General features: G+C 37.7%; 2 protein-coding genes across 5 annotated transcripts; both read left to right on the forward strand.

Annotated features, from left to right (window-relative positions):
- The first annotated feature begins 6530 nt into the window (after nucleotides 1–6530).
- METAP1D (methionyl aminopeptidase type 1D, mitochondrial) lies at nucleotides 6531–108728 on the forward strand. Of its 4 annotated transcripts, none has more exons than XM_056793993.1 (11): nucleotides 6563–6677; nucleotides 47700–47806; nucleotides 88129–88298; nucleotides 90535–90684; nucleotides 92798–92946; nucleotides 93584–93626; nucleotides 97389–97552; nucleotides 105011–105108; nucleotides 107004–107051; nucleotides 107981–108059; nucleotides 108190–108728. In XM_056793993.1, the coding sequence occupies exons 3-11, from the start codon at nucleotides 88134–88136 to the stop codon at nucleotides 108266–108268; spliced, it is 975 nt and encodes a 324-aa protein (XP_056649971.1). In that variant the 5' UTR covers nucleotides 6563–6677; nucleotides 47700–47806; nucleotides 88129–88133; the 3' UTR covers nucleotides 108269–108728. The 4 variants fall into 4 exon arrangements, with proteins under 4 accessions (XP_007494431.1, XP_007494432.1, XP_056649971.1 ...); XM_056793994.1 differs by lacking the exon at nucleotides 47700–47806 and adding an exon at nucleotides 14731–14802 and having other exon boundaries at nucleotides 6585–6677; XM_007494369.2 differs by lacking the exon at nucleotides 47700–47806 and having other exon boundaries at nucleotides 6531–6677.
- A 5497-nt stretch (nucleotides 108729–114225) lies between these two features.
- On the forward strand, nucleotides 114226–119290 carry DLX1 (distal-less homeobox 1). The gene is made up of 3 exons (XM_001367974.4): nucleotides 114226–115023; nucleotides 115696–115895; nucleotides 117385–119290. Exons 1-3 carry the CDS (start codon nucleotides 114711–114713, stop codon nucleotides 117637–117639), a joined length of 768 nt encoding a protein of 255 aa, XP_001368011.1. The 5' UTR covers nucleotides 114226–114710; the 3' UTR covers nucleotides 117640–119290.
- Nucleotides 119291–122860: the final 3570 nt, after the last annotated feature.

A 122860-nucleotide genomic window follows, 5' to 3' on the forward strand; every position in this document is an offset into this window, starting at 1 on the left:
TTAAGGGGAAGAAGGTGTAAGAAGACCAGCAAGGTAGGAAGAGGCCAGTTTATGAATGACTTTAAAAGTCCAATAACTTAAAGACTTGTACAAGAATATTCATAGCTGCGCTCTTTGTGGTGGCCAAAAATTGGAAAATGAGGGGATGCCCTTCAATTGGGGAATGGCTGAACAAACTGTGGTATATGTTGGTGATGGAATACTATTGTGCTAAAAGGAATAATAAAGTGGAGGAATTCCATGGAGACTGGAACGACCTCCAGGAAGTGATGCAGAGTGAAAGGAGCAGAACCAGGAGAACATTGTACACAGAGACTGACACACTGTGGTACAATCAAAAGTAATGGACTTCTCCATTAGTGTCAATGCAATGTCCCTGAACAATCTGCGGGGATCTAAAAAACACTATCCACAAGCAGAGGATAAACTGTGGTAGTAAAAACACAGATGAAAAGCAACTGCTTGACTGCAGGGGTGGAGGGGATATGACTGAGGAGAGACTCTAAATGAACACTCTAATGTAGATACCAACAACATGGAAATGGGTTCGAATCAAGGCTATGGGAGAGGTGGGGGGGGGGAGGGAAGAAAAGGAAATGATCTTTGTTTCCAATGAATAATGTTTGGAAATGACCAAATAAAACAATGTTAAAAAAAAATAAAACACAAAGAAGAAAAAAATAAAAGTCCAATAACTTCATAGTCGAACCTGGAGGCAATCTTGAGTCAAAACATTTGGGTGAGGGGAGAGGGCACTGAAGAAGACAGAATAACTTCAAGGTTCAAGTGTGGCAGGGGATGGGGCTGTTAGATTTCTGGTACCTTGTCTCTCAGATGGTGAGGTTCATATGTGATTGAGCTCTTAAAGAAAAGGCTAGAAAATGACTGCAAGATGAAGCATAGAGAACTGGTTGCTCTAGAGAGAGAATGCATCTTGTGCCTCATGAAGTATGGTCTTCTTCCAGTTTGGTATCCTAGGGTAAAACCCTGTTAGCTTTGTTCTAGTTATGGTTCTAGACTTATCCTACAGGGAAGGAACCAGGAAACCTGAAACAATCAAATTCTGTTCTATTAATCATTGTTACTTCCCTGATTGAAGAGTTCCATTGGCTCCCTATTACCTTCAAGAAAAAATAAAAACTACTCTGGCATTTAAAACCCTTTATAATTTCCAGAACTGTAACATACTCTCAGTCTACTGAGTCACTTAACTGCCCCACATTGATTCTTGAAAAACAATGAATTCCTTGCACTTTTTTTTTTAAACCCATACCTTCCATATTGGAATCAATACCGTGTATTGGTTTCAAGGCAGAAGAGTGGTAAGGGCTAGGCAATGGGGTCAAGTGTCTGAAGTAAAATTTGAACCTAGGACCTCCAGTCTCTAGGCCTGGCTCTCAATCCACAGAGCCACCTAGCTGCCCCCGTTGCACAAATTTTTTTTCTTCCTTAGTATTATAAAGATCAAATGAGGTAATAGTCATAAAGCATTTAACATAGTGCCTGGCACATAGTAGGTGCTAAACAAATTCTTATTTCTTTCCTTCCTTTATTTCTACAAATCTATTAGCTTGACTAACTTACCTAACATATTAGAAAGTGATGACAGAAAATTATGAAAAGCACTGATGATCTTTGAGTGCAGATTGAAGCAGATTTTTTTCTTTCTTTTTTTTTGCAACATGACTTGACTAATATGGACATGTTTTACATGACTTTGCATGTATAATAGTTATCATATTGCTTGCCTTCTCAATGGATGGGGAGGAAATTGAGGAAGGGAGAGAATCTGGAACTCAGAATTTTAAAATGAACATTACCAAAAAAAAAAAAAGAAAACATGAAAAACTCTAACCGGTCCCTTTCATTTTAACAAATGATTTGTTGGCTTTCTATTTTGCTAAGGTTGAAGCTGTTAGGAAATCCCTCAACTCTTCCCTTGTACTTCTCAAACCTGGAAAGAGCCTTTTTTCTAAATGTTGCCCAGTACAGTTAAGGTAATTAAAAAAAATCTTTAATAAATTTTATTTTGTTACTATATTTTGCATAAGGAAAGAAAGAAGAGCAGAGTTCAGTGGAAGATGATGAATACAGATCATGTATCTGGCAGTGAACCTACAGCTTCCTTTATTAAAAGGAACCAAGTTATTTGTAATTTGAGTCTCCACAAACATTGATGTGCATGTTTTCCCTTTATCTTCAAGCAACAACTGTCACTAGATGTCATATAATTAGGAAAGGTAAGCATCATTTTAAATGTTCAGTCTACTGCCAATTTCATGCCACTGATTGTCCACCACTATTATTGGCAGTAAAATGGGGGTGGTGATAAATTGAAATACTTATTTCTGGCTGTCAAATGATGAATAGCATTTATGTTCACAAATTTGACTGTGGGAGTTAGGAGGGGAAGGCACTAAATTAGGTTGGACTGGGTTCAGGCAAAATCATTTTACTTCACTTATAAAGTGAGCAAAGAGAAAGAAAAAAATATATCCTCTCTCCCCCACCCACCCTTTTAATTTCCACATAACTAAACACTCCTACTGACTTAAATAAGACATCAAAATCCCTGTCCAGTGCTGAACTAGGAGAAAGTTTGGGGGGGAGTGAGGGGGGAGGAAGGCTTTTGGATTGTTGTTATATGGGCAGAAATGCAAAAATCATCCTCCCCAAAGAAAGTCCAGATCCATGGATGACAGTATGTCTGTCACAGGCAGTTCATAAGTTCCAGAAATTTCTTCTCCAATGTAAAGTAATCCAAAATTAGAGCAACTAACTAAATTGCTGCAGGTAGTTCAATAAATGAAGAACATTTAATATTCCTCTCAACTAAAAAGAATTCTCACACAGTGATGTTCAAATCAGGAGTTACCTAAGGGAACACAGTCAGTCACTAAACATTTATTAAGCACCTACTATGTGCCACGTACTATGCTAAGCACTAGGAATAAAGAGAGGCAAAAGAGTTCCTGCTCTCAAAGAGCTCCCAATCTAATGGGGGAGGCAACATGCAAAACTATATACAAACAAGTTTTATACATATATTTATACACATATACAATAAATGAGGATTAATCACAGAGGGAGGGCACTAGAATTAAGGGAGATTGATAAAGACTTCCTGTAGGTGGGATTTGAATTTGGATTTTAGCTGGCATGATTAAATCAATATATAGAGGGCTGGATATGTTCTTTCAGGGCACAGAGTATAATGTGCCAAGATTTATTATGTCTTATTAAGTTAAAATACTGATTTTTCAGGATCAAATAGCAAAACTGAGGGCTGGGGCCCAGAACTAAAACTGAAGCTACCTTAGCCTTGGAAAAGTCTTTAAAAGCTGCTCAGATTGCCAGGCCACCAGGATTTTCCCAGATTCCCTCAGGGGCCATCTGATCCTGCTTTCTTTCCAGCAGGAAATACAACATTATTTCTAATTAAACTGTAATGCATATCTATGTAACATTTTTCATCTAAGGATTTCAAAGCACCTTTGTTTAAGCAAAAAAAAAAAAGTACAGATGTGTTCTGCTATAAAAAATCTAACTTACAACTCCCACCCCAATTTATAATACATTAATTAGGGAGTGCACATTAGCATTACAAAAGCATTATTTACTCTACAAAAAGATTTGTCTCATAATTCTCTGAGAGGTACTAAGCCTTCTTGCATTTTGGATGTGAACAAATATGTAAAAGTACAATTTTTATACTTTTCAGGAACACATATATTTTGTAAAGTGAGGTGCAGTTAAACAATTCTGAGGTGGCTAGAATATCAAATGGTGTGGTGGGAGGTGAGAAGAAAGGGCCAATTTTATTTAGTGAAGGGAGAATTGTAGAATAATTTCATACATGCAATTTTATTGCTATCAAGTACAATGCACTTTACAAACTGGGATATGAATTGTAGCTATTAGGTTAATGAAAAACCAAGTTAAGTTAATTTTAAAATAATGATTCACAATTAAACTAAAGAACAACACATTGAATCAAGGATGAACATCTTTTAACATATAAGAATGAACTTTTGGAAGCAGCAGCTGGAGTCATATTGGAGACATCCTTTATTCCTTGAGCCCCTGGTTTGAGAAATTTACTTATTTTAGACTGGATTTCCTTTGCAGGACCCTGAAAATTTGCAGAGGAAGAAATAGTTTCAAACTTTTTGCTCAATAACAATCATATTGTCTGAATTATTTATTCTTCCAAATTAATGCTGCTTTACAGTATGATTAATTTTCAAGTCACAGAAGTAGAGAAGTAAAAGTATTATTGACTACTCAAGAAGTAAATAACAAAACTAAGAACAGACCCTAAATCTATCAGTTTTTACTCAAATGTTCTTTATTCTCAGACTCATGGAAGGAAAGGATCTGAGATCCTTTAGTAGTCTAGCTGGTCCCTTTATCTTACACACATAATTTCATAAAATTAATGAATTTTGAAGATTAAATCTGTTGACTTTCAAGTCTTTTTAAGGTCAGAAGAATATAGCAGGATGAAAATTAGATCCAAGGTCACTGAATGAGACATCATTTGTTTATAACTGGTTTATTAGCAGTTGAATCTGGATCATTAAAATTTCTTCCCATTACATGACATAAAGAATACGGTTGACCCTGGGCAAATCTTTTCACAATCCTGTGAATCTGTTTCCTTATCTAGAAGAAAAGAGAGTTAGACTAGATAGTCTCTGAAGTCTCTACCATCTCTACCATTCCATGATTCTTTTATTCCAATTTAAATAATTCTTATACCCCAAGTTTGAAGGATGGATTATGTAAGAAAGTCTTTAAGTGACTCAAATGCTCTTTCCACTAGGGCAAGGGAGTCTTCAAACTTGATTGGGGGGAAAAATTAGATCTTTACTTCCACTAAGTTCTAATTGAAATTTAGCATTTACTTTAATCATTCAAAAACATTATTCTGAGAAGGCCTCCATAAGCTTTATCAGGATTCAAAGAAGATCTATGATACACAAAAATATTAAGAACCCTTGCCCTATAGGTTGTTTGGATTTGGAAAAACAGAGCCCCTTTTAACTTAATAAATGATTTTATCTAATTTTGAGGAAAACCTGTACTCCCATTTTCCTTTACTCAGAAAGAAAAAAGAATCATTCCCCACCTTTATCCTTTAAAGGTTATCCTCAAAAATATGTACTTTGCTGTTCAAGTATAAATTCCCCCTAATGAGCTTGTCGTTCAGTTCTTTCAATTACGAATCTTCACAACCCCATTTGGAGTTTTCTTGGCAAAGATGCTGGAGTGATTTGCCATTTCCTTCTCCAGTTCATTTTACTGATGAGGAATTGAACTAGCATACTTAAAGAGCTAGCATACTAATTTTCCTTAAATCATCTTAAATAAGACATCACACAAATTGGACAATATTTCTTATTGTCTTGCCACTACTTTTAACAAGGCAAGTTTATTTTAAAGGCTTTAGTTGGATGGTCTTATGCAGAGTTGTGTGATGGTGGACATCTACACTGGCCCAAAGGAACACTCGCCTAGATCAAACTGGATAATGATATTCAAAGAAAGGGCTATTCTTGAGGCAGGATAGAGCTTTCTCACCTCAACTAGATGGAGGTCAGTTGGTCTCAGTTTCGTATCTATTTGCAGTGAACTTGCCTGGAATCTACCTCTATTTCCTAGAATCCTAGGATTTAGAGTTGGAAGTAATTTTGGAGATACCCCACATTTATATAGTGCTTTAGGGTTATTAGTTGGTTTTGCTTTATTTGTTTGCAACCTGATTTTTCTCACTACAACCTGGAAGGTGAGTAGAGCAAGTATTCTTATACACATTCTATAGATGAAGAAAACGAGTAGCCTGAAAAGTTAAGTAACTCCTCCAAAGTAACAAACGGGCTTCAAATCCAATGATCTTTCCAAGTCTCATCTCTGACTCTTCTATTTCTTAATTGAGGGTTCCAAAATTGTCGTGGAAAAATTTATCATCAAAAAAAAAAAAAGGAAAAATCTTGCCTATTCCCGCATGCCTCAGGGCGTGGAGTTGATTTCATTAGCTACAAGATCCTCTCCTTCTTGTTGAGGAACAAGGTGGTCCCCGGAATGCTCTGGGAAGCAGAGCAAAAGGAAAGCGGCTGACGACTTTGAAAATGACTTGCCCACGCAGCTCCAACAAGGAAAAGAATTTGCGAAAGAAAGGAATAAAAAGTGACAGACGCGGTTAATTCTGAGACCGGCTGATGGTTGCATTTTTTTCCTCCTCTCAATATCTTGCCGGCTTCATATTTCCATGCACCAAAGCTATGCTAAAATTATTGCTGCAACCCTTACCTGACAGTCTTCCTGCATCTCACCTGCTAATGAGCACGGGGGCGGGGGTGGAGGGGCGCCATGGGAGGAGCGGCTGGAAAAGCCCGGGAAGGTAGCCACGGCTGCTACGGCTGGCCAAGGTCGGTTTCTCCTCCGGCCCCGGGGTTCTCCAGGTCCCAGGCTCCCGCAGTCAGTCACTCCGCGCACGCGCTCTGTTTCTCCGCCCTACTCCTCTACAGTTCCTCTCCCCTCCCTTCTCTAGTCTTTAGGAACGCCGTGAGGAGTCAGGCGGGGTCAGTGGAGGGGGGGTTACTGAAATGGGTTACTGAGCACGTGACCCCTCAAGATGGCGGCGCCCAGAGTTATCCACCTGGCCCTCAATAGAGGTAAGAACCTAGGAAAGACAGAAGCGCTTGTATTCACACACACACCACACTCACACACTCAGGATATATCGGTGTTCTGGAGAGCGCGCGCACGCGCACACACACGAGTTACAAGTTGACAGATGCACGAGGATATAGACATATTTGCATACGTGTCTGTATTTTGGTGAGGTCACGAGTGTTACACAAACACACTAAGACTGCCTCACTCCTTACCGCCCTTCTCTCTCTCCCCCTCATCTCCTCTCTCTTTTTTCTTTCTCTCCTTCTCTCTCTCCTCACCTTACTCCTCTCCATCTCCTCTTTCTCACCTCTTTCCCTCCCTCTTTTTTCTTCCTCCTCATCTTTCGAACTCCTCTCTACCTTTCTCCCTTCTCTTTCTTTTTTTCTCTTTCCTTCCTCTCTCTTCTCCTCGATCCCTTCCTCTCTCATCTCTTCTATTTCCTTTTTCTCCTCTCTGTTCTTCCCTCCTCTCTTGCTCTTCCCCTTTCTTCCCTATCCTCTCATCTCTCCCAGTTCCACACACCTCCAAATCTCATCAACTTGCCATTGCTTGAGATTCAGATTACATTTTCTTTATTTTTTTTCCACCTCAATTATTTGCCAAGACTTGGTGAAACGTTGTTTCAAAGATTGCTCTTGGTGTCCTAGTGTAGGTTAAATTGTTGCAGCTTGGTATATTAGGATTCATAACCACTTTCATAACAAAGATAGGAGGAATACAGTGAAAGAGGTGCTGGATTTACCACTGGGTCAAGCCAATAAGTCTGTGTGCCAGGAACTTTACTAAGTGTTTTGGAGGACAAAGAAGGCAGAAAACAGTCCTTTTCTCAAGTATCCCATAGTCTAATGGGGAGACAACATATAAACAACTATGTATAAACATAATCTATATAAGTTGGAAGTAATCAGCAGAGGGAAGGTACTAGAATTAAGGGGAAGGAGAGCATTCCAGGCATGGAGATCACTTGGGCAAATGCAGGATTGAGAGTGCCATGTGAGAGAGAGGAGGAATAGTAAGGAAGCAGGTGTCACTGGATTTCAGATTACATGTTAGGGAGTAAGGTGTCAGTAGACTAGAAAGTGGGAGGAGCAGGTTTTGGAGGGTTTTGAAATGCTAAACAAAGAAGGTAATAAGGAACCATTGGAGTGTATTTACTGGGGGGATTGGGAGTGGGGGTGGTAGAGGGCCCATATGACATATTTTGATCCTTGTTTTAGGAAAATTAAATTGATAGCTGAGTGGATGATGTACTGAAGTGGAGAGAGACTCAAAATGGGGACACCAACTGAAAAACTACTGAAATAGTCCAAGAATGATATGATAAAGATCTATACCAGAATGGTATCAGTGCCAGAGGAAAGAAGGGAATGTATAGGAGAGATGTTGTGAAAGTAGACGTGGCAACTGATTGGACATAGTGAAGTGGTGAGAATGAATAGTGAAGGATATCTAAGTTGTAAGCCTGGGTGACTTGAGAGTATGGTGGTACCCTAAAAAATGATCAGAAAATTAGGGAGAAGAAAGAGTTTGTGGAGGGAAGGGAGGGGTAATAATAAGTGGAGCTCAATGGAGTCAGGAAGACATTTCTTAGCTGTCAGACCCTGGGCAAGTCACATAATCCCAGTAGGACTACCTTTTAGCTTTCTTTTATCTTGGAATCCATACTTAAGTGTCAATTCTAAAACAGAAAGTAAGGGTTTAAGGGGAGGAGGGGGGAGAATGAATGAATGAAAAGGCATCAAACCCTTAGTTTGCGCCAAGCAAGCGGAGTGCTGGGTATAGATTGGGACTGGAGGGGTGATTTTATTGGTGCAGAAATCGCTTGGATGAGGAGACTCCTATCAGTGTACTTTCTTTACAGCTGATAGTCTTGGGAAGTTGCTTAGAGCACTTAGTGGTTAAATGATTTCTCTGGGTCACAGCCCTGGGTTAGTCAGAAGCAAGACCTCCTGGCTTTGGACCTGCCTCACACTATGTTGCCTCTCAAGAGTTGGAGGTGTGTGAGATAGGGGGCAGCTAGATATCTCAGTGGGTTGAGAACCAGGCCTAGAATTCAAATCTGGCCTCAGATACTTCCTAGCTCTGTGATCCTTGGCAAGTTATTACTTAAGTCCCATTGCCTAGCCTTTACCACTTTTCTGCCTTATTGGTTCCAAGACAGAAGAGTTGAGAATAAAAATTTAAAAAGAGACAGTTCTTATTCTCAAAGAGCTCACATTCTAGTTGGGGGACAATATACACATATAAAGCAATCCTCAGGGGTCTGGAGAATGTAGCAGCAGAATAATTAGGGGGGAAAAGAGTGAGATGTTGATAATGGAAAGAATTTAGAGTTAGGAGAGCTAAATCTGGGCTCTGTGTTTTGTATTTTCCACTGGCATAGTCAGAACCCTAGTTCAAGCCTTCATCACTGATGTTAACTTGGAAATAACACAGAACTAATAAAGTAGTTTAGCAAAAACCAAGTCTTTGATCAGGAAAGATACAGGACCAAATTGGCTGTTATCCCAGAACCAAGCACCAAGATACTACACAGAGTCAGAACCCTGTGACTCTGGGGATATTATCTCTGGGAGGATCACTGTGATAGATGATTCTCCAAAGAATAATAGAACTTGGAAATCTTTTATACCTTTTGGGGAACTTGGTATAGCAAATATACATTGACAGGTTGCAAGCAGGCTTGGGAAAGAGGCTTCAACCAGCAGCTGGAGTATCAGGTAGTGCTCTACTACAATGAATACAAAAGGAAAGGGTCAAGCCAAGGGCTGGGCTACCTGGGAGACAACTTTATTTTTATTTATTTATTTTTCAATTCCATTTAATTAATTAATTTAGACTATTTTCCCATGGTTACATGATTCATGTTCTTTCCCTCCCCCTTGGAGAGAACTTAAATACAATGAGAGAATAATAAGACACAATAAGACAAAAAAGGGTACTTTAACTATGTCCACTAGTTCCACCCCAAACTGGGGTCACCAAGTACTTCAGGGTCTGTTGTTCAGTCTGAAACAGGTCAGTCTGAGACTTCCCTTGAGGTGAGTTCTCAGGGGGCAGGGGCAAACTTGAAACTTGCAAAAAACCCAGTTGACACTGATAACCGGTGTTCTTGCAGTGGCTTCCAATTGATTTCTCTGCTTCAGATCTGTCTACAAACCACTCTTCTATAAAGCTGCCAAAATGATTTTTTCCTAAAGTAGAGGTCAGACATGTCATCCTTTATTCCCTAAACTTCAGTGACTCCTTATTACCTCCAGAATCAAATGTAAACTTCTCTTTTTGACTTTTAAAGCTCTTCCTTACCTGGTTTCTTATCTTTCCAGCCATATTATACTACTACCCTTCATATACTCTACCATCCAGACAAATTGACTTTTTTTCTTCTCCTCATATATAATACTCCTATTGTCTGACCTATATATCTGAAATGCATTGCCTTCTGACCTTAGAATCTTGCTTTTCCTTCATAACTCAGCTTAAATGCCACTTAAAAATTTTTTTGAGTTCCAAATTTTCTCCCTATAATCTCTCTCCCTGATAGGGTAAGCAGTTTGATATAGATTTTACATGTGCAATCATATAAAACATTTTTTTTTCCATATTAGTCACTTTGTGAAAGAGATCTTGAACAAAAAAAGAGGAAAGAAAGTGAAGTATAGAATGTATTGGTCTGTATTCAGACTCTAATAATTTTTTTTCTGGAGGCAGATGGCATTTTTCTTTCTTTCTTAAAAAACCCTTACCTTCTGTCTTAGAATCATGTTTTGGTTCCAAGGCAGAAGAGTGGTAAGGGCTAGGCAATGGGGGTCAAGTGACTTGCCCAGGGTCACACAGCTGGGAAGTATCTGAGGCCAAACTTGAACCTGGGACCTCCCACCTCTAGGCCTAGCTCTCAATCTACTGAACTATGCAGCTGCCTTCTGGCAGATGGCATTTTTCAAGAGTCTTTGGGATTGCCTTGTGGATTACTATATTGCTGAGAATAGTTAATCATTCACACTTTATCATTAAACAATGTTGCTGGCACTGTGTACAGTGTTTTCCTGGTTCTTCTCTCTTCATTTTTTGTTAGTTCATGTAAGTCCTTCAAGATATTTCTGAAATGATCCTGTTTGTCATTTCTTTTTTTTTTAAACCCTTACCTTCCGTCTTGGAGTCAATCAATACTGTGTATTGGCTCCAAGGCAGAAGAGTGGTAAGGGCTAGGCAATGGGGGTCAAGTGACTTGCCCAGGGTCACACAGCTGGGAAGTGTCTGAGGCCAGATTTGAACCTAGGACTTCCCATCTCTAGGCCTGGCTCTCAATCCACTGAGCTACCCAGCTGCCCCCTCTGTTTGTCATTTCTTATAGCACAATTGTATTCCATTACAATCATTTACCACAATTTGTGCAGCCATTCTACAATTTATGGATATCCCCTCAATTTCCAGTTCTTTGCTACCACAAAAAGGGCTACTTTAAATATTCAAATGCCACTTTCTTCATGAACTTTCTCATTCCCCAAAGTGCCTAGGTCCATGTTGGCAAAGGCATGACATATGCCTCATGTCCCAGGGTGCTGCTCCATTCCCCTCTCCACGGTGCCAGAGGACATTTTTCACATGTTCTGCTCCTCTGCCCAGTAGCCTAATGTGAAGACTTCCTCCCTCCACTGTCTGGGGTAATTTGGGGGGCCCACAGGCAGCTTGAAGTTGATGTTTCAGCACATGATTTTGAAAAGGTTTGCCAATGCTTACCTAGGTACTGGTTCCTTCTTTATTTCCCCTACTTAACTTGTATCTGGTTCATCTGTTTCATATAGAACTACATATATTATGCATATTGTCATCCCTAGCTAGATTATAAACTTAAAACTTATTTATTAATATAGAAATAGGTGATAATACATGTAACCCAGTGGAATTGCTTGTTGGCTGTAGGAGGGGGAGGGGAAAAGGGAAGGAAAGAACATGAATCATGTACCATGGAAAAAAGACTTTAAAATATTTACTTATTTATTACAAATTACATGTAAGAACAAATTTCCACATAAGTTTTCCAAAATTATATGATCTAAATTGTCTCCTTCCCTTCTTCTCTTCCCCTTCCCAGAGTTGGGAAGCAATTCAATTTGTGAGATATATATGTATATTATCATGTAAAACGTATTTCCATATTATTCATTTTTTAAGTAAATATAGATTATAAACTTAAGTGCAGATACTGCCACATTTGCCTTTTTATCCCCAGGGCTTAGTACATAGTAGGTGTTTAATAAATTCTTGTTTATTAATTGATTGATGTTTATTGCCATGATCAAGTCACTTAACATCCCAAAAACTTAGGTTCTAATTTCATAAAATGAGCTTAATACAACTTGTACTAACTTTCTCTCAGCATTGTTATAAGGGAAGTGTTTTTTTTTTTAAACTTTAAAGTGTTATATAAATGTGACTTGTTATTTAGACATTTCAAATTGGTTGGAAGGGAAATGGTCAAGAGCAGTTAAGGTTGATTTAAAGGTGACTGTAAGTGACAGTGTCTGCATCAGACTGTTCTAGATCAGGATGGAAGAGGCCTAGATTCTTTTTTTTCCCAATCTACCATATGTCTATGATAAAATAATTTCTCTGTTTCCTCATCTGTCAAATAACTAATTATCCCTGATACAGCTACTTTGTGGGGTTGCTATAAGGATCTTAAATTTTAAAATATTTTCAGTACTTCAAAGAATTATATATTTTATAAATATAAAGAATATATAAACTATATACAAAGTATACTTTGCAAATATAAGATGTTATATTATAGCTCAAGCAAGGATGATCAAGACCTGGAACAGAAAATTAGTGCTAGACTGCAGCAGGGAACAATGGAAAAAATATTGAGTTGGAGTCAGAGGATCTAGGTTCAAATTCTAGCTCTGCTACTCTCTAGTTATGTGACTTTGAACAAAATCACTCCACTTCCCTGTAAAAGGAGGGATTTGGACTAGATGGACTTAAAGGTCTTTATAGCTTTTAGCTTATAAAAATAAAAATAGAAAGAAAGTAGCATATAAGATTAAATTGCTGACTGAATGGAATCAAAACTATATAAGGATAAGCAAGATATAGGTACCTCTTATAAGGCTAGGAGAATAATAATATAACTGGTGTTTTAAAAAATACAGTTTGGTATGTATCGTTTGTTGGTGAACCTTTTAGAGACTGTGTGCACAAACCGCAGCTTAAAGTCACCTGTGAGCCCTACCACATTACCCCAGACAACAGAGGGAGGAAGTGCTTGAATTGGGTGGCTGGCCAGAGAGGCAGGGCATGCAAACATTGTCCTTAGACCAGCTCGCCCCCAACCCCCAACCCCCCACCCCCCACCCCTGGCCTTGTACCAACACTGATAAGGGATAGGCTTTTGTAAGGAAGGGATGGAGTTCAGGCACTAAATTAAATTGGGGATGAATAAGGTTCAGGGAGATAGTTTTAGGCATAGCTCTGAGTTCTTCTTCAGTCATTTCAGTCTTTGTGATGCCATTTGAGATTTTCTTTGCAAAGACAGATACTGGAGTGGTTTGCCATTTATTTCTCCAGCTCATTTTACAGATAAGGAAACTGAGGCCTGTTAACAGGATTAAGGGACTTGCCTAGGATCACACAGCTAGTTTCTATAGTTGGTTTTGAACTCAAGTCATTCTGACTCCAGGCCCCATGTTCTATCCGCTGTGAAACCTAGCTGCCCATATAGTACAAAACCATTAAAGGAGTAAGAGAGATTGTGCCTTCTCTTTGCAGGGAAGAGATATTTTAAACTGTAAATTGTAAAAGCTCTGATTATGGCACATTAAGGGTTGTCTAGATAGGCTCAGGAAAATAAGTCACTGCTCAGGAGGCAATGTATGGTTTACTGGTAGAATGTAAACTCCTTGAGGGCAAAAACTGTCTCATTTTTGTGTTTCTATTTCCCAGTGTCCAGTACATTATAGATATTGACTAAATTCTTATTGAAATGTATTGTGATGATAACTTTGTTGGAAATTAACTGGAGGATAAAAAAATACTGAATTCTATCTCATTTGGTGAATAGAAGATATATTAGTAGGAAAAGGTCAGAGTGGGACAGTGGAGTGTTAGAAAGCCCTTACTGTGGAGTCAGGGTTGATGGGTTCAGATCCCACCCATAATACTATACTCCCCATGTGACTTTGGGTAAATAGTTAATCTTCTTGTACCCTAGTTTCTTCATCTATCAAATGAGGGGGTTTGACTAGATGGCCTTTGGCCTATGATTTTATGAACTCCTAGTAATCTACTTATAGATTAACTCTGGTAAAATCCTAGCCTATTTTTGCCTTGCCCAGCAGCATACTTCTTTGCCACTTCTTTCCACTGCTTATCAAAGTGTGTTTTCAGAGAATTCAAACTAACTTTAGTATTAGTCTAACCCAGGCATAATCAGTAAAATAAATATGTTGCAAAATTGTATAATTATATAGTACAGTGTCATAGAAAATAATAATAAAAATTGACATTTATATAACACTTTAAAATTTACAGAATGCTTTCCTCACAGGAAGCCTGAAAGGTAGTTAATGCATTTGTTAATGGAAAACAGGCTTATAAATGGCTTTTTCAGGATTACATAGCTAGTAAGTGCCTGAACCAAAATTCAGAATCAGATCTCCTGACTTTAGGTATAGCAGTCTTTCTCATTCATCATGCTGCTTCTAGAAATACCTGTTCTTTTCAATAATCTGTGCTGGTTTTTTTGTTCCACTAACAGAGATATAAGAGTTGATTCCAATTGCTTAGTAGTTAGAATGAGACTAATATTAATAAGGTGTCATATATGTGTTAGGTGCACTTCTATTGAAAGCCAGATAATAAGAATGTGCCATTTATTGAGTAGAACTCTGATCTGACATGGCCTGGGGTAGATAGATTCATGTGTGCTTTGAGTCAAATTGTGACCCTGAAAACAACTCATGTACTTCTGTGCCTTCTGTAATGGGGGTTAGCCAGCTAATAAATTAAACAACAAGGATTTCTTAAGTTGGCTGTTTTATGTGCCAGGTGCTGTGCCAAGAGCTGCTGCTGAGAAAAGCTAAAACTGTCTCTGTCCTTAAGGAACTTAAGAATGTAAAGGTAAAGACAGAATGTAGTGCAAATAAATATATTGGTATATACAAAACCTATAAAAATCAAATTCACTTGGAAGTCACTAGGATCTAGGGGGAGCAGGAAATGGTACTTGAGCTGAGTCTTGAGGAAACTAGGGATTCTAGGAACTGGAGGTGAGGAAGAAAAGCATTCTTAGGCATGGGGAACAGACCAATACAAAGGGCCCAGGGTATAAGGAACTATAAATGCAAAACAGAGGAGTTTATATTTTATCCTAAAGATAATGTGGAGACACTAGTTTTTGAGGGGTGGTGGTGTACTACTATCCTTTAGGAAAATCACTTGGCAGCTGTATGGATGATGGATGGATCTGGGAAAGTCTTGAGGTAGGGAGACCAATTAGGAGGCTACTGTAGTAGTCCTAATGGTAGGTGATAATGGGCTTAATTAGGGGGTAACTTTGTAATGAGAGAAGTGAGTGTTTCTAAGAGATGTTTTGGGAATAGAAGCAGGATTTGGTAACTGAATGGATATTTGGGGTTAGTGAGAGTGAAGAGTCAAGGGTGACACCAAGGCTGTGAATCTGAGTTACTAGGAGGCCTAAACAATAAAAGGGAAGTTCAGAACAGGAGTGGGTTAATAAATTCCACTTTAGACATGTTAGGTTTGAGATGTTTCTAATCAGTCAATCAATAAACATTCATTATGCCAGTCACTGTGCTAACTCCTGGGAATATAAAGAAAGGCAAAAAATTGCGTTCAAAGAGCTCACAGTCTAATGGAGGAGACAAGATGCAAACAGTTATGTGCAAACAAACTATATATAGGATAAATTTATAATAATAAATAAAGGGAGGGCATTAGAATTAAAGGGGTATTGAGAAAGGCTTCCTGTAGGAAGTAGGATTTTAATTTGGGCTTGAAGGGAAACCAATAGGCAGAGATAAGAGGAAAAAACATTCCTGGCATAGGGGCGCAGCCAGAGAAAACACAAGGAGTCAGAAGAAAAGAGTGTCTCCTTTGAGGAACAGTTAAGAGTCCAGTGTCCCCGGATTTCATAGTATTTAGGGGCAGGGTGATATGTAAGGAGTAAGAAGACTGGAGAGGCAGGAAAGTTATGAAGGACTTTGAAAGAGAAATAGGGTTTTTTATTTGATCCTGAAGGTGATCAAGAACCACTGGAATTTATTGACTAGGAAGGTGACATGGTCAGGTCTATACTTCAGGAAGAAGATTTTGATAGCTGAATGGCACATAGACTGGAGCATTCTGGGATGCTAATTTTTCTGATGATTCTGATGAAAACATTTAACAATATATTCAAGGATAGAGAAGTTGATAAGGATTGAAAAGAATTGAAAAAGGAGTAAGGCCAAAGCAGACCTTCCTTTTGAGCATTTGGCCTACAATTAAGGCTGTTTTTTCTCTGTTCCTTATCTTTTATTTGCTAAAAGAATATGGAAAAATTGGAGAGAAGGTGTATAGGGTGAGTGATCGGGGAGAAATAGTTATGGATGGAAGTGGCATTTCCTGAGATGAATTTAGGAAATTCTTATTGGTACTTTATCTTGGAGTGGAAGATTGTAGGGTGAGAAAGAAATGAATGTCCTTCAGAGCTTTTAGCAATTTAGGGCTAACATTAATAGTGTCAGCAATATAGAAAGACACTCAATTCATGATGCAGTGGGATTTCCAGACTTTGGAATATAATTTGTATCTATCTATTTGGGTAGTATTTGTCACCCAAAATAAAATTATAATCTTTAGGGAGTATGTTTTTTTTGTTGTTGTTTTTTAAACCCTTACCTTCTGTCTTAGAATCAATACTGTGTATTGGTTCCAAGGAGGAAGAATGGTAAGGGCTAGGCAATGGGGTCAAGTGACTTGCCCAGGGTCACACAACTGAAAAGTGTCTGCAGCCAGATTTGAACCTTGGACCTCCTGTCTGTAGGCCTAGCTCTCAATCCACTGAGCTACCCAGCTGCCCCCTTTAGAGAGTATGTTTGATGATTATCAGAAATATGCTTGATGATTACCAGAAAATACACAGTGCCTAATTTTCAATGAGAATACTAAAGAGTTAATCTAATCATGAAAAACATGTGACTTCCAAGCCTTGACCCTTGATTCCACAGCCTTGGACTTAGATTGTCTTAATGAAAAGGAAAAAGAGAGAAAATTATTTACTTTAGAAATAAAGCACAAAGAGAGAAAGAGAAAAAAAGGGTGGGGTGGAGAAAAAAGATGAAAAGTTTAAAATTTAGCCTGTTACATGCAAAAAACTTTGCATTGCACTTTTTATGAATAAACTTTAGTTTAAAAAACAACAAATAAAAAAGTAAGTAAGATGTTGAGGGACAGCTAAGTGGCTCATTGGATAGATAGCTAGCCCTGGAGACTGGAGGTCCTGGGTTCAAATGTGGCCTCAGATACTTCTTAGTTTTGTGACTCTGGGCAAGCTTTATTTCATTTGCTTAGCCTTTACCACTCTTCTGCCTTGGAACCAATACTTAGTATTGATTCTAAGACAGAATGTTAGGGTTAAAAAAAATAAGCATGACATTGAGAAAACTTCTGTTTTTGCTGTACTATAAGCACTGTGTAACCAAATAGCATTAAAACCTTCATAGTCTTTTCAATTAGGAAATGTGAAAAAAATGTTTATCTACCTTGTCTAGTATCACTTGCAAACAGATGCCAATCTGGGAACATAAAAACGTACAGCAGAGAATCATAGAATGAATGTTGTCATGTGGACCATACCCCTTGTTGTTCTCAGCAGAATAAAGGGAGGGGGAGTTACTTTGACAAAAAAACAAATGACACTGAGGACCACTTCGTTGACCTGTGATCTTTCATGTAATTGAATATGTGATATCTATGAGACAGGACAAAAAAAGAGTACCTCAGTAGTTACATAGGCAGCTCTCAATTATTTACATTAATGAAAAGAAGAATTAGTTCTTTGTAATAGAAAACCCTAGAATAGTTCTCAGTTAGTTGGGGACTTCAGTAGACTTTACTGATCCAGAGATTAGGACTATAACTTAAATCAATTAAAAAAGAAAACCCTTACCATTTGTCTTAGGATCAATTCTAAGTATTGGTTCCAAGGCAGAAGACTAGTAAGAGCTAAGCAATTGGGTTTAAGTGACTTGCCCAGGGTCACACAGCTAGGAACTATCTGAGGCCAGATTTGAACCTATGATCTCCTGACTCCAGGCCTGGCTCTCTATCCATTGAGCCATCTAACTGCCCCAACTTTAGTCATTCTTAATGCTGTAACTAGGAGCAAAGGATGTATCCTGATCTTGGGCCATGAACTGACCCAACCTTTTCTGAAAGGAATTACCTTCCAGTTATCATATAAGCAGAGGAAATAATGGCATATAAAGTTGGGTAGAGCATAACTTCCAAAAGCCTGTCTTAATGCTGTGTGTGTATATGTATGTTTTCTTTTCTGGGAGGAAGGAGAGTAATAACACAGGCTAGAGAAAATTTTGAGTATCCCATGATGATATGCTCAGATTGCCTATCCTAAAAGTATAGAAAAAGGCAGCCGTACAGTATTTCTATTTGATAATGGACAGAAACTCTTAGTAGTATGCTAGATGAGTTATTGATTGATTGATTGATTGATTGGAGAAGAGACTGGAATCAGTGACACCAAGGCTATTGAAATAGTTTAGGGGTGAAATGATAAAGGCTTGTGCCAGTGGGAAAATGGAAAGGATGGTAAAGATGTGTGAAACATTTTGAAGTAAGAAGATGGAATTTATTAACTGGTTATGATTAAGAAAAAGTATCAAGATGGACTCTAAGGCTTTGAGCCCAGGTGCTGGGGAAATGATGAGGACACTGTTAGTAGAAGAAGACAAGAAGATGGCTGGGGGAGAATGTGATCATGAATTCCGTTTTTAATATATAAATAGGAAAAAAAACTTGAATATGACCGGGTTTTTTAATTAGTTAAGGAACTGGTGGTATCTGAACCCAAGTTTACTTCCTCCTTTCCTTATTTAGTCTTATAGGCTTTCAGTATACTGTACTGCCTCTCATAAGTAGAAGTTATGTACAAATATTTTTTAGACACTTGGAGATAGAGGATGAATGAGCAAGTCTTGGGAGAAAAATAATTGCTGCAGACATGGAGTTTTCTGTTTTGGAATTATTTTTAAGAACGTGATAGGTTGGGGTGTCTTTTTCCCTTTCCCCCCAACAAGTTTTATTGCTGCCTTTTGTTTTAAAATTGTAGTGATTTCCAGATGAGTTCCCTTCTCCCACCATGAGAGATTTCTTTGTAACAAAGAAAAATAGTTAAGCAAAACCACATTATAATATCTGATAACAATGTTTGCAACATCCCATATCTGTAACCCTCCCTGAAAGGAAACAGATAGGTTTCCTCATTTCTTCTCTGAGACCAGGATTGCTAATTACAATTACATAGGTCTGATAGTCCAAGTAGGAATTGTATTAGAGCTCATATATAAAAAAAAACAATGCACTAAAGAGTGAACACTTATATTTAGAGGAAAGGAAGAGGAACCAGAAAAAGGAATAGGAAAAGTAGAACTGGGTTAAGGAAGCATCATAGCATCCAGGGGAGAAAAATCTCAAGTAAAGAAATGGCCAGCATCATGTTAGATACTTCAGAGGTAAAAAGAGAATACAGATTGAGAAAAGACCAGTGGATTTACCCATTAGAAAATGATTGGCTACTGAAAGTGGCATCTAAATTATGGTGGAAGACATTGTGAAGAAATAAAAGTATAGAGACCAGTGGTGCTCACCTTTTTTGGTCTTAGGACCCCTTTGCACTTTTAAAATTATTGAGGATCCCCCAAAGAGCTCTTGCTATCTATTGTTGTTTACCACATCAAAACTGTAAAAATCCTGGTATTATTATGAAAACAGTTTTAATACTAGTGGACCTTCTGAAAGGATTTTGGAGACCCCAGTGATCTTGGACTATTCTGTAAAAACCACTGGTAAAGTAAAAACCAGTAGACCACTTGATCAAGAATTTTGGCTGTGAAAAGAAGAAGAGAAATAGGATAATAGTTAATGTGTATACTAGAGTCAGATGAAACTTTTTTTGATGGGGAGATCAAAGGAGAAGGAACCAGGGGTAAGAAATTGAGATAACTGGAGAAAAAGGGAATAATAAAGGGAGGTATCTGGGAGGTGGTGGAAAGCTATTGACTACAAAGCTTAAGTATAGAGATCAGTCTTGGAGAAGAGGGTCCCTTTTTTGGCTGAGTCAGAAGAGAAGAGTTTTTCTAGAATTTTTCTCCCCCAAGGCTTTAGTTATTTTCCATGTTGGGAAAATTTTAATAACATGATGATTTTTAAAATGTTAAACCCCCATCAAGTTGAATGGCTAGCAGAATAATAGAAAGTCGATTAGTTGGTTACAAATAGTATTTAAGGACAGCTATAATCTAGGTCCTTGCATTTCTTTCTCTCTACATGTGTATTTCACATCCTAGCTGTCTTTCCTATTCAGTGTTATGATTGTTTCAAGTTTGGGATGTCACAAACTATTCCTATAAGATCAGATAAAAGCAGTTCAGGAATGGAAGGAACACCCACGTAGCTCCCTCAGCTGACTGCTTGAAATTGATTAATATCAATTCCAAAGATTGTTGTCCCTGTTCCTTCTTTTATTTCACCCCTACTTTACTGCTGTATGAGGAGCAGCTCAGTGCATTGCTGAGTGCTAGAATTCTGCAATCAGAAAGGTAAGTGAGTGGCACAGCAGGGAGAACGAGTATGGTGGGATTTTGATGTGAGGGAAGTAGGTGATGTTCTCCATTGGGAGGTAATGAGATTTTTATATGATGGGTAAATGGGGGATGGGACAAACAGACAGCTATCGATATGATTGCCAGTTGTGAGCTCGTTGAAAATTATCAATTACCTTAATCAAAAAACCTCGATGTGGAATGTCTTCATGTCAGTGACTTTCCTGTGACACCATTCATATCAGTAGGATGGAGTGAGAGAATAGAATTAATGAATTTGTATGGAAAGTCACAGCTGCCAAGGAGATTTTCTGGAGACCTATAACCACTCTGTAGCAGATAACTTATCTTTTTAATAGTAATTAAATTTATTTGGAAATTCTGCATACTTTAAAAATAGCTACTTACTCTGTGTTAGAATTGTTTTCTAGCACTGTTTTATTCCTTGATCATTAGAATATTATTAATTTCTATAGGCAGTGGGGAGTCATGGAAGATTTAATAAGAATGACATTGCTTATGCTTAAATGCTGATAACTTACTGCATGCAAATTAAGCTTGTTTGATCTTGTGCCAGGATTTTTCTCCAGAAAAATTATTATGAAAGGGAGTCTACTTAGTCACTAAATACTTAAATTTCTAGATTGCCTCTAAATCTTCATAAAGAAGAAAATTAATGTTCATTTGTAATTTGAATATTTTTTATCTGTTTTTTCCTCAAATTTTATGAATGTCTTCCTCAAAATGATTGTCATCTCCAAAGCACAAATACCAAAACAATATGTAGGTTTAGACTAATTTGAAAAAAATTTTAGGCTATATAAAAATCTTGAATACCTTTTAAATTGTTTTATTAGGTCAGTACTATCCTACTAGGAAATGAACATTATTTCCAGGCCTCTTTTTCTGCAAACTTCCCCATCTTCTCTTATACAAGGTTAATCTTGCTCCTTGGTGGGTATTACTCCGAACACAAATGCCCCTCCCCACCACTGTACTTGTATCTCTGACCCCTAATAAGGTGGTAGCATCACATTGTTACCTTCTTCACACAGTTTCCCAAATGAGAAACAGCTCAGCACCCGGGACTATTGTCTAGTTGAAAGGTTGAGGGACTGAGAATATGTAGGGTAGGGAAAGGGTATGCAGGTGAGGGATTTGAGTTGGGGAACAGGTTCAAGAGAAGGTAAGGATATAAGAGGAATTTGAGTGAGGAATTATGTAAGTGAATGTATGAAAGGGAGGATAAAGGAATGTTTGGCTGTTTATAAGAGAAGCTGTGTGGAAGAAGAAAATGTGATTGAGACTATCATACTTTAAAAGGTAGAACCTGCTGCCAGTGGCTCCTTATGACTGACCTGCTCCACCAAAGAAATTGCTCAATGTTGCACTTCCTTAACGTTTTCTTAGCAGTACTTTTATCTCTTGAACAAAAATAAAACACAAGATTAATTTTAGTATATTCATAGAACACTTTCTTTGGTCTTTTAAAAAGCAGATCAATCTGTAATCATAGATTTAGAACTGGAAAGGAATTTAGAGGTAATCTAATCTATGGTCCTTGTTTTATAGATGAGGAAACTGACACTTAGAGAGGTTCTGAATGTAATAAGGTTGGCAGAGCTCCAGTATAGATTCAGCTCCTCTGCAAGCCCAGCTTCTTTCTATCTCACTGTGCCTTCTTCATTTTACAGTTGAGGAAACTGAGACCTCCAAATATGATGTAACTTGCCATAGTCACATTGGTAGCAAGAGCTGATATTTGAACCAAATGCTAAGGTCATTCAGAGTTGTTTTTCCTCACATCATTGTGATTATCGTATAAATCATTGTGCTGTTTCATCCATTTCACCCCATGTCAGTTCATACAAATCTCCCACACTTCTCTGAATCTGTCATATTCATAATTTCTTACAACATAGCATTCTATTATATCCATATGCCATACTTTGTTCAGCCACTCCCCACTTGATGGGACTTTATTTTATTTATAAGAAACAGTTGCTACAACAAAAAGTGTGCTTTTAAATATTCTTATGCATATGGATCATTTCACTCTAATATTGACCTCTTTGGGGGTATTGCATAGACATGATATCATCACATATTCAAAGATTATGCACAATTTAGTGGGTTTGTGTTTTGTTTTTGAGGGGAAGAGAAGATATAGTTAGTTCCAAGTTGTTTTCCAGAATAATTGAACTAATTCACAGTTCTACCAGCAGTTTATTATTAGCATGCCTTTCTCCCCACAAACCCTCCAAAAATTTCTATTTTCCTTTTTTTTTTTGCCACCTTGATAAAGTAGAAAAGTATAAAATAGAAACCCAGAATTGGAGGAAAATAACCAATTGTTTTTGTTAATGATTATTAATTTTACAATAAAAATGGTTTTTAAAGGATTGAGATCCGGAAGAAAGTAGAGAACATTAAGATCAGATTTTCAATGCTAAGGAATCAACAAAAGATGGAAGGGGGAAAAAAATAATTTTCCCAAAGCAATAATAGTTGAGGTTAGAGAAGCACACATTTGTACTGAGTCAAGTTAGCATAGTACTGTGTTTGTTTGTTTTTTTCAAATATTATATAGTATAGGAGCAAGAACAGAGGAAACAAAAAGAGTCTTTAGTTTGTTGGGAAGACATCTGTGGAATTGAGGCTGAGAAACAATGAAAAGAAGATACTAGATTAGTGTGTGTCACTGAGGACAATAGCAAGGAAATTGGGTTAAAAAAAAAAAAGAAAAGAAAAATATGAACCAGGAGCTGAAGTTATTGAAGAAGATATAAGTAGTCCTGGAAAGGTGGCATAATCAGATACCATAAACTCCAAGAAGAAGAGCCTCAATTTCTGTAGTGCTTTAGTGTTTACAAAGCAATTTCCCGACAATAATCCTGAAAAATTGGTAGCCAAGTATCATTGTTCCCATTTTATGAATGAGGGAACTGAGTCTCAATGAGATGAAATGATATGCTTAAGATTACAAGAATAACAAATGTCAGAATCAAGAGTCAAACCAAGGTCTCCTGATTCTAGTTACAGAGCCATTTCCTTCCCAGAGGAGGAGAATCCATGTCATCATGGTGGTATATTGGTAAAATGATAGTAAGAAGCAAGGCTGCCCTTCTGCCAGTGAATCAAGAGGAATGAGGAAAAGAGAGGCCTCCCTACCAAAGGACAGTGAGTGATCTAAGGAATCCCAGTATCAAGTCAGGAGTTGGAGGGAGATAGTTGAATATGAATCAGAATTGTCCCAAATAGAGGGCCTGATGGAAGGAGGCAGAACAGAGAGTGAAAAGGGGTGAGAGGAACAGAGCTCAGCTATAATGAATAGAGGAAATAGGAGGAAGAGAAAGTTTTCACCAGAGGTTTCAGGTGAGGATAAGTGACACAAAGGAAGTGGGGGTCAATAAATCTTATGGAAGTGTGTTAGTGCTCATTGGCTTACCTGTGTTTAAAATACATTAAAAACATTTTGAAGTAACAACTTAAACTTGGTTTTAAAAAGTTGTATTAGTAGCTTTAAAAAGTTTTCAGATATTTGTGATGTAACTGAACTTGGAATATCACGTTCCATTTTGGTTGAACTTTAAGAAAAATACTAGACTTAGAAAAAGTTCAGTGTGAACAGATGGATTAATTGAGGAGAACTAGATTGTTGAGATTTCATACAATTTCTTTATCTACATCTATTCTCTATTTGTTCCCTTGGACTCAACAACTCCCTTGAGTTAAATTATTTTCTTTATGCAGATGATTCCCAAACCTAATCTTAACCTTTCTCCTGAACTCTAGTCCAACCAATTGTCTACTGGACATTTCTACCTGATCATCTCAAAGGTATCTCAAATTCAATATGTCCAAAACTGAAACTCAACATATTTCCTCCAAAAAATGTATCCCTGTTTCTGTTAATGGCAGATCTCTAAACTTTCAGTCATGCAAATTTATATTCTTAGAGTCATCCTTGACTCTTCTTTCTCAACTCCCATATCAAATCCGTTTCTAAGTGCTATCAGTTTTTACCTTTACAATAGCCCTTGTATATGTCCCCTTACACTCACAGCCTCTCTCTTAGATCAGGCTCTTATTACCTCTTGCCAAGACTACCATAGTAACTTCCCAAGTGGTCTATCTGCTTCCATTCTCTCCCATCCTGCTGACAAATCAATTTTCCTAAAACAAAGATCTGTCATCCCCTTCTCTCAGAAATCTTTAGTGGTTCCCTGTGGCTTCTGGGAAAAAGTTCAACCTCTTCAACCTAGTATTTAAAGCCTTCCTCAATCCAGTTTCCTACTACTCCTTGTTATAAATTCTTCATAATTAATAACTGATATTTACATAGCACTTGAGGTTTTCAAAGCACTTTGCAAACACTATCTTACTTGGTAGAATACTTTCTTCCCATGGAGAGTTTACTAAGCACCTAATATGTTTCCAGCACTGTGCCAGTGGTACAAAGACAAAAATGAAAATATATCCCCCATGGAACTTATTTTCTTGTAGGGGATGCATGTACTTAAATAGGTTGATGCAAAATAGATATGAAATAACTTTTTTTGGGAAGGCACTGGCAATGGGGGCATTGGAGAAGGCTTAGGGTAGAAGATGTTATTTGAGCAGTTTTGAAATAAATAAATAAATGATGGATTCTAAAAGGTAGAGGTTAAGTGGGAATACATTCCAATCATGGGATAAAACCAATGCAAAGACATAGAGATGGGAGATGGAGAACTGTGTGTGGAAGAGGAAGAGAAACAAGACTGCTTCATTGCCAAAATTGTTGAATATGGGAAGGGGATAATGTATAACAAAGTTGGAAAGATAGGTTGGGACCAGCTCCTAAAGGGCCTTAAATGCTTAATAGAAGGGATACTTTTATTAATTCTAGAGGTAATAGTAAGGCTTCATTGTTTTTTGAACAGGGGAGGGACATGGACAGAATTGCACATTAGAAAAATCAAATTGGCAGCTTTGTGGAGGATGTAGTATTGAAGGGAGAGACTTGAGGCCAGGTGCATTTAGGGGGCTATTGCAGTAATCATTCAGAGATAAGGTAATGTCTTGTGGCCATCTGAATAGAGAGAAGGGGAAGTATACAATAGATACTGAGGAGTTAGAAATAATCAGATTTGGCCGCTGGTTAGATATGTGGGGTGATTGAGTGTGGAATGAAATCAAGGATAAGACCAAGATTACATACATAAATGACTGAAGGATGGCAATACCCTTGGAAGAAAAAGAGAGTTTAGGTAGAAAAGCAAGTTTGGAAATAAGTATGAGTTCTGTTTTATAAATGATGAGTTTGAGATAGTTTGAAATATCTAATAGGCATGTATAACTGAAATTCAGGGAAGAGACCAGAACTGGATAAATCAATTTTGCAGTCATCTGCATAAAGATTATAATTAAACCCAAGGAAGCTGATGAGGTCACCAAGTGAAAGAGTGTAGAGAGAATAGAAAGTCCTAGGACACAGTCTTGAGGTATGACCACAGTTAGGGAGCATGATACAAAAAATGAACCAGTGAAGGAAGCTGAGGAGTGGTTAGATAACTGTGAGAACCAAGAGAGAGCAGTGTCATGAAATCCCAGAGAAAAGAAAATATCAAAAGTGGCAGATGCTGCAGAGAGGTCAAAAAGGATCAGGATTGAGACTAGATTATCAGACTTAGTAATTGAGAGATCATTAGTAAGGATCTTCATAACCATGTGAGGTAAGTACTACAGATGGTATTATTTTTATTTGACAAGTGGAGAAATCAAGTCTTAGAGAGGTTAAATGACTTGCTCATGATGTCACAGCTATATAGTATACTATAACGAGTCAGGGGGCAGCTGGGTATCTCAGTGGATTGAGAGCCAGGCCTAGAGATGGGAGGTCCTGGGTTCAAATCTGGTCTCAGACACTTCCCAGCTGTGTGATCCTGGGCAAGTCACTTAACCAGCATTGCCGAGCCCTTACCACTCTTCTGCCTTGGAACCAATACACATAATTGATTCCAAGACATAAGGTAATGGTTAAAAAAAAAAAAAGGAGTCAGTGGGGGCAGCTGAGTGGCTCAGTGGATTGAGAGCCAGATGGAAATTCCTGGGTTCAAATCTGGTCTCAGACACTTCCTAGCTGTGTGACCCTGGGCAAGTCACTTGACCTTCATTGCCTAGCCCTTACCAATCTTCTGCCTTAGAATCAATATACAGTAGTGAGCTAAGATGGAAGCTAAGATGGAAGAGTTATTAAAAAATAAAAAATAAATAAAAAATCAGTGGGAAAATTCAAACTTAGAAATGTCTTGATTCCAGTTCCAGCATTTTTTTTCCATTCTGACCCATTAGACTTGCGGTGGATAGCCTTAGCCTTCCCAGATGAAGCAGGGACATAGACTTACTCCCTAAGGCAGTGCAATGCTACTGGTAGCAAGATTATGAATGGGACTCAACAGGGTGTTTGGGCACCATGACTTTGAGATGCATAACTGCCTCATTTGGTCTGTGGCTTCATTCAGAGTGACTAAGGAGCATTAGAGAACAGGTTCACTGGGAAATTTCTCAGAGCAAATATTCTGGCTAATAAGTCTTCACCTCTACCCCTTAACCAGGTTGGGACTGCATTCATCTTGGCAGATTTCCTTGCCTTGGGGAAAAGTGCTATGCCCCGTATCAGCTGGGCAAAGGTTCCCATATTCTGTGTTTCTATGCATGGGAATCTCATAGTCTTGATACCTGCACAGATAATTAGTAGTCAAGGCTCACAACAATTTACTTGCTTGGTTCAAAATATTCTGATAATCCAGAGCTCAAAGTCACAATGGGCAGCTGTTCCCAGATAAGCCAAAATGTCAAAAGGATTCTTAGCAGTAATAATAAAGCAAACACTATAAACAAGGAAATATGAAGTGAGCAATCAACTCAGCTACAACAAGGTCCAGGCTAGTAGGCAGGAAAACAGAGTTTAGGTCACTGAGTTTATTCTCTAGACAAGGCATGTATGCCTTGCATACCTGGTTCAATGTTAGCCTTTGTCAACATATCCTATTACCTGTAGGTTTTAAAAATCTGCCCTGCCACCTAATACATCTAAAATACTGTCTCCCCTTCAGTGCTATGAGTACACCCTGGGCCTTGGGCAAGGGTTTTGTTTGTTGTGGAGGAAGCATTACAAATAATGCTTGAACCAGGTCAGCTTTGTAGAGGTTCCAGACAGGAAGTTTCATGTTATACCAAACTTCATTCTTTAGACCATCATCCTTATTAATCAGTTTCATACCTCTAATGAGAATTTAAAGAGCTTGGACCATGAACTTTACTTAGTTGTCTTCTACCAGCAGGGGAAATCAGAGAATTTTTTAAAATATAACGCCAGTTTTCCATAGAACTTTTAACCTAAGGCCCTTTGTACATGAGGTGTCTGTTCTCTTCATTCATGCTTGGAGATCCACTGGAATGAAGACTCTTACATCATTGGAAAAGATCTAAAAACTCTATAGATTGATGATAAGGGCTGCATGAATGAGGGTACTTTGTGGATAGCCCAACATGATTTTTCATCCTTCATGGTTTCATTTTTGTGAGCAGCTGTAAATTTGTAGGAGGTTGTGGTCACATCAAGGGTAGTGTTTAATGTGACCTGAGAGGTCTGTAGCTCCTCCAAGTGCAAATGTAGATATAGTGGTGTGGTAGGTGAGTGTGGGGAAGTGATGATGGTGGAACCTATAATTTAAAAAAAGAAAGGATTAATGAGGAAGTTGTTTAGTTCAACATATTTGTTTAAAAGATTTTCTTTTTTTCCAGTGGAGGGGGAGAGGCATAATGGAGAGAAAATGGATTTTTGTTCATAAAAAGATTTAAGTATTAAAAAGAAAGCTTGTTCTATATGAGTAAAACCACAGTATAAAATAGTTAACATAAGATAAGATGGGGGTGCAGCTCAGTGGATTGAGAGTCAGGCCTAGAGACAGGAGGTTCTAGGTTCAAATCTGGCCTCAGATAGTTCCTAGCTGTGTGACCCTGGGCAAGTCACTTAACCCCCATTGCCTAGCCCTTACCACTCTTCTGCCTTAGAACTAATACATAGAATTGATTCTAAGGCTGAAGGGTTTAAAAAAAAAAACAGAAACAAACAAACAAAAAAAATCTAGGCAATAGGCAGAAAGGATAGCCAGTTTTCTTACTGATGAGAGAAAATTACTGAGAAATACTGTTCTACTCTTTGCAGTCTGTAACCTTTTTGATTATCTATCACTATCTCAATAAAAAAATTGCCAAGCATGTTATACTCAACATTTGTTCATAAATTATATGCATGTGCATATATACATTATAAAACAGACATTTTAATAAGTGATGTAAAGATGAAATGAACAATATTTTAAAGTAATTTTAATGATCCATAAAGCCTTTCTACTCTCAGTAGAAATATCAGTAATTTTTAATAAAAATGATATTTTTAGCAAGAGCAGTATGGTAGAATATGCTCCAGTGTTTAAAACTTTGATTTAACATTTAGAGATAAAGTAATATGTCCCAATATACAAAAAGTGAATGAAGAAGAGAAGGCACCAGTGCTACCCCCATGTTGTGGAATACCCAGGCTTCCATCACGATACTTTGCATCCTTTCTGAATGTCCACCATTCAGAGCACATGAGGACATAGTGTCAAATATTAGTAGAGTTTAATTTCTTTTTTTTTATTCCTCTAAACTAAGTTTTTACTAGGATTTATAATTTATTTTTCTCAAACGTGTACAGTTACCAGTCATATCTTGCCCTTGGCACATCCTGTTAATCAGCAGCACCTGATTTGCTGTAAACAAACACTGTAGGCTGGGTAGAATCTGGATGTTACTATTGGCAGGTAGGGAGCTCAGGGTGTGTGGGACAGCATTCCATTTGCTTAAGAATCAGGTTATTAGAATTCTAGGCTGGAAAGAATAATTGATTAGAATGAGACTCATCACTTTATTATGTCAGCTGTACATGAAACCTAGAAGTAGGTGTGCTACAGTAACCATGCTAGAAAACTGATTTGGGTGTGATTATAAATAGCTCCCCTTGTTCTGTGTCTGCCCTTTTAATCCACTCATAAGTAACAAGGCAAGCACAATTCTTTAGGCACCTTTTCTTTTTATTAGGAAATTGTGTTGTCTACACAATTTTCGGGTTTTTCCTCTGTAATATTTTAGAACGTACTTGGTTGCTTAGATTCCAAACTCTTTTCTTCAGTCGCCAAGAGTTGTGTGGAACATTTTTCTCTTGATCATCTTCCCACCTTCCTCTCTTTCTTGGGTTTGGGCTCCTATCTCAGATGTCTGAGCAGTTAGTGTTATCTTTCTTTCTTACTGGAGTATCTAAATTTAGCAGTAGATCTAATGCTTTATCCAGACTGTCTATACTTGGCATTTCAGAGCTGGGAGGGAGAGGGAAAGGAATTATCTACCAGCTTCCTGAAAGCATTGGCTGAGTGTACCTTTTCTGTTGGGCATCAGATGGCTTGCAGAGCCAGAGATTTACCAGTCTGACCATAAGGGTTGTCTCTTATCTGCGTCTCACCCACCCCCGGCCCCTGTTCAATATTCTTTGATTTTTATCTTTGGGAGTTCTAAAGTGACTAAGGCTGAACTACTAGTAACTCAGCAGGTACATTTAATCCAGTGATAGAGACAGATCTTGAAAGTCTCAGATCAATGATTCCCAGCCCTGAGGGCTGAGGTAAATTTAGGAGACTAAGCTTCTGTATCCTACTCTTCCACAAAATGAAAATATAAGGAGTCATTTGCAGAGCTGGAATCCGCCCCATTTTGTGTTTTATTGCCCCTTCCTAATTATCCCAGTTAGAAACAGCCTTTCTTCAGAAATAGTTTACACATTCATTGTTTTCTTTTCATAGTTTTCTGCATTGTTGTTCTCTGTCATTTAACCCTTTTACAAGCTGACCCTGACCTACCTTTTTGGCCTTATAATACTATCTCTTATATTGTCAGACTTCCTAATATATATTACTTCCTTTCATGTAATTTTCAGTCTAGCCAAATTGACTTTGTACTCGTTTTCATACCCAACACTCATCTCCCATCTCTGGGCCTTTGCATTTACTGTCCTCCTTACCTTTGTCTCTTTAGAATACTTAGTTTCTCCCAAGATCCTTTCCATATCTGCTCCCCCAATTGCTAGTTCTTTGCTAAATGATCTTGTATCCATTTTGTATATATCTATATGCACATATTGGCTCCTTGAGAGAATATAAGATCTTGGTTCACAAAGATTCTCATTTTTGCTTTTGTATGGCCCACAATTTGTACACTGTCTTGTGGCATATAATAGGTGATTAATAAATTCTTGCTGATTGATTGTTGTGTTATATCAGTCCACTGTACCTGTTGTTTGGACCTGGCCTTGCTGTTTCCAGGGACTGATTGGTAGGTCCTATGTGCTTTATTTTCTTTTTCTTACTGTTGCCTCTGCCTCTGTCACTTCTTCCTCCCTCAGCCTGTTATCTCTTGATGTTGCCACTGATGCCCAGCTTTTAGAAGGTACTTACCAAAGGAGAGAGAAACCGGGAGCCCCAGTACTGCAGAAACCAACTATACATGTAACTGGAATCTCCACCAAAAACTGACACTTTAGGAAGTGGGAAAAGTCTTGGGGCCATATTTTCTTCTTACATCCCTATTAATTGTCTAACATACCACTTAGGGGACACAACCTGCATTTAGGAGATCACTGCAATATTTGATTGGTCTATTCTATATGCCCAGAAGATAGCAAAGAGCTGCATTTTGATATTTCAGGTAATGAAAATGATTGTCCAAAAATGGAAGACAAGGTGAGGTTCAAGATCTGGAATGATTTGGTCTCGCAAAATATTTTCCATAAGAAAAACAAGACAAGTTCCATTATCAGTTGTGAGAGTTGGGAGTAGAATGATTAAGAGAGGCCATCTTTGTGAAACTATCTACCAATACAAATTGTTGTCCTTCTGCGCATGGGGCAATTGCTGTGTAATGTGGTTGTGGTTTGGTAAGTGATGGAAGTACTCTTAAAATATTCTTTTGGGTCCTTGACTCTGGCTTGAATTTCATGAATCTGGGTAAATTGCTTAATGTTGGGCTTTACTTGGAGCCAATAGAATTCTTGAATTACCAATTTCTTGGTATACCAGTGCTAGCCTATTATTATAAAGGTAGACAGACTCTTTTGATCCTCCCTGGAGGGTGTGTGTGTGTGTGTGTGTGTGTGTGTGTGTGTGTGTGTGTGTGTGCACGTGTGTGTGTGTGTATCCCTATATATCTATAGATATGTATATCAGAAATAAAATATTTTATGCCTTATAAAGAAGAATCTTGATTTAGGTATGCCTTTAGATACAGATACATATATATATATATATGTATATATATATATATATATGGAGAGAGAGAGAGAGAGAGAGAGAGAGAGAGAGAGAGAGAGAGAGATCTCTATGGATATTGATACATATAGATATGTATATCTTAAATATTGATACCTCTTTGTATGAAGGATGACAATATAGGGCTAGGGAAAGGGATTCTTCCATTGTTATTACTGCAGGCTACTGCCAGGTGAGATGGAATGCAAGAAAATTTGGATGAAGAACAACATAGCCACACGGAAGTCAAAGTTAACTAAATTTTATTTCTCGTCACAAGGGAAGAACAGATGCCAAAAGGGGATAGTCTTAATTGCATAGCCCCTAGCATCACACCTCAGGGTGTCTGGCTTTTGGGTGTGAAACTGTAACTAGTGGGTTTCACACTTTAGACAAAAACCCAGAACCCCTCAAATCTCACAGTTATATAGTTTTAGACAAAGAGTCTACATAGCTCCAATAGGAGATCACCCTTTCATCTATCCTCGGTGAGTATGACGAAAACCAGTGAAATGAGGACATTTTCTAAAATGCTTAATCAGGAGTGAAGAATGAAAGGCAGGGATATCAGGAACTTAACTTTAACTGTGCCATATATAGCAAGAGGTTGGGGTAGTGGGAGAAAGGGATGCCAAGTCCAAGTTTTATTGGCCTTAGCATACATATATTCTGGGAGGGGGGTTTTCACCAGTTTTCATGAGAGAAAGTGGCTGTGAAGTTTTTTAATCTCAAAATGGTTTGAAAAGATAGAATTATCTCAGAGGCCTCAACTCAGATTTCTAAGAGAATATGTCTGCTGCCCCTTCTGTTGCCTTGTGGCATACTAGATCTAGAAACAACAATGAAAAAGAGAACCCACTGGACCTATGACTGACTTAGCTCTCAGGCTGCCTCTCAGTGCTTTAAGTTCTGGTGGTCACACTTCATATTAAAAAATTCTCTTATTGTTATATTCCCTCAAGGTGGTGGCATACACTTAAAATGCCACTTTGATGAGGAAACCCTTCTCCCAAATCATGAAGTCATGCTCTAAATCTAAACATTTTCAGTGGTGAAACATGTCACAGTATGATTTTTATCTGGGCTTAGACTGTCCCAACAATCACAATGAATGCTCTCATTTCTATCATGTAGGCACTGTCTGGATCAAGTAGAACAAACAGGACTTTATAAGAAAAAGCCTATTTGATTTTCTAAAAGACATCTTCTATAGTGGGTGACCTTTGAAAATACCTCAGGGGCTATGAGAGGTCCATCTTCAAAACAGCAAAAAAAATCTGAGAAATACAATTGGAAAAGAGATTAGAAAGGGAATGTAAGAGCACAAATCAAGTAGTGTATCATTGTTACAATTTATACTTTTTTTCTTTTGGTAAATCCTAGTAGCTTAGAGTCTTTATATATATAGATTTTATTCTTAATTTTGTTTATTTGGTTTTATTGAAATAATTTTAATAAAATTTATTTATTTGTTTTTAAATTAAATCTTTGGAAAGTCACTGACCCATTTTAGTCTAAGAAAAGTATGACTATATAGTCCTCTTATTTGAACCAAGTCAGAAATGTTATTTTTGACTCATCTCTTTTGCACAAATCATCTAGTATACATATTTCTCCAATCAGTTCAGCAAATTTCATAACCTGTCATAATTTTTATAGTTAGTTTTGAGGTCATTGGCAAGGGGCAGTCCCAGAGGGTGACTATTCAGTGAAAAGCATAGTATATTAGAGATTATTGGTCTCAGAATCAGAAAGACGTTAGCATCTACCTTAGATTCCTGATAGGTTTGTGATCCAGGGAGTTACTTATCTGTAAAATGAGAATTGGAGGTGATGATTTCTAAAGTCCCTTCCAACTCTAATTGTCTCTTATTTCCCTTGTCACCTCCATTTAGGGAATGACCATATAATAAACCTTTTTGTATTTCCTTCAGCAACTTGCAAAAATGCTCAGTTTTTTTTCATAGAAATTTTTTCCCATTTTTTTCTCTGGCTCCCTTCTCACTTCTCTTCCTTATTTTCTTAGAGGTACCTGATAATCTGCAGTCTTTTAATAAGATAACAAGATAAAACTAATATCCTATGGCAGGAAGGAGTAATTACAGTTGAAAATGATGGTTGGAATGAGCAGGTAGAAAATAGCAAATTAAGTGAAATTGAGTTCATTCATTCAACTAATATTTATTTGTCCAGCTGTGTATTTGCACATATGAAGGAGATACAGATGAATTACTCAACCAGTTGAAATCAGATAGTAGAAGATAGAAATAAAATGACTAGATATTACCAGATAGGACTGCTATGGCTTTGGGTAGGTACTGTAGAAATAAGGGTAACTACCGAAAAGCTATTGAGTTTAGGTTTTGTTTTTATTTTCAGTGGAGGGGTGGGGAGGTGATCAGGTGAATTTATGCTGATTAAAACAGTTTTTAGTTGAAATGTTTTGTTTTTTATGTTTATTTTATGTTTATGTTTATGGTTTTTAATGTTACAAATTAAATATTTATTTAATTTAAAATTATTTTAATTGTCTGGATGCTTGTTAGCTATGTGGCTTTAGACAAGTTACTTCACCTTTTTTTGGATCTCAATTTTGTCATTTATAAAAATGAGAAAATTTTAATTGACCTCAAGGATCCTGAACTTTAGAGCTAGAAGGAACTTTTGAAAGATTATCTAGTTTAACCATTTTTTTTAAAGATAATGTAATTGAGGCCTAGTGAGTTTAAAGTGATTTGGCCAGGGTTTCATTTGGAAAGGATAATATCCATGTTCTGAATGTATATCTCCTGATCCTATATCTGTATTCTTTCCACTCTATGTTACAGATAAAAGAGTGGTTGCCATAAACTGTGACCGCCAAAATATGGGTTCAAGACTTTGAATTTTCAAAAGCATAAAGATAATTTTTAGTGTCAATTTTATATTAAAAACAAGTGGTCGCCATGGGAAAAATTCCCAAATATGAAATACCCAAGTCAGCTGGGTTTTATGGAGATTTTAATTAATACAAATGAAGGAATTAAAGAAAGGGAGAAAGACAGAGTAAGAGGAAATAATAGGAAGGCTAGGGCCTAGGCCAATGGCCTAGGCCTTTCTTTTAAGAAAGAAAACTAAGTCAGTCTTTAATCACTCACCACAAGATTGTCCCAAGCAAAACTCTAGTGTTCAGAGAGACCCTCCAGTTCAGCTCCTGAGCTCAACTGATCCGAACTCTCTCCTTCAACTGGTTCAGACAGCTCCTTTTAAAGAGAATTTTTCTCCTATGTCACCTCCCCTAAGTTTTCACATCTACCAATCACAGTAGATGTTTTCCAAAGGACTGACCATTCCTAATTCACATCTTATCACCTTCTTAATTAACATCTTGTTATCACCTTCTTAATTCACATCTTGTTATCACCTTCTCTGGGTAGACTAAAACTTCTGAGTATTTCACATCTTTGCTAAGCTTGCCCTTTTAGTGATTAATTTGAATTTAGCACCCTTTTGTATTAGATCTAAAAATAGATCTAGTTTAAGGGCTTTTGCCTCACTATAAGCATGGGTTAAGTACTTTTTCATTGTTCAGTAAGGAGTTTTACAACTTTATCTTCCCCTTAAGGTATGCCTAAATATGGGTGGAGTAAGATTAAGTTCTCAATACATTCCTGACCAAGTACCTCCATTGTTTAAATGGGGGATAATAACCTTAACATAATGTTCCAAGGTAGAGTTGAGAATTTTTAAGATTCACATCTATCATGTTGGGTGGGGCTGTTGGAAAATGCTTTTTGTGAGTGATGGGTAAACTCACCTCCTACCTCTTAGAGATGTGGTGGTCTACAGTTATGGAGTAAGCATATGTTTGCAGACAGGCTCAATGTATTAATTGGTTTTGCTTGGTTATAAGTATTTGTTATAAGAGAGAGTTCTATTATGGGGGATAGGTGATGACAATAATGTAAAAAAGAAAAGAATATCAATAAAGCTTAAATTATAAATCTCAAAAGAAAAGATTTTGAATTCAGTAGGAAAGTTTGTTTTGTTTTTATACAATTTTTATACAAAAATTTAATACACATTTATACAAATAAATTATTACATTTAAAAATATATTTTCCTAATTACAAATAACAATTTTTCACATGTTTTCTGAAGTTATAAGATCCAAACTGTCTCCTTCCCTCTCTTCTCTCCCTGGTCCCAGAGCTTGTAAGCAATTTGACTTGAGTTATACATGTATTATCATACAAAATATTCCATATTGTTCATAGTTGTAAGATAATGCTCATATAAAATCAGAACCCCAAAATAAAAACACAAATAAGCTGAAGTGAAAAATAATATGCTTTGATCTGCATTCTGACTCCAAAAATTCTTTCTCTGGAGGTGGATAGTATTCCCTATCATAAGTCTTTTAGAATTGTCCTGGATCATTGTAGTGCTAAGAGTAGCTAAGTTTCACAGTTGATCTTCCTATAAGATTGCCGTTACTGTGCACAATATTCTCCTGGTTCTGCTTATTTTATCTGTATCAGTTGATGTAAGTCTTTCTAGCTTTTCCTGAAATCATCCTGTTCATCATTTTTTAATAGCATAATAGTATTCCATCACCATCATATATCACAGTTTGTTCAGCCATCTCTCAATTGATGGATAACATCTCAATTTACAACTCTTTGCCACCACAGAGCTATTGTAAATATTTTTGTTTATGTCCTTTTCTCCTTTTTTTAAACCTTTCAGATACAAATCTAATACTTATATTATTGGATCAAAGAGTATGCACAGTTTTATAGTCCTTTGAGCATAGTTCCAAATTGCCCTCCAGAATGGTTGGATTAGTTCACAATTCTACCAGCAATGCATTAGTTTTCCAATTTTGCCACATTTCTTCCACCATTTATCACTTTCCTTTATTATCAGATTGGCTAGTATGATAGGTGTGAGGTAGTACCTCAGTGTTGTTTTAATTTGCATATCTCTAATCAAGAGGGATTTAGAACATTTTTTTCATATGGTTATTGATAGTTTTGATTTCTTCTGAAAACTGCTTGTTCATATCCTTTGACCATTTGTCAACTGGAGAATGGCTTATATTCTTATAAATTTGACTTAGTTCTTTTTATATTGAAAAATAAGACCTTTATCAGAGAAATTTGTTATACAGTTTTCCCCCAGTTTTGTTGTTTCCCTTCTAATCTTGGTCATATTGATTCTGTTTATACAAACACTTTTAAATTTAATATATTCAAAATTACTAATTTTACATCTTGTAATGTTCTCGCTCTCGTTTGGTCATAAATTCTTCCCTTCTTCATCTGACAGGTAAACTATTCTATGTTCCCATGATTTACTTATGATATTGCCCTTTATGTCTAAATCATATACCCATTTTGATCTTATCTTAGTACAGGGTATAAGATATTGGTCTATACCTAGTTTCTGTCATATTGTTTTCCTGTTTTCCTAGCAGTTTTGTCAAATAGTGAGTTCTTATCTCCAAAGCTGGCATTTGGGGGTTTATCCAACACTAGATTACTAAGGTCATTTACCCCTCTATATTGTACAAGTATCTAATCTATTCCAAGCCAATATCAGATTGTTTTGATGATTACTGCTTTACAGTTTTCAAGATCTGATCACGTTAGCCCACCTTCCTTTATATTTCTTTCATTAATTCTTTGATATTATTGATCTTTTATTTTTCTAGATTAATTTTGTAAACATTTTTCCTACTTCTATAAAATAATTTTTGGTAGTTTGATGGTATGGCACTGAATAAATAAATTAGGTTAGGTAGAATTGATTGCTCATAGGTAGGCCAAACTAATATTAGCTTGGCTAAACATTGAGCAATCAATGTTTTTCTAATTGTTTAGATCTGACTTTATTTGTGTGAGAAGTGTTTTGTAGTTTTGTAATTTATGTTTATATAATTCCTGTGTTTGTCTTGGCAAGTAGATTCCCAAGTATTTTATTTTGTCTGGAGTCAATTTAAATATAATTTCTCTTTTTCTTTCTTGCTTCTGGACTTTGTTAGTAATATATAGAAATGCTGATGATTTATGTGGATTTATTTTGTATCCTGCAATTTTGCTAAAGTTATTAATTATTTCAACTAATTTTTTAGTTCATTCTTTATGTTTCTCTAAGTATACCATCTGCAAAGAGTGAGTTTAGTTTCCTAATTTCCTGCTTTTGAATCTTTTTAGTGTCTTTGTCTTCTCTTATTGCTAAAGCTAGCATTTCTAGTACAATATTAAATAATAGTGGTGATAATGGTCATCCTTGTTCCACCTCAATCTTACTGGGAAGGCTTCTAACTTATCCCTATTGCAGATGATACTTGCTAATGGTTTCAGATAGATGTTACTTATCATTTTAAGGAAAGGGCCATTTATTCCTCTTATTTCTAGTGTTTTAAATAGAAATGGGTGTTGCATTTAATTAAAGGCTTTTCCTGCATCTATTAATATAATCATGTGATTTCTGTTAATTTTCTTATTGATGTGGTCAATTATGCTGATAGTTTTTCTAACATTAAACTAGCCTTGCATTCCTGGTATAAATCCCACATGGTCATAGCAAATGATCCTTTGTCATATATTGCTATAGTCTCATTGCTAGCATTTTATTTAATCTTAATGACAATAGTCATTAAGGAAATTGGTCTGTAATTTTCTTTCTCTGTTTTTGCTCTTCCTACCTTAGGTATTAGGACCATATTTGTGTCTTAAAAAGAATTTGGTAGAACTCCTTCGCTGCCTATTTTCCAAAACATTTTATATAGTGTTGGAATTGCTTTTTAATGTTTGATAGAATTCACTTGTGAATGCATCTGGCCCTGGGGACTTTTTCTTAGGGAATTCTTTGATGGCTTGTTCTGATACAGAATTATTTAAGTATTCTATTTCCTCTTTTGTTAATCTGGGCAATTTATATTTTTGTAAATATTCACTTCCCCTAGATTACCCGATTTATTGTCATATAATTGGGCAAAATAGCTCCTAATGATTTCTTTAATTTCCTCATCATTGATGGTGAATTCACCCTTTTCATTTTTGATACTGGTAATTTGATTTTATTCTTTCCTTTTTTAAATCAAATTAACCAATGCTCTTTTAAATTTTTATTCTTCTCATAAAACCATCCCCTAATCTTATTTATTAGTTCAATAGTTCTCTTATTTTCAATTTCATTAATTTCTCCTTTGATTTTTAAGATTTCTAATTTAGTTTTTAGTTGGGGATTTAAAAGTTATTATTTTTCTATTTTGTTTGTTTTTTTGAGTTACATGCCTGATTCACTGATCTGCTATTTTTCTATTTTATTGATCTAATTGTTCAGAGATAGAACTGTTCCGTTTAAGTACTGTTTTGGCTCTAGCCTGTTAATTTTGATATGTTGTCTCCTCATTTTAAATTTCTTACAAATGAAATTATTGATTGTTTCTATGATTTGTCCTTGACCCACTCATTTTTAGAATTAGGTTATTTAGTTTTCAATTAATTTTTAATTTGTCTTTACATGGATCCTTATCAATTGTAATTTTATTTCTTTATGATCTGAAATGGATATATTTATTATTGCTTTTTTGCATTTGGTTGTGAAGTTTTCATGCTCAGGTACATGGTTAGTTTTTGTGTAGATGCCATGTACTGCTGAAAAGAAGGTATATTCCTTTTTTATCTCCATTCAGTTTTCTTCAGAGAACTATTAAATGTAACATCTCTAAAATTTCAGTGACTTCCTTTACTTCTTTCTTGTTTATTTTTTGTTAGATTTATCTAATTCTGTAAGAGTAAGTTTGAGGTCCCCCCACTAGTATAGTTTCACTGTCTGTTTTCTTCTGAAGCTCATTTAATTTCTCCTTTAAAAATTAGAAGGCTATATACCATTTGGAGCATATATGTTTAGTATTGCTATTATTTCATCGTCTATAGTACCTTTTATCAAGATGTAATTTCCTTCATTATCTCTTTTAATTAGATTTTTTTTGCTTTAGCTTTGTCTGAGATCCTGATTGCTACTTCTGCTTTTTTTACTTCAGCTGAAGCATAATAGATTCTGCTCCAACCTTTTACCTTTACTCTCTATGTAAATGTGTTTCTTGTAAACAGAGATCATAGAATTCTGGTTTTTGATCTTCTCTGCTATTTGATTCTGTTTTATAGGTGAGTTCATCCTGTTCAAATTCACAGTGATGATTGCTAACTGTATCTTCCCCCCATCTCATTTTCCCCTTCTGATACTGTTCTTTCTCTCTACTTTCTCTTTGTCCCTCCTCACAAGTATTTTGCTTTTAATCACCTCCCCTTCTTTTATTAATTACTTCCCTTCTGGCTATTCTTCTTCCCCCACCCCCATCTTATTCCCCTCCTTCTTCTCTATAGGTAAGATAGGATTCTATACCCAAATGAGTATAGTTGTTATTCCTTCTCTGAGCTAATTCCAAGGAGAGTAAGGTTTAAGCATTGTACATCACCATCCTTATCCTTTCCTCCACTGTAATAGTTTTTTCATGCCTCTTTTAAGTGAGATAATCTACCACATTCTATCTCTTTCTTCCTTTTTATCTCAGTGCAATTCTCACCCCCTTGATTTTTTTGCATATCATGCCATCCTAATCAGCTTATTCCCACATCCTCTGCCTGTGTAAATTCCTTCTAACTGCTCTTATAATGAGAAAATTTTAAAGAGTTACAAATATCTTTCTATGTAGAAATAGAAACAATTTGACCTTATTGAATCTTTTAAGTTTTGTCTTTCATGTTTACCTTTTTATGTTTTTCTTAAGTCTTATATTTGAACATCATATTTTCTATTTAGGTCTGTTCTTTTCATCAGTAATGTTTGAAAATCTTCTATTTTATTAAATTACTAAAATTATTAAATAACCATTTCTCCCCTAAAAGAATATACTCAGTTTTGCTGGATAAGTGATTCTTGGTTGCAAACCTAGTTCCTTTGCCTTCTGAACCTTTAATGTAGAAGCTACTAAGTCCTATGTAATCCTGACTTTTGATATTTGAATTGTTTCTTTCTGGCCACTTGCAGTGTTTACTCCTTGACCTAGTAGCTCTGGAATTTGACTATAATTTTCCTGTGAGTTGTCATTTGGTTTATTTCAGGAGGTGACTGGTGAATTCTCTCAATTTCTATTCAAGAATATCAGGACAGTTTTCTTTCATAATTACTTGTAATATTTTGTTTATGCTTCTTTTTTATCATGACTTTCAGGTAGTTCAATAATTCTTAGATTGTCTCTCCTAGATTTTTTTCTGTCAATTTTTAATGAGATATTTCATATTTTCTTCTATTTTTTCATTCTTTTGATTCTGTTTTATTATTTCTTCATGTCTTATATTATATTATTATGTTATATCATTAGCTTCTATTTGGCCAATTCTAATTCTTTTGTGAGCTTTTGATTGGTACAAATAGGTAGTCAAACTCCTTTGTAAAGAAGCTTTTATAAAATCACTCTTACTTTTTAAAAGAAAGAATCAAGAAGAAATCAAAGCTATCAATTGTTATATGAAAAAATGTTCTAAGTCACTGTTGATTAAAGAGATGCAAATTAGAACAACTCTGAGGAACCACCTCACACCCTTCAAATTAACTAATGTGAAAGAAAAAGAAGATAAATGCTAGAGTATATGGAAAAATAGATGTACTAATGAACTCTTGGTGGAGTTGTGATCTGATCCAACCATTTGTATTAGGTGGCTATTTAGTTAGGTGGTTTATGGTAATAGGGGGCTGCTAAGCAAGCACACTGAGCAATACAGTAGTGAAGAGTCAGACCCCGTCTCCCTCCTTCCCTCCCACCAACTTCCATTGGAGTGAAGTTGGGATTCAGACTGAGTAAGTTGACTAAAAAATCTGATGGATAACTCACTCTCTAAATTTGTTAGAAATGGAGTTTATTTTAAGGAAGGAAGAGAAAAGGAGGTTGGATAGGAGAGAGGGGTTAGGATTTCCTTAATCTAGAATAAATCTTAAATTAAATAATTAAATTTTTATAGTCTTATAAGAGGGATGTCTTTAACAGTTTTGAAAGGGCCTTCAGAGTCAAACTCCAATATCTCAGAGAAGAAATTAGTGACCAAAAGGCAGAGGAAAATCTTCAGCTCTCTCTCCCAATAGTCTAAGGAAAAAGAGTCAGCCAGAAGCAGTTTGTGTGTTCCTGTTTTTAACTGCCTTCTCCAGGTCACATTCTCCCCTGGAATTTTTCCTTGATGGTTGGGTCTCCAAGCTTCCATTCATTGCATCTTTTCCCCAGGTTGTCTGCAGTCTTATTCTCTTACAATATATTAGTCTCTTACACATTCTGGAAAACAAGTTGGAACTATACCCAAAGGGCTATAAAATTGCATACCTTTTGACCCAACAGTATGTCCTATTAAAATCAAAATAAAAGGGAAAGGACCTATATGTACAAAATTATTTATAACAGCTCTTTTTGTAATGGCAAAGAACTGAAAATTGAGGAGACATCTATCATTTGGGGAATGGATGAACAAATTGTGTCATATAAGTGTAATGGAATACTATTGTGGCATAAGAAACAACAAGGGAGTGGTTTGAGAAAAACCTGAAGTGACTTACATGAGCTGATACAAAGTGAAGTGAGTTGAACTAGGAGAGCATTTTACATAGTAATAGCAATATTGTATAATGATCAATCATGAAAGATTCAGTTTCTGATCAATACAGTGATCCAAGTTAGTTCCAGAGGACTCATATTGAAAAATACTATCCACCTCCTGAGAGAAAGAATGTTGAACTTGGAATATAGATTGAAGCATACTATTTTTTACTTTCTTTATGTTTCTTGCCTTTTTAAAAAAAACATAGCTAATATAGAAATATGTTTTTCATGAAAAAAGGAAAGAATATAAGACTAAGAGAATCATGTTGCCCAGATTCTAGTCCTAATTGTGTGATATTGGGCAAGTCACCTCTCCTCTGGGTTCTCTGTAAAATGAAGAGGTTAAATTATATGACCTCTGAGATTTCTTCCAACTCTTAAATGTCTACAAGACTTAAAAGTTAAAAGCTTTTAAAAGTCTACAAGACTATCCCTAGCAACTAGCTTGTACATCTACAGAAAAGTTTGTTATTTTAATACTTAAGAAAGTTTCTTTTTTTATGGAATTTTGCCTTCACACAAGTAGCTTATGATGATACAAAGTCTGAGTAATGCTAGCTAAGAAATATGTTCTTAAGCTGTTCAGCTCTCACTTTGGGGGTAGTGGTGAAAAAGATAAAATGTCTTGGTCTTTGAGGAAATATCATATCAGTAGGGTCAAAAATGATTTATTCTGGCCCTTAAATTAAAAAAAATTATGTTTAAAGTTTTATTGCTTTTGTATTGTCTAAGTAGGGGCTAGATTAAAATATGTAAAGCAGCAACAACAAAAAAAAAACCAAAACCACGATTTATGAAATCTCTGTTGTATCTTTCATAGAATTAAAGATTTATTTAACTTTTGCACATATCTCCAACTCTGATTTAATCCATTGATTTTTTTATTTTTTCTTCCCAGAAAAAAGAATCAGTTCAAAACTTCTCTCTCCTTTATTTCCCTTTCTTTTCATTAAAAAAATGTGTGGATTAAAGCTTTTAGGTGGAAAGTTTGTTCTCTTCTCCAAAACCTGTATGAAGCTTCTTCCCAAGAAGCCTGAGACTTTAGCTTTCCTTTCAAACTTTAGAATTTATTACACTGGTTTGAGAGGGAGAGCTTGCTTCTGTGAGTATCACATATCTTTCTAATGTGTCTACATGTAAATTAAACAGTAGACCTAAAGTCCAGTATTAATATTCTTAAAATTCAAAATTAGTGTTAGTAAAAGAGCAAGCTGAAAATGATGATGATTATTTTGCTCAGCAGTGGAAAATGTTTTTGCAAAGCCTTACCTTGGAGGAATGATTTTTCCTAGTACTTCTTAAAAACTAGAACTGTGTGGTAATTTTGATGACTGTCAGTTCCTGTGGGGTGTTTATACAAAGGTACTTTTAAATGAAGAGCCATTTTTAGAACAATTAAAAACAAGGATAGTCAGAGTAGTTGGCTCAGGGGACTGACAGGTCAGGGCTCAGGTTTATTGACAGAGCAAGGTCAGGCATTCTGTGCTCCAACCACTGCCCTGCAGTACCTGCCCTCGGGGTACATGAAGGCTTCAGCCTTTTGAGCTGTCAATCCTGCTCCTTTTGGTAGTGCTAAAGCTACACAAATGCAGTATATGGTAAAGACAGAAGAAGGGAAACTTTGGAAGGGAGGGTAGATATGTCATGTCTCCTGAAACACTGTAATGTGCTATGGAAATGCTGTTTTAGAAACAAGCTGATAATGTTTGTATGCATACATCTTTTCTGGCTTGAATGTTTCTGCTTGTATGGGGGAGAAGGAACTGAAAACATACCAGGGATTGTCTTCTGTTCTTCAGACGCCATAGTTTGTAGTTATTGAATCCTGAGGAAAGAAATTGCCTGGCTGAAGTAGTATTTTAATTTCATTTTTTAGTTTTGAGTTACATGCTTCTGGCAAGCTCCTGGACCGCTTCTGTTACCTGGTGGCGCCTATATTTCATCAGACTTAGACAGGCAGACTACCTGGATCCAGGCCCAGATGAACTGTTGTGACTGATAAACATGATCCCACCCTGCCTCCTGCATGGAACTCCCTCCTTTTCCTTTAAAGGAATCTAAATCTCTGAGTCCTTCAAAGATCCCGAAGAGAGTTAAGAAAAATGTATTCAGGTCTCATTTTATTATTTTCTTTCACTGCATCTTTTCTGTACCCAGGGGCCAGTGAACATTACCAGTTGTGCTGCCACTTTGCTGGAATATTGGTAAAAGATTCCTCTACAATAAGAAATGAGTACAGGGATATCTAACGGTACCCAGTATAGTAGGACTTACTTGACATTTGGTGATTGCTGCTTACTCAAAGTGTCAGCATATCTCTTTGGTGGTTTTCAGATGTCTTTGAGACATTTTTTTGGAAATTATTGTTGTTCTTATTCAGATGCATAGAAATTAGTAAAATAAAAAGAATTATTTTTATTTTGAAAATCTAGGTCATGTTGGATTTAGAGTAATGATATAACATTCAAACATTAAACAAATGTTCTATTTTTAGCTTGATAATATTCTCCTGGTGGCTTTTCCTTTCATTAGAAAATATTTTAAACATTTGTTTTTATGATTGCAAAGGGAGTATTAGCATTCAATGTAATTAAACTTAATTGCATTTCCTATGTGATTTATTTTTAGTCTGTTTTTGTATGCGTTATGATTTTTACCCTTCTCTGTACTAGCTGTGTGCTATGGGCTTGCCTTTATAGGGTTGTGGGAAAAATGTCTTTTTGCTATGGAACAGTCAAAAGTCACAGATTTGTAGTGTACATCTTTTGGAAGTTTTCAAGTTGAATTTTAGAATGTAGTCAAGTAAAAAGATCATCAAATGTAAAGTTTACATCCTGTTACATTTTTTTTTTCATTTTGCAAGATGACCTAGAAGACATCACCTCATCTTATTGGCCTTAATCACCCCAATTGTGAAATGACACAAATAATGACTGCTCCCACCTTCTCAAACTCTTTCAAGGTGAAGGAAATACCTCTAAAACACATCAAGAAGTTGCTATTTAGCACCCTTCCAGGTGGAGGTGTTTCTGTTCTTTGGAATTTGTATACAATCAGTTTTTCAGTGTTTTCTCTGTTGTGATCTAAAAGTTAAAACACTTAAATTAATATCAAATAAATTAAAATATTGAATGGATCTATTTAAGTAAGTAGAAAAATAGAGCCATCTTGTGCATTCTCTACTTCCAAAAACTTACCACAGGGCAGTGGAATGTGGATAAGGTGTCATTCTGGGACAAAACAGTACTGAGGAGTAAGAACCCAACCAATGAATACCTGAACATTGGTTGCCAGAACCCAGAACTATGGAAAATGGTATTGCTTGTTGACATGCAGTCTTCAGCATTGGCAAGTAGGTTATACTACCAATGCTACCACTTTGTAGTACTGCCTTATAAGTTAAATTGGGCTTCTAGTTTGTAGCCAAATTGCAGGAATTTGCCCATGAACAGCCCTACTTTTATCAGTAATGCCGAGCTATCTCTTAAATCCTTACAGAGACTGCTTTTCAAAGATCTTTTATGAGGAATCCTTATGATATTCAATTTTTCAGCCTCACATGGTATGGTATAATTTCAACAAAACATAGTATGACTTTTTAAGTGGGATAAACAGATCGAGTGACTAAAGGTTCTAAATGCTTACCACATTTGACATCCTTTGATTTCCTTACTTGGAAAATGAGAATCAGGGCATGTTACAAAGTTCCTCAATACCTAGATATGATATCAATAGATATCTTAATATTTGAATTGTATCATTTGAATATATTTATATTGGAAGCTCCTTTTCTTTTCCATCATGTTTTTTTTTTCTGTTCTCAAAACTATTGATAGAAAATACATAGCTTCTTTTTTATTTTATTTTTTAAATTTTTATTTAATTAGATGATTTAGAATATTTTTCAATGGTTACAAGACTCATGTTCTTTCCTTCCCCTTCTCCCACCCCCTTCCCATATCTGATGCGTAATTCCACTGGATTTAGCATGTGTCATTGATCAAGACTGATTTCCATATTATTAATATTCGCACTAGGGTGATCTTTTAGAGTCTATTTTCCCAATCATAGCCCCATCGACCCATGGGTTCAAGCAGTTGTTTTTCTTCTGTGTTTCTTTTCCCACAGTTCTTCCTCTGGATGTGGATAGCGTTCTTTCTCATATGTCTCTCTGAAAAGTCCATTACATTCGATTTTACCACAGTGTATCAGTCTCTGTGTACAATGTTCTCCTGGTTCTGCTCCTTTCACTCTGCATCAATTCCTGGAGGTCTTTCCAATTCACATGGAATTCCTCCAGTATATATTCCATTGAGCACAATAGTATTCCATCACCAGCATATACCACAATTTGTTTAGCCATTCCCCAATTGGAGGGCATCCCCTCATTTTCCAATTTTTTGCTATCACAAAGCAGAAAATGCAGAGTTTCTTGATAATTTTTTTTTTACAGGAAGCAATCTATACAGACTATCTTCTTTTCTGAAAGAAGTTTGACAGAGATAAGCCAGTTGCTACAAGAAAACAAAAGAGCCTAGAAATGGCCTTAGCCATGATGTACTTACTAAAACAGAGGGATATGGTAGCCAAGTATAAAAACAGTTTAGTGTCACTTATAAAAGCCTTACAATAGGAAATAGTGGAAGGTATTGTTTTATGAATGATAAGAAATGGTGGATGGAAAAAGAAAGTAAAAGAAAGCTTGATAAAAGGTTCAATTTAAGGCCAAATCATCAAGAATATTTAAGAATGGAAATGAAAGGACAATGAGCAAAAATTAATGGGGAGGATGAGTCATGATAACTATAACAAGCCTTCCCTCTCCCATCAATAACAGTGGAACCATGACATTTAATATGATATTAAAGAAAAGACATTATCATCCACTTTGCTGCTGTATTCCAATGTGACTTGCAATTAAAACCTTCCATTTATGTCATCTCTCCTACTAGAATGTGAGCTCCTTGAGAACAAGTCTGCTTTAATTTTCTTTTTTATCCCCAACACTTTGTATAGTGTTTTGCATGTAATACTCCCTTAATAAATTCTTTATTCATTTATTAATTAATTTTTTATATTCTAACATCACAGTGATGTCCTGCATGCAGAAGTATAAATGATACTAAAACTTAGATCATGTCTACACAGATGAGACACACGCTGGAGGTAACACAACTTTGAGGCTATTGAGAAACCAGTTTTCAAGATCCCTGAAAGAGAGGATGATGCCAGATGTTTGGACAGAATCATAAGCGGTATTACTACTGGAAAAAAAGGCAATTGAGAAAATGTCAATAATTACCAACACATATGCCTACTTTTCCAACTCTATAAAGTTTTGAAGAATAGTTTGCAAATTAATCAAGGGTATCCTTGATGGAAGTATGAGAAAGGAACAGACAGACCTTCAAACATGAAATATTCTACAGCAGGTCACATATTTACCATCAGACAATTAACTGATTATAACAACTGTTGTGCCTGGTTTTTGTTGACCAAAAAATACATTTAATTCTATAGAAACCTGTCTTAATGGCTTTCCTCCAACAAGGACTCTCTTATCCCTCTGTTAAAATCGTTGGGTGTTAGCTCAGTGTGGTAGAAAGGGCGGGATTTGAGATCAGTAGACTTGGGTTTAATTTTCAGCTCTGCTGCTTACTGTCCATGAGACATTAAACACGTTACTTAACTTCCCTTGTCCTTGGTTTCCTCATCTGTGAAACAAGGAAGCTAGACTACATACCCCTTTCAGCTTAAAATCTATAATTCTGTAAGCCTAAGAGGTCAGAGGAAATAACTTTACTCAATGACTTTCTGATTATAAATACTAACCAAGTGAGATATAAAACATATAAGTGGCAGCAGTGACTGGAATACAAGAGGGACAGTTGTACAGTAAGACCATATTCACTTCCTTAGTAACCATGCCAAATTAAGAGACATCTAGATAGGTAGGTCCCTAAAACACTGGAAAGCCTCCCTGTACAGATTCTTAGGAACGTGTGGACAGAAATCAAAACAGAATAATGAAAACCTGTGATTGTCAAGATCTACACTGTTGGTTGGAAAATGAGATCATTCCTTTATGGAAATGACCCCTTTCATAGTTGCAAGCCAGTTTCAGTCTTCCATTTTTAGATAACCATACAAAAGATCTTGGGTATCATTTAGTCTAGTTCCCTCATTTAATAAATAAGTAAACTGATACCCAGAAAGGTTAACTTTATTCACTTATTCAGTAAACATTTATTAATTGCCTTTTGTGTGCCAGGCAGTGTGCAAAATATCCAAGGCCACACAGCTAATTAGTGTCATAGCTGGCACTATATCCCAGATCCCCATGAGTCCATGACTTTTCATTGAACCTTGTTGCCACTTGTAATTTAGTTAAAGTTTCTTCTAATGTCTTGATAAATTAGCAGCATCACTTTTGGCACATTAAGATGAATGAATGACACTGTGATTGAATTAGAAAGCCCTTTGCCATGAAGCTGAAATGGCCATTTAGAGGCAAATGCCTTGTACTGGTTTAGTAGATGAAAATATGATGAGACCAGTTTTGTACCCCTGGGACCCAGGGGTATTTGAAAGATCAGAGGAGAAAAGTGGATAGAGAGTTTGTGCTAGGAGTTGATTGACTATAAAGGAGACTTATTATTTCTAGCACTGTAAGAACCATTTTCTTGTGTACCTTAGTTGAATAATTTTAGGCAGGATTTTAGCAATTGGATTCTGTGTTTCCACTAACTTCCCTGGTAATTTCAGGAATTTTTTATATTAATTTCTGATTGATCTTTATCTTCGAATGTCTTTGAACAAGATAGCTGTAAATTTCTCTAATCCTTAGGCCTGTCTGTCAAGTAGTTAATAATGTAAATATTCACTTTAATGCTCTAGGAGAGGGAAAGAGAAGAAAATCTAGGCAGCTATTTAAGTGATTAAGTGAAGGAAGAATACTTTTGTAATGAGAATAAACATGCCCTAATGCATCTGTTTTGTAAGTCTGGAATTTTCTGTATGAGATTTTGTTAAAGTCAAAATATATAGTTACATACTTAAATTTTATAGAAGTTTCTTGGGGGATGAGTGATGATAGAGTGTCAAGCTAGATATATGGGACTTACTTGAACTCATTAATTATGAGTTAGATTAAGAAGACAGATTCTGAGTTGAGGTTTAAAGGATGATGGGAATATGGTATGGAAAATTGAATAAAGAAATTGTTCAAGCTATGGTGCACCTTATACAAAGGTAGAAGAGCAAGAAACAAATGGAAGAGGAGGTTTTTTCAGTTAGCAAAACCAGTCCAAATGATAAAAGAGTAATAATAATAATAGTCATAGCTAACATATATATAATGTATTGCGATTTCAAATCTTTACAATATATTGTCCCACTTGATCCATTTAACAATCCAGTTAGCTAGAGAACAACAATAATATACAACATAATATGTATGCAATCATTTCATAAATCTAGAACTAGGAGGTATCATAGAAGCTATCTGGCACAACCCCCCCCCCATTTTACAGTTGAGGGAACTGAGACCCCCCCAAAAAAATGAAATGACTTCTTTAAGGTCACACAGATAGTAAACATCAGAGACAGGATTTTAACTGGGTCCTCAGATTCCAGTAAGTGGTCTTTCTACTATATTATTCTACTTGCTTCACTTTGTGAACCTTAAAAGACTATATAAATGTCATTATTAAAATTCTTAAATGTTAATAATAGTTTTATTAATAGAGTTAATTTTAGAGTTGCTCTACTCTAAAGAATCTTTAATCCTTTCATTTTTAATCCTTATGAAAGACAAGCAAAAATTTGAGAATAAAAGGAACTGCCAATAATTTACTAAAAGAAAGAAAATTGTTTTACCTTCTGGACTTAGTAACTACACAGTATCAAAGAACTAAAGAAAACATTCATTTTGAGAAAAGAACAGGAGAGGGGAAAATATCTGACCTAACCTTATTGAATACAACTCTTGTCCCATGGAATTTTAGTAAAACTGAAGGTTTGTATGGATTGAGGAAAGTTTCTTTACCCTCTCATATATTAGTTTATTTGAGAATATGGTATGAACAATTCCAACAGAGATTTTAGAAAATAGAGAAATCTAAGAATAAACTTTCTCTAAGAAGAATAAACTCTATAAAAGTTATTCCTTTCATCCATTTTATGTAAGGTAATTTATCTCATTCTACCTTTCCCATTCCCTTTCTCCTATTTCATCCCTCTCCTCTCCACCCCCACTTATTTTTTTTTTGTATCATCCCATCAGAGTCAACTCATACATATTACCTCTGTCTATGTATATACTTCTAATGATGAAGTTCTTAGGAGTTACAAATAACATCTTCACATGTAAGAATATAAAAGTTTAACCTTATTGAATCCTTTATGATTTCTTTCATGCTTACCTTTTTATGTTTCAATTGAAGTTTTGTATTAAAAAGTTAAATTTTCCATTTAGCGCTGGTCTTTTTTCATCATTATGCTTGAAAGTCCTCCATTTCATTGAATATCTATTTTTCTCCCTTAAAATTTATACTTAGTTTTTCTGGGTAGGTTATTCTTGCTTGCATTCCTAGCTTCCTTGCCTTTCAGAATATCATATTCCAAGCCTTCTGATCTTTTCATGTAGAAGATTTAGGAATCTTATGTTATCTTGACTGTGGCTCTGTGATATTCAAATTATTTCCTTTTTGGCTACTTTTGGTATTTTTCTCCTTGGTCTGAAAGCTCTGAAATTGGATTATAATATTCTTGGGAGTTTTCATTTTAAGATCTGTTTCAGGAGATAATTGATATATTCTTTCAATTTCTGTTTTGCCCTATAAGATCTTGTATATCAGGCCAGTTTTGATAATTTCTTGAAATAGGATATCTAGGCTCTTTTAAAAAAATGATGATTTTCACATAGTTCAATGACTTTTTTTTTTAAAAAACATTTACCTTCCATTTTAAAGTTAATACATTGTATTGATTCCAAGGCAGAAGAGTATAAGGGCTAGGCAGATGGGGCAAAGTGATTTACCCAGGATCACTTAGTTGGGAAGTATCTGATGCCAGAGTTGAACCCAGGACCTCCCATCCCTAAATCTGGTTTTCAATCTATTCAGCCACCTAGCTGCCCCCTAGTCCAATGATTTAAATTATCTCTCCTTGATCTGTTTTCCAGGTCATTTACTTTTCCAGTGAGATATTTCACATTTTCTTCTATTTCTTCATTATTTTGGCTTACTTTATTGTTTCTTGGTGTCTCATGGAGTCATAGCCTTCAGTTACCTAATTCTAGTCTTTAAGAAATTATTTTCTCCATCGAGCTTTTGTATCTCCTTTTCCATTTGGCCAATCCCGGTTTTTAAGATATTATTTTCTTAAGTATTTTTTTGTGCCTCTTTTTACAAGCTGTTAACTCTCTTCATGATTTTTTTTAAACCCTTATCTTCCGTCTTGGAGTCAATACTGTGTATTGGCTCCAAGGCAGAAGAGTGGTAAGGGCTAGGCAATGGGGGTCAAGTGACTTACCCAGGGTCACATGGCTGGGAAGTGTCTGAGGCCAGATTTGAACCTAGGATCTTCATGATTTTCTTGCATCACTTTCATTTCTTTTCCCAATTTTTCCTCTGTCTCTTATATTTTTAAAATCCTTTTTGAGATCTTCTAGAAATTATTTTTTTTGGGGGGGACTGTGACCAGTTCACCTTTTTCTTTGGAGCTTTGTATGTGGCTGTTAGGATTTCATTGACTTCTTCTGGTTTTGTGTCTTGATTGTCCCTGTCTTCACTGTAATTTTCTGTGGTCAGGTTCTTCTTCTGTTTGCTTATTTTTTCCCAACCTATTTCTTGACTTATACCATTATGTTCTGCTCCCAAGGTGAAAGAGGCACTGTCCCAAGCTTCAGGCCTTTCATGCTGCTGTTTTCAGAGATAACTCTGAGAATCTGTGAGTTCAGTTTTTCCAAGGTGGGTATGATTCTAAAGAGAAGTATGGTTACTTCTCTGTGTTCTGGTCTGTGAATGACTAGAAGCACTCTCCTCTGTCTTAGAACTGTGACTATTGTCCTTACACCTCTGCTACCACAACCACTAGTGAGCTAATGTTTCTCTTAGCACTGGGACTATGGCCTAGAACTGCATATGGGCAGTGAAACAGAGTTTTGCACTCAGTGCCAACAAAGGGTCCTCTGTAATTTTCTGACCAGTTATCTGACTTCCTTCCTGTCTGTGAGTTGGGAACTTTGGAAACTGCTTCTGCCACTGTTTATGAACTATTACCTCCAAGGTCTGTTGCGGGCACTCCAGCAATTTCAGTCTCCATTTAGTTCCAAGTCTGCCCATCACCCTGATGAGTTAGACCTTTCCTGCCTACCTCCCAAGTTGTCCTTTTGTTTTACCCCTACTTTTTTTTTGTTTCTGCCATTTAGAATTCAATTTGAGGTGTTATTGTAAAGTTGTTTAGAGGGGAGTTTGGGAGAATTTAGGCAAATCCCTGATTTTTCTCTGCCATCTTGGCTCTGCCCTCTAAAAAATAAACTCAATCAATTCCTAGACTTCATTTGTAGACAACATACTTAGAAAGCATTGTGTTTTTCTACTTAGAAGAAGTCTTACTTGAGTGCTTTTAGAATCCTTCTATTATTGACATGAATAAAGATCAGTTGCAGATGACTTAAAACTGGGAAGGCATAGCTAGCACGATGGATTCTAAAGTCAGTATCAAAAATGTTTGGAACAGCTTAAATGCTGAGTTCAGCCTTCTGAAGATGAAATTTCATAGGGATATACTTGGATTTTTAAAACCAATCTTGTATATACAAGGTAGGGAGGCATGTTTAAAAAAGCAGATTTTAATTTAAGGAAAAATTTACTTTCAATTAAAGATATCACAAGTAGAATGGACTACCTCAGTGATAGTGAGTTCTTCTGCATTCAAAAGTCTTCAAGCAAAGTCTCTGTAACAACTTATCAGGGATTTCATAGAGGTGTTTCTTGTTCAAGTATAGGGTGAACTTGATATCCTCTGATGTCAGTCAGTCAACAAGCATTTATTAACTACCTCTAGTTTACCACCTTCAGTCACCGGGCATATGAAGAAAGGCAAAAGACAATTCTTTCAAGGAACTCATGTTCTAGTTGGAGAGACAACATACAAAAACTAGGTACAAACAAGATATAAACAGGATAAATTGGAGATAATCAAAGGGAAGACCCTAGAATTAAAGAGGATGGAAAAAAATCTCTTTCACTCTGAGATTCTATGAGTACCTTCCTGATATCAAGCCCCAGAGTGTCAGAATACAGGCAAATATAAAATTTAACACTTTTTCTTATGTTAACATTTCTATATTAAAGTTTTATATCTAAGAGATTAGTTTGCCTGACAGTACAACCCTTCCAGGTTTTTAAACAACCTCATTTCAGTTTCATCTGTTATTATAAGTGAAAAATACACTTAGATTTAAAAGAAAGATTATTTTATCTGGGCTATTTGTTAAGCAAATTCTCTGATTCATATATAGTGATTGCTGCAAATAATTTCAAAAAGAATTTCCCATTACATAGCCTTTAGTAATTATTTGTGGAATAAAGTCTAGATGTCAGGCAGCATTGTAGAGTGGATAGAGAATCAGAAAGACCTAACTTCTGCTAAAACTGAAAAGGATCAATAACACAAACAGGAAGAAATTAAGAGATAGTATTGTGACAAAAACTCAGAAAGGAGAGGTGATAGGCTAGTTCACATGCTGCAGAGAGGTCAAAAAAGATGATGTCTGATATTGAGAAAACACCATTGGATTTGGCCTTTAAGAGATTAATGGTAATTTTTAAGGGAATGAGTTGAGTCAAATGTTTTAAAAGTTAGATTCCAGGCAGATGAGAAGTGGATGAGAGAAATGAGAAGTAGAGACAAATTGTCCTTTTCTAGGAGTTTCCTTAAGGTGGATCATAGAGATTAAGTAAAGATTTTTTAAAATTAAACTTTATTTTCCCCCCAATTTACATATAAAAAGTTTACAATATTTCCAAAAAAATATTAACTCCCAAATTCTCCCATTCCATTCCTTTCCCCCCAATTCCCACCCCCTTCAAATGGTAAGTTATCTATGAGATTTTACATATGCAATCATGTAAAACATTTCTCCATATTAGAAAAAAAAAGAAAGTGAAAAAAGTTTGCTTTAGTCTGGATTCAAACTCAGTTATTTTTCTCTGAAAGTAGATGACATTTTTTATCACAAGTCCTTTGGAGTAATTTAGGATCATTGTATTGCTTAGAATAGTTGTTATTCATAGTTGTTCACAGTATTCTTCTCCCGGTTCTGCTTATTTTATTCTGCTTTAGTTCATGTAAGTCTTTCCAGGTTTTTCTGAACTCTTCCTGTTTGTCATTTTTATAGCACAATAATATTTCATTATATATTATAACTTACTCAGCCATTCCCCCAATTGATGGGTATCCCCTTACTTTCCAAATCTTTGCCCCCCTAAAAAGCTGTTTTAAATATTTTGTACATATTGACCCCCCCTTTTTTTCTCTTTGGGATATGAACTGTAATTGCTTTTTGGCTATAGGTCCAAATTGCTCTCCTGAATGAATCAGTTCACAACTCCCCCAACTACGCATTTGGGTCCCAGCTTTCCCACATACCTTCCAAGTTTTGTCATTTTCCTTATCTGTCACAACAGCCAGTCTGATAGGTGTGGGGTGGTACCTCAGAATTGTTTAATTTGCATTTCTTGAAATGATAGTGATTTAGAGCATTTTTATATGACTATAGAGAGCTTTAATTGAATTGTCTGAGAACTGCCTATTTATAACCTTTGACCATTTATTAATTGGGGAATGACTTCTATTCTTATACATTCAACTAATTTCTCTTTATATTTGAGAAATGAGGCCTTTATTAGAGAAACATGTAAAAAATGTGCACCATTATGATTACTATGTATTACTTTCCATCCTATTTAACTATTTAGTTTCTGACCTCTACTTCCTCCAATTTTCCCTCTTTTCTATCAGCCCCACCCTGCTTTTTTTGGAGGGCAATTTGATAGAACTCAGATGGATCCCTGTACCTTCTTTGCCATCCTGGTTCTGTCCCTCTGGAATTTTCAATAAAGATTTCAATAAAGATTTTTTAAGTATAGAGAGATCAAGGCATCAGGGAAGAGGGAGAGGTTTAAAGATGGGAGGGGAAGTAATTTCAAGGCCTGGAGAGAATTGATCAGTGTTGTAAGAAACTGAGACTGGAGTTATCAAGAAAAACATAAGGAAGAATAGATAGCTAACATTTATATAGCACTTACTTTATGCCAAGTATAATGTCTAAAGACTTACAATTATTACCTCATTTCATCCTTACAAAAACCCTAAGAGTTAGATGCTGCTTTGCCCAAGGTTACATAGCTAGTAAGTACCTGAGGTTGGATTTGAACTCGGGTCTTACTGACTCCAGAATTAGCACTCTATCCATTGTGTCACCTAGCTGTCCCAAAGATGTCAAGGTGTTATATGATATGGAAGGGAGAAGTTCAGTGTGAATGGCCTTTTTTTCTTCCTAGTAAACCTTGAGGTGAATATTTCAGCTATTAAAAGTAGGAGAAGAGATAATAGAGAAGGCAAGAGGAGAGAAGAGAAGATTTATGTACCCCACCATGGGGAAAGTGATAGAGAATCAACTATGCTAGAGTATAAGAATTAGATTGTATTGCAATAATGAGGACCCAGTTGAGATTATATAAAATGTAGATTTGGAGTGGCTCCTTCTAGCTTGACAGACTGATTTCCAGAGCCTGGATTGTTTAAAAAAATTTTTTTATGTTATTAAATGAGGAAGTTGGACTCAATGACCTTTGAGGTACTTCTGACTCTAAATCTTTGAACCTATGTTGCTAAACATTTATCAGTCTGCATTAGTAGAAGAACTTTCCTGACTAGAAGTTTCTTACACCAATAAAAATAACAAATCTAGAGAGGAAAAATATTAGATAACAATTTGTGGATGTTTTTCATTAAATTATTATTTTTCAGTGTTTGATATGGTACATGTATATAATGTGTATGTGTGTATATATATATCTATATATATTTAAACCCTCACTTACCATCTTAGAATCAATATTGTGTATTGGTTCTAAGATAGAAGAGCAATAAGACCTAGGCAGTGGGGGTAAGTGACTTGCCCAGTATCACATAGTTAAGAAGTGTCCGAGGTCAGATTCAAACCCAGGATGTTCCATATCCAGGCCTGATTCTCCAATTCACTGATCCACCTAGCTGCCCCACTATATATTTTTTAAATACTTGATATTTCATGGCAAAATTTGAAGGGAACAAACTCAAATGGTTATCAAAAATAGGTTACCCCTTTCTTAGCAGGGTGCCTTAAATTGCCTCGTTTGTCATTTCTGGCTAGATAAGGCACTGTTTCCAGAAAATCCCAGTTAAAATGAAAAAATATAAATATATTACCTTGATGTTAAAATACTTAAGCTATGAGCACTCATAATTAACAGAGATTATTTCTCTGATTAACTGAGAATGGATACTTTTACTTCTGGACTGGAAAGGAAATGGCTAAATATTGGTAAGAGGAGGTAAGGTAGGCCTGAAGTAGAATTCTTGGAGGCTTTTAGTTGGGGAGAGAGAAGGAAAAAGAAGGGCTCCCAGAAGGAAAGTGGAGACCTGCTAAAGGCAAACTAAATAATTTTCCCAAGCCCTAACCCTTAGAGGACTAAATAAAGCACAGTAAAAATACACACTTGATAGGAAATGGCCTAGAGATGGAGTTATAGAGCCCATACTATTACAATGAATTTTACACCATCATATTTAACTGGGTTGTATAATAATGATGTTCATGGAACATCATTTACCTCTCTGACATGCCTGCTACTTGAGCAAAATAATACCTTTGTGGATGAGAACTAAACATAGAGGCATTCTTTCTTCTGGAGTCTAAACAGAGAGAACAAGCCTAGAAAATAGCATGTTAAATTCTCATGTGGATTGTTGGCAAGACTACAATTTAGTGTTATACAGCATATTTCTGATATATTTCACTAAATGCCTTTTTTTAAAAGGGGGTGGGGTGGGGAGATTGGTAGATTAAAGTAAGGAGTGACTCAGTGACTTTAGAAATAGCAGTTGAGGAATTTGAACCTTAAAATAAAACCATACCTAAATTGACCAAATATTTTTCAGCAATGAAGTAACCAGTAGCAAGAAGTAAAGCTTTATTGTGTGCTTTACATAAGTGCCTCAGCTGGTTGGACTGATCATTACCATACTGCCACTTTCCATATCCTTGCTGCTGCTACCTCCATGTCCTTTGTTGTTGCTCCATTGGCCAAACATATGTAGCAGTACTACAGGGCACAGAACATACCTCCAGGTTACTAAATGCTGCCAGATGTGGTTAGAATGAATTGATTTAAATGGCTATGATTTAAATAGTTAACTTTACCTGTTTTCTTTTGAGTTTTGAATTTCTTTGCTATAGTAAAATGCATTTTTTAAATGATTCCAGTCATGTCCTGTGTCCTGTCTTTACCTCCTTGTGCTATCCTAATTAGGGAAGTAAGGCAGAAGGGAAGGAGGATGGATAAGATATTTGGTTCATTGAGCTCTAGTGATTTTTATTTTTCCCTTTTGGGCAAAAAAAAGTTAAATATAACTGATTTACTTGTTTCAGCAAGAAGTGTTTTGATTGTTTAAAGTTTAGGTGAATCTCACAGGTTTGAGTTTTTAGCTGGGATTGTGGATTTTGTCTGATCCTTATTTGTTTTAAAGCTTCTAAAAGGAAACTGTTTTTCTCACTTGGTCTAAAGAAGCCAGGAGCTTACTGCTTCAATAAGTTCGTTTTTGTATGAAAGAACTTTTTTTTTTCTGTTTGCATTCTGTCATGTATGAAGCACTGGACTGAGTTATATCCAAAAGACAAACACAGATACCTGTTCATTTGTTTTTTAAAACAAAATAATTGAAGGATTCCATTAAAAATTTTGCATTTTAAAGGCAGATTACTTTCATTTTAATCAATTGATTGTGTTGTAATTAGTTTACATTGTCTTGCTTGTTTTTGTTTTGTGTTTTAATAAGATGTAAAATGGATAATTCTGGTTATATTAAATTAAAAAGGGTTGGTACAAATAAAACTAATGTAGCCAAGATTTGAAGGAGAACAGACAGTTGGAGGAAAAAAATTTATAGATAGTTTTTCTGGTAGAAGTTTGATATCTAAAATATATAGATAACTTTATCAAATTCATAGGAATGAGTCATTTCCCAATTGATAAATGTCCAAAAGATATAAACATTTTAAAAGCTTTACATAACCATATGGAAAAATGCTCTAAATCATTATTGATTAGAGAAATGCAAATGAGACAACCTAAATCATCTGACACCTATCAAATTGGCTAAAATGATAAAAGGGCAAAATGACACATGTTAGAGGGGATGTGGAAACATGGAAACACTAATGCACTGTTGATGCAGCTGTGAACTGATCCAACTGTTTTGGAGAACAATCTGGAATTATGCCCAGAGAGTATAAAACTTTGACCCAGCAATATTACTATTAGATTTGTTTCTTATGGTGATCAGATAAAAAGGGAAAGAACCTATATTTCTAAAATATTTATAGCAGTTCTCTTTTTTTGTGGCAAAGGACTGTAAATTGGGGAGATGCTCATCAGTTGGGGAATGGCTGAATAAGTTGTGTCTTATGATTATGATGGAATACTATTGCACTGTAAGAAATGATGAACAGTTTTTTTTAAATAATGTTATTTTTCTCTTTTTACATGTAGGAAGTTTTAAATAATTATTTAAAAATTTTCTCTCCTTCAAATTCTCTTCTTCCTTCCCTCACTCCCTTTTAACCCTCCCCACCTCCCTGAGACAGAAAGCAATTTGATATAGATTTTATACTGCAGTCATATAAAATGTTTTTCCATATTAGTCATTTTGTGGAAGAAATCTCAAACAAAAAAATTACAAAGAAACAAAGAAAGAAAGAGAAATATAATATGTTTGGGTCTGCATTCAGACTCCATCAGTTCTTTCTCTGAAGGTAGATGATTTTTTTATCATGAGTCTTTGGGATTATCTTATATCACTATTGCTGAGAATAGCTAGGTCATTCATAGCTGTTCATCAAAAAATATTGCTGTTACTATGTACAATGTTCTTCTGGTTCTGCTCACTTTACTTTTCATCAGTTCTCTAAGTCTTGATAGGTTTTTCTGAAATCATTCAAGCAGTTTAATTTTCATTTTCATTTATTTATTAAAAACCCTTCCCCTCTATCTTAGAATCAATACTGTGTATTGGTTCCAAAGCAGAAGATCAGTAAGGACTAGGCAATGGGGGTTGTGACTTGCCCAGGGTCACACAGCTAGAAGGTGTCTAAAGTCAGATTTGAATCTAGGACCTCCCATCTCTAGGCCTGGCTCTCAATCCACTGAGCCACCCAGCTGCCCCCCAAGCAGTTTAATTTTTTTAAAAATATGAGACCTATGTGAAATTATGAAGAGTGAAATGAGAAGACTCAAGAGAACATTATACATAGCTACAGAATTAATATTTGAAGAACAACTTCAAACATTGTGTGTGTCTGCCTCCAGAGACAGAACTGATAAATAGAAACAAGCAAGACATAGTTTTATAAAAACAATAACCTTCTCTGGTACATGGAGGGAAGAAAAAGAGATACCTGGGAAATTTAATCTAAAAAAATAATTTAAAAATAAATAAACCCCCCAAATTTAAGTAGGGATAAAAACTGGAACTATGATTTTCCTGATATAGGGACCGTCCAGATGAGGAAAATATCTTTACCAGGGGAGATAAGCACCTTCTTTGCAATTTATTCTCTTGGGACAGGTATATTTAACCTGTAAACCATGGATTTAAAAAATACATTTGTATTTTAACAAGTATTTCAGAATCATTGGTTTCCTCTGTAATCTTATTTGTTTTATGCATTTAAAAGCCTTAAGTCTGAGAAATTTATAGCAGTTAGCCAATTGTCATAGAGGTCTATGATGTAAAAAAAAAAGTTTAAAAGTCCTTGCCTCAAAGAATGACTAAGAAGTTAGGTGATTAGCCCAGAATCCACAACCAACATGTGTCAGAGACAGCATTTGAACCCACTTTTCCTGGCTTCAGGCTGGCTCTCCATCTATGACACCATGATGTATTTTGAAATTTTTAAATAAACATGAAATTTTCCCTGCCTTCAAATTGTCAATATATATTTTAAGTTACTGTCATGAAAAGAGAAAAGTTACTGTCATGAAAAGAGAAACTTGAAGTAATGTGTGTACATATATACATATATATGTACATGTGAACTTGGCCAAGTGCCTTCATCTGTAAAAACAGAAGTTGGGACTAGGTCTTTTCTAGCTCTAAGTCCTGAAGTCCTAATGTTTTAATTGGAAACTAATTGACCTGTAGTAAAATCAATATAAGTAAAAGTTCTCGGTCACAGAGACTACCACTAACTATAGGTAAAAGTAACAACCTTAAACTTGTTACTTTTAATCCTCAAGATTATTATCCACCATGAGGAAAAAGGAAAAGTTGCTCTTTTAGGGGCTTGAATGAATGCTTTCTAATGATGAATAAGTTAGTATTTAGTTATTAAATTACTTGTTCTTATGTATCAAGTGATAGTGGTTGGAAAAGCTGTGTATCTATTTGAAAAGTAAATAATGTGCTTTCTTTCAGCTAGGAAGCCCTCTCTAGCAGTGGAAAGCCCTGACTGGCTAAAGATAGTTCTGCAACTATGTGACCTTGACTTCTCTTAAGAGACTAAATCTCATTATGTGTAAACTTGGGGGGGGGGGAGCTAGTTGGACAATTGTCTGAGGTCCCTTTCAGATCTGAATTTCAATGAATGAAAATTAGTAGCATCTTGTATATGTATAGCCCATAGAAATCAAGAAATGTTTCTCTATGCCTCCAAATGATTCAGAGAGACAGTGAGGGGCAATGGAAGGAGCATGAGCTCCAGTCAGAGGTTGAGGATTTAAATCCTGCCCCCCTTCCTCCCCCGCAGTCCCCATTCATTGTCTGTGAAACCTGGAGCAAATGTCTGAAATTTCCTCAGTTTCCACATCTACAAATGATGTGGTTAGACTAAAAGGTTTCTGAGGTCCTTTTCAGCTCTAATATGATCTCTGAAACCACTTCACTTTTTCTAGGTCTCTGTCCTCAAGTATAAAATGAGAGAGTCAGACTCTATGGGCCTCCCTTCCAGTTCTAGATTTATGGTCAGTCATTGAGGAGCTGTTGTAGGAAATGTGTTGTTTCCTGTAGTTTCCCTTCTTTGGGAGAAGAAATTGGGTTGGGTAGAAGTCCTATGGGCTAAGCTCAGGATGAGGGTCAGGAGGACAAGTGTATGAAGCCTGGGCTTGTCGGGTCACTACAATAAGGGAAACACATCAATAAGGATTTATAGTTTAGTGGGGGAGAAGGGAGCGCTCTTATATTTCCTTGGAACTCACTGCTTCTGAAACTTTAGACATTTATAACCACAGGCTTTTCCTGAATGCCACTCTTCCAAGGGAAAGAGAGACTTCAGACAGCTTCTGAACTGGTTATGCCAATTAAATCTTAGAATCACGTTGTAGAATTAGCCTTAGAATCACTTGGTGGAAAGTTACATTAAAGGCCATTCCTTCTGTTTCCATACTGAACATTATCAGATTTGTGCTTTGCTACCAACATAATTCTCAGCTGCTGGCTCAGATAAGCACATTAAATTTCTTACCCACTACTCTCTACAGTGATATGCTGGTAAATATTTAATGACCAACTTTTTGGGGGGAAGTGCACATAGAACACACTTTTTCTGTTTAAGCTGCATGCTTAATATTTTCTTCATTGCTTTCTTAAGTCTAGACAATCAACAAAACCATAAATCAAGCCCTGGTTTGTAATTTTGAAGATTTCTGAAGTGCACCTGTTTCAGTGTGTTTACACTGAAAATTTAACAATTGTACAATCAATTCAAGCTGGATATAGCACTTACCCTAGCCCCACCAATATTACCCTGGCTAAGAGTCCTATATCTCTGCCTGTTAGGCTACTAACAGGGGCTGGAGTTTTTTTTTCTAGCTTGTAAGGATCCTGGGGAGGGGGGGAGGGGAATTAGGGTAAGATCCTTTGGCCCTCTTCATTCTCACCCACCCCATACTATTTTCCTCAGTAATTCCAGACCCTTTGGTCCACTTATTCAATGGAGAAGAGGAACAAGGTTGGAGCAGGTGAATGGACGGATGAATGTACAGTATTCTCAGAATCTCCATATCCCCGGCATCTTGTGTAATGTTTAATGCATTTTCCTGTAGAAACAGTATTATAAATGAAGTTCATGGGGGAAGCTGGGTGGCTCAGTGGATTGAGAGTAAGGCCTAGAGATGGGAGGTCCTAGATTCAAATCTGGCCTCAGACACTTCCCAGCTGTGTGACCCTGGGCAAGTCACTTAATCCCCATTGCCTAGCCTTACCACTCTTCTGCCTTGGAGCCAATACACAGTATTGATTCCAAGAAGGAAGGTAAGGGTTTTTTAAAAAATGATGTTCATTCTTCAAATATGTCATTAACCTTTAATATAGCAAAAATACCATATGTGTGCAATATCATAGTTTTCACCCTTTCTGTTGTATATGTATAAGATTTTATCCACACTCTTGGTTAATGGGCTAGTCTGAGAACCTAACCACTATAGAACCACATGTAGAACATGATTTCTTTGGGAAAACATTCAGAGTTCTAGAGTTCTAGACAACTGACTTATAAACATTTGTGGAGTGCCACTTTTTTGTAAGTTGAGTGTTTTGTGCATAAATTATTCAGCATCTAAATGTTCTATTCCAACAATACTATGCAACATGTATTTATTAGTTGGTGGGAAAGGGAGAAAGATAGAGAACAAGACATTAGGACAATTCTGTGTGAATAGAACTAGCGGCATAGTCAGTTGAAGGGAAGGGCTGTGGAAGATGTGGGTTCATGTACCACCTTCAACCCTTGTATGAGGGTGGACAAGTGGATTACCCTAATTGGGCCTTGTTTTTCTCATCTCTGATAAGGAGTTACACTAGATAATGGGTATTTATTTATCTATTTTTATAGTTTTGTTTTTATTGTTATGCAAAATACACTTCCATATTGGTCATTTTTGTAAGAGCAAATTCATATATAACAAAAGCCCCAAAATAAAACCATACATATACTGATGTGAAAGATGACTCCAGCAGACTTTCTCTGGAGGTGGCTACCTCACTCCCTGTCCTAAATTTTTCAGAATTGTCCCAGACCATTGCATTGCTGAAAGTAGCCAAGTTTCCACAGATGATCATCATCCAATATTGCTGTTATTATGTACAATGTTCTCCCAGTTCTGTTTATTTTGCTCTGCATCAGTTCCTGTATATATTTCTAGCTTTTTCTGAAATCATCTTGCTTATCATTTCTTATTGTACAATAGTATTCCATCACCAACATGTACCAAAATTTCTTCAGCCATTCCCCAATTGATGGATGTCCCCTCAATTTATAATTCTTTGCCATTACAAAAAGAGCTTCTATAAATATTTTTTGTACAAGAAAGTCCTTTCTGGAAACAGCTGGGTGACTCAGTGGATTGAGAGCCAGGCCTAGAGACAGGAGGTCCTAGGTTCAAATATGGCCTCAGACACTTCCACCTTGTGTGACCCTAAGCAAGTCACTTAACCTCATTTGCCTTGCCCTTACCACTCTTCTGCCTTAGATTTCCAATTAATTTTTGATTTGCCTCTCCATGTACCCTTACTAATTATTATTTTCATTGCATTGTGATCTGAGATGGTTGCATTTGTTATTTTTGCTCTTTTGCACTTGTTTGCAATGTTTTTATGCCCTAGTACATGGTCAATCTTTTTGAATGTACCATGTGCTGCTGAAAAGAAGGTATATTCCTTTTTGTCCCTATTTATTTTTCTCCACATATCTACTAACTCTAATTTTTCTAAGATTTCATTCACTTCGCTTACCTCTTTCTTATTTACTTTTTGGTTTGATTTATCCAGTTCTGATAGAGGAAGGTTTGGGTCTTCCACTAGTATAGTTTTTCTATCTATTTCATCCTTGAGCTCCACTAGTTTCTCCTTTGGAAATTTGGATGCTATACCATTTGGTGCATACATATTGAGTACTGATATTTCCTCACTGTCTATACTGCCTTTTATCAGAATGTAATTACCTTCCCTATCTCTTCTAACTAGATCTGTTTTTACTTTGACTTTGTCAGATATCATGATTGGGACTCCTGCCTTCTTTTTATCAGTTGATGCCCAGTAGATTTTGCTCCACCCTCTTACTTTCACCCTATGTATATCTACCTTCCTCATGTGTGTTTCTTGTAGGCAGCATATGGTAGGGTTTTGGTTTCTAATCCACTCTGCTATTTGCTTGCGTTTTATGGGTGAGTTCATTCCATTCACATTCAGAGTTATGATTACCAGCTGTGTATTTCCCAGCATTTTGATTTCTACTCCTAGTCCTGCCTTTTCTTCTTTCACTATTTCCTTCTCCACGAATGTTTTGTTTTTAATCAGTCCCACTAGGTCTCACCCTTATTTTACTTCCCTTTCTACACCCCTCCCTTCTTATTCCCCTCTTATTTTCTTTACAGTCTTTTTAAACTATGCCTCCCTCCCTCTCTTGTACTGCTTTCCTCCCCACCAATCCATTTGTTACCCTTCTCCTTCCCTATAGCATGCAAATCAATTCTCTACCCCAGTGTATTTGTTTGTTTTTCTCTCTTTGAGTCAATTTCAATGCACACAAAAGTTGAGTATTTCCTATCTCCAACCTCTTTACCCTTCCAGTGTATTGATGTTCTCCCCCCTCCTGCCATGTGTTTCTTTGCGACATATATATTTACCCCCTTTTGTTTCTTTTCCCATTTCTTTTAGTATTAACCTCTTTTTATCTCTAGTTGTATATATATATACACACACACATATATACACACACATATATATGTATTTATGTATACATATGTCTATATACATATTTATGTCTTGGCATTTCATTCTATACAGTTTGTCACTGTTCTCTCTAAGTGTAATTCTTCTAGCTGCCCAGGTGAAAATAACAATTTTTAATAGTTACCGATGACCTCTTTTCTTATAGGGATACATATCATTTTAACTTATTGGGTCTCTTAAAAAAAGTTTTTTCTTATTTTGTTTTTCTTTTTTTACTTTTTGATGATTCTCTTGAGTTCTGTGCTTAGGCATCAAATTTTTTCTGTTTTTCTGTTCAGGTCTGGTCTTTTCTTTACAAATGCTTGGAATTCTTCTGTTTTGTTAAATGATCATACTTTCCCCAGTAAGAATATAGTCAGTTTTGCTGGGTAGTTGATTCTTAGTTGTGACCTAGTTCCCTTGCTTTCTGGAATATCATAATGCATGCCTTTCGGTCCTTCAGTGTAGATGCAGCTAGATCTTGTGTTATCCTCACTGTGGTTCCATGGTATCTGAATGACTTCTTCTTAGCAGCTTGTAATATTTTTTCCTTGGTCTGATAGATCAGTGTATAGTTTTATAGCCTTTTGGACATAGTTCCAAATTGCCCTCCAGAATGGCTGGATCAGTTCTCAACTCCACTAACAATGCATGTGTCCCAATTTTGCCACATCCCCTCCAAAATTTACTACTTTCCTTTACTGCCATATTGGCCAATCTGATATGTGTGAAGGGGTACCTCAATGTTGTTTTAATTTGCATTTCTCTAATCAAGAGTGATTTAGTACATTTTTTCATATGATTATTGATGGCTTTGATTTTTTTTATCTGAAAATTGCTTGTTCATTTCCTCTGACCATTGTCAATTGGGAAATGGCTTGTATTCTTATAAATTTGACTAAGTTCTCTATAAATTTGAGAAATGAGACCTTTATCAAACATTTGTTATAAAAATTTTTTCCCCAGTTTGTTATTGCCCTTCTAATCTTGGTTACATTCATTTTGTTTGTACAAAAGCTTTTTAATATAATCAAAATTATTCATTTTATATCTTATTTTCTATTTCTTATTTGGTCATAAATCCTTCCCTTTACCAAAGATCTTCCATGTAAACTATTCTGTGTTCCCCTAATTTAGTTATGATATCACTCTTTATATCTAAACCATATATCCATTTTTACCTGATCTTAATAAAGGGTGTGAGATATTAGTCTATACCTAGCTTCTGCCATACTGTTTTCCGATGATGGGTATTTAATTTGAATCTGTGGGGGGCCACTGGGTAGCTCAGTGGATTGAAAGCCAGGCCTAGAGATGGGAGGTCCTGGGTTCAAATCTGGCCTCAGACACTTCCCAGTTGTGTGACCTTGGGCAAATCACTTAACCCCCCATTGCCTAGCCCTTACCAGATGGATTCAGAGGTTCCTTCTAACTCTAGCTCTGGGGTCCTGTGGCTTAAAACTATGATGACCAAATTGGAATTTTGCTAAAATTGCTATGAATACCAAAAGTTTCATCTCTCTCTCTCTCTCTCTCTCTCTCTCTCTCTCTCTCTCTCTCTCTCTCTCTCTCTCTCTCTCTCTCTCTCTCTCTCATTTGGGCCTCAGGTTAACATTTTGTATAAAAGTTCTAACATATACTGAAAAATAGCTTCCACTCTAACTTGTATAGGCATTAGAAATGATAATTATAATCTGCTTTAGGCTATGGGCCAGAATAATTTCAAAAGGAAATATTCATTCCCAGTTATAAAAACAGAGCTCATAAATTCCAGTTGCCAGGTTGCCACTTGTGGCTGAGAGTTTCAGGGTGGCAAGGAGAGGAGGAAACTAAGGCTGGAAGACTTTCATGTGTTCGTGGTAATTAACCACCACTGAACCTAGATAGTGCTAACCTCTTTGATTAGGTCAGGGTGCAGCACCAAAGTCATCATTAACTCTACCAAAGCATAGCACTTAAAGTGATGAGAATAGATCTAGAGTGTATTTGGTAATGGCAAAGCCCTAGAAATAAAATAATCTTAAAGCATGTAAATTGCATCTTCCCCTCCACCTCCCATCAAATGCACACATACTTGATTTTCATGATATATAACCTTTCCCTTCACACATCATCAAGAAAATGCCTTAAGCGACAGGTCTGGTACCATTATGCAGAAGCCCACTCACCACTAATCTTTTTTTTTTTAATACAGAAGAGGAAATGGAATTTGCTTACTGCATATTCTATCCTTAGCCATTCTGATGTGTAAAACTGCCTTGATGGTACATGGTAAAATAGAAAATCCTGAAGGTGACCAAGCCCGAAACGCTTTAAGATCAAAGCCAACACCTTCAATCATACTGCACTTGGAAATAATTAGGTACATGTGATCTGTAGAGCACTGGTGTGCTTTAAGCTGTTTGAGCTGCTCTAGTCTGTATTGGCTGAAACTTTGGGCCACATTATCCCTCCCAAGAAGAGTGTGCTGTAGTGATATGGAAGTTACAAATGCATGAATAATCACAAGGAAAATTCTGTCTTCAAGGAGAGGCTGTGATCTCTATTGAGGTGAGACTAGCTTCTTCCAGTTGCACCTTGCTCACAAACAGGAAGCAGCTGCAGGTTAGGACTTAGCTCTCATTTGAATTTTTTCACAGGATGGTAATTAAAAATCCAGAAAGGATTGTTCATTCCTTTTAGTCATGTCTGATACTTTATAACCCCTTTTGAGGTTTTCTTGGAAGATAATGGAATGATTTGCCATTTCCTTCTCCAGCTCATTTGACATACAAGGAAACTGAGGCCAGCAGGGTTAAGTAACTTACCCAGGGTCATACAGCTAGTAAATGTCAGAGGCCAGATTTGAACTTTGGAAGATGAAGCTTCCTGACTCCAGCTCTAGTGTTCTATCCACTGCACCACCTAAAATGCAGTCTAACACTTCTAGTCTGGAATACTTCAATAAAGACAATTTCTTTGTATTGACTATATATTTTGACTTTTTAATGGAAAAATCAACCAAGTGAGTATAATTTTAAGAAGACAGATTCTCTACCCTAAGGGTTGGAGTTTTGATTCTCATAAATGAGTTGAGGAGCACTCAAATAATGAGATTAAACACTAGATTGCAAACTCTTTGAAGACAGGGACCATGTCTTATTCTTCTTTGTATCTCTCTTTGTGCCTAGCACATAGTAGTAGATGTTCAACAAATGTTCAATTTAATTGACTTGAGAGAACTTATTTCTATTATCTATGGAAGAATAGCAAAGGAAATAGGAGCTCTTCACCTTCTCCTCCCGTACCCTATGACCCTGTTGGATCTCAGGGGAAAATCAGAGCTTTGAAATATTTTCAGAATAGAATTCTCAGACTTTTTCTTTGATTAATGAATGACAAATTCAACAAACATTTATTAAATGAATATTAGATGCTGGGATCTTCAGACCTTCAGGCTCAGATTTCCAGATGCCAGTTAGATATCTCAAAATAGATATCTCATCTTAAACTCAATATATCCCAAACTGAACTCATTACCTTTCCTCCCTCTTACTGGTGAGGGTACCACCACCACCACCATGATCATCATCTTTAGAATTTGTATAACACTTTTTAAAATTAAAACAACAACAACAATCTTACCTTCCATTTATCTGTTTCTAGAAGAAGTGTGGAAAGGACTAGACAATGGAGGTTAAGTGATTTGCCCAGAGTCACCCAGCTAGTAAATGTCTGAGGCCAGATTTGAACCAAGGACCCCCATCTCTAGGTCTGGCTCTCAATCTACTGAGCCACGTAGCTTTAAGGTTTAAAAAGCACTTTACAAATATCGTCTCAGTTTATCTTCACAAATGGGAGATTGATGCTTTTATTTCTGTTTAATAGATGAAGAAGGTAAAGCAGACTAAGGTTTAATGACTTACTCAGTCACATAGCAATTAAATATCTGAGGGAGGATTTGGATTCATTTCTTGCTGATTCCATGTCCAATGCTCTAGCTGGTCCCCAATGTCTCCAATAGCTTTCCGGTTACTTGGGCTTGCAACTTCTGTGTTATCTTTAGTTCCTTACCGTCTCTTACCCCTACTCCCACCCCTAATTCCCATCTAATTTGTTGCTAAGTTCTGTTATTTCTACCTTTGCAAAAAATCCTTTCTCTCCTTGGTAACTGCTGTCAACCTGATGCAGACTCTCATAACATCATGCTTGGGCCTTTGCAGCAGTCATCTGGTTCATCACTCAGTCTTGAAGCTCGGCCCACTCTAGTCTATTCTCCCTTCCACTGTCAAATTGATCTTCCCAAAGAGCAGACTTTACCATGTTCTCCCTATTCTCACCCACACATAACCCACAAGATGAAAATCAATATAAAATCCCCTTTGGCTTTTAAAATCCTTCATAGCCATATTACTTTTCTCTAGTCTTCTTACATTACTACCCACAACCCCCAACAGGTATTTTGAAATCCAATGACACTGGCCTTCTTGCTGTTCCTCAAGGGAGACACTTCTCTCAATTCTAGGCATTTTCACTGGCTGTGAAAATGGCTAAAAAAATTCCGTCTAGATTTTTCTCCTCCCTTCAAGTAATGGCTAAATCCTACATCCTGCCAAAAAGCCCTTCCTAGCCCTTTTTTCATCTTAGTATCTTCCCTCTGATAATAGCTCCAATTTATTCTTTATATATCTTGTTTGATGGTATAGTGGATAGTGTGCCGAGCTTGATATCAGGAAGACCTGAGTTCAAATCTGGTCTCAGACTCTTACTAGCTGTGTGACATTGGGCAAATCACTTAAAACTATTTGCCTCTGTTTCCTCATCTGTCAAATGACTTAGAGAAGAAAATAGTTAACCATTCCAATAATTTTGTCAAGAAAACCCCAAAAGGGGATGCCCATCAATTGGGGAATGGATGAACAAACTGTGGTATATGTTGGTGATGGAATACTATTGTGCTAAAAGGAATAATAAAGTGGAGGAGTTCCATGGAGACTGGAACAACCTCCAGGAAGTGATGCAGAGCGAGAGGAGCAGAACCAGGAGAACATTGTACACAGAGACTAATACACTGTGGTATAATCGAACGTAATGGACTTCTCCATTAGTGGCGGTGTAATGTCCCTGAACAACTTGCAGGGATCCAGGAGAAAAAGACACCATTCATAAGCAAAGGATAAACTATGGGAGTGGAAACACCGAGAAAAAGCAACTGCCTGAATACAGAGGTTGAGGGGACATGACAGAGGATAGACTCTAAATGAACACTCTAATGCAAATACTATCAACAAAGGAATGGGTTCAAATCAAGAAAACATCTAATGCCCAGTGGACTTACGCGTCGGCTATGGGGGGTGGGGGGGAGGAAAAGAAAATGATCTATGTCTTTAACGAATAATGCTTGGAAATGATCAAATAAAATATATTTTAAAAAAAAAAGAAGAAAACCCCAAAAAGAGGGTCATGAAGAATTAGACACAATATCTTGTTTTTATGCAGCTTTTTTGCATGTGGTCTCTCGCAAGAGATTGTGAATTCATTCCTGGAGAGCAAGAACTGGTTTTTGCCTTTCTTTGTATCTCCAGAGCTTTGCACAGTGCCTTCTCTTATTAGGCACTTGAAAATGCTTATTGACTTGACTTAAGTCTATAAAAGCCTTGGACTTGGGTTTTTGCTTCTCACAAATATGCACTTAGAGTATAGGCACCTATGATGTTCTCTCTCCCAGCCCAGTGATGCTGTGGAAGTGAGGGCATATAGAGGAACTGACTAAGTAGGAAGAAGTGTCTGGGTTATCAAAACTATCACCAACAACCACTTCTATGACAGTAGAAGGCATCGGTTGGAGAAGATGCCATAAAAAGCCAACAGATATTCCTGGCTCTGATACATGAAGTAGTTTTAGTAACTGAGAAATCTTAAAGAACTTCTTAGATTTTCCAGTCATTGCTCCTCATTCCATGTAATCTAGTAGAAACAGAACCAGTTGAAAGAATGACCTCTGAGAAAGATGAACAGAATGAAAAAGTTGTAATGTTGTATGTTAATGTTTGTATATAATATAATGTTAATTTTGTAAGTAAGTGCACTGGCAAGCATCCCCTGCAATACAGCCTTGACTCTTTTTTTTTTTTTAGGATATCCAAGGATTATTTTTTTTAACATTGTTTTATTTGGTTATTTCCAAACATTATTCATTGGAAACAAAGATCATTTTCTTTTCTTCCCTCCCCCTTCCCCCCACCTCTCCCGTAGCCGACGTGCGATTTCACTGGGTATCACATGTGTTCTTGATTCGAACCCATTTCCATGTTGTTGGTATTTGCATTAGAGTGTTCATTTAGAGTCTCTCCTCAGTCATATCCCCTCCACCCCTGCAGTCAAGCAGTTGCTTTTCATCCATGTTTTTATTCCCACAGTTTATCCTCTGCTTGTGGATAGTGTTTTTTAGATCCCTGCAGATTGTTCAGGGACATTGCATTGACACCAGTGGAGAAGTCCATTACCTTTGATTGTACCACAGTGTATCAGTCTCTGTGTACAATGTTCTCCTGGTTCTGCTCCTCTCACTCTGCATCACTTCCTGGAGGTTGTTCCAGTCTCCATGGAATTCCTCCACTTTATTATTCCTTTGAGCACAATAGTATTCCATCACCAACATATACCACAATTTGTTCAGCCATTCCCCAATTGAAGGGCATCCCCTCATTTTCCAATTTTTGGCCACCACAAAGAGCGCAGCTATGAATATTCTTGCACAAGTCTTTTTCCTTATTATCTCTTTGGGGTACAAACCCAGCAGTGCTATGGCTGGACAGCCTTGACTCTTAAGAAGCTTATATTTGGGAACAAAGAGCTGCTAGTGGGATGGTCATGTTCATACTTTTTGTTTAAAGAGCCTAATTTATATGTAGCATACCACTGAGAGGTAGAGAATGAGTATTTCTAAAACTGTCTCTGATTGACTTGACTATCCATATTGACTTCCCCCAGCAATAAATTGAATTGTCCCCTTACAGTTTGTCACAGTTGTCCACTGCTAGAAAGAAAGGAAACTCCTGAGAGTTGCTGCTTGTCTGATTTTGAAAATATTCTCATATTTTTATATCTATTATTTTCCATATTCCAAAATACATTCTTCATTTCATTTGGATCTAGCTCGAGTGATTTGAAACCAGGTTTTAAAGAGTATTTAGCTGTTTTCATCTCTCCTTTTTCTTCACTACCACTCCTAACTTTTCACAGAGCCAAGAGTCATTGTTTGATTGCTAATCTAGTTGAGGTTAAAGCAGCCACCATATCAAAACAGGAGTCCACTTCCAGAGAATATTTTTGTCATCCTCAGAATCTTTATAGACACATCATTGATGTATATGGTATCACTGGTTTCTTTGCAGGAACAGTTCCCTAATTTTTTCTTTCTCCTTGAATATTCAGGAAACAGTGCAGTATTTTCAGACATTTCCACTTCATGTTAGTTTTTGTTGCAATTTACAAGCTCTGAGACCTGGCCCTGTGGGGCCCACCTAATATTTGAAAATAGAACCAGTGGTCCTGAAATATTTTTCTGAATAAATAACAAAATATTTTTTGATGTCTGTAACTTTGTTTTCTCATGAAGCACATACATAGGTAACCAACCAATGGTGAGTATCATTGGCATTAACAGGTTTTCTAGTTTTAATGTTCATGGCCTATTTTTTTTTTTCATTTTAGCTGTCTGGATGATTAATGTGACTAGGAAAATACTGTTGACCCATTTAAATCATGTCAAACAACATCCCTTGCTCATCTACATAATGAAATACACACTGAACATTAAATCTTAAGTGTGGGAGCCAGTGAACTACAAAATAATGTTTTACTCATTTAGATTAGGAAGTAAAAGATAGGACATTAGTATAATCATAGTATTAAATATTAAACCATGCAAATTATAATTGTCATTGAGAAAGAACTATAACTGAAAAGACTAATAGCATTTCAGTTATAGCAGTTAATTAAGGGAGGTGGGGGAATATGCAACAGTGTGAGGTTTAAGAAAAGTCCATGTGTCAGATGCATTTTAATATTCTGATATCATAGGATTTATTTCATATAGTTGAGTTCTTTCACTCGTTAATCAGCAGTTTAACAAAAAAATAGCTGTCCCAAATAAAAAAAATAATCTGCATATATTTTTTCATTATTTCAGCAAAATATTCTCTGAATTTTTAGTTGAAATATAAAGTTATTTTGATCATTCATCAGACACTAAATAAGATAACCCTTTAAAATAAAGGTTTTAATTTTATGTGGACATTATTTCCAGTGTGTTTAAATAAATACAAAATTCAAAGATACTGAATTTAGGCTATCAGGTTTCTATGGTTACGCACCTTTCTGAGTTATTTTGTGCATTGTGTAAATAGGTCTATGAGTCACCTATAATTATTTGTTTTTTTGTTTATTATGTTGGTAATTCTGTGTTTGGTTGAATTTAATACTGTTCACACCACATGCTTTGGTTTATGTATATTTTAGTGTGTGTGATTGACAGTGATTGAGCATTTCTCATGGAGTGCTTGTTTTTTTTTGTCATAAATGATGTATGTTGGTAGTGCTAGAAATGTAAACAAGTTCTTCTTCTATCACTGTTTAATAAACAGGGAATTTTATGCAAAGAAGAGACCTTTGTACATTTTTAGCAATAAGGTAAAGTAAAATCTATTTGGATATTCCTATGAAACATTTACATTACAAGGATCTTTTTTAAACTAGATTTTTAAAAAATCTGTTCTATAATCCTGTCAGTTAACTCAGGGAATTTGATTTCATATAGGTATTCATGGGTAATAATCATACTTATTAAATGAATAATATTAAATGATAGAATAAAAAAAGTAAAACTTTTCTGATAAAACTCCAAAGCATGATTTTCTATAATAAACCTGGGGAGTGACTTAGTTATACATTGTAATCTTTGGGTAACATAGTCTCTCCCATTACTACCCTTTCCCCTTGTCCCTCATGCACAAATATGGGAACATCTAGTACAACAGCTTAGTTATTTAAATGCATACATAAGTTTTACAGGCTTGATGATAGGCCAGGTGGTAGAAGAGTTGATTTTCCTGTACTCACTGATACTGGAAGTATGTAGTCTAGTCTAGAAGGAACTGAGATAAGAACAGAGACTGAGTCTTTAATAATTTATCTAATTGTATAGTACCTATGAACTGCCTGGTTCTTTCTTTTAGGGCTTTGTATTTCCAGTGTTAGAAGATTAGGTAGGGTGGTGTAGTTGTATGTTTACTAACATGAATTACTTATGGCACATTAAAAAATTTAACTAGTATTTTCACTGCCAGTCAGTACACCTTGATTTTAGCTTACCATCATCTAGCTAGCAACCAGGGAATAAAAAATAGTTGGACTGTTAGCCCAGGTAGATTGTAATTAAGTGAATGTTGAGAAAATCCCATGAGACATTCCTCCCCAAAACAATGGATTTTTAGCTTAGCCACCATTTTGCATTTTGTTCCCCATCTTAGTCTTCCTTTAATGGGCGTATTCTTGATCATGTGTATATTAGAAATATAGTTCAGAAAGTTATAGTATTTTGCTAATAGGACAATTATATCTAAGCCTCTTAATATAAAAATGTGAAGATGGATTTAACTCTCCACCAAATGTGACAGATGTTATCCAGTTCCACCAGTAAGAGATAGCATTTTAAGTTAAATCATGCTTTCAAATGTGAGCTGCAGCTTGTTTAATGAGAATGGAATTTATAGGTACTTTAAAAAAAATCTCCATTTGAGGAAATGATTTTACAGTTGGATCCTCTCTTGCCAAAGAAAGGTAATGATGTCTGACTAAATACTCAAAAAAGTCTTCCTTTCAAGCATGTAGTATTTGGCGTACTCTTCAGTTGTTGCATTAATACCCAAAACTATGGGGGTAAGTGGGCCTTTGGGCTTACAATTAGCCAATTGTATATCTAGTTGTATTTCATACACATTATTTTGTGGTGACATAACCATTCCAACCCCAAAGGAAACTACTCTCAGAAAATATGAAATTTTCTTCTTTTTTTTTTTACAGTCTGCTGTGTATTTTGTCTTTATTTTCATTGTGAAAATAACCCTTTGAAGTGTGACCTTAGCTTCCATTGTTTTAGAGCTATGTATATTCAATCACAGAAACATGAAAGTACATTGCTTTTCCTAAAGCCTTCGTCTTTTCATTTGGGTTGTGATTACTGACTCTAGTGACCATCTCTTCTATTGCATGGTGATAAGGCAGAGAGAAAAATCCACACAATTATCAAAACCATCCAGGACAGAATTTGTATTCAAATATATTCTTTTTATTTTCTGTTCTTCACCTGGAGTTATACAATCAATGAAAACATTGCATGTAAAGCATTTTGGTGTAGATTTTTTAAAAGGCACTGATATTGCATTGTTCAGCCCAGACGGAAGCTTCTGAGCTATTTTATACCAATTGTTTGCAGAAATGACTTTAAATGGTACACATACACATTGGAGAGAGAAAAAATACAACTAGTTCTAAAAAGCTGTATATAGAGTATCATTGGTTTTTTGAAAAATAAACCCCCCCAAATTCTCCTACTTGTTTTCATACACTTTAATACAATAGAAACAATGCATATTAAAACTGTTATCTGTAGCCAGCAGCAATGAGGCTTTTTTGGTCCCCTTTCCTAGGTTTTCCTATGTGCTCTATGATTTTGTTCCTAAATAACTCATATTTTGGATAGGATTATTCATGGCAGGAGAATGTATATGGCCTATTCTCTGAAAGAATTAAAGGCAAGCAAGGATGCCGCAAAGTAAGGGTTCTTTATTTTTTTAAAACTTGAGATACTTTTCATATAAATTGTCCCTAAGAATCAATTCAGTATGTGAATCTTATCAACTTGCTGTTTCTGGTTCTGATTTGTGAGCTTTATTGCAAACTCCTTTATTTTCTTCATCTTCACCAAAAATGTGTTAAGGTAAAAGGAATGTTTCTCTTGCTAGACTTTGGAAAGTTGAAATTTGCCAGATGTCTTATGCTAACTAGGAGTCTCTATTCCCTAGGTACCACCAGTGTGAAACTCTTAATATTACTCAGCCTGAGCTTTTGGATTTCATTCATTTCATGTTGTTCTGTGCTTCTCCTCTAATTAGCACTTGCTTTTTGTTTTGTACTTATGTGGTGTTTCTGGATTCAAAAAGCCTACAAGAGGAGTGGGTTTTTTTATGACATTTTTTCATAGGGCTCAACTAGAATAAAGTATTATATTTTAACTGTGATGTTAATAAAGCACTTCTTTATTTTCTCAGAAAGAATACAATATTTCTTTGTCCAAAAAGTTGGCCTGTGTATATGTATTGTTAAAATGCAAAAGAACTCTACTTTTCTATAAACTTTAACTTATAGGCAATGAAGTCTGCTAAGTATGAAGTATTATGATCATAAAGGCAAGCTTAGAGATTCCATTTGTTGTAAAAAAACATTTCCATCTTGAAAGGAAATTTGGCTACAATTTAATACCATTTCCTTCTTTCTTTCCTTCCTCCCTCCCCCCCCCCCCCAATTCTTTTTCAGTAGCATCTCATAAGTGATTTTCTGTTTGCTTTGGATTTGGGGTATGAATTCTTACTATGGTAATTTTTTTATCCCAGAAATGTAGGCTAAGTTTCTAGCATTACTATTCTTCTGACTCCTCTAATATGTGTCACTGTAATAAATATTTTTGATTCCCTCTTTAGTTTACCATAGACTGGAGCATGGTTTATTTTATTTTATTTTGAAGGGGTGGAATAGTCATTAGAGAATTCGCAAGCCAGACTTTTTAAGGAAGCCAAATGAGAACTTTCCGCAATTTTCTTCGTTTGTCATTGATGTTATACTCCATCAATTGCTATTGATAAAAAAAGAAGGGGGGGAAAAGTGGCATGGAGCCAACTTCCTGAAAGAACTATGGAGAGGGTCATGTTTTGTCGTGACCTGGGCACTGTTACTTGAATGTTGTTATTATTAGCCAAGGGAGCCCTAAGGCTGTCACCCTTCCTGTACATAGAAGAGGCTCTGAGTCTTGCTAGCTTTCTAGCTTACCTTCTCTAGGACTGTGACCCCTGGGTCTTTAGTTTATGGCTAAATGATGAATTCTGAGAACCTAGTTATATATTTGCTTCACCTTCATTTGAATAGGCACACTAAGCAGAGAAATAATAAATGGTTTCATAAGTAGTAGTGGTAATGTGCCCAATTTTAATATGAGAAAAATGTAGGAATTCAAACAAAACCTTATTGACCTTTATTAGCTTATTCTAGTCTAGTGGAAACTGCCAACTACAGCATTAAATGGCTGATACAAATTGTGAGATTCATGTTACATGTTGTTTCTATGTAAAATATATTTATGATTGATTTTTCTGGCCATTTAAAAAACACTGAATTTCATATTATCTTCTGCTTTCAAATGTGATATAATATTGTATATAAATAACCATAAAGTCACTATTCTTTACATCTCAATTAGAACTTTTATTTTAAACAAGTTATACACTAGTACATTTTGGGCTTCAACTGTGTATTTTGAGCATTAAAAAAAACTCCCCCTCCCCAACACCTGCATAGCAAATGGGATTGTATCCTCATTAGAAATGTTGTTTAATAAACAGTGTAGCCTTATCATGGCCCATAAGGGGGGAGGTTGCCAAATGCTGCTAATTAGAGAAAAATGTTTTTTTACAGGCTTGTAAAACAGATTTAGTCTTTTTTCTATAATGGCATCTTGGCTTGTAATCCAGGAAACAGTCATGTATGGTGTCCATATCCATGATTTCCTGAAATGGAGAAAAAGTGTGGAAAGCATCTGGAGAAAAGGAGACTCCCTTTACCAGCTTGTTTCCTGTAAGCTAAATTGGAAGACCTTGTCTGTGCAAATAGATTTCAAAATAGAGCCTGCCCTTTGACTGTCTCCATAATTACATGGCTCTCTCTGTATTTTATTTGGCTGCCAGAGCAGTTAACCCCTGGAAGTAAGGGGCTGATGATGGCGTGGGCCAGTATGGCTACACATGTCCATGTGAATAGAATACACTGTTGTTTAGAGAAGCCTAGCTAAGACCTCATTACAATATTCTTTAACTTGACTTAAAATTTTTTACAAGTTAGATAATGTTGATGGTGGTTGGCTAAAGGCCTGCTACATATAGATAATGTTGAGGTATTGGTTGTTGAAAAAAGGGGGGGTGGGGAGAAAGTTCTTTATTGCTTTGATGTAATCAACATCTGTCAACAGAATGAATTTGCTTTTGTTTAGTTTCAAGGGCTCTTGTCCTTCTGCTTTGCCCAATCAGTTTCTGCTTCAGCCTGGGGCATTCCTCTATGTTGTTCTTTTATTCACCAAATGCACAGGTTTTCTCTTGTGAAATATGAGCTTCTCTTCTGCTATACAGGTTACTTGTAGTTGGAAGAAACCTTTAATCTTTTACATTTATTCTTGAAATGTGCATCTTGAATAGTCATAAAAAATCAATAAGAGAGGTGTATTAAGTATGCAGACTATTTAATTTTCCACTCACTACAATTTCCCTAAGATAGCAACACTGTCATATGGATCTTCAGTGTTTTAGGTTAAGAAATAGAAGACAGAGATACATTTTGTCATATTCCCTTTTGGTTTTGAAACAAAGTACTTTAAAAGCTTGTGTCCGTACTCTAGGTAATTGGTTGGAGTTACTGAAGTGTTATCTTTCCACAGTTCCTAAATTAGCCTCTTCAAAAGATATTCCTATAGAATATTACTTACTGAAACTGCTATAGGAAGCACCTTTTTTTTTTTAAAGCAGTTAGTTAAAAGTATCTCAAAGACTGACATCCTGGAATTGGATGCCTTTTAAAAGTTATTCTGTTCTTTAAATATTGGGTTTAAAGTTAAAATAATCAATAAATGTAAACCTAGTATTTGGAAATGGATTGGTAAAATATGGTTGCCTTCTAGTTTGGTATTCTTAAATTATTTAAATCCAAGTCCCTTCATCCAAAATTATTGCCTCTATCATAAAACTCAATTGGACATTAACATACTATAAATAATACTTTTGTAAGGAGACCCTGGCTTTTGCTGATGATAGCAGAAAAAACATATTAAAAGAGACAGTTTTACAATGTGTCCTTTAAAATTATATTATCTCTGTTGAGTTTGTCAGCTTCTGTGAATTAGTACCAGGTTGATTTTTGTGGGTGATAAGTTGTTTTCTGTTCTAACACTTGATACTTTTGAAATGCAGAATAACGGAGAATTAAAAACATGTGATAGTGCTTCTCTTGAAATGGATTTCACATAAATGAATGGTTTAGATGATAATAGACCACACCTCACTAGAAATGGACTTCCTTCAATTTTAGAGCTGTTCAAAAAGAAACATTTAAAAACACCCATTGGAAAGTTCATTGAACCTCTCCCTTAAAAATACTTGTTGACCAAGAGAAAAATCACATTTACAAGGCTAAAATCAGCTTAATTAAGGGTCATTAATAGAGGTGCACATAAAAAGCCCCACTGCTTAGTGGGTGAAATGGGAGTGTTTCATTATGGAGTGTAGCCTGTGTGAACAGATAACAATTAAAACAGACCTAGACTAAAAGGCTAATAAATAGAGGGCACATTGTGTGTGGCAAAATTAGTCATTTAAAATGTACCCCAGCCTCCACCATACTTGAATTCTGTAATTCTATCTTTGGGGCTGAATCTGTTCAAGGAGGGGAAACAAATGCAGCCCTTAGTAAATTATGTTATTACTGTTCATGGGAACATTTAAAGCCATGCCATAGATTTACATTGTGAATACAAATTTAAAACAGGAAAATATGCCACAGGATCTAGGATACAAACAGCAAAAACCTCTTAAAGAGGTTCTCAGACTGCACAGTGTGATTCTCCATGGAGCGAAGAAAGCACTTGAGAATAATTTTCAGTGTTCAGCACAAACTATGTGCTGATACAATTTTTGTGACACTAAAAATAATTCTTATTATTATACTTGATAGCAGTAAGTATTCTAGTATTCATAACAAATAACATATACATTTACTACCTAAAAAAAACCTGTGCAGAGTTTTTGTTAATAATCAACACTATACATTCTCACTGTGATGATCTGTTTCAAGACTAGTAGTGACGGAAAAAAACCTCCTTCTTCAGTTCCAAGGTCTCCTGATGCTTCTAATGCCTTCCCATTAGAGTCTTGCACATATAAATACTAGATTGGTAAACTTGCCCCTTGCAGTAATTAGCACCACCACATAACTGCTATTCCCCACACTACCTTCCAGATAGTCTAACAAAAAGAAGATGAGCTGTGGACTGTAGCTGAACAATAGTGAATAGAACACTGGACCACAGTAAAAGGGGGGAAGTATGGCTTGATGGGAACAGGCCAGGTTGTTCCTGTCTCTGATGATTGATGAGGTGGGTGCATCAAATTAGTTGTGAATGCAGCAACTTAAGATTTAGGGAGTTGAAAAATACCGTTTTTGCCTGAGAGGTGAGAGAGAGAGAGAGAGAAAGGAAGAAAGCTCTAGAAAGTGTTAAAGATTTTTCCAGAAATGATGACATACTATATATATATATTTTTTTTTCTTTCAGGGCCATCTAATAAAATGGACCATAAAGATTTTTGTTCTGTTTGTGTGTGTGTATGCATTTGAGAAGAATTTTGTTATTCTAGTGTATATTTGACAAAACAGAGTTTTCCTTTATTTCTTTTTCTTCTTTTTTTTAAATTCAGGTTTCCTGCAACCTTTATCTTGGAATGGAATGTGGTTGGTTTAAGTACATTCTTCATTTCACCTGTGAAAGGACTAGATTTTTTTTCTCCTCGTTTGTAATGAATAGTTAGTAAGATAACAACACTGTGCAGTACCTTATTATCCTGTTATCTTGTGACAACATTTAGAATGTATCTTTTATGGGATAGAGGTAAAAGATTTCATTCCAAATAAAGAAGTATCCTGTGAATGTGGAATAGTTGATAGGATAACTTGGCACATGTATAGCTACGACTGTAAAGAGATTGAATGTTTCTAGTTATGTGTTTTAGAGTTTAGAATCAGACATTTAGAATTTTAGTATGTAGTCAATTCTGTTTGTGCCTTCATCTAGCCTTTCATCAGGCTTTTCTGTAGCAGGACAGGTATAATGACAATATGCTTTTTATCCTAATGGAGACTAGAGGCCTAGTAGAAAGAGTAGCACTGGACAAGTCACTTGCCCTCACTGAACTTCAGCGTCTTTATCTATAAAATGGGTATAGTAATACTTTAACTGTGTAATTCCCTAGATTGTTTTGAGATTCAAAGGAGATATGTATAAAGTGCTTTGAAAACCTTAAAATGCTATATAAGTTTGAGCTGTTATTATTGTAGATAATAAATCAGTATAATCCCGAGGTTAAGTGATTTGCCTCAGGTCATACAAGCTAGTGTCTGATCTGGGATTTGAGCCTAACCTTTCAAAGTTCCAAGTTTTTTCTTATCCACCAGGTCATGCTGTCTCTTAGATATGTGCAAGTCAAATCTGTTTGGTCTCATGCCTAGATGTAACTTGTCAGTATAAAGAAAAAAATTACTATTCTATGACTTTGTACTAGAACCATGTAAAACTAGTAGATTGCCACCTTGTAAGAGCTTTGGCTGTTTTGATTTAGGCTTCATAATTCCTTAGTCTTCAAGAAGAACTAGTAAGAGATTTAAGCCCTCAAATTTACAAATAAAGAAATTGCATCCTGGAGAGTTTATGTGGCTGAGTGAAAACAAAAGTCCAACTCCCCAGACCCTTTGTCTGTGATTTCATGTGGCCACTATGGAGATAACTGTTAGTCCCTCTGAAAACTTTTGGAGGTTTGAGTAAGATTAGTAAGTGATTTTCAAGGAAAATGTCATCTGAAGTCTTGTTATCCTTAGCATTTATTTTTTCTCTTGTTAAAATGAAAAAACTTTCCCACCCCCCCCCAAAAAACCACACAAACAAAAACAACTCATTCCCTGAAAATCATATTATGCATATTGGGCAATACATTGAGTTTAATCTGAATTGAAGCATCAGCTTGAAAAATGAATATGTAAAATCAAAGGATTTAGATTGCTAGTCTCAGATTCAGGAAGACTTTAGTTCAAGTCCTTCCTCTAACAGAGAGTGGCTGATTTCTCAATGTATGGGGCTGAGTGGGTGAAGGATTACCAATCTCCATTGATCAAGGGGATTTCCACACTAGGAGTTTCCTCTGAATAGCAATAAAATCATTAGCCTAACACCTAAAACAAAAAATTTTTTAATTATAAAAGAAATAAAATGGATGTAACAAAAATTGGGGAACTCAAAAATGCTTCTATTAGAAAGGAGCTGTGGGATAGATATTGTACCTGACTCTGTTAATGATTCTAGTTTACTCATCTCTAAAATAGTGTTATAATACTGGAACTACCTGTTTACAACATTGTTATGAGGTAAAGCAGTTTGTTAATATGGATTATTAATGTATATCAGCAACCAATTTTGGTCAACCAGATAGCAAAGTACATTTCCTTCTTTTGTAGAGAGGTGAAGGACTATGGGAGAATGTCGCATGTGTTATGAAGGAGAGCTTAATAAATGTGGGAGAGGAAAAAGGATGGGTAGCTAGGTGGCTGAGTGGATTGCGAGCCAGGCCTAGATATGAGAAGTTTGAGGTTCAAATCTGGCCTCAGACACTTCCTAGCTGTGTGACTCTGGGCAAGTCACTTAACTCCCATTGCCTAGGGTTAAAAAGTAAAATAAAATAAATGTGGGAAAATGTGGAGTAGGAAAAAGCAAAAAACAATAGTAAAACTTAAAAAAAAAAGAAAAAGAAACATTTTCCTAATAGTGTAGTGATGAGCCTGATTTGTTGTTTTTCAGTCATGTCTGACTTCATGACCCTATTTAGTTTTCTTGGCAAAGATACTAGAGCGGTTTGCCATTTCCTTCTTTAGCTTATTTTATAGTTGAGGAAAAAATTGAGACAAACAGGATTAGTGATTTGCCCAGCTAGTAAGTATCTGAGGCCAGGTTTGCTTCCTGACTCCAGTCTCGACACTCTATCCACTTCATCATCTAGCTGCCCCAATGAATCCAACTACCAAGAAATAATTCTCGGAAGTAGGGCCTAATCCAGTATGGGCCTATATTACATGTGTGAGCTAATTAAACAGGAATTCTTACAGATTTTTCCCAATAGAAATGTATGTTGTGATTTGTCATGCTTTGATTTGTGCTATCTCTCCCTCTGTGATTTGTTGTGTTTTGATTTTGTGATATCTCTCCCTCCCCTCAAAAAAGACTGTATGGTATATTCAGTGTTGCACAAAATAAGATAATATACATAAAGGTCTTTGCAAAATTTAAAACATCATATAATTGTTAGCTGTTATTATTGATATCATCAACATTATCATCGTCATCATCACAGGTTTAAATTATGTCCTCAAAATATAGCAACACACATTATACAGATGTTATTCCTATCCTTTCATGGAATTATTATAAAGAGTGTTTACTATATGTGTGTTATTTTTTAAATGTAAAGTTAATTTAAATTTATTTTGTTTTGATAGCTCTCTGAAAGATTTCTGGCACCAAACCAGGGATGGGAACATTGTCAATGGCCTGTTATTCCTATTGTAGATTACGAATGGCTTGGAGACCACCAATAGGAATATTTCAGTCAATCCCAGGGATCATGAGAGTCCCAGAAGAGAGCCATCCTTCCAAGTGATGAGGGCCAAACAACTGGTTTATAGGATCAAGCCAGCCATGGATTATGCTTGACAGCTGATTGTCAGGCAGTGTAGCTTTCAGAACCCTGGTGGGAATCCAATTTACAATACTCCTTTAGATGTGACTGAGGTGTCTGTTGTTGGGTGTCCCCAGTGCCTAATCTTGTCTGTAATTTAGTTGCCTAGAGTTGATACTAATGAGTCTATATCTGGAGTTAGATTCTAGGCAGCTGTTTTTATTGAGTGAATTTTGCCAAGACAAAAATCTTTCTTACAGACTTAAATGAACTGATGCAGAAGGAAGTAAGAAGAACCAATTTACACAATGACTACAACAGTGTAAACGAAAGAAAAAGCAAACTGAACATTGTAATTATGAAAACAGTATAGATTGTATATGCTGCCAGATATACTTGATGTATCATGTTATCTTTTTTTTTAAATCTTTGGTATAAGGGAAGACTTGTTGGTTAAGAGGAGTGGAGAGAAGGGATGTATTTAGAAATGAATGTGATATAAAATCAACAAGTATTTATTAAACATCTATTATGTGCCCCCCACAGGCATTGGGGATAAAAATACAGTAAGATGGTCTCTGCCCTCAAGGAGCTTATATTCTCCTGGAGAGTCTAACATATTCCCAGACTATTAAGTAGAACATATATACAAAAAAAACCAATTATTTGTGGGAGATATCAAACAACCTAGAAATCAGGAAAGGACTCTTGAAGGGGAGCAGAGCCTTGAAGAGAGGGGGTTCCAAGAAGGAGAGCTGAAGGAGAACATTACAATCATGGGGGGGAAACCAGGTGAGGGATGGAATGTAGTATGCTAGGAATAGCAAGAAGCTATTTAGCAGTTTGGCAAAAGCATAGATGAGGAAATTAATGTGTGGTTTGCCTGGAAAAATAGGTGCATAGAAGGCATAAAGAAGTTAAACTTTAAAATAAACAAAAATCCAACAACTTCCCTTTCACAGCTACAAATTGGATCTTTTGCCAGAACTAGGCATTACACAAATGTATGTTTCCGATCACAAGGCATGGTCATGTGTTTGGCTCAGTCTAACCTATCAACCTGTAAGAAAAACAATAAAGATAACTTTGCATTTAAGAAAGGCAACAGGGATAAGGATTCATATTTGTAGGCTTTTGAGGTTTACAAAGCACCTTCTTCATAGCAACCTCATGAGGTAAATAGTATGTTCATTGTATAATCTACAAATTGAGGGGGCTAGAGTTTTGATCCCAACCTCTGGTACCAGGTACTATTTTACCATACTGCCTCCTGTATGGAACTTTTAATTTTACAAAGTACTTTCATGGGTTTTATTTCATTTTATAGTGATAATAATCCTGTGAGATATTTAGGAAAAGAAACCATTGGAGTATAGTTTGCATGTTCAACTTGGAGTTATATTCTACCTCTTACCCTTATTAGCTATATGGCCAAGGGCAAATAACTTCACCTTCCTGTGCCTTAGTTTCTTCATCTATAAAATTTTATGTTCATATGTATGTTCATAATGTATATTCATAATGATAATATGATATGTTCATGATGATAATACCTACTTCACAGGGCTGTTTCAAGTCTCAAGTAAAGTGGTGTATGTAAAGTGTTTTGCAAACTTTAAAGTGATATATAAATGTCAGTTAGTATTTTTACACCTAATTTACAGATGAAGAAACAGGAGCATGGAGACACGAACTAGTTTGCCTAAGATCACAAGTTAATGAAAGAAATGGATTTAGTATTTTCTTCTTTGTTATTTTTTATTTCATTTTTTCCAATTATCAAGCATTTGTTTTTTCCCTCCACCCCCAGCATTAGAAAGACAAAAAACTTATAACTAATAAGCACAGTCAAGCAAAATAAATTCCCATATTAGTCACGTACAAGAATGTGTATCTTATTCTGCATAATAGTCTATCACATTGCTTTCAGGAGGTAGATGGCATTACTCATGGGTCTTCTAGAATCATAAATGATCATTGCCTTAACCCAACTTTCAGAATTGTTTTTATAATGTTGGTGTTATGGCATAAATGGTTCTCCTGGGTCTGCTTACTTCTTTCTGCATCAATTTGTTTAAATCTTTTCTGGTTTCTCTGAAACTGTCTTCTTTGTAGCAGCACAATAGTATTCCATTATATTCATATAAAATAACTTGTTCTACTCTTCTCCATTTAATGGGTATCTTTTTAGTTTCCAGTTCTTTGCCACAATGAAGAGAGATGCTATAAATATTTTTATTCATATTGGACCTGTTCCTTTTTCTTTGATCCCTTTGCTGTACTGGCCTAGGAGTATCACTGGGACAGTACTATGTTCTTTCCATTCTGTTATTTTGTCCTTCATTGGTATAGTCAATTTAGTATATGGAAAGTACATTAGAATTTTCAAAGATAAATTTCCTGTTGCTTTCAAGTGTTTTAAGTCTTTTAAAAATTAGTAACTGCTATGTACATAACATTTTAGAGTTTACAAAGAATTTTATATCCTTTATCAAATTTTTTAGATGCAGAATGACCTAGTCAAGTTGGTGCTAAGACTATTCTCTTTTTACAGATGAGGAAACTGAGGTCCAGTGAGGTTAAGTTAAATGACTTACCTCTGGTTCATAACTAGTGTTGGAGGGAGGATTTGAACACAGGTCTACCACCACCATGTTGCCTTTCCACAGATGCTGTTTTGTTTAGTCTTATCAGCTCTTTTAAAATATTCATTAATGGTAAAGCCAGTCAGCAAAAACTTGACCTGATTGGACAGATGAAAGTACTTGAGAGAGTTGTAGAAAAGACTGAATAGCTAGCCAAGTTGGCATGGATGTTGTCCTTTTCAAATCCAGTTAAAGATCTACTTTCTGTGGCCATTTTTTGAGTATGCCACGCTCCATCCCTTTCCCAGTCATGACCCCAAACTGATCGGTGAGTCTGGCCTCTCAGATCTCTCAGCAAACCTTTCCTGGGAGTCAGTTCTTTGCTTAATGCCGTCTTTGCTTTTGGAGCATTTCCCTTTTGTGTGAGGCCCTAAATTTTGGCCATGCCTCTTTTTCTTTCTCTTACTCAGACACTTGTTTCATTATAATGCCTCGCTGTACACCACTTAAAATGTAGTAATCTGATCAAGGGCAAGGGGTGTCACTGGCTGTGACTGGCAGTTGGTCTGTGTAACTTGGAAGGAAATCAGTCTGACTGAGTGGGAAGTGATCCAAACAGGGACCTGTATCATGGGTCCTCTTGGTTCAGTATCCTCACAGATCTCATGTAGAGTTAGATAGTTGCAAGTGTTTGTATTTCATTATAGAAGGATTTTTTTTAAACCCTTACCTTCTATCTTAGAATCAATACTGTGTATTGGTTCCAAGGCAGAAGAGTGGTAAGGGCTAGGCAATGGGGGTCAAGTGACTTGCCCAGGGTCACACAGCTGGGACATGTCTGAGGCCAGATTTGAACCTAGGACCTCCCATCTCTAGGCCTGGCTCTCTCAATCCACTGAGCTATCCAGCTGCCCCCTTAGAAGGATTTTTTAAAAATTGCCAAACGTAAAAAAAAAAAAAACTACTAGCTAATAAATATGCATCAAGAGCATAGAAAGTGAGGAATCCTGTGGGCCAGAACTCACTGTGCTATCCACTTTCCTTTTCCATCTGGAGGATTGTCTTTTGAAATCAATTAAATATGGAATAATTTTCAAATGTAATGCAACTTTTTTTTGTGTTTCTTTTCTTTGTTTTTAAAGTACATATTGTTTTTTCTCAAAGGTCACATGATGGGCTGTCCTAGAGTTTTCTGTTCACCTGTCAGTCCTGTCTACTTACACAAACAGACAAGCAATCAACAAAGAAGATATTTCTTTTCCCAAAGACAAAAACGAACAACTCATAGGATAGTTTTGCCTGCTGCAGTCTCGTCAGCTCATCTAGTTCCTCAGGTACTGTGAAGCCTGTTCTCTGCTCCTTTCACTAGCCCTAGGAAGATTGGCCACACAAAGGATCCAGTACATTGATTTATTTTTTTGATTGTGAGGGTATGTACATCATGTGTTTGTTACATGCTTTGTGTTTCGACATAGAAACACTAATGTTAGAAGTTTCAACAGGGTCTTCCAGGAAGAGTATTGAATCTGCTCATTGAGTCTTTAAGCCAATAACTCCTCCAGAGCATTCGAATTTGCATTTTGAACATGAACAAAACACATGCCATCTTTGTTTGTTAGAGCAGTGATTTGAATTCTAGGTGGGGGCATCTCTTAGAAATGGGTTAAAATTGACTCACACTATGATTTTCCTAAGCCCTGCTTTCATATTTCCAATATCATTGCTGATACTTTAAAATAATTTCTTCAGAATAAGCAAAACAGGATGTCAGGCCTCCAAATGGCCTTGAGTTTTTCAGGGATTGCAATCATTAGAAAAGGCAATCAGTTCATTTTTTAAAATTCAGTGTAAAGGAGGCATAGGAATCATGTGGGAAGAATCAGAATAGCTAAAAGAAGGAGACATTCATCACAAAGGCAGCTATTTTCTTTTTTTCCTTCTTTTAGCCTTTTCCTCCTTACAACAAATCCATGCCAAGAATATTATATTTCCTAAAAGTTAAAAATACCATCTTGCCAATAAAGTTTGCTAAGAGTAAGTAGAACAACAAAACTATTCCTTTCCCAGGTCTATTCTCATAGAGAATAGGGATTTAGCACATCATGGAGTAAAAATTTAATTTCATCGGAAAAAAAAAATCTGTTGTTCAGTCATGTCTGACTCTATGTTTTCTTGGCAAAGATACTGGTGTGGTTTGCCATTTCCTTTTCCATAGTGTTCTCATTTTACAGATGAGGAATTGAATCAAATAAGGGTTAAATGACTTGCCCAGGGTCACACAGCTAGTCAGCGTCTGAGACTGGATTAGAATTTAGGCCTTCCTGGCTCCAAGCCTGGTGTTCTATCCACGGTACTGTCTAGCTGCACCCCCCCCCCCAACAATTCTGTAGAAATGGCAACATATTATTTTAGCACTACTCCAATAATAACCATTGCCTGTGTCCTTGCTTGTAGTCTGACTTCTCACCCAAAAGAACTGGATCAAGGTCATAAATTCTTTTTAGGGAGACTTGGAAAGTCTTACAGAAATTTTATGTTGTACTCTCAGACAAGCCAACCTTTATTATCCATGATAAAGTAGTGGCATATCAGGGCTGTGAGTTGGTGGTTGAAGCAAAATACTTTAGGAGGTACTTCCTATTGAGATGAAATAGAGAACTGATGTTAAGAACTTTTGAGGCCCCTAAGCATTGCAGCATGTTTTTCATGGAGAAGGAGACATTAACCCCAATGCCATTTAATATTTCCCCCGATATTTCAACTGAATAGTGTTGTCTTCCTCAGCTTCCTGTCCTAAACTGTTGTGTAGTATTACTATGTACTGTTAAATCATTCTTACGTGGCAATTTCTATAAATAGTTTGTAAAGTGCTGAGGAATCCTTTGGGACTGAACAAATCTCTATCTGTACAATATTGTTCTTTATTTTCTGAAGATTACCCAAGAACTTATAAGTAATGTAGAATTTTCCAAAAGAAAGATTGTGGACTTTTTTTCATGATAAATAATATAAATACTATAGGTAATTTTGTTTTAAAGGATCTCTGTGTATCTAGTCTTGTTGCCTTTCCTTTTCCCCACTCTGTACATGGAAATAATAGCAAAGTATAACTTGGCTATCATCTTTTTACATATACCCATTCAGATAGAGTATTGTCAGCTACAGATTTTACATTTATGTTAAATTGGTGAAAGTATCTTCATGAATTATTGGCTGTTTTGAAGTTTTGTGGCATGTTTCACCAGTGGTGATGATATATTTCCCATGAAAGTAGGAGAAAGAAAATGAAACTGTTTGTTTTGACCAGACGTCTGCTACAGTCTAACTTGGATCTCAGCACCATGAGGTTAACAGAATATCTAAAGTCAATACTAACAGGCAATGTTAAGTTCACAAGGGCAGAAAAAAAAGTCCTGAGGCAGCCTTAAGGGTTTGTTCTGCTGGCTTAGGGAAGGTCGATGCTCCAACAGGAAGGGCAGAGTGCCATGAAGCAGGAGGCTGTATCTGAGAAAATGATCCCATTGTCATGCTCAGTGTTCTGATCTTCATTTTCAATCCTTTTTCTTCAAGCACATAAAGAAGCCAGACTATGTGACGACAGGCATTGTACCAGACTGGGGAGACAGCATAGAAGTTAAGAAGGAAGATCAGATTCAAGGGCTTCGTCAGGCTTGTCAATTGGCCCGTCATGTCCTCCTTCTAGCTGGAAAGAGTTTAAAGGTAGTAACTTCATGAAAATTTAGATGGGCTTTCTGTTTATGGAGGCTTTCCTTTTTAAAAAAAATTATCCTCTTAACTCGTATTTAATGTACACCCAATTTAGTTGAGGGAGGAAGGTTACATTAATTTTGGGTGCTTGTTCAGAAGATAATTTTTAATCTGTATTGTATGACCATAGGTACCTAAAGGTTATTTAACCAAATGGATCCAAACCATAGACTACTTTGATTTTGAAACTCTCCCCATTTGCCTTTAGTTTACACTTGTTGCTTATTTGTTCTTCCTATAATTTTTGTAAGTGCTATGTCTCATCTTTTGTCTTTTTTCCTTGATGTTTGCTTTTCTCTGGAAGATAAATAATAATGGCTTATTTTACATAGTGCATTACAGTTAACAAACATTATGTGTACATTATACAATTTAATCTTTGCAAGAACTTAATAAAGTAGTTCTTGTTTTTGTTGTTTAGTCATGTCTGACTCTTCCATGAAAGCTTTTGGGGTTTTCTTGGCAGAGATACTGCAGTGGTCTGCCATTTCCTTCTTCAGCTCATTTTACAGATGAGGAAACTGGGGCAAACAGGGTTAAGTGGCTTGACCAGGGTCACTAGTAAGTATCTGAGGCTGGGTTTGAACTCAGGTCTTCCTGACTCCAAGCCCAGCACTCTGCATCACTTAACTGCCTCTAGACAGTACCAGTATTATTTCCCCCATTTTCCAGATGAGGAAACCAAGGCACAGAGATATGAAGTGACTAGCCCAACTATAGAATGAATGTCAGAATGAGTCTTTAACCTGGGTCTTCTGACTCTGCTGCACTGCCTCTCCACTTTCCTGTTAACTAGAGCATATAAAACTCTGGTCACCATCAGAGCTTCTGCAGATTTTGTACTCTTTATTTAGCCTTTGCAATAATTCCCATCGTCTTCCAGTGGTCTTGGCAATAAGCAGGATTCTTCAGTGGTTACCTGGAATATTCTGTGATTCTGCAGAAGCTGGTGCAGATTTTAGGGACATAGAATTGCCTACAGATGAAATTATATTGGTCAGCATCTCCTTCCAAGTAGCTAAAACACGTTAGTGTGAGTAACTGGGTGAAAGTGACAGGTCTCTAGCTAATGTAGCTACTCATGAAGGAAACAGGTCAAAGGAGAAGTAGCCAATAATTTGCAACAAAGAACATGAATTTTCCTATCCCAGCTTTCCTTGCATGTTGTAAGTTGGGGCAGGATTTTCCTTCCTGACCCATGAAAGGATTCTCATACACTCATAAAATAATGTTTGAAAGGTTCTGGAGCAATTAAGTGCCCTCCATAGGGGATAAGGGGAACTAAATTGTTCAAGAAATGGGGAAATAAAAATATATCAAAAACTGAATCCCTCATTCAGTAAGGTATTTATTGAACTCTCACAGGGGGCTTGATACTATATAATTCTACCAAATGCTTATTGCGCAAAATATGGATAAATAAGGATACTAGATGCTTCCCCACAGTTACAGAAAACTGATAGGCAAGAATAAATTTATGCCCTAGAAACCAGATATGGATTTTTTTTAAATCACCCAATAAAGCAAATAGCATTTTCAATGATGTCAAAGACTGTTGTTAGAAGATGGAAGTCCACAATCTTCACACAATTTCTATCAAACTCAATTTAATATTTTGCCCAGATTAGAGGATACAAGGTTGACCTAGTTCTCTAACTTTATAATATAAATTAAGCCCTTGATTTCTAACATTCCATCAATCCTAGAATGCTGGCCAGTGGCGAAAATGGGAGTGAGAAATGGCCCAAGAGCACATTTCCAGGACTAGTAAGGTGCAGTAATATGTGTATTATTTAATTGCATATAGAGAATTTCCATGATCCTTCTAGCTTAAAAAAAATTCTATTTCATAACAGGTGCTAACAACATCATATACTCGCTTAAGCAGCAAGGTACAAAATTTAAGCCACCATTGAGAATTCCTGTAAGCCTTTAAAATGTTTTACTTAGAGCTTTTGGCAAAACAAACATGATTGCATTTCTTCTGCCACAGTCATATTTATTAAATAAAAGAAATGTCTTGAACTGCCTCTGCATACCTTGAAATAAAAATTTAATGTTTTAGGTTGACATGACAACTGAAGAGATAGATTCTCTTGTTCATCAGGAAATAATCCGTCACAACGCCTATCCTTCACCTCTAGGCTATGGAGGTTTTCCAAAATCTGTTTGTACCTCTGTAAACAACGTGCTGTGTCATGGTATTCCTGACAGGTATTCATTTCTTAATAACACATTGTTCCCCTGCTCACTAAAACCTGAAACCAAGATCTACAGCCCATGTTGAAAGACACTGGTTTAATTGAAACCCACCTGCAAGCTTCCGTAGTTCCATGTGGTAAAGCACTGATTATGAAGTCGTATTGCTTCTAATTTGACAGAACATTTCTAAACCACAGCTTAAGGTCTCTTGAAGAAGTATGTAGTTTTAAGAAAGGGGGAGGAGGGGATAGCAGGTTTGTGCATTAAACATTTCTTTCATCATTTTAGGTTTTAATGATGGTAATAATATGATCTGAATGTATGCAAATATAGGCCATCATCTCTTGTTTTGGCTGCATGCAAAGAAACATCAAGCCCCCAATAAATAGGGTCTTTTGATGGGGGGGGGTTGCACAATGACAGTGTTTGAATTAGATATTTCTTGTAAAAAATCCATGTGATTATATTTGTTCTTTTAAGTAGCAAGAGCTAAATATTAGATATAGTTATTCTATTTATCCCCTCCTCCACGCCAAATTATCTTTGTGTCTCATTGGTTTTTGTGATGGTAGTCATTAGGTGTTTATTTTTATGCTTCTTTTATTGAGGCCTGTCTATCACCATTATTTTTTTTCTGTTTATGTTTCAGTCGACCTCTTCAGGATGGAGATATTATCAACATTGATGTCACGGTGAGTAAATCATATAAAAAATAGTCTTTGATCAACTTCAGAATTGCTGGTAGCAACAGGAAGAAGAGTAGATTGAAAATGTGGAATGCACAGATGGACGTGGTGTTTACTTCTAAACCCAGGAGCAAGCAGCTGGTTTCCTTTTTTGTTTTTAACTCTGTGTTTATTCCAACGAGACCCAGGCCTGACTTGAATTTAGGGCTGGAATCAGATGCACTGAGATCAATGTTGGCCTAAGTGAAATGTCAACCCAATCCTGCTATGTGTCATGTTTTTGAGAAGGTGTAATTGTTATTGATCCACTGTGTAGTTAATGCAGAGCGCCGCAGTACTGGGCAGCTGCTGAAGATAGATATGTATGAGATGAGCTAACATGAAGAAAGCCAGCATTTTTCCTTCACTCTGCCAAGATTGATCTTCCTCTTCCTGCTGATTTTGAGTGGGGCCTGTCATTATCTTACTCTGTCATTAGAGGCTACATTGGCCTGTGTATGTCAGTCTATTTGGACAGCAACTCTTTTGCTAGCAGTGTTCCCTACATTTATTAAAATCTCCAAAGGTAGTGTTGTGTTCCATTTCTGGTATAAAGAGTCTTGGACTCTATCTAAGCTCACAAGCAGAGAGCAGTTATCCCCAAGAACTTAAGTTTTCACCAAATGGTTAATAGTGGTACTTTTAAATAATAAGGCTAAGTCATCTAACATAGGAACTCCAATTATAGAAACAACAAAGCTTTTATAATTCTCTTAATCTTTCACTATTTTCAGAGCTGGATTTATTATCTGTGCTGTAGTAATTGGTTTTGCTCAAAAGGTGATTTATTTTTAAAGGATCTTCACATATTTTTTTGTCTTAAGTATATAATACACATCAGTGTCCTAATAAATCTTAAGCATCAGTTGATATTTAAGGAAGCCAGCACAATGCATTTTGATTTTATGGGAGAATACTATAAATATAGTTATATTCTGACTGAATACATAAAACCATTTGAAAGGGGAAAAAATAGTTACTTCAGACATAAAACTGGTACCTAAGTCTTTGACTGAATTAAATCAATTGCTTTGAAAATAGCCAGTTGTTTGAATTAAGTCAGCTTTTCTTCTCCCCTCTGGAATATCACTTTATGTGTAGGCATAACCAGTGAGTGGGTCTTTTGTAGTAGTTATCTTGATTGGGAGATTGATTTTATTTTTCATTATATTTCTAATTCTGAGTTTGAACTTCTAGCAGTAGTCTTTGTATCCTGTTTAGAAAACTTGAAGATTTGCTTCATACTCCTAGTTATTTGAAATTCTATTCTGTTTCTTCCCAATTCAGAACTGTGTTTTAAAAAAAAAGTATTTCATGAATTATACTTGAATTAAAACTTTCTTTTTCCTAATAGGCTTTTTCTTTAGCCATCATCTAATTTGCAATTACTAATTTGCTTAATCACCCCAACTAAATCTAATATTTTGAGTAAAGCCATCCTTGGTTTCTCTTCTTTGGACAGAGAATGATTACTTTTCTTATGTTTACTCAAAATTTTTAGCATTTCTGGCATCTAGATGTCCTCAGGTTCATGAAACACATTTGTCCAAGTTAGTACTTTCAAGTGTCCAAGAATCCAGAAGAGTCTAATATTTGTTTGGATATTTGATATTTGGACATCCTCTGACTGTACATTTTTCATAGAAAACAAACTTATAATTTGCTTCTTGTGTCTAAGAAACTAATGTAGATTTTCCTCATTTCTTTTAATTGAACTTTTAAATTAAAAAACCAAATTTAGAGCAAAAAAACTGGTATTTTGTATACCAGTTTTGTGGAAGCCATGATTAGAGACTTAGTATAGTCATGGTAGAGTCTAATTATTGTTATCACATCTATACATTGTTTTTTAAAAATGATCCTCTTCATAACTGCCAGAGAGAATATATTTCACAGTAAATGAAAATTGCCTTCTCATTTACAAAAGTTGTGTTGCTACATACATTACCACATGATGGACCTTAGCAGTAGCTTTACAAATTTTCACATATTCTCAGAAAGCATTTCATTTAGATCATCTCATCTTTAAATCATCAAAAAATGAATTAAAGGCGTGCCTTTTTGTAGGTCACTACTGTTCTAAAAATTTCCATAATAGTAATAATTCACTTTTCCATAGCATTTTTTATTTACTGAGTGTTTTCCCTCTGATATAGCCCTCCAACAAGGGAAGCATATTTTATAAATGAGGAAGTTTAATGTCTTGCCCAGAGTCACTCAGCTAGTAAGTATCTCAGCTTGGACTTAGAATCCTCTGATTCGAAGTTCTTTGTTTATTCTACTGTACCAGAATATCCCATTTGTTAAATTAGATGATGGATGTGAAAATACTTTGAAAAGTATGAAGTAATAACATATAAATGCAATATGGAGTAGAGCATTAAATTAGGGGTCAGGGACCTGAGTTCTCTTCCAGTTCTGCCACTAACTTGCTCTGTGACATAATCTGAACCTTGCTTTCCTGATCTGTGAAATATGATCAAAATCCTTTACCACATCACTAGGCATTTGAAGACACCCTGACGAGTAACGTAAGAAACTATATAAACTTGAAGTCTTATTATCAATGCAGACTTCACACAACAAGAAAGGTCAGGCAAGAGGAACTAGCACATTCTTCATTTGACATTTGCAAGAAGGAGATTCATGACACATAGCTGAAATCAAGAATTTATTCCAAAGGGTAGCCTCCAAGTATGAGAAATGATGAAGAGAGTTGGCCACCCTTCTCTCCTCTCCATTCCTCTGGTCATATATGGTGATCCTTGATATTCAAAGTTATGGTGACTTTGTGTTCACAATTGTGCCTTCTTAGTCACAAAAAGACAATTAAATTATGTTCCATATCATTTTAGTTTTAAGTACATTTTACTATTTTAGAATTTTTAACTTTATTGCTTAGTAGCATTCTTCTAATTTACATATGTTCCAATATTTCCAGGTCACAGGTAATTGGATATGTGACCTTAGACCCCAATTTCCACACCTGTAAAAAGGAGTTAGTTGAATTTGATAATCACTAAAGTTTTGTGCAGCCTGAAAGTTCTATGATTCTTTAACTCTGTTTACCAGATTACTCAGTTAACCAAAAAACAGCAATCCCTAAATTTTCTAGATAAACTAGTTCACTGAGATATAACTCAAATATTCCCAGTTCTACTGGAAACAAAATATCAATGTCCTGTTGTTTATTAGGGCACTGACATATTCCTCTCCTTTCTTCTGGTTGTAAATGTAGAATTGGTAATTACACAAGAGTACATAGGAAACTCTTAATGAAATTAAAGAAATTATCTCTAGTATATTGAATGTTTCTCTGCCAATCCTGGGCCAAATTCTTTTGCTTATTAGTGGTGAACAACTTTACAATATGGTGTTTGATGAAGAGGTTATTCTTACCAGACTTTGTTGGACTCAAAGACAAATCTTTGAGCTAAAATGTCAAAATGGTATTACTAATCAAAGTGCCAAAATAGTGGCACAATATTAGTCCCCTGTTTATTTTAAGTTTTGCAGTTTTTCTACATTTAGCTGCATTTCAAAAATCTTGGAATGAGGTCCAATATTTTCATTCAATATTTTACAGATAAATTTGGTATAATACTGTTTGAGGATTTGGGAGAGGACAAAAAGGGAAGTCAAGGACACACCTATCTATTAAAATAGACACATAAGACATTCAGAATATATACTTTATTGAGAAAGTGAATTTGACATTTCTACTTGTAGGTCTATTACAATGGCTACCACGGCGATACTTCTGAAACATTTTTGGTGGGCAATGTGGATAAATATGGTAAAAAGTTAGTGGAGGTTGCCAGGAGATGTAGAGATGAAGCAATTGCAGCTTGCAGAGCAGGGGCTCCCTTCTCTGTAATTGGAAACACAATCAGGTAAGCTTTATACTGACAAGTAAAGGGAGGGTTGGCAAGTAGGACAAAGGTTATTGGTGGTTTGGTATAAAATTGATGACATGTTTTATGATTCAGAACCATCATTTCAGTCTGATATCAGTATGTGAACTGCCAGGCTATAATGTTGTTCCCTGGGTAAGAAAAGGTTTTTAAAAAGTGACTTACACTGAGGTCAGCAAAGACACCTATGGAAACAAAACCATAGGCTTCCTTGGATTTTCCTGAGCAGGTTTATTCTGGTTTTACAGTTTTGCTTTTACACTAAACTATAAGAGATACTAAATCAGTTTAACTAAGAAAACAATGGGTCTCAACACTGAAGATAGTGAGGAAGCAAAAGGGAAGGCTAACTTTCATGAAAACTCTAACTCAAAGGTGACCCTGTTTTGTGAAGACAACTTGGTGTTCATCTCAGAGTTTCTTATTTTTCAAAACTGAGGTCAAGCAAATAATTGCAAAGGAAGACCCCTTGCCTCTTTTTCAGACAAACCCATTTTTATTATGATTCATTGTTTACTCATAACACTCCAGAGAAGGATGATCCACCAGACTTGTGTTTGTGTTTATGTGTATTTGTCTTTTCTAAATTCAAGCTGCTTCTATTACCCATTTTTAGATCTTTTTTTTTTTTAATAAATGTTGTGAAAAAGGCACATGGGGTTGGTTTTCATTAAAAAGCACCACATTTCACTGAAAGTGGCCACATATGGCAATCTGTAAAAGTGCTTTTCTCATTAATATAAACTATTGAGTATATTCTGTTTGCCCAAAACATGAGAGGCTTAGTCACCTTGGAAAGATGCTGTCTTTTTTTTTCTTTGTTTGCCTTCATATACTTAAGAAAAAAGCAGTAAAATATCAGTTATATATATTTATAGATTTTAAAATATTGTAACAGAGTCTGCATCAAACTTTAGTAAAATCTCTTTGGGTTATATCTGAGAAGCTTTTATTGAAGACTTTGAACAAAATTGTGTTTTTGACAGTTTTAAATTATAGGCTAACTAGCCTGGGAAAAAAAAATGGATAGTGTCTTTCTGTTCTTGCCTAGGAAATGTTGAATCAGACCCCTACTGGGAAAAGAAATTTAATGCATATCTCACTATCTTACTGTCCATGAATATAATAGAAATGAATTCAAAATGCAGTTTTATTTTTGCAAATGGGATGAGTCGATAGATGCACCTCATATTTGTGAACACCTAGGGTTCAACAAATTTACTGGTGGTACTCTTGCATTTTAACCAAATTTATTCTTCAGTAGAAGGGGGCATAGAACACTAGATTCTTATTCAGGCATTCTATCGAGCTCTGCATTCATGGCTGTGTCTAAAGGGCATGTCAGCCTTTGATTCTCTCTGAGAGGTAATTATCCTTTTCCTGTCACGGAACAACAAATGATAGCTAACTACAGAGGCACATTTGCAGTAGTCACATTCATCAACTGCAGGAAAAAAAATTCAATTTAATTGTGCAACACAGCTGCACATAGGCTTTTTGAGCATTTCTGTTGTTCTCCCTGTCTTGCTATTCCTCCCTCCAGATCTATTTTTTAAACTTTTTTTTTCTGGTTATTTTTTCCCCCTTTTTGTCTCTTCTTCCATTTTTACTCTCTGTACTTTCTTGTTAAAGTAATTTTCCTTTGTGGCTCTCATTCTTTTTTCCCCATTGAAGGCTATGAATGTAGAAAATTATCACAATTACTCATATAATTGAGCCTCTTTGTAGCAAGTGCAACTCCGGTAGCCTTTCTCCATCATGAAAATGGTTTCATTATAGGGTTTTTCATATTCTCTGACACCATCTACACAGAGGAACAGGCGTGCAGATGAGATGTACTAGGAACAGGGTAGATCAGTAAGGTCACAGTAGGAATAATTAGCTCTGCTATGGAAAGAGCATCTAGGCCTTTTACTGCTACATAAATGTACTGTCCGTGGCTTTTAGTCACAAAAAAACTTACTAACAAATGGAGCTCCCGCCTACTACTTTGAAAAAAAGATTTGTATCAACACTACAATTTTCCATCATTAAGACTAATAACACAGAGCCTAGTATACATCAAGGGGAATAAAAAGAAAAATCTCACATTCAAGTGGCGGCTGGGTGCTGACCTTTGTTCCCTTTTTTTGTGTACGACTTAACTCTTTACAAAAAAGAGCCACACGCCACACCAACATGCAGGTGAACTCCAGCTAGCACTAGCAAAGCATGGCATTCAATTGGAAAATCTGATAAATCTCCATGCAGGATAATGCATTTCATTACATATTCACTACATTAATTCTAGCTATATAAAAAAAAGGAAGAGTAGAATTGAAAGTGACATTGGATTTTTAGCTATCTGGATGCAAAGGTCAGTTTTCTCAGATTCTGAATTTGCATGCCCAGGCTTCTTTGAAAACCACATCAAGCCTTCCAGCTACATTCACAAAATTATATGAAAAATCATAGAGGATGAACTTTTTTACTTTTTCCCTAGTACACTTTTATTACTTAAATGCATTATATCTGCTATTTGGAGAAGAAACTGAAAAATCATTCTCATAAATGTTTGCTCTGAATTTGTTGAAGTATAATGTTTTTGGATAGCTATTATTTTGCCTTTTCATCTGCAAGCAAAATCTTAAGACTAACAGTGTACCAAGAAACAGACATTATCTCTAGCCAAAAAAAGAACATGGAACTATTATAATCTGAAGGTTTACAAACCTTTCAACTGGGGCTCATTGTTTGCTAAAAGGCATTCATCATTTTTAGCATGCCCTTCCCCCTCCACAACTAATTCTAGACCACACATACTATGAGTTACCTGGAGAAGACCTTGAATTTGAGAATCTTTTATTAATAACAATACTATATGCTATACATGGAGGCTTTGGAATACTGTGGTAAGTGTAGAATGATGATTTTCTAGCATTATTGGATACATCAAAAAAAAATGTTGACAAATATACCTTTGTCAGAGGCATTGGTAGTCTTTAGCTACTAACTCATTGCACTCAATATCCGATCACTTGCTTGAAAATGTTATTAAGTTATTATTTGTAGGTAGATTTATACCTATAAGAATGTTGTAGAGATACAGGTTTGTGCATTCCAAATATTTTACAGTTCAGTAAAAATAATTCATACTCATAGGTACAAATTCCATGATCAAAGGCTCAATAAATGGTTTTTAAATGTTTAACTCATAAGTATATGTTTTGATATTAATTTAGAACAATATAAAGCAGATTTTAAAAAAATAATCTGTTTCTATGAGATTATGCACATTTAAACAATAACTGGCTCAGGCAAAATAAGTCATTTTAATGTCATCTGTGATAGATTTTCCTTGACAGCTACTGTAAATTACAATTACACTGCTTCTCTCTGCACTTGAAAGTAAGCATTGCAATAAATTATCTTTTATTTCAATCCATCATGTCTGCTTTTCAGAAACAGAAAACCTCAAATAAAAGTTCAATAGTATTGTAAGAAAAATACAGTAATTTGTGTTCCAGTTTGAAACAAAAAACGTACTGTTCTTTCAAAAAACAATTGTCAGTTTTCAAAAATATTACTAATTATACTTAAACATTACTTGTTATTAAAGGGGTCCCCTAGACTTGTACATTCCTTCAGTCAAAAAAGCAAATGCTTAATATAACAATATCTTAAATCTTTCAGGTGGATTCTGTAACTTACCAAATCAACCACTTCAAAAATATATTGAAATGAAAAGCCTTGATCAGTATGGGGGTTAGTATTATCCAGCTTGTAACAAAATTTCACTAAGGCTGTACCGACTTGCATTCTTTTATTTTTTCTATAAAGAATCTCACCATACATTTATTATTCCTTCATTCATATGGAGAATGCATTTGCAACCTTAAACGTGTAAATGAAAGCTATTACATAAGCCTAACCTTACTTCCTTTCAACCCCATCTGCCAAAAAAACAGCATTTCAGTTGAGTCTGAGTTTCTTTTCAAAGAGAATTAAGCTAAAGAAAATGATCTTGAGATGAAATTCTTTAAGTGAGACATTTGAAGCTGGAAACTAGCACTAAAATATGACATAATAACATTTGTTTAATTTAAAATAAATTTAAAGAACAAAATGTTTAAAGGTCTGTTATATGTGCCCCTTCTCTGTCTCCCTCCCCCCTCCAAAGGTCTATATGAAGAGCATCAAATTTTGAATGTGCTTAGAATATTTCCAGGTAGAAATTATACTTCCAAGTACATACCAATACCTTCCCCTTCCCATTTTCTTTTAAATCAGGGGAAATAACTCTAGAAAAGCTTGTGTAGACAGCTTAAATTCAGCAGACAGACTTCCATTGGTAGTATAATAAATGTGAAACTCTACTGAGTAGGGCAAGAGAAGTATCTATGCTTTGAAATAGGTCCTGGCACTGCCACTTCTGGTACCACAGAGGAACTGCACTTAATTCTCCCATCTCAGTGCTGTTAGCACTGCCATCTTCATTCTGAGTAATCTAGACAGGTGGCATATGCTCACACACTGTTCCTTTCCATGCCAAACAGGGTTACATGATTTATTTTGGTGCTAGATGAAGGAGATTCTCCATTGATAACTCCTCTACTGACAATGCACATGAGGTTTCCAAATTACAAAATAGCCATGTAATCTATTAGTAAATATCCCCAGAGAGTTGGAGATAAGTCAGTTTAAACACCCATCAAGTGTTTTCCCCCCTTTGTTCCCAAGTAATTGAATACAAATACTATCAATCCCAGATGAAAATTCACAGAAGCAAGGAGTTAGAAGTATATGCAATGCCCCCAATAATCAGTCACTGGGGATGCTGAAGAGTAAATGGTATTCAACAAAGGAAGCAACCATACTTTTTTCTGTTCTTTCTCTTTCCATTTCTCTTTGTATTTCTTTGACCTTAGGCATCCATAATGCATATATTCTGTGATATTGCTAGAACTAGACATTCCAGTAGAATCAAGAGAATGAATTATAATAGGAGGATAAATTCAGAATGGTTTTAGGCAGTTAGATGCCCCCAGCATCTTTTATGAGAGGATAACTCAGTCTGTTAAATGGTAGGCATGTTTCTTCTCTTTTCTTATTTAGAAATGAAAAACTGATTTATCTTAGGTCCCCCCCCTTTTTTTTTCTCTTTGCAATACATTCAAGATTTGGAAATGATGCATGCCAAACATTCAAGTCCTTGACACCCTAGTGGTGATGGTGGTATTTTTTTGGGAGGAGGGTAATTGAAGAAGAAATACCATAATTCAATAGATATTTATTAAGCCTTCCTTATATACCAGGCCTTCTGCTAGGTCATGGGAATACAAAGACCAAAAATCAAAACAAAATAGGAAGAAAATTTTTATTCTTGCCCTCAGGGAGCTTACATGCTACTGGAAGAAAACAATAAATAACTAAATAGAAAATATATGCCCCCAAAACCTACCAACAAAATATATAATTTCAGGGTTTGGGAGGGAGGGAACAATCCCTTCTGATATGACCTACTAGAAGGTACATACTTGGGGGTGGACTTTAGACAGAATCACTTGTTTTTCTATAGTGTTTTAATTTAAGGTTTTAGAGCACTTTGCTCACAACCACCCTGTGAGGTAGATAATGCCAATATTACTATCTCCATTTTGCAGATGAGGAAACTGAGTTAAGTGATTGTCTCATGGTCATATAGCTAATAAATATCTGAGACTAGATACAGACCGAGGTTTCTTGACTCTAAACCTAGCACATTATCCACTAAAACTATTGATTCCCAGTAGGCCATGATGTAGCAGGGAAAGTCCTGATCTTAGAATCAGAAGAGTTGAACTAGAGGCCCTGGTCATCATCTTCAGGACTATGTTGTCCTCACCAACAGAATACTCTCAGCTTCCTACTTTCTTCAGCTGCAAAATGAAGAATTCTTTGTCGAGTGCAGTTACCCATGCTGAGATGTGTTAGGAGTGGTTTGACACAAATATATGATTCCAGGAGACTGCATTTATTTTAAAATATCTGGTTCTTGTAAGATTTTTACAATCTCTCTTCTTCCACCTATGTTTATATTTAGCAATGACTTAATAGTTTTGCAAATAAATCCAACATTGGAAAAATTTCTTAATTGTGCTAAGGCTTATTTGACCAAAGTATAAAATCTAAGACATACAGTGAAGCTTATGAAGTTTGCATAACTCTTTAGCTCCATACTGTAAGTTCTATATAATATTCTTGTTTTTGTAATATGTTAAATTATACCTAGGTCAGAGAGAAGTTCTAGAAGAATTGAGTAGCCAGTAAAATAGTCATAGTAACTTCAGAATAGATGATTAAGAAGCTTCAAGTCTAACTGAATATCTTAAAGAAGTCAGGTCACATAAACTGAAAATGTTTCAGACAGTGATTCTGCCAAAAATGTTGAAAATTCTAACTCAAAGGAATTGTTTGCATGTTAAGCCAAAACCAAGGGCCTGTTTGAAACTTTGATTTGGGTCTTTGTCCCATGGCACTAGCAAGGACTGTAATTGTAGTGCCTCTAAATCCTCTGGACCATGATTCATGCAGGGTAAATGTTTTAAATTTGCCACAAAGCCCTTCATCAGCATGAAAATATAAGTAGTTAATGGAAGGTGTATAAGTACTTATCTTTCTAGTACTTACAGAAATAAGTGCGTCCATTTGATTTCAAAAACATGGCTTTTCACCCTTTTCAATGAAGTTTTTTTTCTTTGAATGCAGATCAGTATTCTTAGTCTTAAAAAAAGGCAATCTAAAGTATGTACACGTGTTTTAACTACTCATCTTCAATGAATAATACTGTTTAGCTTATGTATTCTAGTGATCAGCATTTTCTATTAATTTTGTAAATGATACAAGACCAATGTGGAGTTCCCAAATGATCACACGGTTTGGGTATGTTTACAAGAACACCTGACAAAAATGATTTGACGAGATATGAGCCACTTCTTAAAAAAATATAGAATTTTTTGGAAGAGACTAGTGAGAGGTGAAGCACCAAAACATTTTCCAATTTTTATATCTTTTCTGTTTTTTTCTTCAACCCAGATAAAAGGAATGTAGATTTTTGTATTCTGAATTAAACCTGTGTAACCAGTATATGTACTCAATATCTGGATGTATAGTTTTTTTTAAGCCTCATTTAGATCTCTGTTGAATTAAATGAGAGAGGGTGCAAAAATATAGCGCCTATGGATTTTACATATACGGTATGTGTTTCTCCGTTTCAAAGAAGGAGGGGAAATGTTAAAAACAATAGAAAGTTAAAGTTATCTAAGCATATTAAAGGAACATACTAATGAATAGGGTTACTTTTTTTTTTTAACATCGGAAGAGTGTTTCTAAGTGGCTTTGCTTGACAAGAGTCTGCCTTGAAATGATTGCCCCTACATCTGTAAAAATAATACATCTCATGTTTGGTTACTTTTAAAGCCGAATAACCCGTGAAAGTGGGTTGCAAGTCTGTCCTCACTTTGTTGGGCATGGAATTGGATCCTTCTTTCATGGACACCCAGAAATTTGGCATCACGGTAAGCAAGTTAACTTAGGGGGAATTTAGCTGAATACAAGTGTGGTAAAGGCCATGTTGTCCCCAGAGCTGTGCCCCCCCACAGAAGGTCCATTTTAACATATTTTTGCATGAAAAAAGACCAACAAATATCACCCAAACCCCAAATTGCACATTCACAAAAACCCCAGTTACTTTAGCCATGGCTTTATGTTCCTGGACTAGTGCCCTGCAGTTTTCCAATCTTAAAATAAGGTTTATTTTTTACTTTTTTGCTTTGTTTTCTCCTGAAGGGTACTTGGCTGGAAGGCAGAGGGGGGTATTTGTCTCAAAAAAAAAGTTGCCCACGATAAAAACAAAACTCCACTGCATCAATATCCCAGCATGCTCATATGACTGTTTTCTGTTTTTCTTTTTCTGCCCCCTTTTCAAACTGCTGACTGTTGTGGTTAAACTTCATTACATCCTACACAGCGCTGACAGCTGATGTATTTAGCAGCATGTACCTACCTCTTTCGTGAGTTCTAGGTTGTAACCCCCCTCCCCACTCCTCCCTTCTTCCCGCGGGTGTCTCTATCACCTCTTGCTTCTCACTGCTGGCAGGTATCCTGTGCCCTTCCAGTGTGGCATGAGTGAGAGGGAGGTGGTGCTAAGAAGTGGAGTTCTATTCCCGAGGGGGGTGGCAGTGACATGAAGAAGGGTTTTGGCTAAGGCAGAAAAGGGGATGAGCATCAAGTATGAATGGGGACTCTTTGGGTGTAGTTAGGCAGGAGTTCTCTCATGGCCGTAGGCTTCGCCTGGACTTAGGGGCAGGGAGAGGAGTGAGAAACCCTGCGAGGTAGCCTTGTCCCCGCTTTCAAACCGTTAGGAAATTCGAGGCCTCCAAGGGAACCAACCCCACCGTAAGCCCTCCAGCGGGAGTTCTCTGACTTCTTATCGAGGGACACAGTAATGAGGTTCCTTGGTGTTGGATTGTGATTTTTTTTTTTTTTTAAGATAGTCTTTCAGACCAATTGGCTGGAATTAACCATCTGGAAGAAATTGTGCCGGTGTAACGGAGTAGTTCAGAACCCGCACTTGCCAGACGTTGGCTTTCTTTCCCCTCCGGCGCGCCCTGCAGCGCTGTCCCAGCCCTGTAGCTGAGAGCTAGGAGGCGAAGGGGCTAGAGTGGTCCCCGAAGAGCCGGGGGTCCCCAAACTCTCGCTGCTGCAGGGGCGGTGTCGCCTCCAGCCCAGCGTCCCGTGTGCCAACACCTGGAAATCATTTCTCTAGGTGACGGCCGTGTGGGCCATTCCCTCCCTCCCTTCCCCACCCTAACCCGGCTATTGGAAACCTTGACAGACTCCCCACCCCCACTCCACCCCTTGGCTGGAGCAAACTTTGGGCGAGGTGTTCTCTCCCCTCCCCTTCTCCACAGCTTCACATTATAGCTTACTTTGGCTGCCTGGGGAGATTGGGGCAAAGGCAGTGAGGCGGCAGGGCAGGCGGGGCTTTCCGACCTTCAAAGTGGGGGTGAACTTGGGGCCGGAATCCATGAAAGCATCAAGTTTGCCTAGGCCTAACCGTACTCTTTCCTACACGGGCTTGGGGGGGTGGGGGTGAGGGGGGTGGCTTGGGCCTGGGCCTTGAGCCTGGTAGATCTGTATCTCCTTGGAAGGTGAGTTACTTTGAAGGCTAATTTTTCTCAGTTTTTCCACAGATTCTCACTCTTCTACACTTAAATTCCCTTCCCCATCCAATAAATATGGGTATAGACATATATATGTATATATATATATATATGTATATATATATATATATATATTTGTTTTTGTTGCAATGCACACAAGCAATGTAACTTTTGGAATAAAAGGCCCAGATTCCTAATTATGTTTCTCCTTCTCTCTCCCCTCTCCTCCCCGTGTTTTTCATTTGTAGCCAACGACAGTGATTTGGTGATGGAAGAGGGGATGGCATTTACTATAGGTTAGTCTCCCCACATACCGAGTCTCAGACCTCGATCCTCCGGGGTTTTCTTCCCCTCATCTAGCAAGCATCTGACTGGTTGGCTGTCTGCTGCGCTAGGCTTTGAGGCAACTAACTCTGTCCAGGGCACTGCCCCTCAGGTGCCTAATGAGGGAACTCTGGCCCTGGCAAATCCTATTAAATCTAATTGCTCCAGCCTCATCTTCCCAATTCAGACATTCCTCCAACTCGTTTTGGAAACAGCAGCCATCCAATTTAGAGTTCCCATCCTTCCCAGTGTGCTCCAGTGAGCTTAATGTGTTGGTAACCCTCCTTATTTTTCCTTAACACTCCAGCTAGCTTGGGTCTACTATCTTGGTTTTTTCTCTGTGACCGACCGCCAGTGTCCTGAGCCAGGGCCAGTGTGTTTTCTGGTTGCTTAATAACTGCTAGATCTCCCATACAGATCCCTCTCTCACCCATACACAGCTATGGAAAAGTCCTTCCCCCCCCCCCCAAGTGTGACTTAATGGCAAAGCAATTAGAGGAAAATAAGAAAATTGTTATTTTGCTGATTAATGAACATTTTGAGCATGTTTTTAAAATTCAAATATTTTTAAACTGTTTGATGTGTAGAAGAGGGGCCTGTGTTTTGGTGGTGATTATCCACAGGGTCTTAATTAAGGCTTGATTAAAATGCCCTCTAAAAAAATGAACCGGGTAACTTCATACATGTTTAAATGCCTTAATGTTTCTTCTCCCCACTGTTTAGTTGGTAGTTTAACGTGAAAGCAAAACTTCAATTAAAGAAATCTTACAAGATGACAACATGAGCCAGTGGGGAAGTACTTGGAAGATAAACCTTTTTAGAAATCTTTTGATAATGAGCCCAAACAGTGTTTGACAAGGATCTGATGAGGTCACTGAAGTAAATATTTTTCCTATTACAGAGCCAATCATCGTGGAGGGATCCCCTGAGTTTAAGGTCCTGGAGGATAAATGGACTGTTGTCTCTACAGATGATAAAAGGTGTTTAATTCGATCCTTTTATTTCTTTGTTTTATTTCAAACTCCCCAGCTGACAGGCAGAATGCTGGGGGGAGGTCTCAGTACTGCTAACCTCCAGAGCCAGCTCCTAATTGTTAAATGTGTATTTCAGATCAGCGCAGTTTGAACATACCATCGTAATTACAGCTGGAGGAGCCGAAATCCTGACCAAACTGCTTGAAGAACCTTAAGAGCTGCATTAAGGAGTTCTTGGGGACAGCGATCTCTTGGGTTTTCTCCTTTGCGAAAGGCTTAGAAACCCATTTGGAGAGCTTTCAGAAGTCACAGTTAAGGCAGATCTAAGAGGAAGACCCTCCTGGTACCCAAAGTCTTCTGAAAACTGATGTGATTATTGGGTGAGGGATTAGAGTCCAAAGTTTTGAAGACTACTCTGCAGAGGTCTGAGGAGTGTCAGGTTCCACCGAACTTCCCTTTCTCCACCGAAGCCCCCTCCTGATACATACGGGATAAGAAGGAATCATCAGCCCGACACTTTCCTGTCTACAGTCTCAAGTTCCATTGGAAGGAAACGGGAGATTGGGGAGTCCTTGGTTAGGAGAGAACTCCTCTAAGGAACAAAATCTACTTCTCTGTAATCGATCAGCATTTCCTCGAATTGGATTTGCACCAGTAAAAAGATTTTCTGTCTAACCCAGTTGTCCAGGATACTTATATAGTTTCTCCGATAGTTTGGGGTCAGGTGGGAGTGTTTAAACTTTTTTTAAACACATAAGTGCACACAATAAGAAAAAAAATAACTTCTGGTTGTGACTTTTCTTTGGAAAGAGGTTCTTTTATAAAGAAAAACCCCATTTTACTTGGACATAAGAAAGGGACAGAGTCCCACCACTTTTCCCATTGCCAGTGCCATCCAGTATATCAGTTAGCTTTATGCGAACTGGGTTATGGTTCATTGGGGTGTTTGTTTATTTTTGTCGTGAGTAGAATTTTGAAATGAAAAAATAACTCCTGGTCAGTGGAGGAGTTTATTCCAAAACATCCTCCTGGCTGTGAGGAATGAATCTGGCTATTTCAAGAGGACTGCAGAAATGCAGGAACTTCTCTATACTGCCCCTCCGGTTTTATGCCCCCTTCTCCCAGATCCCCTTCCAGAGAAAGAGTAGCCCTGGGGATCCTCAAGCCCTTGCTTCCTCAGAGCTCAAGTCCACCGTGCTCTTTAAAAGGGCTCACCTTTGAATTTAAAATTTAACTAGGACTTGGACTCCCTTGCCACAACAACTTAGCCAAACAACCTATACCGACCTGGGTGAGCCAAACACATGCCACTGGGAAGGGTGTATTTCCTCACTTCACATATATATGCATTTTTGTCCATAAAATCTCCAACTAGACCCTTCATCCCCCTGACTAAGGTTACCCTGCCTGTGTCAGTCTCTCCTGAGTGATGAAATGACTTCTGACTGGCAGGGCTAACAGGTTTCTGACAGGCTGGAGGGGCTAGATGGTATCTGAAAGGCTTGCTTGGGGGTGGGGGGATCTTGTGGAAATTAGAGGCATGTTGGCGATTGAGTTTGACTTTTGCTCTGTCTTAAGGGGCTAATCTCACACTTGAAGGACTCCCTTTGTACAGATTCTATATCCTTTTAAAGGCCTAATGTCCTACAAAACCAAACCTCCAAACCCAAATAAATGTCTTTCCTTGTCTTCTTCTCACTCAGCTATCCAGAGTCTCTGTGGCTTCTTCTGGGACTGCAAAGCCTTGAACTTAGCACACCAGTTGGGAATCCAATCATTGGGGGGGGGCATCTTTTTAAAATAAGAGAAATATAGATTCTTCTTTCTAAAGAAACTTGAGAAGGGTATGTGTTTTGTATCGTTGGAACTCTGATAGAAGAGAAAGGGCCCCTTTCCTCCAGAGTGCCACAAGTACTGGTTTTGCAGCCACACAAAGTGGAATTAGTGGAGATCTGGTCTTCTGGCAAATTCAGGCTCCAACCCACTAAAATGGGAAGAGTTAAGAGAGAAATGAGCCAGCATACTGCCCATTGAAAACATCCCGTTTGCAAGGGGTATTGGATTGTTACCTGGACATATATGATTTCCTGCTGCATTTCAAACCCTGATGCAGCCACATTTTGGTTGTCTCTGCAACTACGAATACTAGCTAATTCTATGGGCAAGAGGCTGGCCTCTTTAAAGGCTTCCTGTTTCCAGTTTTAGTTGGTTTACTGTGGAGGAAAGAATTGGGGAGAAAAGGGAGAGGATTTTGGAGTTTAACAAAAGTACAGTAAGGGATTTGGAGGAGACTGACCCAAGGTTCGGACAACTAGAGCTGAGAGAAGTAAGTAGAGAAGCGTTAGAGGGCCCTTGGGGTGGCACAGAACAATACAGTCTCCTAAGTGCACCCGGGCCATTTTGATGCTTGGGGAGGCTTGCCAAAAGAATGATTTCTCTTTCTTCAAAGGATAATCGGATTGCTGGAGATTAGTCCGGCATCTTGGTTTAGGATCTATTGACTCTGAGGTTATTCAAGAATCATTTTTATTAGGACTGCAGGATTCTACCAACCGCTGTGGTAACAAGCTGTTTATATAGCAATTATAACGAGGTGATTGTATTTTTTTACATACATTTATAATCCTAATTAAAAAGGCTATTGCTAAAGGTTTTTTTTTGTTGTTGTTAATATCCGCCCGATTCAAAAAAACAGAAACAAAACCAAAAAACCCCCAAACAAACAAACAAACAAAAAAAACAACCCAACTAGATTCCATATAGTAGAATGAACTTTCAGGTTGACATTGTGAAATAGGATTTCTTTTGCCCCTCAGCGTCCCATTCCACTTCCTGCCAATTTATTTATAAAGGTGTTAGGACCGACTTTGAATCCTTTTGCAATTACTTCTAGATACGGCCACGCACGCAGCCACAACTTTCTGTAAAGATATCTGACTACCCCTTGGTGAATTTCAAAACAAGTTCAACTTCAGTATTGCGGAAACTGGAGGAAAGGCAGGCTCGCCTCTCAAAGTTGTGACAGGCACACACCTAGAAAAGCCAGGCATTTTAGAACAGGTGTTACAATCAGTGGGGGAGAAATTGTTCTCTTAAAGCGGATCGAGGATAGAGAAGATCACCTGAAGTTGGTGACAAGGCGGGGGGTGGGGTGGTGGCAGGAGAAAGCTTGGTAAGAAAGGTAAGGATGAGAGTAAGAGTGTAAGCGCTCTTTCTCTGCCCTGCCCCTCCTCAGATTTAGACTCGAATACGTCTCTTTCGAGGTGTAAATAAATGCCCAGGTACTCCGGATAAGCACATTCAGCTGTGAGCACTCCCACGTTATGCCGAAGAATTCAACATTACGGTATCAAACTAATCTAAATATTTCTGGTTAGGATTTTTTTTCTTCTCCTTCTTGGTACCAGCCACCAGCTGAAAAGATTTTGAGTTGGCTTTGTTTACTCGGAATCAGTCTAAGGCAGCGCATTTGCAAACCCTAATGCTAACTGCTGTTCTCTGCCTTTAGTCCCAAGTCAATTCATCAAAAGGCTCCTTGACCTGCTTTTGCTAGTTAGGCTCACGTTCTTCCCTACTCCTGCCTAGCTGTTCCTTCTCTCGGACCGCTTTCTTAGTGAATCTCCCTTAAAACATGTCACTTTAGTCTGTCCACTGCCATGCTTTCCGCTTCGAGTCTCAGTAACCCGGTTCCCTGGCCCGAATCTTCTCGTGCTTGCCCCCCCCCCCCAACCCCTGTCTCTTCCCGAAAACGAACCCGCCTCGAGTGATCACTTACATGGCCACGGCTCAGGAAGGCAGCACGCAGGGGAGACCTGATTGCCAGAGCGGAGTTCATGCTGGGGGGAATGGCAGGCATCATTCCCCCCTCTCTTCACCACCACGGATCCGCGGCTGGGCCAGAGAAATGAACTTTTACCAGGCCCACTCCAAAACGAGCGTGAAACAGGCTCTAGGAAGGAGCAATTAAAATCCCGAGAGTAACTACTAACTAAATCGGGAAGAACCCACAGGCTCCGGGGGCTGTCAGGTTGCAGTCATTAGCTGGTTGTTGCTACAAAGCATCACCGTGTGGTTCAGAGATTTAAAAAAAAAAAATCTTTTTAACGTTGGCAAACCCATTATTGGTTTAGAGGATTTCTTCCTCCCCCCAACTTGTTTTTGTTTTTGTTCCAACCACGCTTCCTGACATATTTCTGCCCCCAGTCTAGTGCCCTAAACCCAGAGAGAGAAATTCCGACAGCAGCAGCAACAGCGGCGACTGCAGCCGCTGCTGCAGAAGTTAAAAAAGAGAGAAGCCCCCTCCACTAATATCTGTAACGACATCACCAATGTAATTTGTTTTGAATGTTCATTTTTATTGGTGTTCTCTCTTTGCCAAAATGTGCTTGATTACATAGATTTGGTCCTGTGATAACTGCGCACCCTAGACAGGCTAAGGTGTAACGGAGAAGGTTCAGCTCAGGCCAGATCAAATCCCAGGCTGTTTAACGCTGAAAGGCTGCATGTTGCTATTAGTGTTAAATATATGGCTAATTATGCGTATGAAAATTAAACATCAGTGTTATGCTAATGGGGCCGCCTTCAGCTGTGGATCAGAGCACTTGAGACTAGCATTTAATCAAATGAATCAGTAACTAATACATCTGCACGTGTGAACTTTCACAAGATCATTTCCCTGTTACCGTCACACCACTAAATTATGAAAGAAATAATTATCAACACTTTCTAATTATCTAACAAAGTAATTTGGGATTCACCGTGGGGCTGGCGGGATTGGGATCCTGCAGCCCAACGTTGTCAGCATGCCTGCTACTCAGCGCCAGTTGTTTTGTGTGTGAGTGTGTATGTGTGTGTGTGTGTGTGTGTGTGTGTGTGTGTGTATTTTTGTGGCGTGCGTTTTGCTGCGGGGGAAAGGTGCAGGTTGCACAGACTGTGTCTTAGGCTTCGGGGCAGGACTGAAGGGGCCCTCTCACTTTCACTAGCCACCCACTCGCCCGCCCACCCACTTCCATTTCCACCGCCTCGCCTTGGGCCGCGGTCCCGGACCACCTCCTGGGCAGCAGCTCAGGGTCTTAGCCAACGCCCTCCTCCACTTCCCCCACCTCCCTTCTCCGCCCCGGTTCATTCGTGTTTCTAACCGGGTTTTGGAGGCCGAGCCCTATCCATGTGGAAGATAGCTGGGCATACATGGAGACATGCGTCCGCACACGGACGTGTGCCCACCGACACAGATTTGCTCCCTGTTTCTGCGTGCGGGAGAGTGCTACCCCTTCGCACAGGTAACTCCGTTTACTTGGACAAGGCCTACTTCGAGAAGTCCACCCTCCAGCCAACAGCCAGCTTGCCCTGGCCCCCGCTGATCTGGCTGCTCCCCTGAAGCGCTGAAAACTAGCCCTTCGCCACCAAGCCCATAGGGGAAGGGGGATCAGATGAGAAGGAGAGAGAGGAGGAAGGCGCCAGTGGAACGGGGTTAGGAAGAGGGAAGGAAGGAGGGTGAACTGTGTTTTGGGTGGGAAAAGGGATGCAGTCACTTTTCCTGGGGTCCACTTAGCTCACAAGGAGCGGCATTTTAATCAGATCAGCCACAGTCTCAGCACACCCGAGGAGCCGAGGCTTGAGAGATGCGAGCTGTCCCTGGTGAGCAGTGGAGAGCCGGAGTGAGCGATTGTGTGTTGGGGGCGGAGTGGGGGGGGGGGGGAGGCGGGGATGAGAAGGGAGGGTCACGAAGAGAAAGGGAAGAGGGACCGCATGGGGAGGTGAGAAAGGGTGGGAAATAGATGTAGTAGAGGGGGAAAAAAAACTGGAGAAAGAATAAGCGTGATTAGGGTGGAAGGAGGCGCTTTCCCCCTCGGGCTCTCTGCTCCGCACCCAAGTCCCAGGGGTGTATTCGCGTGCTGGTGCCTAAGACGATGCGGTCCAGGGGAAGCGCAAATTGGGGTGGAGGTGAGGCCAGTCTTGAGACTGTAGGCCATCCTCCATCCTGCCCCCCCCCCCCACTTCCCGCTTTAGGCTGGAGGGCCAGAGGACCAGAGTAGGTGGAGACGGTTGTGCAAGCGTGGCGGCGACTGCAAGCTGTAGCACCCGGGGTCCCCCAGTGAGGGGGGCGGGCTGGCTGAGAAGGGGGTGGGGGAGTCGCTGGTTGGCTTCTTGGGAAGAAGGCGCTTTGAGGGAGGAGGGTGAAGGAAAGAGAGGGTAAAGAAGTTAGAGGGGGGGAGCAGTGGAGGGGTTGTAAACTCTCCCCGCTCTGGCGCCTGCAGCCGCATTGTGATCCCTGGCGTGTTGCTCTATTGCAGATGATCACTCGCAGGGGCTCGGGGACGCATCTCTCCCAAGTCCTGCTTGCCTCGCTCCCTCTAGTCCAGCCGAGCCAAAGCACCTCGGACCAATCCCAGGCGATTATGCAAGACGGCGGACCAATCAGATCCGCCAGCTCATGAATATTCATGACCTTGGCTGAGTCAAAGCTTTGAGGCGAGTTTGGGGAGCTCGGCAGCATCATGCTTAGACTTTTCAAAGAGACAAACTCCATTTTCTTATGAATGGAAAGTGAAAATCCCTGTTCCGCTTAAATTGGGTTCCTTCCTGTCCTGAGAAACACAGAGACCCCAAAAAGGAAAGCAGAGGAGAGAGACCCACACCTAGACCCAGCGAGAAGAAATGACCATGACTACTATGCCAGAAAGCCTCAACAGCCCCGTGTCGGGCAAGGCTGTCTTTATGGAGTTTGGGCCGCCCAGCCAGCAAATGTCTCCTTCTCCCATGTCCCACGGACACTATTCCATGCACTGTTTACATTCTGCTGGCCACTCGCAACCCGACAGCTCCTACAGCACGGCCTCATCCTTCTCCAGACCGCTGGGTTACCCTTATGTCAACTCCGTCAGCAGCCACTCGTCTAATCCCTACATCAGTTCAGTGCAATCCTATCCCAACAGCTCCAGCCTGACTCAGACCCGGTTAGAGGAGACAGGTATGTGCACTTGGCTTTCCACAGGGAGGAAGGGGGAGGAGGTGTGAGAGGAGAGAGAGAGAGAGAGAGAGAGAGAGAGAGAGAGAGAGAGAGAGAGAGAGAGAGAGAGAGAGAGAGGGAGGGCGGGCGGGAGGGGGAGGGCGGGAGAGAGCGAGAGGTTTCGGGTATCAGTCTATGCATCCATATCCTATCAAAGAAAAAAAAATTTAAAACTCGTAACCATCAAGAAAAGAATAAATCCAGCGTTCGTCCTCCCGAATTGGCTGTGTCTCTGGGTGGCTCCGTGTGCTGAGCACACAATGCCCCTCTGGAAAACAGAAACCCAGATGTGCACGTATTAGTCTTGGTAATTATTTATTGCGTAGCGCTATAAACAATGTATGCAATTAAGGGTAATTAAACCTAAACTGCAGCCTGTAAAAATAGCAAACTTTCCCTAAGAAGGAGCCCAAGCTTCTGAAATAGCCCCCCAGCCTTTGTGAGAAGTACTGGATCTCGTTTTTCCCCCCTGTTCCCCTTCTCTTTCCCACTGCACTTCTCCCCCAACCTCGTTGCTGCTTCTGCCCTTCTCTCCCCTTGTTATTAATTTTTGTTGTGATGAGCACCATCAGCACCGCCACCACCACCATCATCATTATTAACGGCTGCACCTTTTCTTTGCTGTTATTCCAGGAGCAGACTCGGAGAAAAGCACCGTGGTAGAAGGAGGGGAAGTTCGTTTCAATGGGAAAGGGAAAAAAATTCGCAAACCCAGGACTATTTATTCCAGTCTGCAGTTGCAGGCTTTGAACAGGAGGTTCCAGCAAACTCAGTACCTAGCTCTGCCGGAAAGAGCGGAGCTCGCAGCTTCACTGGGACTCACGCAGACACAGGTACAAGAGAGAATCCTCTCCTACCACTCACACAGGCCTCTTTTCATCCCTTTGCTTTGGCTTTTTTTCTCTTCTGTACACATACACATAGAACATATATATGTCATGTTATATATAATCTCTGTGTCTCTCTGGCTGCCCTCGATCCCCTTTTACCAGTGATCCTTTGCCACACTTTGATTTCCTGGCAGTCTGATCTGTGAAGCAGTAGGATTTCCTGGTTGGGTTTTGTTTTGGGGGCTCCGGGGCCGCACGTGCCCGAACTACTGGAACAATAGAGACTAGACGGGTTCTAATCCCCTCTATGGCTTTGAAGTGCGTTGCTAATCACTCAGCCTTTTGGCACCATGAAGCAACCACCCTGCTTTTCTTCCTAGTCCTCCTCCTCCTCCTCCTCCTCCTCCTCCTCCTCCTCCTCCTCCTCCTCCTCCTCCTCCTCCTCCTCCTCCTCCTCCTCCTCCTCTCCAACTTTGTTGGTGGGAGCCGGGGAACTTTCCTCCCCACCCCGAGGCTACAATCACCGTTAGCATGATCACAACGGGGAATCAACCTAACTTGGTTTAGCCACATTTGAGATTTTCTCTGAGAGAAGCGGCGAGCGTTCTTTCTCTTGGCAGCCTTGTCGTTTGGAGATAGTCTTGGTTTTGAATGTCCCGGGCCGGTATTTGGAGCAGGGGGGTGGGGGGAGCAAACAAACACAAAAGCAATGATTGGTTTGAGCCCAGAGTAATGTCAAACGTAACACCATCTTCTCAGCCAACTCTCCCGAGGGCAAAGAAAACAGTAAGAAGAGAACGCCGAGGATTCGAAATAAATTTCCTAGAACAGCGTCTGCAATTTCCACACTTTCGTTTTTATTATTTTTATTTTCTAAATGTTTGCTTTAATTGGAACTGGAAGAGTTGTTCATGGGTTCTCAGCTTCTGGTAATCGACAAATAATGGAAAAGCCAGTGAGATTATTAGTGCTCCTCTCTGGCTCAGGCAGGGCAATACCCTTTATTCCTTCTCTTCTTCTATTACTCTCTCCCCCTGGCCCATCAACCTCCTCAGCAACCCTTTCCCCTCTCCCTTCCCCACCTTCCTACACACACACGCTATTCTTGCTCTTTTAAAACTTATTCTCTTTCCCCTAAAAAGGAGGGTCACTCTCAGCAGAGCTTGGGATTCCAACTTTGCTCCCGGGATGGAATTTGCTAACGATGCATCCTCTTTTCTAACGCTTGACCGGGATGGATTGGTCACTGGCTTCGTTACTAAAAGTTAATACGCAAGGGATTAGGTTCGAGGAATTGCCCTGTTTTCCCTCAGTGGAAGCGCCGCTGCCCTATGGGCTCAGTCAGTCCTGTCTTTGCTGGACTTTTCCCTCTACCCTCCTCTTTCCTTTCTCTCCTTTCTCCCCGTCCTCCCCAGTCATAAATCCTCTCCCTCCAACATAGGTCCACCCACACCCCCGCCCCGAGTCACGTCTGTGGTGTTTGGTCTTTCAGGTTAAAATCTGGTTCCAGAACAAGCGCTCCAAATTCAAGAAACTGATGAAACAGGGAGGGGCCGCCCTTGAGAGCAGTGCCCTTGCTAACGGCCGGGCTCTGTCCGCCAGCTCGCCTCCCGTTCCCCCCGGCTGGAACACCAGCAGCTCCTCCAGTAAGAGCTCTACTGGCAATGCGGGCACCTACATCCCGAGCTACACGTCGTGGTACCCCTCAGCCCATCAAGAAGCTATGCAGCAACCTCAGCTCATGTGATTTACAAAAACAAACCAACCCAGCTTCCTTCCTGCCGCCTCTCCCCACCCAGTACCCGGGTCCCCACTTGTCTCCCCAGCCCAGCCCAGTCCAGCCCGCCCCCGGTTGACACGCACTGTGGGTCTAGAGGAGAAGGAAGGGGGAAAACACAAACAAAGGATGCAAATCACCACCGTCGCCAACCACCATTGCTCAGCACCAGTCTCCAGATAGACCACAGAGTGCACTGGACCTCTTCAGACCCGGGAGAGCCTTCGGTTGGATGGCGCTCCAAATTCTGGCATGCCGCAGACGAGCGCAGATGTGACGCAGCGGAGTTGTTTCCCATGTGCTGACAGCTGAGAAAGCTGCCTCTAAGCTCTGGTAGATCACCCAGAGGACAGCCTGGGATCAGGGAGACAATTCGTCCCTCAGCTTTGTGGGGCGATCAGAAAACAAAACAAAACAAAACAATGTTTGCAGAAACACGCTCTTTTCTGTCCTGTCTGTCTCCTCGTCTTCTTTCTCTCTGTCTCTGTGCCCTGATCAAATATAGGTCATTTCATTTGTTCCCCCACCTTTACAGCCTCTTTGATAGCAATGAGGGGACCTAAGGGGAAAACCCCTTCCCCCTTAATCCCACCCCCCTTGTAATAGTTTGGGAAAAATTTTTTTTGGACATTTCTCCTGTACCCTACCTATCCATATGTGTAGTTTGCTGGGGTGGGATGGAGGAAAGGGAGGGAAGGGATTTTATTTATTGACAAATTGACTTAAACCACCACTATCTGAGTGCTAGACACTTGGGGAATATATTTGGCTTGCAAAGTGCACTGTTTGAAAGCACCGTTTACTTTAATCGAAAAAGGGAAAAAATAATGAGGATGTGATTTTTAACTTTTACAATAACTTTATACTTTTGGTAATGTGGACAGGTTGGGTCCGAATGGTTTGCGTTTTTTTCACATACTCAGTGGTATTTAAAAGAGAGAGAAAAGAAAAATGAAAATAAGCGAACACAATTTCATTCATCCTCCGAGTGGTTGTTTGCTTCGAGTGAAAAAATATTAATTCTCTTGGCTGTGTGTGTGTGTGTGTGTGTGTGTGTGTGTGTGTGTGAGAGAGAGAGAGAGAGAGAGAGAGAGAGAGAGAGAGATGAGAGAGAGAGAGAGAGAGAGAGAGAGAGAGAGAAATAGAGAGAGAGTTCTCTTAGTGGAAAAGAAGAAAGGGAGGAAGAGATGAAGTAAATTATTCCATTGGGCTTCGAATTGAGACAGTGCAGCTTTAAAACCGATCTCCAGAGGCTTTGCCACAGAAAAATGCCAATCAAAAATCTACATGCACATTCCAGTGCAGGATCTAATCGCTTGTACATATTATTATTGTTATTATTATTATTATTATTGTTCTGTAAACATGTTGCACAAATTTAGCCTTTTTCGTTCGTTTGTGTGGCTGTAAAACAAGATGCTTTGTGAAATGGGAATCTTGACATTTTACTTGTGAAATTGGAAAATGTGATCAATTGAAACCAACTGTGTTTAGTGTTCTATATGTCAAAGTTTAGTTTTATATTGAGAATGTTAACTTATTGCTTTGTATCTGGAAATAAAACTTTGTAAATAAGTTATAAAGTTTCTTTGAGACAGTAAAATTATGGTTTCGAAAAAGAGTTGATGCCCTGTGTGCTATGTACAGGAACGGATTTGGGGCAAGAGCAGAGGCAACGGGACCTGGAATCTGCAAGTCTGGCAGAAACAGGTGCTGTCAGTGACCCAACTCAGACTGGTCCTTGGCCTCTTCCCACCAGTCTTCAGAGGTCAAGGGCCTGACAGCCTTTTGGGAAAACTTGGGAGCTGGCAAAACCTGGACCCTAGGCATACATCTAAGAAAAGAGCTCTCGGGACAAGGTGTAATGTGCTAGCTGAGTCCGGCCACAGGACTGCTGAAGACTAGCGATCTCAATGCTCATAAGCTGAGAGTCGATTGCCTCGGCTAGTGACTATCCCAAACCTGGTGTATCCACCCCCATGACCTACTCTGCCCCCCTGAGATCGTCTGGACAACACAGACCCAAAGCCCTTGGATTGGGCGCTCACCCCACCCAAGGGAAGGAGGGAATCGTCCTTGCGCCCACACCACACTAGCTCAACCTCTGAAACCTTCTGGCTCTCCTGGGTTCTCCAGTCCCCCTCCTTTCGCATCAGATTTTCCTTCTCATCTTTAGAAGTTCGTTCTCCTTTCTTGTAGCAGCTTCCACTAATCCTCTTACCCCAGTTTAAAAGGCAGAAGAGGGCGGGAATGTGGTCAGGGAGACAGCAAGAACTGGTTGAAAGGAAATTCAGAGAAGGAACAGGTGCTTCCAAGAAGAGTTATAGTTGGGAGTGGGAAGTAGAAGTTAAAGGGTAGGGGGAAAGGACGGGCAATCCAGGACAGCTTCTGGACCAAGCGATGCCTGCCTCCGTTTTCGGAAGTATCCCTTCCCCACGTCACTATGATTGAGGACTAGAATGAAGGGCAGGAAACGGAAGACTGCCCTTCATTCACAGGATTGTCAATCTCTGACCCCAGTCCTCTGGCAAAGAGAGCTTAGATCTATCTCCAGCGAGATACTCGGCGGGGCTGGGGGGAAAGCTAGGTTTTCATTTCTCCCTTTCCAGTCGATCAAAAAGTATTTCTTGAGTGCCTACTATGTGCCCAATGAGTGAGAGGGAGAAGGGAAGGGGGTGAGAAGCAGTCCCCCATTTTCCAGGAGAAGGGTGAGGGAAGCAGCGGGATCTTCCCTGCCCGAGGGCAGCTTGGGCAGAGGCCACTTACTCACAGAGCCCCGTCTGATTTAAGCACTTCTGAAAGCTTGTTTAGTTCATGGATTGCCAAGTGCTCCCTGGGCCCTAGTGTTTCGCCAGCGAGTGGAGTGTGTCCGAATGCCCGAGCAGGGAAGCTGGTCAGTGCCTAACCAGGAGAATGACATTTCTGTAAACAGTTTGGAAATGTTTTCCTCTGCTTATTGGAATTGAAATGTGATTTGAAATCTCCACCGGGAGGTAGGGGAGGTGTAGGGGGAGGGGGGGCCTTCGGCACAGGAAGCTTTGGGTTAAAGGACTTTGCAAATGATTATTTTGTAGAGTGGATGCGCTCTCTCTCCTCTCTTTAAAAAGCAGGATTTGGAGGGTATGCGCCTGGGAACGGGTTTGACGCGCAGCCTGCTTGTGTGGGCCGTCGGGGTTGACTTTGGAAACTCAGTGGGTCATGACTGGAAACTCATCTGCCTGCTCCCCCCAGCCTCAGCCTTTCCATTCTAGCCACAGCAAACTCAGCTGCCGCTCCAGTTCTCCAAACCAGCCATCCAGACTTTGGGACCGCTCCGGGGAAGACTCCAACCGGACAGATCCCGAACCCACCTTTTTTAGACCTCATCCCACCTCCCTGACCTCCCCGGATAGCACTTGTGGGCCGCTCCTGCCCCTTCCCTTCCCTGCTCTCTCATCGGAGTCCAGGCCTCTCCTCAGATCTTGCTGCTGGTCGCGACCCTAGCCCGGGCTCTGAGCCCTGACCCGCACTCAGAATCCATCCACCGAACCTGCCAGTCACTACGGGCTTGGGCTGGGGGTAGGGAGCATTGAACCAGCTGGTTTTGATTCCGGTGACTAGGTCTGGGTCTGGGTCTGCAAATGCAACCTCGGCCTGCGGGGGGGGGGGGGGGGAGGGGGAAGGAGGTAGAGGGGGGATTTCCGGTGGGTGGTTGGGAGGAAAGCGGTGATAAATGGCATTGATTTTTTGTTGTGACACGCACCTATTTTTCAATTCATGATGATGAATGATCAAATGATCTGGGCCCATTCGACGCCTTTCCAGAAAGGCACAAATGTGGGATGGGAACCTAGGGACTGGAAAACGGTAGGCTCTTACACTGGCAACTGGAGGATATTTCCGGGAAGTAGCTATCCTGGCCTCTCCAGGATGCCCAGAGCGTTTTGACCCCTGATCATTAAAAGAAAAAAAAAAGGAAAGTCGAAAAGGACTCCACAGCACACACAGCCGGCCTCCAAACCCCGGATTCGGCCCATTTCCTCTTTCTGAATGAGTGTGAATGAGTTCCCCAGGCCAGAGATCTAGACATTCGTTCTTAGTGGAGTTCACTCTGACTTGGGTTTCCCCAGTGAGACTTGCCCTCCTTCGTTACTGGTTAGGCTACTGACAAATGAAGATCCCAGATCCCACTCTTCTCCCCAGAAATAGCAGCCAGGGGCCCAAAGCCTTGAGTCCCAGGCAGAATCGGTTTGGTCAAGCGGATTTTAATACTTTGAGACATTAGCTTATACTAATTTAATAATGTCTTACTAACAGTTCAAATAGAGAAATTATTAGTTTTATCTCAACGAAGGCGGTCTTTAGTTAGATTCTATTATAATTATAAGCGGTTGTACTTTTAAAAATGTTAATCTCAATATAGGCCTAATTAATGCTGCCTTGTTACTGACAAGTAGTTCATCAAATATCTGATTCAAAGATTTTCATAATGAGTATATTAATTAAACTATGAATAATCTAAAGGTGGTTATATTTAAACAATACCTCATTACAATGATTAAATACTGATTTCGAACATTATGTCTTAACAATTGTCACTTAGAAAACACAACCTTTCCTTATGTATGAGTCTGTAATGGCAAAATGCAATTTTAGGATTTTTTTTTCTTGTTCAAAAAATGTGAACCTCATTTTAAAACACTTCTGAAATAGGTTACACACAGCTTAATGATTATCAAAATGACTCTTTTCTGCAAAAAAAGACCCCAAAGTGCGCGTACAGCTGCAAACCCGAGAGGGTCAGCATCATTTCACTGTATTCTCTTCTTGATTACAAGCCGAGCCCATCAAACACAACATAATTACAGTAATTTCAGGTTTATTTATTCTAATGCAGTTTCCCCATCTCTCTGGTAATTATGAGCAATTTTTTCGCCCAGGGAATCTTTTTGCATTAACAAAAGAGATAACGCACTGAAAGCCAAATTTGCTGTGCATTGAGAAAAGGAAAAAAAAATAATAAAATAGGTTCGAGCTGCCATCTCTGCAATTCTCCTATATTGGAGCTAGGCAAATTGCTTGCAGGTGTATGGAGCAGGACTGTCAATGGGAAGGGGCTTCCAAATTAGCAAATGCACAATGTTGAAGTAATGAAGACAGACTTAGCAAAATTGCCAAACAACAGATACCTCTTTAATATCTTCTCTTACAC

This window comes from Monodelphis domestica, chromosome 4 (genome assembly GCF_027887165.1).
Source record: "Monodelphis domestica isolate mMonDom1 chromosome 4, mMonDom1.pri, whole genome shotgun sequence".
In the NCBI taxonomy this organism is placed as follows: domain Eukaryota; kingdom Metazoa; phylum Chordata; class Mammalia; order Didelphimorphia; family Didelphidae; genus Monodelphis; species Monodelphis domestica.

Excerpts from the sequence above, each read along its gene's own strand:
- METAP1D (XM_007494369.2), top strand. The coding sequence starts at position 6,638 with ATGGCGGCGCCCAGAGTTATCCACCTGGCCCTCAATAGAG. Across the intron at positions 97,553-105,010 it reads GTAATTGGAAACACAATCAG|CCGAATAACCCGTGAAAGTG; the intron begins GTAAGCTTTATA and ends TTACTTTTAAAG. Across the intron at positions 105,109-107,003 it reads CCCAGAAATTTGGCATCACG|CCAACGACAGTGATTTGGTG; the intron begins GTAAGCAAGTTA and ends TTTCATTTGTAG.
- DLX1 (XM_001367974.4), top strand. The coding sequence starts at position 114,711 with ATGACCATGACTACTATGCCAGAAAGCCTCAACAGCCCCGTGTCGGGC. Across the intron at positions 115,024-115,695 it reads GACCCGGTTAGAGGAGACAG|GAGCAGACTCGGAGAAAAGC; the intron begins GTATGTGCACTT and ends CTGTTATTCCAG. Across the intron at positions 115,896-117,384 it reads TGGGACTCACGCAGACACAG|GTTAAAATCTGGTTCCAGAA; the intron begins GTACAAGAGAGA and ends TTGGTCTTTCAG.